Source organism: Pinus tabuliformis, chromosome 4_2, assembly GCF_031772625.1.
Source record: "Pinus tabuliformis cultivar Carrire ecotype Pingquan chromosome 4_2, CPIR1, whole genome shotgun sequence".
Taxonomy (NCBI): domain Eukaryota; kingdom Viridiplantae; phylum Streptophyta; class Pinopsida; order Pinales; family Pinaceae; genus Pinus; species Pinus tabuliformis.
This window is the reverse complement of record NC_142304.1, coordinates 458933082-459077260: the sequence shown is the minus strand read 5'-3', so window position 1 is coordinate 459077260 and position 144179 is coordinate 458933082.

Here is a 144179-nt window from a genome sequence, read left to right as displayed (position 1 = left end):
AATCAACGACATCAACAAGGCACTTGATAGTCATCTATTTGTTGTGTGGATTGACCAAAAAGGACCAATGCGCATCCCAGTTAAGACTTTGTACTCTGTTGAGCTGCTCCTCCTTGGTGTCCAAATCTTTCTCCCATTGCTTCTCTAAGACTTTCGCCTTTGGAATATTTCCTGGGGAACAATCAGAAATTAAATTGGCAACATCAAAGTTATCATTCACCAGTTTTATAACATTATTCATTATAGCCTTGGCCCTGGAGGTAGCTCTTTCTATTTTTATCAATTGTGTTTCCCATTCTGAAAACAATATCTCTTTATGAGACTCTTCAATTTTAGGTAATTTAGCATCTCTTCCATCTTTTGTGCTTTGCCAGGAGAGATAATCTATGACTTTATCATCCGCATCTTCAAATTCTAACCTGATATTGACTACTTGGTCAATCAGTGATGTCGTTGTGATGCATAATGGATCAATAAGAGATATTTTCTGGAAAAGTAGATTCAACTATTGAGATAAAGCCTTATTTTCCTCTAAGGCTTCCTTCTTAAACTCTTCAACCTTGGGATAATATTTGAATTGTTCTATAGAGAGTTGTAACTATGTGATTTGCCCTTCCTTAGATTTAATCTCTTGCTGATGTGTCAATTTAAGCTGCTCGAGCTCTTGAGACAGCTGTTGTTGTCTTTGAATGGCCTGCTGGTCAATTTTCTGTTTTTCTAGGTTTAATTGTTCTTCAAGCTGCTCACTCTTCTGTTTCTCTACCATTAACTGTTCCTCAAGCCGATTAATCTTTTGATGCTCTACTGTTGATTGTTCTTCAAGCTGATTAATCTTTTGATCCTTTTCTTTGATCAATTGATTAACTTCAGTTTCTTTATCAATTGTAGCAGTTGTGTATGCCCCTGCAAATTAAGATAACTTGGTCAAATCATCAGAAGGATTGACCTCTAATCTTTCCATATGACATTCATAAATTCAAATTGAGGAGTTGTGGATGATGTTTGGTCTATTTTCCTCTTTTTCCTCTGCCTCTTGACTACAACCCTGTGTTTTGGGCTATAAAACACATCCAAGGGTGGAATTTCCTCAATGTTCAATGTAATCTCTCTTGAAGTATTTTCAGGGATTATTTCTATCTCTTTTTTAGCTATGTCTTTGTTAGGTGTCTCTTCAATCACAATATTAAGAATAATTGGCCGTTGTGTTCCGGGAGGTGTTGATGTGATAATGTTTTGAGGATCATTCTGACTTTTGATCTATTGATCAAATTGATCCCATTCTTTAATCAATATGGGATCAATGTGAACATCAGTTCTTAGTGGCTCATTGGCCTTATCACTTGTTTCAACTTCTCCAGAAATATTTTCTATAACCTGCTCTTCGTTGTGTTCTGCTTGTTGAATGATTGGTGTAGTATTTAATAAATCCAGAGGTACTGTCAGTAACCTCTGTGTCCTATATTCAATGAATTTGTCCATTTTCTCAGCACCCAATTTGAATTTTTCCAGATGACTTACTGTTGAGAATAACTCTGCTGAAGCAAATAAGTCATCAAACTCATCTTCCTCATGCATGAATTTATTAACTTTCATCTGAGTGGTGAAATTGAAAGCAACCTTATTTGGGTCATATTGTCTTTTAGGGATAACAGCTAGACTCAGATCCTTTGTCTTGTTTGCTTCTTTCTCGGCATGTTTAAAATCATGCAATGAGTAGGTGCCGCAGCGAAGAGGAAAGGGAGGCCACAACTGTTTCTTGGAGTCTTTAAGATTTCTAGACATCCCTTTTTCCACTATCTAGTAGGCTACTTCCCTGGATAATAGTTTATCTGGAATGTAAAGTGGAAGGACATGAGGATCTATAATGCTACAAAAAAACCTAACATAGGTGAACCTCTCTTCCCCGAACCAACTTCCGATTGAGGTTAAATCAAGGTTAGCCTCGTCAGACAACCAAGGAGAAGGTTTATTAAAGATAACTTGATGGACAGGTAGGATGAAACCATGGCAAATCCTGTATAAATGATTCTTGTATTTGGACTTCCATAAGTATTTATGGTAAATATGAATGTGGGTTGGATCCTAAACAGTACATTTCCATCCTAAGATGGGAAAGTCAGAATTGAAACAAATTGTGTCAACTATGTAAGCACTTATATGGAATGGGGGCATAGTTCGGGTAGTGACATATCTGTTCTTTCTATAATCCAATATTTGACTAGCTATTTTATCCGATAGGATACCTTCCCAATCCATCACAAAGGAGTTTATCGTTTCTTCTATCAATGGAACCATTTCAATAGAAAATCTAGCAGAATCGGGGCTTCCAAAGATTCTACGCATCATAGCAGCAGCATAACAATATGGAGACGCTAAGGAGTCCACAAAATACATACCGGATGATTCATGTTTGTGCTTGTTAGGAAAGTGTCTCCATTGCTTGATAGGGTCTGATTCAATTTGATTCTCCTTGGCGAAAGCTTCCAGGAATGATTTGTTGTAGTGTCGCTGGGGATCTAGCAAGTGATACATTCTCTTGACGTCTTCAGGTTTGAAGGATCCAAACATCCTTCCATCAGCTGTGAAGAAAGCTCTGTCCGTTATGTTAATGCTCTTGATTACCCATCTTACCATATCATTATATGGTAAAACCTTTGCACGGGCCGCTATTCGATGGAGGAAAGAGCTGGCCAAATCATTGAGCATGTTTTCTGATTCATCAGTTCCATCAGTTGTTGCTTCTTCTTCTATCTCCTTCAGATTTTCATTTTCAAGAAAAGCATATATGCCTTCCCATGAGATCTTACCAAAGCCTTGACAGGTAGTATCTGAGATTAACACCAATTTTCCTTGTCCTTCTTCCACTGTAAGGGGAGCCTTTGTCTTTCGAGATTTCTTAGACATCTTGATTGACTGTGTGATTTTGGATTTACACTGCAAAATGAGAAAGAGGAGCATGATAGGCGAAAAACTTTGAGAGCAGCCAATACAACTAATTACAGACTAAAATTAGTGTATGTGCATTAGATGTAAAAGATCTCATATTGTACATAGTCACAAAGGATGAAATCATTAAAGGATTGTAACCATAACTACCTCTTAATGCTTTACCATATCCTCATGACATGAAACTTTAATGCCAATTAATATATATCACATCACAAGTTTTCCAACGATCCTTTTAGAACAGGTGCCATAACTCTGGGATTTTGCGATTAGCGATTGTATTATTTTAATACTTGTAGAGCCATCGCATATCATAAATTGGGAGTTACAAGCGCTATGATCGAAAGAATTCATTGTATTGTTTCAATTGCGATGAGTGATGAGTTGGCACATAGAGTTGGTGGGTTCCTTTTCAAACTTGGAAAATCAAGTTTTCCTTTATAATTGATTTAACACTATACCGCGAGTCTTCATAGTATATATTACTTGCTTCTATTGGGAGCACAATATGCAATATGTGATTGCGATAGTTATATCGCATCACAAAGTTTCAATGGAGTGATTTCAATGTTTTCCTATGGATTGGCGATATGCGATAGTCTTATCACATCACAAGGTTTCAACAAAATGCTATAACTTATTCCTTAAGATTAACTATATGCGAAATGTGATAGTTATATCACATCGCATGTTTATAAATGGATCATTTCAATTTAAAACTTTGCGATGAGGAATTTGCAATGACTTTGATCGCATCACAACTTTTCAAATGGATGTTCATTGGTATTAAGCAATTGCAATTTGCGATGAGCGGTTCCAAACACTCATAAAGCAACTTTTATATGAAAAGTATGGAAAATCTATTTTTACTCAAAAAGTTTTATTGCTTTTTATATCCTAAAGGGGACCTATTTCTTATTTAGCATCTTTAGACTAAGATTAAAAATTTGAAATGGGGGGGTTGTTGTATAGCACAACAATTGGCGATTCACTGGAAGAACCAGTTATCTCTAAATAAAATAATGAAATTTCTAACACTTTCTTAAGTAGAATCAATTGAGGAAAAGGGAACTATCTTGGAATTGGTTAGATAAAAAAATTTACTCTGAATAAAACAAAGATATCAATTTTGCAATTTCTTTTACAAACCCTTATCATAAATAAAAACATTTTTTGGTTTCTTCAAGCTTTGATTGGTTGTTAAAGATAAAGTAGGGGGCTCCTCCAACTTAGCTTTTAAATTTACTCTTTTGTCACAGGTAGTGCCACTGCTACCAGCAAACATCTATAGTCTCGACAGGGTTACCTTTTAACCATCAATTATTCATTGTCCCATCCATCTAAGAGTATAATCTTTTAAAGATAAATTCAGAAAGATATATATATATATATATATATATATATATATATTCATATTTTTATTTTATTATTTGATTTGATTAAAAGCCATTGCCCTGGTTTGGTAGCCAGAAGATGCAATTCCATTCACTCATTGTAATTAAACTGAACAAGTTGGCTCGTGATGAGACCCCTTCTCTTTTGATTATAAGCCATTACCCTGTTTTGGTATGCAGTATTGGTAATGTCAGCTTAATTAGTTCCCTATGATCATGGTAAGTAGGCTCGTAATGAGACTTATTATCTTTTAAATCGGATATATTTTAAAATTACACTCTAAAAAATCATGAACCTAGTGGATGGGGTGAATGCTTGAATCCTTAAGAGTTTATGGATGACAATTATAGAGTTGTAGATGCTTAGTTGGAGAAAGTATTTACCTTTTTATAAATAACCTTTCTCAACTGATAAAACTCAAAATGATTTACTGTGTTTTCAAGGTTTGAAAGATTTCACAAATTTAAAGAGGATTTCAGAGTTTCATGTTCTTTATCTAATTTCCAAAATTGTAATCATTTCTTTGAAAGTTTCTATTTTTTAAAAGCAAGTTTTCACAATATTCTTTCAAAGAACTTTTCAAAACAGTAAAAAGCCAATGATTATTATTTACAACATTATTTTTAAAAGGAAACAAAATTTGCATAAAAAATAATGTATAGATAAGAAGGGGTTACCTCCTTAGGAAAAGAATTTCTTTAAGATAAGTCCATTCACAGGAAGAGAATCTCTCTTTCCTAATAAATCTTGTAGTAAAAATGTTGATGAACCTATCTTTTCAACAATCTAAAATGGTCCAAGCCACATCTTTTGAAATTTGGTATGCTTGCCTTTTTCTTCATGTGCTTTGTCCCATTTTAAAACAAGATCACTAATCTATAACATTTTTGAGCTGGCTAAACTTGCATCAAAAGAAGATTTAATGACTTGCTAATGTTTAGCATGAGTAATTTTGGCCTTTTCTCTTTCCTCATCCAATTTAATAATTTGATTAAACCTTAATTGAATAGAGGAAGAAGGAGTTTCTTCAATGAATTGTACTAGGGATAGAGACGGGAGGGCTAAATTTGGTGGAATTACAGCTTCTTTCCCATACACTAAGTTAAAATGAGAAGTACCTATTGAGGCCTTCTGAGTTATACGATCTACCCATAATGCAGATACTAAATATTTATGCTAGTTCTTTTGGTTTTGATCAACAGTTCTTTTAATTAGCCTAATGAGATTTTTGCTAGTTGACTCTACTAAACCATTTCCTTGAGGATAGTAATTTGCAGAGTATTTTAACTTAAAACCTCTCTTAAGAGAAAATTCAACTATACTATTTCCAGAAAAATAAGATGCATTGTCAAAAATAAGCGCGTTAGGTAAACCAAACCTTGTAATGATGAACTGATCAATAAATTTGATAATCGCATCAGAATTGGCTACCTTTAGTGGAAAGCTTCTACCCACTTTGTGAAGTATTTCATAGCTATGAGGATGTATCTGTGTTGCTTGGAAGAATGTGAAACAATCTCTCCTATAATATAAAGCCCCCACTATTAAAATGGTTTCTCAATGTTAACTGGTTGTAAAGGAAAGGCTAGTTTCCTTTGTCTCCTGCTAGCAGTTTGGCATATCTTACATTTCCTCACGTAGTCATGGGCATCTTTGAACAAAGTCGGCCAATAATATCTAGCATGTAGTATTTTGTGGGCTATAGTGTCTCCTCCAAAATGTCCACCTGTTGGGCCATCATGCAGTTCCTACAAAACCATTTGTGCTTCAGCTTTTTCAAGGAGTCTTAATAAAACCAAATCATAATTTCTCCTGAATAACACATTATTAATGATTTCAAAGTGTTTGGCTTTTAACCTTAAAGCACGTTTGTTTTTGTAACTGAATTCAGGGGGAGCATATCCATTTTTTAAATAAAAGATTAGATCAGCATATTGAGATTCAGAGTCAATGATACTTATCTCGTTTACTTGTGCAATACTATCTGAATCTTCATGATCTAGTATATTGGAAGCTTCTGCAAGTAATCTACAAAAACCTTGCCCTCTAACAATTTTCACTGGTTTAATATCAATGTCATATTCTTGTAAAGTTGTTACCCATTTAGCTCTTTTCTCTCCTACCTCTCTTTGAATTAGCAATTGCCTCACTGCAGAAAATGGGACTATCACTTTTGTATGTGTTTTTAAGAGGAAAGGTCTAAAATGTTTAACAAACTTAAACACAGCGAAGGCTTGTTTCTCAACTTCAGAATAATTAAACTCAGCACCCTGCAAATTATAACTAAAGAAAGATATGGGTGCTTCTACTTGTTGATCGTTGATTTGTGTTAAAACAACAACATAAGATGTTTCAGTGGCCAAAGTATACAAAATAAAATTACTAGAAAAATTTGGAGTATTCAATGCAGGAGAATTAATGGTCGTTTGTTTGATCAAGTCAAAAGCCCATTTTTCATTATGTCCCCATTTGAAGACTGAATTTTTCTTAATCATGGATTGCAAGGGTAAAAAAATATGAGAAAAATCAAGAACAAATCTTTTCACAAAAATTATCTGTCCTAAAAACGATTGCATAGATTTCTTATTATGTGGCAAAGGAATATTAGAAATTTCTTTTATCTTGTTAGGATCAATGTATATGCCATTTTTGGATACAATAAACCCTAAAAGTTTACCTTAATTATGAGCAAAGAATGATTTCTTGGGATTTAAGGAAATCCCATATTTTTTGCAACGTTCAAATATCTGCTTTAAATCATGCAGATGATTGCTCTTTTTCTTAGAATAGACAGTTATGTCATCTAAGTAAACAACAACCATCCTATTGATCAGACCTTTGAAGGCTATATCCATAGCTCGTTGGAAAGTATCTCCCACATTTATCAAACCAAAAGGCATTTTCTAATAAGCATATGTTCCCCATTTGGTTCTGAATGTAGTCTTTAATCTATCGTCTGGATGTACTAGGATCTGATTGTATCCTGAAAAACCATCAAGAAAATACATTAACTCTGAGCTAGCTACTGATTGAAGTATATACTCCATTGTTGGTAATAGGAAATTATCTTTCTAAAATGCTTTGTTGAGATTTCTAAAATCTATGCAAATCCTAATATCACCATTCTTTTTCCTCACAGGTACTAAATTTGAGACCCATTTAGAATGTCTAACAGGAAAGATTATTTTGGCTTTAAGGAGTTTATTCAACTCTGCTTTGATTTGACTTTCAAGATTTGGGTGAATTTTCCTTAGTTTCTGTTGTACAGGTTTCTCATCAGAGATCATTGGAATTGTGTGTTGAATGATAGAGGTATCATAAGTTTTCAGATCTTCATAATTCCAAGCAAAAACATTTTTGTATTTCTTCAATAAACTGATGAAAGAAAATCTTTCATCTGATGAAAGTCCAAGTCCTAGATTGACATTTTGTGGTTTGGCATCAGTGTCGAGATTTACTAATTCAAACCTTAAAGTTGAACTTTGAAGTTTTTCATTAGTGACCTTTTTGAATCTATCCTTAATATCATAAAGATCTTCTAGCTTGACCACAGATTTAGGAATAGGATTTTCATTGAGTCTCTGCTTTAATTGAAGATCATGATCACTTTCATCGATAATTTGATCGTCATAAGATCCTTCAGATGTCAAGAAATTTAAGATATCCTCATCATGATTGAACACACGCCAATTGGTGACATTATCTGGGATAGATGGTCGAAAAATTAATTCAATAGAAAATCTATTTGGACTATAATCCTCGGATGGAAGGAGTTTAGAAGCAACATTAGCCAGGAGATTTGTTGTTGCATTCTATGATCTAGGAATAGGAGAAATGTCAAATGCCAAAAAATGAGTTATGAGATCTTGAACAAGTGATTGATAATGTTTCAAATGCCCTAAAAGATAATGAATAGTATTTCTCACTAGTTTAATGACAACTTTAGAATCACCAAATACTTTCAAATATTGGATATTTAGGCCTATTGCTTTATAGAGACCTTGAATCAATTTTTCATATTTTGCAGTATTGTTGGTACACTCAAATTCTAATCTACATGATAACATCGTTTTTTCTCCTTCAGGACTGACTAAAATACATCCTGCTCCTACACCATCATTAGATTTAGATCCATCAAAATACAAAGACCAAAATAAAGGCTTATTTACAGGTTTATCTACAAGTTCATCTACAACACTAACACACTTAGAAGTATCAGTACGGGAGAAATTTTCAATTTGTGATATGACACTATTAACAGGAAAAGGAGATTTCTGAGCATTGAAATTCCCAAAAAATGATTCAGCCGAATAGTTTCCAAGAATGTTATTATTGAAGGCTACAAGTTGATTTTATTCTTCAAACTCAGTTACTGTGTGAGTCAAATGTTTTTCACGATCAATTCTGATTTGATTTGGTTTCCCATTATAGGGAAGCCACATGTGAGACCAATCAATTGAAATATAGCCATGAAGTTTTTCAGACCAATCTCTGCTAAGGATCAAACCATAAAACTCAGGGATATCAGCAATTAATATATCAATTGTTTGGACAACCCTGGGATCAACAGATAATCTAATAGTAACTAAATTTATTTCTCCTAAAACTTGAACCTTAGTTCTATCTAATTGGATGATATGAACTGCAGACTTCTATGGTTCAATATTTAACTTGGAGCAAATTGATGTTGGCACTATGTTTGATGAAGCCCCTGAATCAATCAAGCAATTATGAAAATTTTTATTGTAGATGTCATAAGTCAAGAGAAAAGGAGGAGTCTGAGAATTTGATCTATCCCTAATTAAAACGGCATCGGTAGCATCCACCTTATCAGATGGTGGCTTACCTAATCCTCTAGCATCCTTTGATAATACACTAGTTGGAAGAGGAGAAGAAGGTATTGCATTTAATTCTTTAAGCATCAACTTTGGTTGATGCTTGAGCTTGCTAAGTTCATGCAGAGAAATATTTTCTCGAGTCTTCTTCATATCTTCCACTATGTTATAATCCATGGAATCTGAAACTACTAGCATTTTAGATGATGAGGGAGGGTTGGATGAAGATGGTTGATTGTGGGGAGACGCAACTGGAGATTTCTTTGCGGGAACTTTCTCTTTAGTAATAGGATTTGAGTTTTTCTTCTTTTGATTTGATTGATTAGGCTCTACTATACTTTTACTTCTGGTGTTTATTGGCAGAGCTTCCTGTTCACTTTCATTATCAGAGTTGGGTAGGATAAAGTCCCATATTCCATGACGTTCAGCTGTTTCATCTTCTTCTATTTATTCAGCTGATAAAACTGTATCTTCTTCTTCATCATCATCTAGGTCAGATTCTGCATTAGATATAGCATTAGGTGGTTTAGGATCAGTTGGCTAATTTCTTTTAAAGTTCCTAAATGGTCTTTTCGTAGAAGTTTCAGCGACTTACTTTTTTATTTCAACCATTTCATTAGACATAGTTTTAAGACTTTTTGTAAGCCTTCCATGTCATATGGATCCTTGGTTGCTTTCTTATTTGAATCATCTCTAAAGGTAACTTTCTTGGATTTCCTTTCTTCTAGAGTGTTTTTCTTTTCCAAAGCAAGGATAAGTTTTCAACAGCTATTGCTTCCTTCATATTTTCTGCTAATGTTGGTTTGGCAACCCTATCAATGAAGATGGCTATGTTTGAAGGCAAAGCATAAATGTACCATTCATTTCGGACCTCCTCACTAGGCTTGGATGCCGTAGGTATTTTATTCAACAACTTATTGAAGCGTGAGTTGAAGTCCTTAATGGGTTCTTTTGATTTGGCTTTCAGGTTGGAGAGGTCATTAATCAAAGTTGTTGTAGACCTATCGTCTCCAAACTTAGTTAGAAATTTCTCTTGGAAAGCATCCCAGCTATTGATAGAACCTGGTGGTAACGAAAAGTACCATGATCCTGCTGCTCCTTGTAGAGTGTATGGAAATAGTCTAACAACATCATCTTCTTCTGTTACTCCATTCAAGTTAATCAATAACATGAAATTGTTTATATGTTCTTCTGCTAATGGGCCATTGTCAGTATTAAATTTAGGTAGCCATTTTTTAGGATGTGCTAGCAATTGGGTCAAAGGTGCAGGAATTCTGACAGCTCCAGGTTTGGTCCATGGCCTTGGTTGAGGTTGATTATGTACCATTGTTGAGCTATTAGTAGAAGAGGCTGATGAAGCAGTTCAAAGTGATTGGGTAGAGGATGTTGAAGCTCCTGTACCTGTTTGGTCTATGATCTAAAGTTGGGAAATGGATGTATGACCTTGCAATGGTATGGATGGAATGACCGATGATGAGGACAAAGTCTCACTGTTAGATTTTGATGGTGTATTTCTAGCCCTTTTCGACTTGGTAGATGGAATTCAACTGGTGGAATGTCAAGATTTTCATTCTTTGCCCTAGTAAGTGGCTGCGATGGCATATATTGGGAAGTAACACTACCTTGGGATAACTCAAACTCTTCTCGGGATATTGAAATCCCCTGGAGTTTATGAATCAAAGATTGTACTTCAGGAGGTTCAGGAGAAGAACTGTCTAGCTTGTTTAGGGTTTCAGCAATGGGTTTTTATTTTTCTTTTCAAGTTCTTGCTTAGGAATAGGAGATTTAGAATGCGAAGGAGAAGTTGGAGGTGATGGTGAGGGAGTTTACTCTTAGAATGGCCTATAGATTTAGATTTACTTGCCATTCATAGTCAGGCCCTCCTTCTAGCGCCAAAAATGTTGATGCCTCTAAAATCGTAGCACCAACATTGGGGGATAACCACCCGATCCAGACCTTAGTGCAGCTCCTTCTCCATTTGGTATGGTTGCTCCAACTGGATATTATGGGACCAATTTCCCAATAAAGTATGATTTTGTGAATGGGTGTTTTAAATGTATAAAAATATGATAGGTGGTTTAATCTATAAGCTGTAAAATATACAGATATATCTATATAACCTGGGTGATCTCATAATAATGTGATTATTGACGATTCCTAGCAGACAAATGATAATATAGATTATTCACTTATCTATAGGAAGATGTATTTAAATGATGATTACTTTGAATAAGAAATTAAACAAAGTAATGTGAAAACATATCGCATAACATACTAATATTTATCGTTGACATATGTATACAATATAACAATTCTAGATCATTCAAAAGTGAAATAATATGGAGTTGTTTGAAACATGAGAATATATCAACAATAACAAATAAATGGAATTCTAATTACATAAAACAAGACAAAAAGAACAATGATAGAAGTACCATATGCATTTGGGTCTCATTATGCAAGTAACAATCTGGTTCAATCTTCTTATTCTGAAAACTCCAAGAAGATACAAAAATGCAAATCTTTATGAAGCTCTTTCACAACAAGTCCAAATCTCGATCCACGACTTATAAAAAATAAATTAAGAAGTGCAGAAGTGAAAAAATCTCAAGTATAGTTTTATAAAAATTGAGGACCCTTTCTAAAATGACATGAAAGGGTCTTTATAGTAAAATTAAAAACAAACTGTCCATAAAAAATGTTGAGATTTTTTGGAACTGCCTCATCAAAATATGGGATTTGAATTTCAAAAATATAATCGTGATAACCTTTGAAGAGATTCATCGCATCTATGTTTTCTCTTGTATCTTCAACCAACAAATCGAGAGCATGGTTTGGATTTCTAGAGGATGACTCATCCTAGAGTGTAATTGTCCTGTGTATGTGGCATCTAAGAGCTCGGGCATCATGCGATCAACAACATCAACAAGGCACTTGATAGTCATCTGTTGGCTGTGTGGCTTGACCACAAAGGACCAATGCACATCCTAGTTAAGACTTTGTACTCTGTTGAGCTACTCCTCCTTGGTGTCCAAATCTTGCTTCCATTGCTTCTCTAAAACTTTTGCCTTTGGAAGATTTCCAAGGGAACAATTAGAAATTAAATTGGCACCATATAAGTTATCATTCACCAGCTCAATAACATTATTCATTATAGCCCTGGCCCTGGAGGTAGCTCTTTCTACTTTTATCAACTATGTTTCCCATTCTGAAAACAATATCTCTTTATGAGACTCTTCAATTTTAGGTAATTTAGCAGCTCTTCCATCTTCTGTGCTTTGCCAGGAGAGATAATCTGTGACTTTATCATCCGCATCTTCAAATTCTAACCTGGTATTGACTACTTGGTCAATCAATGATGTCGTTGTGATGCATAATGGATCAATAAGAGATATTTTTTGGCAGAGTAGATTCAACTGTTGAGATAAAGCCTTATTTTCCTCTAAGGCTTCCTTCTTAAACTCTTCAACCTTGGGATAATCTTTGAATTGTTCTATAGAGAGTTGTAATTGTGTGATTTTCTCTTCCTTAGATTTAATCTCTTGTCGATGTGTTAATTTAAGCTACTCGAGCTCTTGAGATGGCTGTTGTTGTCTTTGAATGCCCTGCTGGTCAATTTTCTATTTTTCCAAGTTTAATTGTTCTTCAAGCTGCTCACTCTTATGTTTCTCTACCGTAAATTGTTCCTCAAGCTGATTAATCTTTTGATGCTTTATTGTCGACTGTTCTTCAAGTTGATTAATCTTTTGATCCTTTTCTTTGATCAATTGGTTAACTTCAGTTTCTTTATCAATTGTAGCAGTTGTGTATGCCCCTGCAAATCGAGATAACTTGATCAAATCCTCAGAAGGATTGACCTCTGAATCTTTCCATATGACATTCATAAATTCAGATTGAGGAGATATGGATGATGTTTGGTCTATTTTCCTCTTTTTCCTCTGCCTCTTGACTACAGCCCTATGTTTTAGGCTGTAAAACACATCCAAGGGTGGAATTTCCTCAATGTTTAATGTAATCTCTCCTAAAGGATTTTCAGGGATTATTTCTGTCTCTTTTTTAGTTGTTTCTTTGTTGGGTGTCTCTTCAATCACAATATCAGGAATAATGGGCCGTTTTGTTCTGGGAGGCATTGATGTGATAATGTTTTGAGGATCATTCTGACTTTTGATCTGTTGATCAAATTGCTCCCATTATTTAATCAATATGGGATCAATGTGAACATCAGTTCTTAGTGGTTCACTAGCCTTATCACTTGTTCCAACTTCTCCAGAAATATTTTCTATAACCCGCTCTCCGCTGTGTTCTGCTTGCTCAATGATTGGTGTAATATTTAATAAATCCAGAGGTACTATCAATAACCTCTGTGTCCTGTGTTCAATGAATTTGTCCATTTTCTCAGCACCCAATTTGAATTTTTCCAGATGACTTACCATTGAGAATAACTCTGCTAAAGCAAATAAGTCATCAAACTCATCTTCCTCGTGATGAATTTATTAACTTTCATCTGATTGGTGAAATTGAAAGCAACCTTATTTGGGTCATATTTTGTTTTAGGGATAACAGCTAGACTTGAATCCTTTGTCTTGTTTGCTTATTTCTCGGCATGTTTAAAATCATGCAATGAGTAGGTGCCACAACGAAGAGGAAAGGGAGGCCACAATTGTTTCTTGGAGTCTTTAAGATTTCTAGACATCCCTTTTTCCACTATCTGATAGGCTACTTCCCTAGGTAATAGCTTATCTGGAATGTAAAGTGGAAGGACATGAGGATCTGTAATGCTGCCAAAAACCCTAACATAGGTGAACCTCTCTTCCCTGAACCAACTGTTGATTGAGGTTAAATAAATGCTAGCCTCGTCAGACAGCCGAGGAGCAGGTTTATTAAAGATAGCTTGATGGACGGGTAGGATGAAACCATGGCAAATATTTTATAAATGATTCTTGTATTCAGACTTCCATAAGTATTTATGGTAAATATGAATGGAGGTTGGATCCTGAACAGTCCATTTCCAACCTAAGATGGGAAAGTCGGAATTGAAACAAATTATGTCATCTATGTAAGCACTCATATAGAATGGGGCATAGTTCGGGTAGTGACATATCTGTTCTTTCTATAATCCAGTATTTGACTAGCTATTTTATTCAATAGGATAGTTTCCCAATCCATCACAAAGGAGTTTATCACTACTTCTATCAATGGAACCATTTCAATAGAAAATCTAGTAGAATCGGGGCTTCCAAAGAGTCTACACATCATAGCAACATCATAACAATATGGATATGCTAAAGAGTCCACAGAATACATACTGGATGATTCATGTTTTTGTTTGTTAGGAAAGTGTCTCCATTGCATGATAGGGTCTGATTCAATCTGATTCTCCTTGGCGAAAGCTTCCAAGAATTATTTTTTGTAGTGTCGCTGGGGATCTGGCAAGTGATACATTCTCTTGATGTCTTCAGGTTTGAAGGATCCAAACATCCTTCCATCAGCTGTGAAGAAAGCTCTGTCTGTTATGTTAATGCTCTCAATTACCCATCTTACCATATCATTATATGGTAAAACCTTTGCACGGGCCACTATTCAATGGAGGAAAGAGCTGGCCAAATCATTGAGCATGTTTTCTAATTCATCAGTTCCATTAGTTGTTGGTTCTTCTTCTATCTCCTTCGTATTTTCATTTTCAAGCAAAGCATATATGCCTTCCCACGAGATCTCACCAAAGCCTTGACAGATAGTATCTGAGATTAACACCAATTTTCCTTGTCCTTCTTCTACTATAAGGGGAGCCTTTGTCTTTCGAGATTTCTTAGACATCTTGACTAATTGCGTGATTCTGGATTTACTCTGCAAAATGAGAAAGAGGAGCGTGATAGGAAAAAAACTTTGAGAGCAACCAATACAACTAATTACAGACTAAAATTAGTGTATACGCTTTAGATGCAAAAGATCTCATATTGTACATAGTCAAAAAGGATGAAATCCTTAAAGAATTGTAACCATAACTGCCTCTTTATGCTTTACTGTATCCTCATGACGTGAAAATTTAATGCCGAATTAATATATATCACATCGCAAGTTTTCCAATGGTCCTTTTAGAATAGGTGCCATAACTCTACGATTTTGCGATTAGCGATTGTATTATTTTAATACTTGTAGAGCCATCACATATCGCAAATCGGGAGTTACAAGCGCTATGTTTGAAAGAATTCTTTGTATTGTTGCGATTGCGATGAGTGATGAGCTGGCACGTAGAGTTGGCGGGTTCCTTTTCAAACTTGGAAAATCATGTTTTCCTTTATAATTGATTTAACACTATATCGTGAGTCTTCATAGTATATATTACTTGCTTCTATTGGGAGCGCGATATGCAATATGCGATCGCGATAGTTATATCACATTGCAAAGTTTCAACGGAGTGGTTTCAATGTTTTCCTATGGATTGGCGATATGCGATATGCGATAGCCTTATCGCATCACAAGGTTTCAATGAAATGCCATAACTTATTCCTTAGGATTAACGATATGCGAAATGCGATAGTTATATCACATCACATGTTTATAAATGGATCATTTCAATTTAAAACTTTGCGATGAGGAATTTGTGATGACTTTGATCGCATCGCAACTTTTCAAATGGATGTTCATTGGTATTAAGCAATTGAAATTTGTGATGAGCGGTTCCAAACACTCATAAAGAAACTTTTATATGAAAAGTATGGAAAATAAATTTTTTACTCAAAAAGTTTTATTGATTTTTATATCCTAAAGGGGACCTATTTCTTATTTATCATCTTTGGACTAAGATTAAAAATTTGAAATGGGGGGGTTGTTTTATAGCACAACAGAACCTTAAAGAACTCAACCTCATTCCCCAACTGGGTAACGGACTTCTCTAACCCATCAAGGCAACAAATTTTGCATGAATTTGAGCATAGGATTTGTATAATTCCTTTAAAACCTTATTAAAAGGACCCATATTCAAATACTAGGCTTTAAAATATTTATATAGTCAAGGAAATTCAATTATCTTAATATGTTGGATGATTTTTAACTTGGTCAAATAGCACATATTTAATATTTCCTAAAAAATTATCATTATTCCTTAATAATCTAGTCAAAATACAAACAACCAATGAGATTAGATCCAAATATACATTTGAAGAACATACCCAAATATACATCTGAAGAACTATATAAATTAGTGGTTGTTAGCTATACGTCGTGAATAAATATTGATACATATGTTGATTCACATCCATGAATTAATCCTAAAATCATGGTACATCCATTAAGAGATAAGGCAACAATCTAAGACTTGGGATGTAGTGAAAAATCTCCTTTTCCTAGAATTCTCATTTACAAGTAGCATTCTATAACTCACTTCTACAACAAATATTATAGAAGAATTTATATTTGATTACAAGAGGGTGCATCAAAATATGCCATAAATCCAAAAACATTGTCACAATATATTTATGACATAAGCACAAAATACCCTTCAACCACTCAATTGATGCCACAAAGTTCAATAAAGTGATAATAGTGATGATGATCTAGTTGAGTTGGGCCTTCTCACATTTAAAGAAACAAAAGGGGAAATTTTCAAGACATAATCGATCCTTCACATAACCATATTTATTAAGAACAATTAAAATTAAGAAGATCAACATTGGGTCACAAGAAAATTCATGATTGGAAACAATCAAAGATTATTTGGATGAGAAAATAGTATGATAATTAGAAGCACTATTAAAATACTATAAGAATTTGTTCCCTTATAATTTAAAAAAAAAAAAAATCATTGGTTAGGAAAGATGAAGATGGAGGAAGAAGATAGATGCCAAGCCTATTAAAAAGGATTCCTATAGAATTAATATGCACATCAAGAAGAGGGTCAAGTTAGATATTGATATGATGCTTGCAACTAGGTTTATATTTTCAATAAAGAATCCTTCTTGATAATCCCAATTGTTATCCAAGTTAAGAAGACAAGAAAGGTGAAATGAGAGTTTTTGTAGATGTTGGAGGGATAAATGTAACTTACATTCATGACCTATTACCTACACACTTCAGTCATTAAGTACTAAACTAGATAGAGAGGCATACTCATTCATAGACATAAATATTTTATAGCAGATATTGATTGAGAATAAAATTATATTCTCCTTCAGAGAATTGAATCCCTTGTTTGAACCTTGTGTATTGACTAAATACAATGATGTTGATCATTGTTTAGTATGTAGTAATGGTTACTTCCATGTAATTAATTAATGTATATATTCAAATATTCTTCCAATTTATGTGTACATTATGGTTTGATTGCATGCACACAATTGCTTAAAGTTATATGCATATAGAGTGAAATTATAGTTAGCATAGATGCTCCTTTGTTTTTATTAGTCAACAATCTTTCCTCTCTTTTATTCTTCTCTTTTCTATGTATAATATTGGCAACTAGTGTCTGGGGTAAACTATTGAAATTATAACTAGCATCAGCCTTCATAATGTATTTCTATCATTTCTAAATTTATTATTTGTCAAAAAAAAATTATTGAAAGCATGGGTTTCATTCTCTTTATTTCTAGTCAAAGGAAGTTTTGAAAGGAATGTTCTTCATGACCTTTGCAAGAAAAGAAAACTAAATTCTTATGTGTCTTTTTGGTCAAACCCCAACTTTCAAGTCATCTTTCCAAAGAAAAGCACCCTTTCACATGAGTAGAAGCATATATATATATATATATATATATATATATATATATATATATATATATATATATATATATATGCGTCCTCCTCCAAAGAACTAATCAATCATATGATCCAAGTGAATATCTAAGGCTAAAAAGGCACTCCTTTATTATGGTTCTAAGGCTAGATTACAGGTCAAATTTCACCCCTATTGAGAACAGACAAGTGGCATATTATGGACAATATTGTAAGCATACATATGGAATCAAGTGGGAAGTCTTGTGGACAAACATGTGGGATATTTATTTTTTTTAGTGAATGGATGACTTGGCACTTAGGTGATTGGTTTTCATACTGGTTAATTTGTCATAAGGTGTTCCTATTTTTTCATACTAGACAATTTGTCATAAGGTTCTTAAAATAAACTCTTAACTTCATTTAATAAGGTTTTTTATTCTCATCCTATTGGATAGAATTCCCAATCACTTTGTTTGTTAGTTATACTTTGAGGGGAAGAAATCTATAGAGGCCAGCAGTTTCCCCTTGCTTGTAAGCACCTTGAATATATGCTTATATTGCATCAAATAATAGGCTTTGAGATCATTTACTCATGGTCACCTCAAATTTAGGGCTCATATTGAGAGGCTCACCTATACTGATAAGAGGGGAGGGAACATAAGCCATTCTTATAGGATAAATAAAAAGACACATGGGAAATCCTTAACTTTGCTAGAAAGTGGAAGTGTGTAACTAGTTATCATCATTAGTCCTCCTAGTTGGGCATGGTAACCATGAATCCAAAAAATAATTTCCATTACTCCAAACGAGCATTGAGACATTTAGTCAAGATAATACAAGCTCCATAGAATTAGTATTACAAAACAATTTAGAGGAGCATGAGCATGTGTGCTTATGAGCCCCTGAGGTAGGTTTGATAACAAGGGGGTGGATACTTAGTGACAGTGGGGAAGACTTGACTTGCCACTTTCCATCATCTCCACCTTATTTCAATTGTTGATTAATATATTAGTCTAAATGCTTGTTTTCGCATGACCAAAATGATTTCTTGAGTACTTATATCAATCAGGCCAGATTCACTTCCAGGAAAAAAGACTTACCTTACTCCATTGGTCAATGATGAGTTGAACTAAAGCAACATATATAAGGATGTGACAACAAGTCATAGAATAATAACATATATATCAATTTGAGGAAGAAAAAAGCCACTTTGGGGTGTCGACGTATGCATTTTTAGTTTAAAAGGGTGAAAGTGACCATCCAGTGAAGCATAATGCCCATTTTTTCAGTTTATTTTGCAAGCATGCATCCATTTCTTGGCTAGATTTTTTTATGGTTGGTTACGTTACAACTTTGAATGCCTTCTCTTGCGTGTATAGCTTTGTTCAAATGGATTTTTCTCACTAGATGGAAAGAGCAAAGAAGGGTTTTCACCGAAAGGAGAATGGTGGGAATAAGGAATGGTTAGATTATCTGGCTAATTAAGAAGGGTTTTCACTAAAATTGAAACAAATAAATTTCATGTTTTCTTTCCTCTCTATGCCATACCTAACACCCCTAAATTCATCCTTGTGAGAGTGGGTAATGTCAGGAATTAATTCTGAAAGGTTAAAAGGAGAAACTTACTAGTCAAGATTAGCGGTTAATATTAACACATTAGAGGTGAAGCAATCACACATTAAAACCCTAAAATATACGTACATAACCCTTAACCCTAAAAAAATAAATCATGTGACCAACCAATGTTTTGAAATCAAAGAAAGTCAAGGAGAAAGATGGGGAATTACAAAGTGCTTATTTCCATCTCGAAGATATGAACACCTTTACAGTATTGCCTTTGTGCCACCACTGATGGAAAACCTACCCACCACCTATAATACTCTACTTGTATCATGCTCCCACCTTCTGGTGCTCTCTCCTTCTATGTGTTAGTGCTCTCCACTAGTGATCCATCCTTCTACGTGTTGACACAATTCCTTTCAATCTTAGCCACTTGGATTTCAAATACAATACCGACACAATTCCTTTCACTCTTAAGCGCCACTTGGCCTCGAATACACTCACACAAACAATGCCCTTTCGACCTTTTGAATAAATTTGACACAATGAAATATTATATAATATATATAATATATCATACAAATAAAATATTATATAAATAATATATTATATAAATAATATATTATATATATTATGTATATTATATAATATATATCATATACTATCAGGGAAAATTTTAAGGATGGAAATTTATCTTAAAGATTAAAAACCTTCGCGAATCTTACTAATCCATAACATGCAAACTATAAAATGCTTGGCAATATTTTAGTAAAAATATTCAAAATTCTAATGATTTTATATAGTCTCTATAAAATTTTGGTGATTTTTAAGGTAAAATAATTTTTCTTATAAAATTTTGGCATATCGTTTTTAGGAAAAATGGGAATTAGTGAATCTTTTTTTTGGAAAAAGCATGGAAAATTAGCTCATCTGCGAATATTAGCCCCTAAAATTTTTCTTATATAATATATAACATATTAATATTTATAATTTATATAACATTTATAGTTTTTATTTTAAATAAATTTTTATTTTAGTTTTAGGTATCTGGAGTTATAAGATTAAGTATCTTAACTACTGAGGGCTTATAGACGGATTTATAAGATTTAGAGCTCATGAAAGGAAGGGAAGGGTTATTAATTATGTCATATAATGGTTAGAGATCAAGGATAACATGGATTATATAGGTTGTGGTTTATATGGGTTAGACGTTTTAAGGATATGGGGTTAATGGATTATTGTGATGAGGGTCTATAGAATCTCATATGATAGGGTTTATAGGATAGCTTTTAGAGGGTATACCTATTATTACAATCATTAAATATTACAAGTTTTCAAGATGATTGATTATAATATGTGGGTAAATGTAGATAAGAATTAAGGGATATAAGGGGTTATGGGTTATAACAAGTTTTCATTGGGAGGCATAATATGTATAGGTTATGTGATTTATGAGTTGAAATTTCAAGAATAGAGTGTATATTTGGTAAGGGTTAAAAGTTACACAGGTCACACTGTAGCTAGCTCAAGAGAGTGACCCTCTAGAAATTAATTCATTAAAAATTACAGAGGATAGAGAGAATGCAAAACAATAAAGTATACAGTGAACCAATAACAATTTCATATTTGGCAAATCTCTTAAAATACCTCTTTCTCCTTGTTCATAGTGAAGCGCAATGGTGAAATGTGGGTGATCTCACTTGATTGTTAGATTATTTCTATGAGTCTTGTTTGAGTCTCAAAACCTCCCACACCGTCAATGCATGCATCTAGTATAGCCATGTCAAATTTCATCGTATACGAGCACAAATTGAAAATATTTCAATGTTGGCCCCCTTCACAGGTCATTATGTGTGGGATCAATTAATTAGAGCATAATTTCGACCACTAATTATTAGTAACTTCTAAGCAGTGGATTGTTCCTTAGTCGGGGTGGGCCCACAACTAGTAAATAGTAATAAACAATTTCATCTCCTCGACATTTATGTCATAATTTTATCATTTTACTACAGAATTATTTCGATGAGTCATATTTGAGTCTTGAAACCCCTGCATACCATCAATGCATGCATTTATCATAACCATGTCAAGTTTCAATGCATAAAAGCACAAACTAAAAAAATTTCAATGTTGGCCCCATTCACAGGTCACACCACGACCAGCTCAAGAGACATTTATGACCCTATGGAAATCGATTCACTAAAACTTGCAAAGAATAGAGGGAATACAAAACATTAAAGTATAGAATAAACTAATAACACTTTCAGATTTGAAAAATATCTGAAAATACCTCTTTCTCCTTGTTAATGGTGAAGCACAATGGCAAAATGTGGTTGATCTCACTTGATTGTCAAATTATTTTTGTGAGTCGTATTTGAGTCTCAAAACCCTCCCACACTATCAATGCATGCATCTACTATAGCCATGTCAAATTTCAGTGCGTATGAGCACAACTTGAAAAAATTTCAACGTTGGACCCATTCACAGGTCACTATGTGCACGGTCAATTAATTAGAGCATAATTTTAGCCACTATTAGTAAAGTTAAGTGGTGGATTGGTCCTTAGTTGGGGTAGGCATGCAATTGGTAAATAGTAATAAACAATTTCATCTCCTTGACATTTATGTTATAATTTTGTAATTTGATTGTCGAATTCTAATTTATGTGAGTCGTATTTGAGTCTCAAAACCCTCCCATACCATCAATGCATGCATCTACCATAACCATGTGAAACTCCAATGCATAAGAGAAAAAACTTAAGAAATTTCAAATTTGGCCCCATTCATAGGTCACACCATAGCCATCTCAAGAGACTTATGTGGCCCTATGGAAATCGATTCATTGAAACTTGCAGAGAATAGAGAGAATTAAAAACAATAAAGTATACAATCAATTGATAACACTTTTAGATTTGACAAATCTCTTAAAATACCTCCTTCTCCATATTCATAGTGAATCATAATGGTGAAATTTGGGTGATATCACTTGATTTTCGAATTCTTTTTGTGAGTCACATTTGAGTCTCAAAAGCCTCCCACACCATCAATCCATGCACCTACTATAGTCATGTCAAATTTCAGTGTGTATGAGCACAAATTGATATACGTTGGCCCCATTCACATGTCACTATGTGTGGGGTCAATTAATTAGATCATAATTTGGGACATTAATTATTAGTAAACTTTAAGTGGTGGATTAGTCCTTAGCCGGTTTAGGCCCGCCACTAGTAAATAGTAATTAATAATTTCATCTCCTTTACATTTATGTTATAATTTTTTGGCTTGATTATCGAACTCTTTTTGTGAGTCCTATTTGAGTTTTGAAACCCTCCCATACCATCAATGCATGCATATACCATAACCATGTCAAATGTTAGTGTGCACGAGCACAAAGTGAAAACATTTCAATGTTGGCCCCATTCACAGTTCACACTACAACCAACTTGAGAGGCTTCAGCGACCCTCTAGAAATCGATTCACTAAAACTTGTAGAGCATAGAGAGAATGAAAAATAATAAAGTATACAATCAACTGATAACACTTTTAGATTTGAAAAATATCTAAAAATACCTCTTTCTCGTTCATGGTGAATCATAATGGAAAAAAGTGGGTGATCTCACTTCGTTGTCAAATTCATTCTGTGAATCATATTTGTGTCTTGAAACCTTCCCACACCATCAATTTATGCATCTATTATAGCCATGTTAAATTTTACTGCATATGAGCACAAATTGAAAAAAATTGAACATAGGCCCTATTCAGAAGTCACTATGTGCGGGGTAAACTAATTAGAGCACAATTCCGGCCACTAATTATTAGTAAATTTTAAGTGGTGGATTGGTCCTTAGCTAGGATAGGCCTGCAACTGTTAAATAATAATAAATAATTTCAACTCCTCGATATTTATGTTATAATTTTGTTGTTTTATTGTCAAGTTCTGTCTGTGGGTCATATTTGAGTCTCGAAACCCTCCCATACTATCAATGCATGCATCTACCACAACCATGTCAAATTTTAGTGCCTACAAGCACAAACTGTGAAAATAAATAAATAAATAAATTCAAAGTTGACCCCATTCATAGGTCACACCGTAACTAGCCCAAGAGACTTTTACAGTGCTCTGGAAATTGATTCAATGAAACTTGCAGAGAATAGCGAGAATACAAAAAAATAATGTATACAATTAGAAGTCACTATGTGCAGGGTAAACTAATTAGACCACAATTCCGGCCACTAAATATTAGTAAATTTTAAGTGGTGGATTGGTCCTTAGCTAGGATAGGCCCGCAACTACTAAATAATAATAAATAATTTCATCTCCTCGATATTTATGTTATAATTTTGTTGCTTTATTGTCAAGTTTTGTCTGTGAGTCATATTTGAGGCTCGAAACTCTCCCATACTGTTAATGCATGCATCTACCACAACCATGTCAAATTTTAGTGTGTACAAGCACAAACTGGAAAAAATAAATAAATAATAAAATTAAAATTAAAAATTTAAAAAAAAAAAAAAAAAATTTAAACAAAATAAATTAAAATTAAAAATAAATTAAAATTAAAAAAAAAAAAAAAAAAACAAACAAACAAACAAACAAACAAACAAACAAACAAACAAAACAAAACAAAAACAAACAAAACAAAACAAAACAAAACAAAAAAACAAAACAAAACAAAAAACAAAACAAAAACAAAAACAAAAAACAAAAAAACAAAACAAAACAAAAAAAAACCAGTTGGCCCCATTCATAGGTCACACTGTAACTAGCCCAAGAGAATTTTACAGCACTCTGGAAATTGATTCAATGAAACTTGCAGAGAATAGCGAGAATACAAAAAAATAATGAATACAATCAACTTATAACACTTTCAAATATGACAAATCTCTGAAAAAAACCTCTTTCTCCTTGTTCATGGTGAAGCATAATGGTGAAATGTGGGTGATCTCAATTGATTTTCGAATTCTTTATGTAAGTCGTATTTGAGTCTCAAAACCCTCCCACATTGTCAATGCATGCATCTACTATAGCCATGTCATATTTCAATGTTGGACCCATTCACAGGTCATTATGTGCAGGTTCAGTTAATTAGAACATAATTTCAACCACTAATTATTAGTAAATTTTAAGCAATGGATTGGTCCTTAGTTGGGGTAGGCCCATAGCTAGTAAATAGTAATAAACATTTTCAACTCCTTAACGTTTATGTTATAATTTTATCGTTGGATTGTAAAACTAATTTTGTGAGTCATACTTGAGTCTCGAAACCCTCCCATATTTTCAATGCATGCATCTTCCATAACCATCTCAAATTTCAGTGCATACGAGCAAAAACTGAAAAATTTTCAACATGGCCACTAATTATTAGTAAATTTTAAGCAGTGGATTGGACCTAGTCGGGGTAGGCTGACAATTGGTAACAATAAGCTTGAGATAGGTGCAAATAATTGGTTCCTAGGAATCATTTTTACATTCATGGAGACTCATATCCTTCGATATTAGAAGTAGGAGTGTAAGAGAGATATAATAAATTATGTCATGTAATATTGACCATGACAACAAGATTTAGATCAGTGTAAATAATGAGCTTCTCTTGGTTTCAAGAATAATTTAATATTCTCTACTGAACAAGTCTAACCATGTGAAGGTGGAAGCTCATATGGCCCCTCTCGTCCCTGCACACCCCAACCCACCCCCCCCCTCCCCCCCATCACATCACTCTCAATATTCCCAATGCCAAATTTATCTACTATAAACTATTTGGAAGCAACATAGTAAGAATAAAGGATATATAGAAATTACTAAGAAAACAAAATTTTAAGTTAAATGAAAGAGAACAAATCAAGTGAAAACATAAAATCACATACCTTGGACATTTCAAAATTTTGATATCATTAATCTTCTTCTTCATCCAACTCAACATTTATGTCATCCAGTTCAAAAATGATGTTGAAACAATCATCCATTTCGGCATCGGCATCAGTGTCATCATTTCCAATAATCATATCATCATCTATATCATCATGATGAAAAGCATCTCCTACATTTGGATCAACTTCTTCAAGTTCTTCATCTGATAATACATCATCAATATCATCTTCATCGAGAACATTGTCTAGTTGAACATCTCCTTGAACTTCTTCGTCATCTTCATGATCAACTAATTTCTCCTCTACATCATCATGCTCTTCAACATTATCATCTTCTTCTGCTACATTCATATTCTACTGGCCTTGCTCTTGGATCATATCTAAAAACATATGACCAACCTTCTCTACCTTGAACCTCTGAGTAAAAGACATGTTCGCATTGGCTTGGAAGAACATAGTGATCTGATCTAAGTAAATGACCTTGTATTAACCATGGTAAATCCAATATCATGTTGAATAATAGTTCTATCAGGATCATGTTCATTCACTTGCAGCCTATAACATTTCACATTGAACAAAACCAATTTGAAGGAGTCAAAGTCACACTCAAGTATGTCATGCAAATACCCATAGCATCCATTTTCAAATACTTGTGGTATGTGTGTCACTTCTAGAGGAAAGGTTAGTGACCTAAAAGACTATATCTATCCCATAATTAGAATTTTTCCTCTTTTCATCCAACTTTTTCATGTAAAATTTACTTCTAGTGTACCACATAGCCTTGTGGTGTGTTGGGATGGGGTCCCCTGGGTCAGTTTTAGGGTTAAGATAACCCAAGTTTTGATACATTTTTGTAGCTAATGTAAAGTCTCCGCGATTTGTGGATGCGGAGCACGCCAATTATTAGGATTCAAAAGCGTTTAGCCCCTTGTTTATGTAAAGTTTGAGTCAGTTTTAAGATCCACCCATGGTCTACGGACCATGGGATTGTATGAAAAATTGTTATAAATAGGTGTGTCTTAGAGAGTCTAAGGCAGAATGGATGTAATGGGTAGATAGAAGAGAAGTGGTAGTGAAGAGAAGTGGGTCAGATAGGAGAGGAAAGGCTCTGCAGCTAAGTGCACAAAGACCTAGGTAGAGTCTGTAGTTGAGTGTGTAGACCCCTGCAGTTGAGTGTGCAAGGTAGTTTTGAGTCTGTAATCCTGAATTGAAGATAAATAAAGACAGTTTCCAAAGAATTCTAGTGTATTTTTGTTTACTTATGTTTATGATATATGATGTCAATGAATAATGTGTTTTATGGAATATTGATTGCATGTTGCACGATTCTGTTGAATAATTGTTAATGATGTATGCAAAGCATGTTTATGTATTTTCGCGAAGACTCTGATGATCTCTCTGATGTTTACTAATAACGTAAGTATATCTACGCAATCACTAGTTTATGGTTGTTCTCTAATGCACGTAAGTGGATAAATTGATTGTTAAGGGTATGCAAAGACTAATCATAGACCTTCACGAAGGTCTGAAGGCTATTTTAACAAAGTTGTAGTAGTGTTCCCTAAGAGTTTATCAATCTACACAAAGGCATATCCAAGGAGCTACAAGACATCACATTAGTCTCTAGATGCAAAAACTTGGTTCTTACATCCCCCCATACTGCTTCAGGTGATATTGGAGCCTACGCTACGTGAGTTTTTGTCGAAAGGGCCAGTAGTGTAGGGATTGTTGGTTGGCACAATTAACTTTGAACCTAGGTCAGAACCCCCCTAAGCCACAAATGGTTCCGTTGTCGGGACCGAGATCTGCTTGAAAGAGATGTGTGGTGTTGCATCATTGGAACCTGACTAAGAAAAAAATTGAAAAGTGGTTGGATAGGAAGATTCACGAGTTCGATGTGCAAGAAAATAGGAATCCGCACCTGTCAAAGGAAGAGTGGCTGAATAGGTACATGTACACGGACATACACGAGATCTTCTTCTACACTTTTCCCATTGAACTATATGAGAGGTTGCCTAAATTGACAGATAGTAAAGGAAGGTGGAAGCTTGATGATACTATAGTGTGGACACCAGAACTAGTGTGACGGTTAGAATCCTCTGAAAACAAGATCGTGTGGGTTGTCGATCATTGGCTCGACCAAATTATAGGAGGATTTGTTACAAAATTTGTAGTTGATACCTCAGTCAACTACAGTGAAGCAGAGCAGATATTTTTCAAATGACTACGAAGTAAGTATTTAAGATCTCTGAATACATGTATTAAAATGTTGTTGTGTGAAAAACAGGTGATTCCATTACCTTGATGTTTGGAGCTACGCAAAGTGGACGATTCTTTCGAAATCGCGAAGGATCAGGACCGAAGTATAGTCCATTGATTAGACCTTATTTAAGTGACAACGAAGGGGCTGAACAATCTCCATTGTGAAGCATTATTTCGCTAATTACTTAGGGGATTCCTTGAGTAAATCACACATCCACTCCACCTCTGCCTTCGCCTCCACCGCATACACCTTCGCCCACACCTCCACCTCCACCACCACCATCCGACATGGCAAACGCGATGAAATTTCCAATCTTCAAAGGCATAGGGAGTAAAGATACAGAGCAGTTCTGGTTTGTTGTGAATGTTGTGTGGACAACGCAACAAATTACTGATGATAATATAAAGAAGGCATAGTTGCTTACCGCTCTATAAGATAGTGCGCTAGTGTGGTATATTAAATATTGTTCTCATAATCCTCTGGCATCACTAGCAGAGACTAAGGTATATTTGAAGAAGGAGTTTAGTAAGCCTAAGTCTGACTCGCAGTCAATAATAAGATTCAAAGAAATCATGATGAGGGTAATTAGATCAAAGATTGATGTGTCAAATTCAAGAAGCTAACATGCAGCTCTTAGATAGTCAACATCGCAAATGGTTTATAGCTTTTCTTCTACCCCACTTGAGAATTTCTTTGTCATAAAAGAAGATAGGAACACAGGAAGAATCCTTGGAAATCATGATGAAGTTACATGCAACTCCTATTTAGGATGCCACCTTGGGGGTACAATAGATTCACTCTCAGTTACAAAGCTTACACTTAGAACTGCAGAGCTTGAAAAAAGACAAGGAGACTAAACCAAAGGCATGCGCGGAAGTCTGGTGTTTGAAGTGCAGAAGCCAGGGGAACGATAAAGACCATTGTCTCGTGTACTCGAATTATATTATAGGAAGGGGATTAGTTCCTCTGAAACCAAAATCCCCAGCAGGACCGAGCATGGGGGTTGCGCTATGGTGTGCTATTTGTCAGGTTGTTGGACAACATGGGATGGATAACTGTCATTTACTACAAAAGTTCGTCTAGACACCTCAGCATCTATTTTGTAACTTATGCAAATCTATGGGCCATGATTAGCACCACTGTCGAAGCTATGAGCTGATGATGGAAAGAACACCTACATACCAAATGCAGGCAGAAACTTGGCCTCTAGATCAGGGCACCTTGTGGGGGGGGGTAGAGGTTATCAAGGAAGAGGATGAGGCCGAGGAGGAGGAGGCCCTGGTAGAGGTCGCGGTCAACTCATCTTCTATAACTGTGGAATGCCAGGGCACTATGCGTGATACTTCCAGAATCAGACACACTCATCATGTCAATATTGCAACCAGTTTGACCATACTATAGAAGAATGCCCAGTGCTGGTAGCTAAAATGCAAGAGAAGAAATCACAGCCTCAGCAGCCTACGCAGAACTTACACATGATGAGAGCTAAGCCCCACGAGGAAAATCAAAGCATGAATATAGTGCTAAGAAGTGGAAAAACAACTAGCAATGACAAAGGTAAGTAGTTGAAGAGGATGGATGGGTCCGCAAGGTCCCAGAGAAGGAATTTGGTTTTGATTTGGAGCATGCTAAGGAAACTTTTATGCAAGCCAAGAAAAGCTTCGCTAAGGCATCCACCTCAAGAAGCCAAAACAAGGTACAAGAAACCAGTGAACCTGCAAAGGATGATCCCTCTGTGCTTACTATGTTTATGGAGACCTGCATAAAATTGTTGCGCGATAGAAAAGCTGTGGAAGGCTTGCAGGAGTTAATAAACAAAAGTGCCAGCAAAGAGAAGGTCCGTGATGGACTCCAGGTGGTCAGAAAGATTGGCAAATATATGGCAAGAATGAGGTGCGAGATGAGGCTCACCGCGCAGATAGGTGATTCTGAGATGGACCAAGTCATCTTGGACTTGGGGTCTGATGCAAATGTTTTCCCAAAAAAATCCTAGGAAAGAATGGGGAGACATGCGCTGTAGTGGTCTCCGATTCAACTCAGAATGAAAAAACAGCAGAATATTATCCCCATGGGATGATTATATGGAGTGACCGTTGATATAGAAGGTGCGAGCGCGATGGCCAATTTTGAGGTTATAAAGATCGTCGATGATGATAGTAACCCATACCCCATGCTCCTGGGAATTGACTGGGCCATTGATATGAATGGGGTCATCAATCTAAAGAAGAGGAAAATGTCATTTGAAAGGAAGTTGCTTCAGGTTGTAGTACTGTTGGACCCTATAGAAGGGTCGTGCTATACTGAACCAGTTCGCAATTATGAATAAAGTGAGGATGAACTAGATCAAATCTACAAAATAACAACACGAGATCAAGACTAGATCAATCCGATGGTAGATGGATGGATTGCATGGGACCGGGAGAGTTCCTGCACTTTTGATTTAGATGAAGAGTTGGATCATTAGCAAAATCATTTGCATGAAGTATCCACTTTACGATGAAATATGATGACGAAGTCATTGCGTTGTGTCTAGTCAGAGGTAAGGAAACTACCCTATTATGATGGCTTAACTGATGTAGATCTGTTTTTGGATTAATTTGAGTGTGAATTCCCTGAGGATCACTAATTCCAAGCTTTATATTTGGCACTGTGCGCTACGCCTGCACGATGGTGGGGTACGCATAAAGATAGTTTTGATGGATGATGAGATTATAGAAGGATGATGAAGTTACGATTTGGGTGTCCTAACACTCGATTGACTGAGAAATATAATGGGAAGGATGATCCATGCGACCACCAAGTGAAATGGACAAAAGCATGGGGAACAAAACTGTAGCTAGAGTGGGTACACATATTTTTCCATACTTTGGATACAATTCCCATGAACTGGTATATGGAAATGGAGCTCTGCCATGGCACCGCAGAGTGGGATATATTGAGGGAAGGATTATTATTGAACTTTAGTTTTGAAGAAGGCTTCACAAGCATCGATGAAGCCCTACAAGAAATTAAGGCAGTTATCTTCATACCACCACAAGAACCCATGGAATGGGTACAACCAGACTGGAGCGCCTAGTTGCGCAATGCGTTGGAATGCTATAATGTGACCGTCGAAGAGGAGGACGAAGATCCAAGAAACATTAAAATTCCAGAGGCAGAAGGGCTTCATGAAGTAGATGGCCCACAAATTGAAAATCCATATATCACTGCATCATTGAAGAGAAAGAAAGTAAATAGTGGCACTAAAGCAGAACCGAAGTTTTCAAATATTAGAGACTGTTGGGACAATGCCATTGTGGATAAAGTTGTTGAATTACTCTGTAATATCAGGATCTCTTCCCTACAAAGTTTTTGGATTTGAAGGACATAATTGGCGATTTCGGTATTATGAAAATCACTCTGAAACCTAACACGAAGCCTATTAAACAGAGGACATATTGCCTTAATCCTAAATATAAGGAAAAGGTTTGTTAGGAATTAGATAAGATGTTGGAGGCGAGAATTATAGAACTAGTTGAAGAATCTGATTGGGGGACCCCGATGGTAGTTCAGGAGAAGAAACAGAAGGGTGAAATAAGGATTTGCATATATTTGTTGTTGGGCGCAGGATCCCCCAAGGGAATTTTTGGGGCTTAAAGCCCAGATTTTGACTAAATCCGATGTAAAGACTCCGCGTTTTGTGGGCACGGAGCACGAGCTTGTGAATGAGTCATAGGGTTGTCCGCCCTCATTTTTGTAATGTAATTTCAGCTTTAGAGATCTACCCATGGTCTGCGGACCATGGGATTGTATAAATAGAGCGAGGTTCTAAGTTGTAAAGAAATCAATTAGTCAAGTAATGGATGGAATGAGGATGAAGAATTGAGTCTTATCTAAGTATAGAGTCGAGTCTTTGGGTCGTAGAGTAGGAAAAGGCTATGCAACTGAGTGCGCAGAGGCCTGGTAGTCTGCAGCTAAGTGCGCGGACCCCTGCAGCTGAGTGTGCAAGGCGAGTCGAATCTGTAACTTTTGGAGAAGTAATAAAGAGAAGTTTCATATCATTTCTGTGTATCTTTTTCCTATTTTATGCATTGAGTATATTGGGTATGAATTACAATTTCATTGTTTATATGCACAAACTTATATGATTATGTTGATTAAGAGAATATAAGATAAAGTATCTATTTACGTGAAGTTAACTAATAGTTATAGGAATATAAGTAAGATCCATGGTGTAATTTGGGGAATTAGTGCAGATTGTTTCCTTAGCAGCATGAAAGCACCTCAACCCTTGGTTAGGGCTGCGCGAAGGTGATCATAATAGATCGTGAAGGTCTCGCAAGTCAGGACAGTGCACGAAGTGACCTGCATGAAGCTATTCACAGTTGGACTAAATCGACCCCTCAGACATCTCAAGGGTGCGGAAACTTGGTTCCAGCATCCCCCCATACTACTTCAGGTGAGACCTCAGTTTGCGCTCCGCTGGCTGTTGCCGAAAGGGCCAGTGGTGTAAGGATTTGTTTGGCCAATTAACTCCAAACCTGGGTCAGGCCCCATCAAGCCAACAATTGGTTTTGTTTCCAGGACCGGAATCTACATAGAGATGTATGATGTCGTATCATTGGAATCCAACTAAGAAGGAAATTGAAGGTTGGTTGGACAGGAGAATTCACGAGTTCGCGATGCAGGAGAATAGGAATCTGCAACTAACAAAAGAAGAGTGATTAGACTACTACTTGTACACAGAGATCCAAGAAATCTTCTTCACATCTTTCCCTACTGAGTTGTACGAGTGGATCGCAAAGCTAGCAGATAGCCAAGGAAGGCGGAAACTCGACAATCCTATTGTGTGGACCCCAGAGTTGGTGCGCATATTGGAAGAATCGAAGGATAAGATCGTGCGTGTTGTTTATCACTGGCTTGATCAGATTATAGGAGGATTCATCACTGAATCTGCGGTAGATACATCAGTCAACTATAGCAAGGCAGAGAAACGCTTTCTTAAAGGACCGCGAGGTAAGTACGTAAAGTCTTTGAATACTTGGATTAAAATGCTATTGTGTGAAAAGAGGGTTATGCAATTACCTTGATGTTCAAAGCTATGCGAAGTGGAAAAACCTATAGAAACGAAGGAAGTAAGGGACCATAGAATAGCTCTTTGATTTCACCTCCATGAGGGGACGAGGAAGAGATCGCGAAGGTCTCTCTATGAAGTGAGATCCATCTGATAAGGCAAAGGATTCCACGCATACCACCCCCACCCACACTGCCACCAGCTTCACCGCCTTCACCTCCATCTTCACCCGTACCGCCTCCGCCACCACTACGAGTCAATATGGCAAGCAAGATAAAGTTGCATGTGTTAAAGGGAGTAGGAAATGAGGATCCGGACTAGTTTTAGTTCATGATAAGATCCGTATGGGAAGCACAGGGATTTACAGATGAAAATATAAAGAAAGTGACACCGGTTAGCGCTATGCAGGATCATTGGATTCAAAGAGATCACAATGCTACAAGGTGAGACTCCTTCGGAATTGGATTAGAGGCTGAAGTGTACAATTCGCGAAGCTAATATGACTTTGACGAATGGACAGCACCGTGAATGGTTTGTAGCATCACTAACACCGCATTTGAGGAATGCGCTATCGTAAGAGAGGTTAACAACTCAGGAAGAAGACTTGGGGATCACAATGAGACTGCATGAGACCCCAATGAAGGATCCTAACTTGGGAGTTCAGCAAATCCATGGGCAGTTGAAAAACTTATGCCTTGAGATGCAGAGTTTGAAACGGGACAGGACAGCGTGACCAGAAGTGCGCGAAGAGATGTGGTGCATAAAATTCAAAGGTTAGGGTCATGACAAAGACCATTGCCCAGTGTTCACAAATTACCTCATGGGAGGAGGACCGATACCGTTCAAGTTGGAAGTGCAAGCAGGACCTAGTGTGGCGCCTGCTTTGTGGTGCGCGATTTTTCAAATAGGTGGCAAGCATGCTATGGAAAACTGCCATTTGCTACAGAAGTATACAAAAAATTCACAACAGTTTTTCTGTAATTTTTGTAGGTCGATTGGACAAGATGAGCACACTTGTAGAAGTTATGAGTTGATGATGGATAAAACTCCCACCTACAGGGTTCAAGCCAAATTGTGGCCCATAGACCCAAATGCAGGAGTGGCGCGAACTGGATTTCAGGGGCGCGGACAAGGCTAAGGTGGAGGAGGACCTGGAAGAGGTCGTGAATAGTTGATATGCTACAATTGCGGAGGGATAGGACATTATGCCCGTAATTGTCTGAATCCAACACATCCATCATGTCTGTATTGTACCTTTTTTGATCATGAGACGGAGGATTGTCCTACACTGATAGCTAGGATACGCGACAAGGGAGCGCTACCACCTCTCCCGACTCAGAACCTATATATGATGAGGTTTGAGATGTGCGAGGAAGACCCTAATGTGAATATTGTGCTCCGAAGTGGAATTGTGACGAGAGATGACAAAGGCAAACAACCTAAAGATAGTACTTGGGTTCGTAAAGGTCCGGCGAAAGAAATGGAGTTTGATTTGGAGCATGCTCGAGAAACCTTTATGGAAGCTAAGAAGAGCTTTGTTGATGCCTCCACTTTAGGAATCAAAGATAGACCAGAGCCGGAGATGGACCCATCTATGCTTACGACATTCCTGGAGACATGCATGAAGCTACTGTGCAACAATAAGGCTGTAAAATGATTGCAGGAACTCATTAACAGATGTGCTGGGACCACGCCAGGAGAACCATGCGTAGTCCGAAAGATTGGAAAACACAAGACTAGGATAGGGAGAGAAATGAGGCTAACCGCACAGATTTGAGAATACGAGATGGACCAAGTAATTCTGGACTTAGGATCAGATGAGAACGTTCTGCCAAAGTAGACATGGGAGTGCATGGGGAGGCCTACACTGCAGTGGTATGCTATTCAGCTGCGAAGAACCAACAAAAGATAATACCCCTGGGGTGATTACAGGGAATCACCATGGATATTGAGGGAGAAAGCGCGCTAGCAGACTTTGAAGTGATATAGATTTTTGATGACAGCAATCCCTATCCCACGCTCTTAAGAGTTGATTGGGCCACTGACATGAATGGGGTGATTAATCTGAAGAAGCGCAAGATGATTTTTAAGAAGAAGTCTCTGTGTGTAGTTATACCCTTAAACCCTACTAAGGGATCATGTTATATAGAGCCGGTGCACAAATATTAAAGTGATGATGATTTGGACTATATCTACAAGATAACCGCGCAAGAGCAAGACTGGGTAAATCCCACCGTGGATTTACAAATTTCATGGGAGCACAAGAACTCTTGTACTTCGAATTCAGATGAGGAGATAGAGTGATGGCAGAACCGGTTACACGAGGTAACCATGCTTAATTGTAACATGATGACAATTTCACTACACTGCGTATCAACAAAAGTGAGAGATCGGCCTACTTATAATGGATTAGGTGAGGTAGATTCTTTCTTAGACAGATTTGAAAGGGAGGTGCCAAAAAAGAAATGTTTCCAGGCCTTGAATTGGGTACTGCATGCTACACCTGCAAGGTGGTGGGGTATGCACAAAGGAATCTTTGAAGACTGGTTCACATGTAGGAGGATGATGCACTCATGATTCAGAAAACCTATAGTATGATTAGCAGATAAATACAATGGACGAGATGGTCATGCGTGCATCTGTCCAGGTTGGTACAGGCATATGGTAAACAACCTGCGTGGATGCACATGAACTTTGCATTGGGAAATATGGTCAATAAGCATGTGTTGGGGGGGCAAATGCGCGAACAGTTCCTCAAGTTGGAATGTTAGAGTCTGGAAAGAACAAGCACGCAGAAGGTTATCCAAGCGGAAGCATTTAACGAAGTGTGCGAAGCACTGAACAAGGTATGTAATGCGTAGCGGAGTGATTGGGACCTGTGCGTACTAGCAGTCTTATGGGCTTATAGGACAATGTGCAAGAAACTGACAGGACTGACGCCTTCTAGGCTAGGCTATGAAGAAAACGTTGTGATACTGATGGAGTATATCAATCCTAGTTCATGCATAGCAGCGCCCATGGACATGACGGAGTTTGGAGCCCTAGAGGAAAGGCTTGCACAATTGGAGGAACTCGAGGAAGAACAATTTCTGGCTGGATTTCACCAACAGGTACAAAAGCAGTGCGAAAAGGCCTAGCACGATCGACATATTAAGTTGCGCACCTTCAAGGTGAACGATTTGGTGTTACTATATGATAGTAAGTTTGATCAATTCCTGGGAAAACTCAGAATGCATTGGTTGGGACGATATGTTATTAAAGAGGTCACAGACGGAGGCATGGTGCAGTTGGTAAAATTAAATGGATAACCTTTCCTAGGAAAAGTGAATGGCAGTTGGTTGAAGCCATACACAGGCGGCCCAACTATCTGACTAGCCAGCAGAAGCACAGCTTAGTGCTCCAGGCAGTTGAAAGGATGCGCGGGACTATAAATAGGTTCAGGAAAACAGTTCATCTACAACCGTCTCTAAACAGTGCATGAAAGAGGTACAATAGGTAGCTGCTCAATGCGATGTCGATCTTGCAGCAGTTCGGGCAGAGTTGGGAGGTCTCCACACCGACAGAGTGACTCGAGGGAGAGTCATGATGTTTGTGTTGGGGGCCTGTTGGGTGCGGGATCCCCCAAGGGAAGTTTTGGGCCTTAAAGCCCAGATTTTAACTAAATCCGATGTAAAGACTCTTTGTTTTGTGGGCACAGAGCGCGAACTTGTGAATGAGTCATAGGGTTTTCCACCCTCATTTTTGTAATGTAATGTCAGCTTTAGAGATCTACCCATGGTCTGCGGACCATGGGATTGTATAAATAGAGTGAGGCTCTACGTTGTAAAGAAATCAATTAGTCAAGTATGGATAGAATGAGAATGAAGAATTGAGCCTTATCTAAGTATAGAGTCGAGTCTTTGGGGCGTAGAGTAGGAGAAGGCTCTGCAACTGAGTGCGCAGAGGCCTGGTAGTCCACGGCTAAGTGCATAGACCCCTGCAGCTAAGTGCGTAGGGAAAGTTGAGTCTGTAACCTTTGGAGAAGTAATAAAGGGAAGTTTCATATCATTTCTATGTAGCTTTTTCCTGTTGTATGCATTGAGTATATTGGGTATGAATTGAAATTTCATTGTTTATATGCGTGAACTTATATGATTATGTTGATTAAGAGAATATAAGATAAAGTATATATTTACGCGAAGTTAACTAATAGTTATAATAAGATAAGTAAGATCTGCGATGTAACTTGGAAATTAGTGCAGATCACTGCCTTAGCAGCGCGAAATCACCTTAGCCCTTGGTTAGCTCTGCACAAAGGCGTTCATAACAGATTGCGAAGGTCTCGCAGGTCAGGACAGTGTGTGAAGTGCCCACCGCGAAGCTATTCACAGTTGGACGAAATTGACCCCTCAGACATCTCAAGGGTGAAAAAACTTGGTTCCAGCATCCCCCCATACTACTTTGGGTGAGACCTCAATCCATGCTCTGTAGGCTATTGCCGAAAGGGCCAATAGTGTAGGGATTTGTTTGGCTAATTAACTATGAACTTGGGTCAGGCCCCATCAAGCCAACATCTGTGGAAGCTTAATGATGCGTGCATCCATGACCCATTCCTAACGACATTTATAGATGAAGTGCTACACAATGTTGGAGGGTAGGAGGACTACTCATTTACTAACGGGTTTTCTAGGTATCAGCAGATCAAGATCGCACCAGAGGATAGGAGAAAAACAACCTTCGCGACAGAATGGGGATGTTTTCAATACACTGTGATGTCATTTGGACTTAAGAATGCGCCTGCGATATTTTCCCGTGTAATCATCGCAGCATTCAAAGAGTCCATTCATAAGTTCCTTGAAGTGTACTTTGATGATTGGACAGTGTTTGGATTAGTAAAGCACCATGTAGCAAGTCTGCACTTAATGTTGGATACGTGTTGCAGATACCAGATCGCGCTGAATTTGAAAAAATGCATATTCTGTGTTCCCTTTGGATCTTGTTGGGTCACGTGGTGTGCAAGCAAGGGTTTATGGTGGACACTACAAAGATTGTAGTAATTGTGAATTTGGAGGCCCCAAGGAATGTTAAGCAGTTGCGTGTGACGCTGGGACATACGGGATATTATAGAAATTTTATCAAAGCTTGTGCTCAAATTACTACACCCATGGAGAAACTATTGAAGAAGGATGCCATATTCTGTTGGGATGAAAAATTTCAGCACAACTTGGATGTATTGAAAGAAAATATGGTCACTTCTCCAATCTTGGTATTTCCTAATTGGAAAAAGGAGTTTCACATACATGTGGATTCCTATTGCATTGTGTTGGGTGCAGTGTTAACATAGGCCGTTGAAGGAGAAATGGACCACCCTATATCCTTCGCGAGTAGGAAATTATCGAAGGTTCAGAAAATTTATTCAACGATGGAGTGAGAAGGGTTGGCTATGGTGTACGTGCTGCAAAAAATCAAGCATTGTATGTTAGGAGGAAGATGTACACAGATCATTCTGCCTTGAAATACCTAGTCAATAAGCCTGTGTTGGGGGGGAATATCTGCAGATGGCTGCTACTATTTCAGGAGTATGAATTTGAAGTCATTGTGAAGCCAGGGAGGTTGAATGGAAGACCTGACCATATATCGTGAATTGAAACAGGCAAGGAACCTAATAATATGGAGGAAGGTTTTCTAGATGTGCAGCTCTTTATGGTGCATGTAGCAGATAATCATTTTGCAAAAATTATTCACTTGACTATGGGTATGGCACCAGAAAGATACACAAGTCAGCAAAAAAAGGAATTAGTAGTGCATGTAGCAAATTTTTCAGTTATTGTGGGACATTTGTATAAGATGGGTGCAGATGAAATATTGTGAAGATATGTGCCAGACTTTGAGAGGGATAGGATTCTTTCTAAAGCTCATGGGGGTGAAGGACTATAAACTACATTGCCTAGTTTGGAGGACAACAAAGTGAGCAAGATGTGTGGAAAGTGACGAAGTTGAGACCTATGAAGCTGCATGCAGGAAGCTGCGCCATGGAGGGAGGTGTCGCGCAGCACATCAGAAAAGTGATCATTGGAGTCATTGTTCATGACTTGACAACTAGAAGATGATTAAGAGGAGTGGGATGGCGGCATTTAAGGAAAAAATCTTTGAATATCTACCGCCAAAACTGCATTTATTATCAGAAATGGGGGGAACGGTCAGATTTAAATTCCAAACTCCCTATAAATTACGTGTGCCTATCCAATAGAGAACACTTTGCACTCTCAGAATTGTTAGTGAGATTTGTTGTCTATCACCTATGAACCGATCATATTGGGAGGATTTAGTCGTGAGCCCTGCATATGCTAAGTTGTCTAAGCTGAACCAAAAATTTATTCTAGAAAAAATGCTTGCACCGAGTCATGTTGAAACTATTAGCACTAGTGATGTTGCCTCTGAGGGAGCTACCCCGAAGGTTGTAAGTATGGAAGCTCCAACTCCTATGCCTACAGTGCTAAGGTCACCTAGGCTGAAGCCTACACCTACTAGAGAAACCCAACCAACCAAATCAAAGAAGGGAAAGCAGAAGAAGTTATTTCTAGTCCACGCTTCCCCAAGAAAGCATTCCGAAACATAGAAGCCGAAGAAGGATAAGCAGAAGTTAGTGGACCTAGAGGCGGAAGAAGGGCAGGGAACAAAAGACATTGATGTTGAAGGAGTAGAACCCATGACCAAGCTACCCGAGTATATCCCTCCGTGGAAGGGAAAGGCAAAGGTGCTGAAGGACCCTGATTCTAAGAAGTTCACCATTTCCACACCCCTGCTACAAAGTAGGTCCCTTTTGAAGGTCTGTGGCTTGCACGAATCCCACTGTTGAAAATGGAGGATTGGGACCTCACAAATTATGCTATGTTTCCACACGTAGCGATAGATAAGTACACGTGTAGGGTTTATTATGCCAAATCAGGTGTGACAGCATTAGAGACAGAGGAACGGGTCCACGATGTCGAGAACTCGGGGTTACTTAATATGTTGTTGGTGCCCCATTATCACCGCACCCCCATTAACACAATCTATGTGCGCCAGTTTCTCACATTGGTGCAAGATGGATGTCTATGGCTAGGAGGGCCTATACCATTACATACATGCTAATTCACAGAATCACGCACTTGCCATATGAAAGCCTGAACCTGGCTAAGGAGTTTGGAGGCAAGACAGGGGAAAAGGACCTTGTAGAAAGAATGAAGAGAGCTTATGGCCTTGTAAAGAAGATGCGAGGGTATTCAATTTTGTTGATAACAGACCCAGTAGTTCAATTAGCCACCCAGATCTTAGTAGGGAAGGTGATGAGGAAATGTCGCACAGATGAAGTTTCGGTGCTTGTAGTTTCCCTGGCTTCCCAGTGTGCAAAGGGCATACAATTAAATTGGTCCAGATACCTCTGTCAGGAATTCCTCTCGAACTGCTGAGAGGCCCAGGATGGTGCCAAGATGAAACCAAGTCATTTCACTGCCCTTGGTTATTTTTTTCAATTATGTTTGTTGCATGGGAATTGCCGGAGGACAGCCAATTTCCTCCGCTTGAGGAAGGATTACTGGAGGCAGCGTAATTCACATCCTTATGGGCTACAAAGGACCCCACACGAATTACAGAGACAAAGATATTTTGGGTCCTTATGGAAATGAGTCTCCGCATGGGCATTAACCAGTGTCTGAGGTTGTCCCCAACCTTGTACATGTAGTTGTCACCCTACGCGGAATTCAAGGCTGACTTCCACAGAGTGTACATTCAAGCGTGGAAGGATCCAAAGCAAAAATGGAATTACTTGCCATATTTGGTGACGAAAACAGATGTGCATGGGGTGGTAGCGAGATGGCTTGCAAAGTGGCAGGCCCTCTCAGACTTAGATGCTAGAAAAAACTCGAGCGCGGGAAGTTTTGTTGTGTAGAAGAGAACGGAGACAGCTAAGAAAGTTGCATATACACTCGTAGAGTAGAAAAAGAAGGAAGCCGCAAAAAAGGATCGGGTGGCACAAGAATGCGCTGCCAAGGAGAAGGGGAACAAGAGCAGCACGAATCACAAAAAAGTGACAAGTCACCTTCACCAAAGACAGAGGAGGAGGAACTTTCAGGGAAAGGCGGCAGAGGAGATGAGGGTCATAGCACCCCTTTCATTCTGAAGAAACATGGTAAGGCACAGTAGGAAGGCACAAGGAAGAAGTAGAAATTGAATAAGTCACAAGTTGATCCCATGGTATTAACAGAAGGCAATCTCGATGATATCGGGTATAAAATCAAGGATACCACGCCTGAAGTGATGCAACAGTTTGAGCAGCAATAAATGCAGATGTTGGGGAGCATCCAAAAATATTTACGCAAGCTACAAATCCAAGAAAGCAGGATACAGGTGGGCACCGAATAAGCGAGTGCGAAGCAAGCGAGCCTGGCACTTGGGATGAGACAAGTAACTGAGTTAGTAAGGACCTTTGAGCTCAGAACCATAACACTGCCAGATGGGTCCCTTCGCGCATAATCCGTTAATGATCGCATTATCCTGATTACTATCAAAAACATCAGATTGAATATAGCAACACTCTCCAACGAGACCCTCCACACACTGCATGCAGGGGTGGCAGATGAATTGAGAGCCTGGGAGGAGCGTGCCCTCAACCTCATCAGTGAATACAGAGTGAACAATGAACAGATGTTCACTGAAATTACGGAGGCTCTAAAGAAAAAGGAGACGTTGCAGGCGCAGATTTCACGACTAGAGTCAGCAGTCGCAGAGGCATCCAGGATAGTGCCTTAGCTTCACATCCCAGAGGATGCACAGCCAGAAGCAAAGATCAGAAAACTCACCACTAGTGTGCGCGAGGCTAAAGCATAGGTTGGCTGAGTTTAGTTTGATCTCAACGTGAAGATCATAGAGATGCAATTAAAGTTGCAGCCCACAACTCTGCCTGAGGTCTGGGAGCAACGCAGAGCCAAGATAGAGGAAGGAATGGCCACCCTGGATGCCACAGTCGTTGACTGGATGACATTGTTCGAGCAATAAATGGAGTTAGTGACCAACCTACAGGAGGATTTGAACCTGCAAACATTGAATACAGAAGTAAGGGAGCTGCAGTGATAGTACGATGAAGTTAGGGAAACCACGCACTCCATAGCACCAGCACAGTGCCTAGCTAAATTACAAGAGGGAAAGCAGCTCCTAGCACAGGTAGATGAAGCACAGAAGAAGGAGGCCTTGCTTAAGGCTAGGTTGCAGCCTTGGTTAGAGGATTTTTATCAAGTCACGACCACTATTCAAGATAAGCTTAAAGGGTTGCAACAGACACAGTAGACGATGAGGCTGGCCATAGAAGGACCAGCCACAGTAAATTTGATTGAGGATGTCAAATAGGAAGCAACGTAGAGCACTGCCAAAGTTGCAGTAATCCAAGTGGAGTTGGGGGATCTTCACAACAAGATCGCAACGCCAGCCGAGTGACTCGAAAGCGAGTAACGATATTTGTGTTGGGGGCCTGTTGGGATGGGGTCCCCTGGGTCAGTTTTTGGGTTAAGATAACCCAAGTTTTGATACATTTTTGTAACTAATGTAAAGTCTCCGCAATTTGTGGATAGGAGCACACAGATGATTAGGAGTCAAAATGGTTTAGCCCCTTGTTTATGTAAAGTTTAAGTCAGATTTGAGATCCACCCATGGTCCGCGAACCTTGGGATTGTATGAAAAAAGGATATAAATAGGTGTGTCTTAGAGATTCTAAGGCAGAATGGATGTAATAGGTAGATACAAGAGAAGTGATAGTGAAGAGAAGTGGGTTAGATAGGAGAGGAAAGGCTATGCAGCTCAGTGCACAGAGGCCTAGGTAGAGTCTGCAGCTGAGTGCGCGGACCCCTGCAGCTGAGTGCGCATGGTATTTTTGAGTCTCTAATCCTAAATTGAAGATTAATAAATATAGTCTCCAAAGAATTCTAGTGTATTTCTGTTTAATTCTATTTATGATATGTGTTGTCAATGAGTAATTTGTTTTATGGAATATTGATTGAATGCTGCGCAATTCTATTGAATAACTGTTAATGATGTATGCAAAGCATGTTTATGTATTTTCGCAAAGACTCGGATGATCTCTCTGATGTTTACTAATAAATTAAGTATATCTGCGCGAACACTAATTTAGGGCTATTCTCTGATGCATGTAAGTGGATAAATTGACTGTTAAGGGTCCGCAAAGACTAATCGTAGACCTTCACGAGGCTGTTTTAACAGGGTTTCAGTAGCATGCCCTAAGAGTTTATCGATCTACGTGAAGGAAGATCTGAGGAGGTAAAAGACATCACACTAGCGTGTGGATGCAGAGACTTGGTTCTTGCATACCCCCATACTGCTTCAGGTGAGCCTGCAGCCTACACTACATGAGTTGTTTCCGAAAGGGCCAGTAGGGTAGGGATTTGTTGGTTGGTGCAACTAACTCTAAACCTAGGTCAGGACCCCCCGAAGCCAACATGGTGTTTCAACTGCAATATGCCAAACACATAAAAAGGCTTTGTCAATTAATAAACATATTCATATAACTTGGAAAGTATCTCATAAACAAAACACTACTGCATTCACATTAATAATATATTTACAAAAATACCTTAATAAAATATTGCAGGGTGAAAATGCATGCTTGCATGTTTATCTTTCAAACCATTTGATAAATCAATCTCTCTACGTAATATTGGCATCTTGAGCATGATGATCTTCTCTAACCAATGCAGACACCCCCCCATGATAATATACCATAACATTGTTCATATCTTTCAATCCATGGCTTCATCCAATCAAGATTATTTGCAATGTATAAATGTAGTGCATCCCAATCTCAAGCAATTACATCATAAACTCATAATTCACCAATAAATATTAGTTACCATCATCAATATTAGTATTGATGAAATAATAAAAAAAAATATGTATGATACACACAAAAATTTACCTTTTGTTTGAAGGCTTGCAAGAGATGGATTAATGTCAATTACAAATGAAGTGATTATTTAAAAAACATCCATGATGTGATCTAATTGAAATAATTATATACTATTAAAGTGTAATGGAATGTTACATATCACAAAAATGTGTTAGTCTTGGGGCATCATAAATTTTCCATACAAGTATTCCATCAAATTAAAAGTTCCTCTGCCCTATTGGTTTACAGATTCCATATGTAGTGATGACATCCCATAACTTTATTAACTCCTTGATAAGAGGCTTTATATATACATTCATATATTTAACTTGGTACTTACATAATTGTTTTGAATAACATATAATTTCTACTATGATAAATATATATAAAGTAAATAAATAAATAAATATGACATATTATGCAAGAAACAAGACAAATTGAAATGTTACAATATTAGAAAAATTATTGTAAAAAAATACCTAGAACAATAATTGTCAATATAATGTGCTCCCTCTTTATTTACATCCAAGGATGAAGGCTATTGCTAATAACAAAAATTGGCCACACTGGGTAAAGAGACCTGAGCTCTTCAAATGGATTAACATCATCAACTACCAATGAAAGCCTAACATTAGTAGGTTCATATTTTTAATGTAGCCATTTTTCCTTAATTTCCCTAAATGCATAACCATATGCAAGCATTCGAAGAAAACCATCTCCACTTCTCTTTCATGCATGTTAATCCATAAACTATGATGTACTTTCACACCTAAATAATCACTTCAAACATGGAATTATGGGAATATGAAAAAGAACCTTTTGAGGCACTCTTTTTGTTAGTTGATTGTTTCAATATCTACTAGTATAAAATTGTGGGAAATTAGTTTTTTATGCATTTTATCCATAATATATAATATGATCATTAGGACATGCATATTTATCTTAATAGTCCATTCCAATTTCTTTCATAATGGTATAAAAATCTTGGTATGTGTGAGGTAACTTATTTAACGATGGTAACAAAAAATCACCTAACAATGTAGTATAACATAAAAAATCACCAGTTAGTGTAAAGAATATTAATCATAAATATTGAATTCTTATTTTACACATTAATTAACACTAAAAAAAAGGAAGTAAATCAACCTTTCATGTGATGAAACATATTACATTATACCTTAGACTCTGTTTCATACAAATGTTTGACAAAACATTCAAAACATTTAAGTTCACCAACAATAACGTTGCAAAGAGAATATTTTCTCTTGAGCCTTCATAAAGTGGTGCCCATGCCTTCTCTAGCACAAGTTTATCACAAATAACATCATCGTTCTCATTGTCGAAAAAGTCTTGGATCAATAGATTTTTCCCATCATCTTGAGCTATGTTATTATTGTCATCTTCTTTCATAATATCATTAGCTTGATCTTCAATATTCACTCTGTGTTCCTCAACTTGTAGAACATCATTTCTAGTACTATTATTTGGCACATTTAGATCAAAATACCTAGGGTGCCACCTTGACTTTATAATAATTACAAACAATCACGTGAAATTAGTCTACAAACAAATATTATAACAATAAAAAATTTACAAATACAATTAATATAAAGAAAATATATATAATTATTCATAAATAACTTACCACCGGACGATATTCATTTCCCCCTTCAATGTGCCCATTCTTCCTACAATTTCTATCAGTTGTAACATATGAAATTTTTTACGGATGTGTACACCTACAAAGAATGCAAGGGAAACAACATTTACCATCATCGACCCCTGGTCGATTAGACATTCCCCATCCAATGTTTTTTGACATTATTCCCAACCACAAACAAAAAAAAACAAACAAACAAACAACAAACAAACAAAAAATTATGTGCTGATTATGTTATAAAATTGAGATATTTTTTTAATGCAATTGATATATATAAAACAAAATATATTTTCATGTGCCCTATTAATATATATTGTAGGTTTTTAATAGGGAATTCGTAATATATATTATATAATCTAATATTAATGTTATTCACCATTAATATTAGTTTTATAAAACAAAAGTTGTTTTCCCCGTGTCATTAATTTATAAAACAAAAATTGTTTTTCGCTCACAAAAAAGACCTTATAACCTTTTAGAATTATTATAATTATAGAAAATATGTCGCAACATCTCTTATGAGTGGGATATTTATATTTTTTCTGATCATCGGAATTCCGATGTTTGTTGACTAGTCAAAGTCAAAGATGGCCAGGCAAAGAAATGGTCACATAAAGTTTACATTGTTTGTGTCAGAAGACAAATGCCATATAGATAACTCATTGGAATAATGACACCTTGTTCATTGGCCATCAGAATACCGACAAACAAATGAAATTTATAATAATAATAATAATAATGATGATGATGATGATGATGATGATGATAATAATAATAAATAAATAAAAGGTTTTCTTGTAATTTGCAACTGTACATGTCATATCATCGAATTATGTCATCAAAAATTTGTCCTATATGTAGTATTGGATTTGGTGCCAGAAGAGGATTTGCAGAGGGGGTGGAGATTTACTAAGAGGTGTAGGAATTTCAGTGGTGTATTTAGTCTAAGAGTGGTGGGGAGCAACATATTGTCACTGAGAGTGGGCAAGGCAAGCAATGAATTTGGCACTCTACATAATGGGACAAGATATGTCTGCAGTTTAGATCAAGGTAAGAGAATTGTGAAAGATCTTATCTCTAACAGAAGACCCAGAAAGAGGTATGTGGCACAGGATTAGAGTGCACAACCTAGGAATACCATGAGGGAGAGAGAGAAAAGAGTGGTGTAGAGGAGGAGTGTCTGCACTAGGAGTAGAGTGTTGTTCCATGGAGAGGGCTCTTCTCCTAAGATAGATGATAAAGCTATCATGATGAAAGATATAATCGGGAAGTACATAGTCCAATTATTAGCTAAGAGTGGAAAAAGTGGGAATAAGATCAACTCAGTGAAAAACATATGTTGCATTCCATTACCTAATTCATGATCATTCCCTAGATCGAACCAACAACCACGCATGCACCTTCAAAATCTGAGGTAAATTCTTCATTATTTGTTATATTTCAATCATCAAAGTCAGAACAAAGTAGATAGTTGGCAAGTACAGGTGGGAAGAACAACTAAAGTTATCCCACCTATGACAAAGGCATTGAATTATGAACAAGTAGACGTCAGATAACACATAATGGCTAGTGTTGATTATACACTAAGCTTTCCAATGATCCATGGGATCGATACATAATATCCATAATAGCATTAGTTTGTCTGTGAGGAAATCTGGAAAGTGAATCAAATCCCAAACGAGGGGAAAAATATTTTCCAATTAGAAATGACCTTTCAAGACTGCTCATTTGCATGGTACATGAAGCATAAGGGTACTGCATACCCAGGGAAACCCAAGAATTAGGTGGATATCAAGGAGGCATTGTTGAAATAATTTTATAAGACAAAATTTGAATCACAACACATAATAAATATCAAGGAAATTAAATAGAATGTTGGTCAATCTATTTGGGATTATGACCAATGCTTTAAAGTATTGATGGATATATTATGTTTTATATTCTCGACACACAATATTGGAAATGGTTCATAGAATGGTAGTTACCAAATATCTGAATTCCATTAACTTTGCAAAAGGTAACTTCCCAGCCAAAAGAATTGGTGATGACCATGAAATTGGAGGAAACAGTGTAGGCATGGTGAAGGTATAGTCATAGTTGGTTCTTTGGTATTATAGTTATAAGACTTGGTGAGGGTAAATAAAAGAGTGAGGAGTTTTGGTGTACCATATGTAAGACAGAAGGTCACCATTAAAAGAAATGTGTGATAGTGATGGACTATCTGGCTATAGGGGTAGCAAATCCCTTAGCCCAAGGAAGAGGATTACAGTGCGATATTTTTCGAGTGTGGGGGAGCTTGCCTACCAACTTCCCCACGATGCAAAAATACCAAAGTTTGGCACAAAAAACCTTTGTGATTTTTTCAATTTCATTGGACACGATATTGATTAATGTCATGCATTGGACTTGATTTATGGGAGGACCTTTGATGCTTACCATTTGCATGAGACAAAGGGAGGTGATGGTGGTGTGCAATAGTATCAAGCCAGAGACTACCCTGTGTTAACCTAAGGACAAGTACCACCTATGAAAGGACAGGGCCCACCAACAAGAGGAAGAGGAGGCTTTGGGCCTCGTAGAGGGCCAGTGATCTGTTATAAATGTAGGCAACATAGACATCTTTTTAGCGACTTTCTAAAATCCTGCACTACCTTAAGCTATGTTCCATACAAATGTTTTACAAACCATTCAAAACCTTTAAGGTCACCAACAATAATGTTGCAAAGAGAAAAATTCCTCTTAAGCCTTCATAAAGTGGTGTCCACGCCTTCTCTAGCACATGTTCATCACATATAACATCATCTTTCTCCTTGTCAAACAAGTCTTGGATCAATTGATTTTTCCCATCATCTTGAGCTATGTTATTATTGTCATATTCTTTCATAGGATCATTAGCTTGATCTTCAATATTCGCTCAATGTTCCTCAACTTGTAGAACATCATTTCTAGTACTATTATTTGGCACATTCATATCACAGTACCTATGGTGCCACATTGACTTTATAATAATTACAAACAATCACGTGAAATTAGTTTGAAAACAAATATTATAACAATAAAAATTTTACAAATAAGATTAATATAAAGAAAATATATATAATTATGCATAAATAACTTACCACCGGACAATATTCGTTCCCCCCTTCAATGTGCCCATGCTTCCTACAATGTCTATCTGTTGTAACATATGAATATTTTTACGGACTTGTGCACCTACAAAGAATGCAAGGGAAATAACATTTCCCATCATCGACCCCTGGTTGATTAGATGTTCCCCATCTAATGTTTTTTTACATTCTTCCCAGCCACAAAAAAAAAAGAATTATGTGATGATTATGTTATAAAACTGAGATATTTTTATAATGCAATTGATATATATAAAACAAAATATATTTTCATGTGCCCTATTAATATATATTGTAGGATGTTAATAGGGAATTCGTAATGTATATTATATAATCTAATAATATTATTATTCACAATTAATATTAGTTTTATAAAACAAAAGTTGTTTTCCCTATGTCATTAATATATAAAACAAAATTTATTTTTCACTTACAAAAAAGACCTTATAACCTTTTATAATTATTATAATTATATAAAATATGTTGAAACATCTCTTACATGTGAGATATTTATATTTTTTCCGACCATCAGAATTTCGATGTCTGTTGACTAGTCAAAGTCAAAGATGAGAAATCAAATAAATGGTCACATAAAGTTCACATTGTTTGTGTCAGAAGACAAATTCCATATAGATAACTCATTGGAATAATGACACCCTATTCATTGGCCATCAGAATACCGACAAACACAGGAACATTATAAAAAAATAATAAATAAATAAATGTCATTTTTCTTGTAATTTGCGACAGTACTTGCCATATCCTCGGATTATGTCATCAAAATTTTGTCCTATATGTAGTATTGGATTTGGTGCCAGAAGAGGATTTGCAGAGGGGTTGGAGATCTCCCAAGAGGTGTAGGAATTTCAGTGGTGTATTTAGCCTAGGAGTGGTGGGGAGAAACATATTGTCACTGAGAGTGGGCGAGGCAAGCAATGAATTTGGCACTCTACATAATGGTGCAAGACATGTCTGTAGTTTAGATAGAGGTAAGAGAATTGTGAAAGAGATTATCTCTAACAGAATACCCAGAAAGAGGTATGTCGCACATGATCAGAGTGTGCAACCTAGGAATACCACGAGGGAGACAGAGCACACATTTCTGGGAAAGCATGTATGAATATGCCTTATCTCTTGTTGGTGAGCTTGAAGAAAATGTCTGCTAATGTTTGAGCCAAGTGAAAATCCTCAATTTTTCATAAATCTTTTATTAAATTGGTGGTGGTTGATCATTTAAAGAAAATAAATAGAATATGGGAACATTTTCTATTTTGGGGAGGTTTTGTTCAGACAGTAAACCCTAAGCCTAAATCCAACAAATGAAGGAGACATAAGGGTGCTATGAAAATTGTTAAAGCCTTGGGGGAATCCTCCTCCATTCAAGCCAGAGGTAAGGGGAGAGTGTCACCATCGGAAACCCATGTTCTTGTACCGGCATTGGAAATGGTTTATACTAGGAAAGACAAAAGGGTCATGATAGAGAAAACCCTATATCCTCCCCAAGAACCAAACCAAGCCAAAACTACAGACCCGCTAGAGAAAATGTCGGAGATGAAACAATTTAGGTTGCAGAAGAAGGACCTAGTGAAATAGGGAGGATAAAATCGACACAATGTAGAAGAGGATAACCTACACCGGCCAAAATCTATGAGATTCGAAATCCCTACACTAGAACTCAAATTTAGATTGAAGCAAAACCCTGCCCTAGAAAACTAGGTCATGCATTTAGATGATTCACCATTACAAGATATGGTGATAAACAAGGAAAGGGCTTCTAGTTCCACTAAACAAAATTAGGGTGCTAGGGCCAAGACTAGGAGACTAAGGAGATGGAAAAAAAATCAGACATGTGAGGTGGAACTTTTACTGAGGGTAGTGGAGCAGCTCAAATTATATTTCTTGAAACATACTGCCAAATATTTTGTCAGCGATCATTTTGACAACTTTTAAACAGAGCGGTGACAATTATTTTTTCAGCACCAATTTTTCTCTATTTTGGCAGCAAACTGCAAGATTACCTCCCAATATATGATGCCAATTATTTTGTGAGTGCCCAGATATTTTGTAGAATTTTTCAATGATGAAAGGATTAGTTTTGATGAGGTTATCTCTAGGATATTTTTACACAATTGACATCATTTTTTGGGATTATATCATAGATCTAGTTATATGGTGCTATTACGAGTATGGAAATGAATGTTTGAGAAAGATTATAAGGCATGAGATAAGGAATTACTAGATTTTATGGAAAATATTAGTTAATTTTTTTTGTTCCTTTTCTTTGGCAACTTTACCAACTACAACTCCACTTTTTATTACAAGTAGTTTATCATGCACTTTGGAGTCAAGAGACAACTCATTAAATATTTATTTTTTGTAAATGCATATTAGTTTTAATATAAGAGATAGGATATATTTCCTAAAATAGTTTGTGATTAAATTCTCCCATAATCATGGATTTGGTTTGTAACTACTTCTCTATAAAGTTACTCCAAAAGACAAAAGAAGGGTTGGAATTTTTGGAAAAAAACCTTTTGTATTGCCTAGACTTTGAGATTAATATATTTCGCTATAAACAATCTTATATGCCCAATTTTCAGAGATTCATGTATAAATGATTTCCTATCTATTTCTACTATGTTTAATTTCTCATTAGCCACATCTTTTGAACATTAGTCTTCAGTATTTGGATAAAGTTGGATGAATTAGAATTCATGTGGAATTACTCAAATTCATGTTATTCGAATGCTTAAGTGTGTTTTCAGCTTAAATATCACTGCAAAAATCTTAGTACTTTGTTTTTATGCTTATCTTCTATAGTCTTCTACATACCTTGATGAAAACTTGTCAAATAAATCACGAGTTATCCTGCTTTTGTTTATAGTTGTTCATGTAATTTTTGTTTAGAAATTCTTTATCTTTTGTCAAAGACTCCATGCCCAATGGTCTCTTTTTTATCCTTTCCAAACCAATTTCATTTGATACAATTAAAAATCTAGCCAATGAACTTAATAACCTGTTGTTAAAGTGATCTTGAGTGGTAAAGTTTAAGGAGAAATCCCTCTCCAGATTGAAGGGCCAGATTTCAATCTCAAAGAAGTACAACTGTTGTGCATATGTTGTATATGTTGCATTTGTGATGTTGTGTGCATGCAATGTTGTGTATATATAGTGTGTGTACATGTTCTTTATGCAATGTTATTTACAGTGTGGTATAGATAGTGTTGTACGAATATTGCATATGCAGTTTTGGGTATAGATCGTGCTATGTGCATGTTGGATATGCGGTGTTGTGTACATATGATGCTATGTACATGTTGTATATGCAGTGCTATGTACATATGGTTTTGTGTGCATGTTGTACATATGGTACTATGTACACATGGTGTTGTGTGCATGACTGTACATGTGGTGTTGTGTGCAAGTGGTGTTGTGTACATGTTGTACATGTGGTGTTGTGTGTACGTGGTGTTGTTTGCATGATGTGCATGTGTATTTGTGTACATGTGGTGTCGTGTACATGTCATGTGTGTGGTGTTGTGTACATGTGATCTTTTGTACACGTTGTACAAGTAGTGCAATGTAGATGTGGCATTTTGTATGTGTTATGCAGGTGGCATCATGTACATGTGATGATGTGCACATGTTGTGCAGGTGGTGTTGTGTACAGGTGGTATTGTGTACATGTTGTACATATTGTACTGGTGTGTAGGTGGTATTGTGTGCATGTTGTACATGCTGTGTTGCGGGAATGCGGTACTATGTATGTGCATTATGTAGTCGGTGACATGTATGTTCGTGGTTTTGTACTTTGTGTACATATATGTATTGTGGTGTACATCAAGTGTAGGTGTATCTGTTGTGGTGTGGTGTACACCAGATGTAGGAGTATGTAGTGTGTTGTGTTGTACACTGGGTGTAGGTGTATGTGTGGTATGTCACGTGTAGGTGCATGTATTTCATGGTGTTGTATGTCATGTATGGTTGTATGTGTGTGAGGCACACTATGTGTATGTGCACATGGTTGAGGAGAAGACATTAGGTGTTTTTTAGGTGTGGCAAATTATCTGGAGTGCGTATGGAATAAGGAAAAAGGTAGAAGTTAAGGATTGATTAAAGGATAAGTATCAGTATTTTATTTCGGTTTTATTATGTTTGTGATTTATGATTCTAATTTATGAATATTACATGTGATTTATGATTCTGGTTTATGATGGTTACATGTGATTTATGATTTTGATCTATCATGATTGTGTTTTGAGCTAACCTGATGTGATTTGTTTATGCATGATGATTTGATCAAACAGTTAGTTTGACTTATTGTGACAAGAAGTAAATAGGATTGCAAGTGTACCTTATTGGCGAGCCACCAATGAGGTATGATTTGAAGTTATCTCAAATTATTTTGAATCTAATATAAATTATGTGTTTGGTATAGAAAAGCATGAAATTCCTGGTTGGGTGGTTGAAACTAGCTACAAGTATTAGCAGCAACAACAAAAGGAATTGGAACACGCAGCAATATGATGGTAAAGCACTTCAGGAGCAAGGCCATTGTGAGACACTAGTAGCCAATAGTGTCCATTGATTTCCATGAGCATGCTATAATTGGTATGATGGTTTTGAGGTAGTTATATGCCTTTGTTGTTGACCTTTTGACATGAGGAAGCCTTGCCAATGGATGGATTGCCTGGGATAGGGGATGTCAGGGAACTTGGAAGGTGAGTGACTCCATGGAAGGGGGTGACCAGATTGCCAGAGGGACTTTGTAGCAGAGAAGGGAAGGTCAGGATATATTTTTTTTGTCATGAGCATTGACATATGGAATCAAATGCACATTGGAAGTGTTCCCTGAACCAATGAACCAGTAATTGTTCACTAAGAGGACAAGTGGCACAGGATTATTGCACTGGACATTGGATGCAGTTTTGATTGTGGTAGTGGATTGTGGAATTCCTGGGAAGGAGGTGAATCCTAGTATTACTTTTGAGGGTGGAGGTGTGAGCCTCTTGATTGCCTTGTTGCAGATGTAGGTGTTTTATCCTTTTATTTACTGGGTTATCAACTGTGCATATGTGTATATGTGGTTATTGTAAATATCATAATGATTTATGTTATAAAGCTCCAGTATGTTGTATGTTGTCATGTTGTCATGATGTTTTTCTTTTGAGCAAGTCATTCATTGTAAATATTGCAATGAGTTGTGTTATAAAGCTCCATGGGTAGTATGTTTTTCTTACATCAGTATTTTTGGTTATAGGTGTCATTGAACACTGAGGACAGTGGTCCCCCAAGGGGTCGGGTTCTGTAACATCCCTGGTGAAAATTCCATGTAATAAAAGTTAATAAAGGAAAAATAATACCACGGTTAAGGGACACTTGTTCCAAGCTAAATGTTGAGCAAGGATATCCTAGTGGGCATCACTGGATGTGTTTATGGCTAAAGGAAATTGGAAAAGGAAAAGGCATTAGAAATGAAAAAAGGCATTTTTGGCACACTTATTTATGAAAATAAAGGAAAATAGGAGAAAATAGAGGTGAAAGGTCACAGGTTGCATATGAGGAGGAAAATGAAGGAAAATAATGGAAATTGAAGAAAATAGAGGCCTCATTGATAAAAATTGTTTCTATAGATCAGTTGGCAAGCTTGTTTAGTGTAGGTTTGGTCAGTGTAAGCTTGGTCAGTTCAGTTTTGGAGCTCTCTCATTATTCTCTCTCTCACTCACTCTAGGACACCTAGAATTTTCTTGGAGAACTCTAGCTTTGGGGCAAGGAAGGAAAAGAAAGCAAAGGGAAAGGAATGAAAGCAAGGAAGATCAAGTTCAAGAAACTTCTGTAGGAATACTTGCAGGTAACATATTTCATGTGATTTCCTAGCTACTTTTGACATGCATGGATTTTCATGTTGGTATATGGTTCTCTTGTTGTCAATGGAATGGTTTTTCTGGGTTGTGACAGTGGTTTTCAGCCTAGCCTTTCCTTTTTCCAGATGCCATGGTGTGTTGGGATGTTGATCTCAATTTTGAGCTTTCTAATTAGGATTTCAGAATCTGGGGCGGAGATGGTCTCAAGGTTCATTCCCAAAGGCCTAGGAATCCCTTAACTGGTTTTGGCGGGATACACAGTAAAGCCTAAGGGTGGTGTCTCAGTTTAGGGCCTAGTGATCCAGGATTAGATTACGGTAAAGCCTAAGAGACACGGAGATGGAAAATTCCTTTAGGATAGTGATGGATTCCATATGGCATTCCAAGTTTGGTTCAGTTTTGTGATCAAAGCACCAATTTTGGTGTGATCATTATTTGGTGAGGGTGGAGGTAGTTTAACTTTGGATTCCCTTGGTTGTTTTTGGATTGTTTTATCCATGATATCCCACATTCATGCTTGGAATATGGGATGGGGGTGATTAGATGAAAGAAATATTTGGTTCAACCATGTCTACGGTCGGGTGGTACATGGAAGTCTAGAACCTAGTCGGATTTGCCTATGTTTAATAAAAGCCAAGTTCTCTTGCTTTTGTACTTATTAATATATGGATTTAATGGTTGATATCTCACTACTATTTTCATGGTTTAATGTTGGTAATAAGCATGGTTATATGATTGGTGGTGATCCTTCTTGTCATGTCTCATAAGATTTTTTAGTCATTAATGTCTGTCTTGTATCCTAGATCTGTATATTGCATTGATGCCAAGTGTTTGACAGAATGTCAGTCCCGATTGGGGATGGTTAGGCCTAGTCTTGAAGTTATCTTTTGGTTTATTAATCTTGTCATCATGTGTTTAATGGATTCTAGAAGTTATAACAAGTTCTAGGCAGTGGCGGAATTATGGGCTTGAAAGTGCCTTAAATCTCGTAGATTTTGGCACAGGTTTGCTAGAAATAGTCCCTGGACACAGGCATGCAGGTTTGTAGGAGCATCTAGATCTCTCTAAATGTTGGCATGCCCATAGCATGGGAAAGTCCAGAAGTTTAAGATCTTAAAAACTTAGTGGGATCCATGTGCATGATATATGTGTGGTTGAGATGGCTCCTGGGAGTGTTGTTGCTGATGTGGAAGGTATGTTTTATTTGTTTCTGTCGATTCCACTTCCTTAAGGACACCTAGGAGGTTGAATCATATCATAGTATCCTCTCGCCACATGTTAACCCCGGTTGCTGGTTACTTGGGTAGATATGGGAGGAGGGTGGTTATAAAGTGGTATTAGAGTGGGTGTGCTCTCTTTGGGTCATACATGATACCACAGAGTGGTATGAGAGCATTGTTCACCCCTCGGACAGGATGGGTGGTGTGTTGGTCATGCATTCATGCCATTTTCATATGTGTTCCTTATGCTTGTAGTCCATGTGTGTGTTGCATTTTCATGGTGTTGATCATGGTTGTAGTGATGTCGCCATGTGAAGGTTGATGGTATCGTTGTGGGGTGTGTCGTCATGAGTGTATTGATGTATATGCATGTTGGTGTCTATATGTTGTTATGCATGAATTATCATGGCTATGCTTATGCATGTATGGTAGGTCAGACATGCATTGTGAGGTCATTGTATGAAATTAGGTAATCATGATGATATTGGTTGTTATGATGCTAATGTGTTGGTTGAGATGGAGCAGGAGATGTAGAATATCTAATTGAAGTTGCAGAATTGGATCTCGAGGCAAGAGCATGTCATCATATAGGTTTGCATGGTGGGCATGCAGGTATGTAGGTTAAGGTTTGTTATATGCATTATGGTTATGTGTATGCCTTTCATTCTATTGATGTTATGGTTACATACATGATAGGTGCTAGTTGATTAGTATAGTCATATGCACATGTCGGATAGTCATGAATGATAGTAACTTGTTGCTATTCATTGTTTTTGTTGTTTTATGTTAGTTAACTTGATGATTATGTTATATTTCATTGATGAATATGTTATATGTTAACTTGTAGTTAACTCAATGATTATGTTATATGTTGTTGATGAGCATGATATATAACTTATTGTTGGTATATGCTAGTTAACTTGATGATTAGGGTTATTACATTAAGATTTTGATGTTATATGTATCATGCTAAATTGGATTTGCCTATGCAGATGGTTAGGGCTATGACATTCAGGTATGAGTCGACATATTTGTGATATTGTGTTGTACTAATCTAGACTGACTGTGCAGATGTGATTATTATGTAAGAATGATAATGTTTATGAGTTTACGATGTGAACATGTTAGCTGGTGACTATTATGGATATCATGATCTTATTTATGTTTGTGTTGATACGTCGTGAAGTTATATAATGCTAATTTGGATTGATTGTGTAGACAAGATAGCCTCCCCTGAGATACATTAAGGTATGATTTTTCTTATGTCGTCTATTTGGTGTTTGAGTGTTTGTTGTCTTATGTTGTATGTTTGTTGTCTTAATGTTTGATTACTTGAATGATATGAATATGTGTCTATAATATTTCTTGTCGAAATGATCTTGTTTTAATATGGTTGTACTAACGCATTATATGTTGAGACAACTGATATGTACTTTTGTGTAAGTAGGTGACAGTTGTAGCATTATGTCTAATGACTGTGAGTTGACTATGGATTATGACATGATTGTTAGACTTGGTGAAGGTTGATTTCAAATTGATAGATATTATTATCTTGATATTTGGAACATGTGGTTGACATGTGTGAGTAGTTGCAGGAAACATGATTGGTATAAGCATGTCGAGCTAATAGTTGATGTGTTAATATAATTAACAATTGGGTGATGTGATTGTACATAGTAAGACTCAGTTGCAGCAAGGTAAAGGTAAAAACAAAGAATTGGGCAAGAATTCCTTTGACTAGGTTTGGAAACCCTAATTTAAACAAATGAGTGTTTTTCATACATGAAGTCTTCTTAACCCTAATTTGTCTAAAATTATGTGGATATGTGTTATATTCATGGACATGTAGTTGATAGGTACATCAACTAGTTGCTAGTTATAGTTGGATCCATCAAAGGATTGGAGTCCCTTGAGAGATGGCTTGGATGTGTTCAGCTGCAAGCAATGTGCTTAGCACAACAAGGTAAGGTAACTGGTGTATTGTTATTCTTATTTATGCATTGATAGTTATGTATTTATGGTAGTATGATGTAGGGGATTGCATGGAAAAGAGACTGCCATGAAATTCTAAGGAATGCTCAAGTTGAGCTTTCCTTTGGAAGCACCCGGAACCATGGGGATTGAGTCATGTGTCTGTTGTCAATCTTGTTCTTTTGGTCTTTTGGTAATTTTTTTTTCTTGATTGTGATTTTGCTTGTGTCTTGTGCGTGGCCATGCCACTTTGTTTGTGGTGTTGTATTGTTGTTGGTTTTCCATGGCTTTCTTCTTGTTTTCTTCTTGGTATTTCCTTTTATGTTTTGATTCTTGAGAAATTTTTTGGGAAAGAGGAAAGTTAAAGGAGTTTGGGGAGACTTATGTGGTACCCAATAGGTGATGTAAGACCTGGATGAAGCTAAGTGTATGTATAAGGCCAGTTCAAGGCAAGAGTATGACAACCAATTGGACTAGTTGGGTCCATTGTGTAAATGGACGATGGCAGGACAGTCATGGGAAAGGTAATCAAGAAAGGTAAGGTGAATGGATTTGAGGCATCATATGCCTTGGGCCTTAGCTATGTTGGGAACTATTTTTCTCGATGTTGTGCATGTGTTGCACGCATAAAGGGAGTTTTCCAAACCTTGACCTTATGATATCTAGTAATTATGTTGTGATCATGATTATGCTAATATTTATATCTATATATATGTATGTGTGTATGTCATTGTCTGACAATATCATGATTGTTTTATGCTAATGTTTATGTATATGTATCTATGTATTTATGTATCCATGTCACTATCCGACAGGGTTGTCAGGGATCATTCTTGTGGAGGAATGATTTCTTATTCAAGTGAATGGCATGGAAAAGTTACTGGTCTTATGGGAAATCAAGTGGGGAGAGTAGTCATGAAAAATATATGAGGTCATTATCATGTGGTTATGAGTTGATATTATGTGATTATATTATTTCTATGTTATGGGCAAGCTATACCGAGGGATACATCAGCGAAATGAAATTAGTGTGGTTTGTGGCATGCTGGGACAAGCATGGATAAGACACTGGAAGCAAGGTTGCTTGCTAGAGACATTGTGGTTTTGGATGTGTGGTACTATTGTTGTGCATATGTTGTATATGTTGTATATGTTTCATATGTGATGTTGTATGCATGCAATATTGTGTATATATAGTGTGTGTACATGTTGTTAATGCAATATTATGTACAGGGTGGTACAAATAGTGTTGTGCTAATATTGCATTTTCAGTGTTGGGTATAGATGGTGCTATGTACATGTTTGATATGTGGTGTTGTGTACATATGATGCTATGTACATGTTGTATATGCAGTGATATGTACATATAGTATTGTGTGCATGTTGTACATATGGTACTATGTACATATGGTGTTATGTGAATTATTATATATGTGGTGTTGAGGGCACGTGGTGTTGTGTACATGTTGTACATGTGGTGTTGTGTGCAGGTGGTGTTGTGTACATGTCGTGCATGTGGCATTGTGTACATGTGGTGTTGTATACATGTCATGCATGTGGTATTGTGTACACATTGTACATGTGGTGTGATGTACATGTGGCACTGTGTACGCATTGTGAAAGTGGCGTCGTGTACATGTGATGTTGTGCACATGTTGTGTAGGTAGTGTTGTGTACAAGTGGTATTGTGTACATGTTGTACATATTGTACTGGTGTGTAGGTGTTATTGTGTGCTTGTTGTACATGTTGTGTTGAGGGCATACGATACTATGTATTTGTGTAGTGTAGTTGTGGTATCGTGACATGTGTATTCGTGGTGTTGTACTCTGTGTACGTATATGTATTGTGTTGTACATCGAGTGTAGGTGTAGGTTTTGTGTTGTGGTGTACACGAGATGTAGGAGTATGTATTGTGTTGTGTTGTACACTTGATGTAGGTGTGTATGTGGTATGTCAGGTGTAGGTGCATGTATTGCATGGTCTTGTATGTCGTGTGTGGTTGTATGTGTGTGAGGCACACTATGTGTATGTTCACATGGTTGACAAGAAGACACTGGGTGTTTGTTTGGTGTGGCAACTGATCTGGAGTGTGTACGAAATATGGACAAAGGTAGAAGATAAGGATAGATTAAAGGACAAGTATTAGTATTTTATTTTAGTTTTATTACGCATGTGATTTATGATTCTGGTTTATGATGATTACATGTGATAGGGAATGTCAGGAAACTTGGAAGGTGAGTGACTGCACGGAAGGGGGTGACCAGATTTCTTGAGGGACTGAGCAACAGAGAATGGAAGATAGGGGATATATTTATTTTGGTCATAAGAATTTCCAGATGGAATCAAATGCACATTGGGAGTGTGCCATATAACAATGAGTCAATAACGATTCACTAAGAGGACAAGTGGCACAGGTTTTAGCGCTGGACATTGGATGCAGTTTTGACTGTGGTACTAGATTCTGGACTTCTTGGGAAAGAGGTGAATCCTAGTATTAATTTTGAGGGTGGAGGTGTGATCCTCTAGATTTCCTTGTTGCGTATGTAGACGTTTAATCCTTTTATTTACTGGGTTAGAAAATGTGCATGTGTATATGTGGTTATTGTAAATACCGTAATGAGTTATGTTATAAAGCTCTAGTATGCGGTATGTTGTTATGTTGTCATGATGTTTTTCATCTGAGCAAGTCATTCCTTATAAATACTGCAACGAGCTGTGTTATAAAGCTCCATGGGCAGTATGTTTTTCTTACAGCAGTCTTTTTGGTTATGGTGTCATTGAACACCGAGGACGGTGTTCTCCTAAGGGGGGGTTCTGTAGCAGCCCCATGAAAATTCCATGTAATAAAAGTTAATAAAGGAAAAATAAGACCACGGTTAAGGGACACTTATTCCAAGCTAAATGCTATGAAAAGATATCCTAGTGGGCATCACTAGATGTGTTTATCGCTAAAGGAAATTGGCAAAGGAAAAGGCATTAAAAAGGAAAAAAGGCATTTTTGGCACACTTATTTATGAAAATAAAGGAAAATAGGAGAAAAGGGAGGTGAAAGGTCACAGGTTGCATGTGAGGGGGAAAATGAAGGAAAATAATGGAAAGTGAAGAAAATAGAGGCCTCATTGATAAAAAGGCTTATGAGGATTAGTTGGTAGGCTTGGTCAGTGTAAGCTTAGTAAGTTCAGTTTTGGAGCTCTCTCATTATTCTCTCTCAGTCTTGGACACTTAGAATTTTATTGAAGCACTATAGCTTTGGAGCAAGGAAGGAAAAGCAAGCAAAGGGAAAGGAAGGAAACCAAGGATCAAGAAAGGAACAGGAGGATCAAGCAACTTCAGTATAAAGACTTCAAGGTAACATATTTCTTGTGTGATTTCCTAGTTAGTTTTGACATGCATGGCTTTGCATGTTGGTTTATGGTTCTCTTGCTATCGGTGCATGGTTTTGCCAAGTTATGATAGTGGTTTCAAGCCTAGGCTTTATTTTTTCTAGATGCCATGGTGTGTTGGGATGTTGATCTTGGTGTTGAGATTTGGAATTGCAGATGGATTTGGGAATCCGGGGTGGAGGTGGTCTCAAGGTTCATTCCCAAAGGCCTATGAATCCCTTGACTGGTTTTGGCGGGATACACGGTAAATCCTGAGGGAGGTTTCACAGTTTAGGGCCAACTAATTTTGGATTGGATTGTGGTAAATCCTTAGAGACAAGGAGATGGAAAATTCCTCAAGGATAGTGATGGATTTTGGATGGCATTCCAAGTTCGGTTCAGTTTTGTGATCGGACCAACGGTTTTGGTGTTATCACGGTTTGGTGAGGGTGGAGGTGGTTTAACCTCTGGATTGCCTTGGTTGTTTTTGGATTGGTTTATCCATGAGATCCCACATTCATGCTTGGAAAATGGCACGGGGCTAACTGGATGAAAGAAAGATTTGGTTTATCCATGTCTACAATCGGGTGGTATGTGGAAGTATCGAACCTGGTCGAATATGCCTATGTTTAATAAAATCTAAGTTCTCTTGATTTTTTACTTATTAATATGTGGATTTAATGGTTGAAATATCACTATTATTTTCATGGTTTAATGCTAGTAATAAGAATTGTTATATGACTGATTATTGTCATGGTTATTTCATGTATTTACTTGTAATTGTTAAAATTATGGATGCAAGACCTAATTGATGTCATAATTGTTCAAAGGAGAAGGTGATGATCCTTCTTTTCATGTCTCATAAGATTTTTCAGTCATTCATGCTCTGTCTTGTATCCCAGACCTGTAGATTGCATTGATGCCAAGTGTTTGGCAGAATGTGAGTCCTAGTTGAGGATGGTCAAGCCTAGTCCTATAGCTATTTTTTGGTTTATTAATCTTTTCATCATGTTTTTAATGGATTCTGGAAGTTACAACAAGTTCTGGGTAGTGGTCGGAATTCTGGGCATGAAAAGTGCCTTAAATCTTGTGGATCCTGGCACGAATCTATTGGAAATAGTCCCTAGACACATGCATGCAGGCTTGTGGGAGTGTCCAAAGCTCTCTAGACACTGGCATGCCCATAGCATGGGAGTGTCCAGGCTCTCTAGACACTTGCATGCCCATATCATGGGATTTTCCAGAGGTTTAATAGCTTAAAAACTCAGTGGGACTCAGGGGCATGATACCTATGTGGTTTGGATGGCTCGTGGGAGTGTTGTTTTTGATGTGGAAGGTATGTTTGATGTGTTTCCATTGATTCCACTTCCTTAAGGACACCTAGGAGGTTGAATCATGTCATAGTAGCCTCTTGCCATATGTTTACCCCAGTTGGTCGGTTACTTGGGTGGATCTGGGAGGAGGGTGGTTACAAAGTTCAGGTAGAAAAAATACAGGTAGCCAAAGATAATGGGATATGCAACATGAATTTTGATGATTCCACTTGCAAATATGGTTAAGGGGAAATTATTTGGTTCATTCCTCCATATTTCGTTAGTTAGTTACACTCCAAACTGTATTTTGAGTGCACCAACAACATTGTAGAGTATCAGGCTCTGATTATTGGATTGAATATGCTAAGAGAACATAAGGAAAAAAGTATTAGTATCTTTGGATACTTTGAGTTGGTTGTGAACCATGTCAGTGGTACATATAAAACTAAACTTTTGAGGATGAGGGCTTATCAAAATGAGGTATGGGACATGTTTGATAATTTCTTTTCAAAACACAAAATTTGTGTTGTTTATAGAGAAGAAAATGGTATAACATACTCCCTAGCTATTGTTGCTAGTGCTTTTAAAATTACCATTTATCCAAATAGGAAGTATGAAATAAATGTAATAGATAGGCCTTATATTCCAAACAATATCAAGCACTGGCAGGTTTTTGAGGATGACCAACAAATCAAAATATTTTTAGAGATGTCTAATGAGTTTGCAAGTACACCTATTGATAAAGACAAAGAGGTTATGATAGACTTGGATGCAAATTAAAATGATTTTATGAATACTATAGTTGGACAAGATATTATTCAGTTGAGAAATAATCTAATTCTTATAGGTTCAGTTCCTTTATAAAGGTTTTTTGACAGTAATGATGTTGTTGTTAAGCCTAGAATTTTACTTTTTGATAGTGAACTACAATATTATAATTTGGGAACAAAAACAGATATGAAATTTGTCAAAGTTTCTAATTCTTTGAATGAAGAGAAAAAACAATAGTATGCATAATTTTTAGAGAATTTTCAAATGTGTTTGCATGGACATATGAGGATTTAAAGGTGTATTACAAGGCTATCATTCAACATACTATTCCACTCAAATTTAATGGGAAACCTTTCAAACAAAAGCTTAGAAAGATTAATCCAATGTTGTTGTCATTAATTGAGAAGGAAATGAAAATGTTGCTTTCTACCAAGATGATTGTGCCCTTAAGGTTTTCTCAAATGATTGTGCCCTAAAATGTAGCATATACTTCAGAGTGTAGTTGGAGCTGAGAGGATTTCTATGTTGGTTGGTTTTTCATGGTACAATTAAATTCTAGTGAATCCAAAGGACCAGAATAATACTACTTGTATGACTCCTTGTGATAACCCTATTTTCCACTCCATTATAGTGAGAGAAACCCAATATCAACTTACCTCAATTGTTTGGCTAAAATGCATCGATTTTCACCTTTTATTTTACTTATGTGAGATTTATCACATGATAAAAGTGTGAAATTACATAATTGAGCAATTTTTCATAATTATTTTTCCAAAATATTATAATTATGAGATAATAATTATTTCATAATTGAGATAATTGAGAAATTTCTCACAATTGTGAAAAGGGTTTCTAGAGTTTTCCATTCCCAAGGAGATCAACTTGACCTAATTGTGTATAATTTGGCTAGGGGTCCATTATTGTAGAAGTTTCATAACTTCTCAAGCCCCTAGGTGTCTAGATACATTCTCCTGAAGGATAGAATGAGCCTTTATAATCTCACCAAGAGGAAAGGGGGTAAAGAGGAGAGAGTATCCAAACTATAGCGCGAGAGATTTGTTATATTGGGAGAGGAGACCATACTACAAGCTGGAGGAGAGGATATTATTTGTTGAAGGTATATTGATGTACTTTCATTTATATGGTTAATAAAAATCTATGTTCCTTCCCATTATATTAGTTTTGCAGTAATTTATATGTGTGATTTCTAGATGTTTTGAGCTGACGATCTTCTACGGAAGATCACTTGTCGTCTTTGTTTGGTTGTGTTTGTGTGAATGGTTTGAATCAGGAGTGGATCAAAGAGAACACTTGATTGGAACACAAGGATTCTGCATTAGGCCCAAAACCCTTCACCAGCCTGCAAGGAGGCTAGGTACTTACTCATACTTTGTAGCATCAAAAATTGCATCGAAACTACATGCATGGCCATCTGGATTGGGGATTGTTATTAGATTGTATTAGCCATTGTCTATTGCTTTCTGGTGATCTCAATCGGGCATGAGATCATGGAGAAATAGATCCTTGCATAATTAAATGAAACACTCCTTGGGGCACTTTTATGTACTCAAAGATGCATTTCAGTTTAATGAATGTTGGTGCTACATTTTAGAGGGCAATGGACATAACATTTGCTGACGAAAATGATAAATTTGTTGTGGTATTTCTGGATGACATAACAGCTTATTCTAAATCTAAATTTGATCATTTTAAACACCTCAGACATGGTTTTTCAAAATGCAGAAAATTTGGTATCTCTTTGAATCTGAAAAAGTTAAATTTTGCTATGAAGGAGGGAAATTTGTTGGGGAATATGGTGTCCAAAAATGGCATGCAAATTGACCCGAATAGAGTGAAATCCATACAAAAAAATTGAGTTTCCAAGGATTAAAAAGGAAATACAATCCTTTCTGGGTAAGTTGAACTTTTTGAAGAGATTCATTCCTAAATTTTAAAGACGATTACTAATATGTTGAAGAAAGAAAGTGAAATTAAGTGGACAGTATTGGCCAAAGAATCTTTTGAAGGGATTAAAAATGCTCTACTTCAGGCCCCTGTCCTAGTTATCCTAGACTTTTCAAAGGAATTTTTAGTTGTCTCATTTGCTTCTAATCATACAGTTTTAGGAATTTTACTCCAAAAGGATTTAGATGGTTATGAAAAGCACATATCCTTTTTCAGCAAGGCCCATTGCGAGACTCTAAGCTGAAGTATGCCATTATAGAGAAACACACCTATGTGTTGGTAAAGGAATTGAAGAATTTTAGAGTTTATGTCCTGCATTCTCATATTATTTCTTATGTTCTGAACATCGTAGTCAAATATATTTTGATTCATCCATATAGTGATGGCAGAAGGGGAAAGTGGATATCAAAGTTTCTAGAATATGACTTGGAAATCAAGCCAACCAAACTTATCAAAGGTCAATGCTTGGCCAAATTGATGACTAAAACAAATTGTGACACTCTTGGAATAAACTTTCTTTTAGATCTCCCAGATGAGGTTGATGATAGAAAAAAATTTCCTATATCCTAATAGTTCAAAAATTCTTCATGGTACAGTGATGTTTTTTATGTATTACAGAATTTACAAATTTCACTTGGAACCAGTAAAACTTGGGCCAGATGTCTAAAACTAAAAGCTATAAAATTTTGTATTCTGGATGGATATTTTTTTTGGAAGGACCCAAAAGGTATACTCTTGAAATGTTTACTTGAAGATTGAGAAAAACAAATAATAAAGGAGTTCCATCAGGGTGTGTGGGGGGGCCATCGCTATTGGAAGGCTATTGTTAATAAGATTCTAAGAGCAAGCTTTTATTGGCCTACAATTTTTTCAAATGTTAGAAAGGAGGCTATAGCTTATTACAAATGTCAGATATTTGAAGGAAAGGACAAATTGTTATCTCTACCTTTAAAACCCATTTTTGTAGAGGCACCATTTCAACAGTGGGGCCTTGATTTTATTGGAGAAATTCATCCAACATCTTCAGGACAACATAAATGGATTCTGACTAGCATAAATTATTTCACAAAGTAGATTGAAGCTATGCCAACCAGGAAAGCTACTAATCTTGTTTTTATTCAGTTTCTAGAAAATATTCTTTCTAGATTTGGTACCCCAAGAAGAATCATAACTGATAATGCACAAGATTTCAAATCTAAGAGAATGACTTTTTGGTGAGTATAATATAGCTCTTAGTGATTCCATGACCTATTACCCTCAGGGAATCGACTAGTAGAATCTTCAAATAAGAGTTTGGTTAGGATCATCTGGAAATTTTTGGAGGATAACAAGAAATCTTGGCATGCAAAGCTGAAATTTTCATTATGGGCAGACAAGATCAACAATAATATATCAATTAGGAATACACCTTTCTAATTTGTGTATGGTACATAAGCAACCTTTTTGGTTTCACTTGGGATACTAGTCATCAATTTTTTGCAAGAACAAGAGGAAGATCCCAATCATATTCAAACAAGGATAAATCATCTTGTTGAGGTTCAAGAAATGAGAGAGAAATTCTATCATCAGGCTAATATTTGTCAAGAAAAGATGAAACGTGTTTTTGACAAAAAACCCAAGGATAATTTTCGAGTTCTTGATAAAGTTCTCAAATGGGATGTTAGGATTGAAGACAAAGGAAAAAATTGTAAATTTGACCATATTTGGAAGGGCCCTTATCAAATTGTTTCATTTCGTGGCAAGAACACTTTCATTTTACAAGAATTGAAAGGAGAAATTATGTTTGGAGGTCTAGTAAATGGGCGTTTTCTTAAACACTATCTCTTTTGAAAGTGATATTTCATCATTTCATTGTTTATATCCGTTTTACTTTGGAAATTTTGTAGGTTTGGATAACATTTTGAAGAATTTGAAGCCAAAGGAGAAGGCCTTAAGATTCTGATTAATGATTATCAAAGTATGAAAAAGTATTATTTTTCAGTTTTGACAATCTGTATTTAAAATAAATTTGAAAATAACTTTTTTCCATTAGCTTAAAAAGTCAGCTTGTTTTTTCAATAAGTCAAACAATTGTAATTGAGTTTTTTTAGTTTACTCGTCAAATTTCCCAATCATGTTGTACTCGAAACTTGGTCTACGAGGGTTCTTGCTGCCCCCTTAGGTAACAACATCCCCATTGAAGCCAAATGATATCACAGCGTGTGATTTGAGGTTAGAGTTTTAATAAATTGAAATTATTGTTTGAAGTTTTTTCTTTAAAAAATTTTGAAATCACTGACAATTAATTTGATAACACTGGTTTAAAAAAAAATAAGGAGATAGCTAACAAATCAAATTTTAGTGACATGATTCTATGATTGTTGCAAAGTACGGGGTTGACAGTTGATATGATTTCCTCCCTAGCTATGGTGAATAATCATCATGAATTCTTTACAATTGAGGGATATATGTGATGGTTAAGGCATAAGGCATATGTTTTATTATTATTCCAATAAAATGGCAACAAATCGGATTCTTCACAGCATAGGAGGTTCATGTATATATTTTTCATTCTAAATATTAGTGTCATCATCTCAGCATCATTTGTATATTTTGTGGCTTATCATTAGAAACCATGGGGAAGGCATTCAATTGCAAAGAGGAGAACCGGTAGGTCCTAAGATCCTTGAAGCCATCCAAGAAGTTCGGGAACAATTTCGAAAGGCAAGATGGGAAGAGTTTTGTTTCAGATGTGATGGCTATCATAATGGAGTTGCCCAAGATTTCGCAGAGGGGTTCGACGGGGAAAATGTTAACATCACTAACATTTCTTTCATGGTCATAGAGCACATGATTTCAGAGGCAAAATGCTTTCCAGTCGATGGATACCGATGGTTTAAAAACCAAACCTTGGCAAGAATCAACATTCCATTCTTCCTCACAGACGAGTACAGAGATGAACCCTAGAATCTAGGTGTGTGAAGGTCTTGGCTTAAAAAGGATTGGAATGAGACTCTAAATGTTATTCAAAGATATTTCACCTACGAAGGGCACTACCACAGAATGGGTATGTACCACTTTAAATTTCTAGCACACATTTTTGGGCAAACGTGTATGAATATGCCTTATTTCTTGTTGATGAGCTTGAAGAAAATGTCTCCTAAGGTTCGAGACAAGCCAAAATCCTTTGTTTTTCATAAAGCCTTAATTAAATTTTTTGTTGTTGATCATTTAAAGAAAATAAATAGAACCTGGGAAAATTTTCTATTATGGGGAGGTTTCATTGAGACAGTAAACCCTAAGCCTAAAACCAACAAATGAAGGAAACATAAGGGTGTTGTGAAAATTGTTAAAGCCTTAGGGGAATCATCCTCCATTTAAACTAGAAGTGAGGAGAGGGTGTCACCACCTTATACCCTTGTTCCTGTACCAACATTGGAAAGGGTTTATACTAGGAAAGAAAAAAGTGTCATGATAAAGAAAACCTATCTCCTCCCCAGGAACCAAAGCAATCCAAAACTACAGACCCTACAGAAAAAATGCCTATAGATGAAACAGTTGAGATTGTAGGAGAAGGATCTAGTGAAACAAGGGAGGATGAAATTGACACAATGCAAAAGAGGAGGAAATAAGAACCTACACAAGCTAAAATCTATGGGATTTGAAAGCCCCACATTAGACTTGTAAACAAACTCTGACTCAAATTTAAACTGAAGAAAAAACCTGCCCTATCAAACCAGGTCATTCAATTAGATGATTCACCATTAAAAGATATAGTGATAAATAAGGAAAGGACTTCTAGTTCCAAGAAACAAAAGCATGACCCCAAGGCCAATACCAGGAAGACTAAGAAGATGAAAACAAATGAAACAAATGAAGTGGAACTTTTACTGAGGGAAGTAGAGCAACTCAAATGAGATTTTCTTAAACAAGTTGCTAGTTATTTTGTGAGCGATCATTTTGATAGCTTTTACACATAGTGCTAACAATTACTTTTTCAGCTCTAATTTATTCCATTGAGCGCTGAAAATTGTTTTGTCATCACCTGTTTTTTCTCTATTTTGACAACAAACTACAGGATTACCTCCTAATATATGATACAAATTATTTTTTCATCCCCCAGATATTTTACAGAATTTTGGCAACGGTGAAGGATCATTTTTTATGAAGTTATATAGAGGATGTGTTTACACAATTGACATCATATTTGGGGATCATATCAGACGTATAGTAAGATGGGCTTATTCTGAGTATGGAAATGAATGTTTGAGAAATATTTTGAGGAGGTAAGGAATTACTAGATTTTATGGCAAAGATCAATTAATTATTTTTGTTCCTTTTCTTCAACAACTTTACTAGCTACAACTTTTTATTACAAGTAATTTATCATGCATCGTGGATTCAAGAGACAATGCATTAAGTATTTATTTATTGTAAATGCATATTAGTTTTACTGTAAGATATGAGATACATTTTCTAAAAATAGTTTGTAATTAAATTCTCCTGGGTCATGGATCTGGTTTGTAAGTAGTTGTCTACAAAGTTATTCCAAAAGGCAGAAGAAGGGTTGGAAATTTTGGAAAAAAACCTTGTGTATTTCCTAGACTTTGAGATTAATATATTTCACTATAAATAGTCTTATATGCCCAGTTTTCAGAGATTCATGTATAAATTATTTCATGTTTGTTTCCATTGTGTTTAATTTCCCATTAGCCACATAATTTCAACATTAGTCTTCAATATTTGGAAAAATTTAGATGAATTAAAATTATTGTGGAATTTCTTAGATTCATATTATTCAAATGCTTAAGTGGTTTTTTCGGCTTAAATATCACTATAGAATTCTCAGTGCTTTGTTTTGATTTGTATCTTATATATTATTCAACATACCTTAATGATAATTTGTCAAATAAATCGTGAGTTATCTTTCCTTTGTTCATAGTTTTTCATGTAATGTGTTTAGCGAGTATTCATCTTTTTTCAATGACTCCATGGCCAATGGTCTCTTTTCTATCCTTTCCAACCAATTTCATTTGATACAAATTAAAATCTGGCCAATGAGCTTAATAACTTGCTACTAAAGTGACCTCGAGTGGTAGAGTTTAAAGAGAAATCCCTCTCCATATTGAAGGGCCAACTTTCAATCTCAAAGAGGTATGAAGGTTTCCTCAGTGAATTTCCTTCCATGGCCAAAGAAAACTTTTGAGTGATAACTCTAGGATCGATAATAAGGTTGGTACTTTCTCGAGAACATTTTTCTCATATCATCCCAATATACTATGGTTGATTCTCCTAATCCCATACACTATTTTAATGCAGGTCCCTTTAAAGTAGCAGAGAATAAATAAAGTTTTTGAGAATCATTTGTATATCCATATGTACGACATAAAATATAAAATTCAAAAAGGAAATCATCAATGTCTTCTATAGGCATACCATAGAAGATTGGAAGAATGGAAGGAGGATTATTCTTAATTTTTAGCTCGGTTCTCAAAAATGTTGGTGCATCTAGAATAGGAGACCAAAAAGTAGTTTCATCCTCCTAATATTTTTCTTTGGCTCTATATATTCATACTCCTACGTTTGTTTCATTTTCATCATGTCCTTGTTTAGCTTTTCTTTCCCTTCTATTTCAATTCTTGCCCATTCTTCTCTTCTTTTTCTGTCTGATTCAAGTACTTCTCATTCATGTTCACATCTTTTGTTAGGCCCCTATAATACTAGTGATTCCCACATTACTATTGTCATTGTATCTCTTATTGTTATTATTGTGCCCTATTGTCCCCATATTGTTATTAGTATGCCCCATAGAAACCCACTATTGTTATTTTTGTGCCCTTATTATGACCCCTTAGACTCCTATATATAGAAGGGAGGTTTAGTTATTTGTATCATCCAAGAATTGTTCATTTGTGTAATGTAAAATAGGTTGCCACTCGAAGAGGCTGAATTCTAAGGCGTTGATCTATCTTTTATATCTTTTTGTGAGCTGGTTTCCTAATATTTGGTATCAAAGCTTTGGATTTTAGGGTTTTGTTGCTCCAAAAAGGTCATCGTGGAATTTTCGCTATAAATTTTTTCTGTGACGTTTCAGAAGTTGCAAAAAAACCCATTTTAGCATAAATCATTCTGAATTTTGGGTCCGAATTTCAAAGCTTGTCGCACTAGCGGAGATATGATTTGAGGAAGTTAGGGTTTTTGCAGTCTCCCAAATTACATTCCAAACAGGTGACCTGGGGAAAAGCGTCATAACTTTTTTTTTAGCATCAAATTGAAATTTCGTAAGAAGTTTCAGAAAGAGGACAGCCTGTAGTTTTTTGTGTATCAATTTCAGGTACTAAGGTCGAAACAGTGACACGTGGCACATCATACAAGTTCTCTCTACTAAACTAGTTTATAATCAGGTCACCGTGGGAGATTTGGCATAACTCTTCCTTGGAGAATCCAATCAGACTTGTAGGGTTAGAAAGAGGACTCAAAGGGCTACCGTAGGATGAGATTTCAGATATTAAAAATCTACAGTTACAGAGATACAACGGATTCAATATCAAGCTCTTACAATGTGAAAAAAAGGTGTGTAGTTTTTTTTAAATTTTGCATAAGATTGGTTCAAAAAAATAGTTTGAAGGAATTCAAAGGGAATAGTGAAGAATTATTAGCATCAATTAATGCCGCAAAGAAAGAAAATGGAAACACTTAGTAAGCAACTTGAAATCTCTAGCATGACTCATGAAGAAGAGGAAGAAATGCAACATGATATATCAAAATTACAAGACCAAGTACAACAAATTTCACTCTCACTAAAGGTAAATGAAGCAAAGATGAATGGCGTGGAAGCTAATATGAATGGCATGCAATTTAAGATGGATGGCATGGAAGCTAAGATGAATGGCATGGACGCTAAGATGAAACGATAGTAAAGGAAACTCATGATGAGAACAAAGGAAACTCATGATGGACGCATGCTACAAGAAATGGTCACTAATGGTGAAACTATAGTAAAGAAAACTCATGATAAGAACAAAAGAAATGTTAATCATGATTTCATAGATTCTAATGTTGGATTGAAGACCCACCATGTTCCAAAAATTGATATGAGGAAGTTTGATGACAAGGATCCCAGAACATGGATACTACAGATGGAGAAATTTTTTTATCTCCATAATGTGCAAAACACACAAAAGGTACGTATTGCAACTTTATATTTGGAACCAAATCATTTTTTATGGTATCGATGGCTTTTCTCTCTTAAACAAATTGTCACTTGGGCAATTTTTATGGAAGAAATGATAGCACATTATGAGGATACAAAAAGCAACACCTTTTTTAACGAATTGATAAATCTCAAACAAAAGGGTTCAATGATGGAGCACATTGAGGACTTCCAAAAATTGAACATAAGGGTAAAAGATATTCCAGAGGAGCATAGGATTGATGTGTTCATATGGACTTTAAAGGATAATATCCAACATGAGGTTCACCTTTGGGAACCTGATTCATTAGAGAAGGTATTCAGGTTAGCAAGAGAAATGGAAAGCAAAATTATGGCAACCAGGAAGCCTACCACTCACAACTATAAAGATGGAAGTGTTGTTGTCCCTAGCCTTCCACAACCTACAAGGTTGACACCACAAAAATTGGAAGAAAAAAGAGAAAACGGGCTTTGTTACAGTTGTGATAGAAAATACACTAAAGGTCATAAGTGTGCTGAGAAGAAATTATTCTACATAGATTGTGAAGAGGAGGAAGAAAAGGAACAAGAAATGTCAAAAGAAGAGGATATACTCCAAGAAAAAACCATAGATAAATAAGAAATGCATCCGACCATATCTTGTAATGCATTGGCTAGAATTACCACTCCTCAAACTATCAAGATAGAAGGACATATCAAGAAGAAAAAGGTAATAGTGTTGATTGATTCGCAAAGTACCCATAATTTTATTCATTGTAAGATAGCAAAGGAATTGAATTGCTTCCTATATCCAGCACCAAATTTTCAAGTGATGGTTGCAAGTGGAGGAACCATAAATTGCTCTGGAAAGTGCCATAATATCAAGCTATCCATGGGAGAATATGTATTGAATAGCCCAATGCTTTCCATTCCAATGGGTGGTGTTGATGTTTTACTAGGATTCCAATGGATAAAGTCCTTGCGTACAATAGCTTTTAATTTTCAAGAAATTTTCATGAAATTTTGTGTGGAAGGAAAGGAGGTTGAATTAAGGGGTATTGGAGGGAAATCGGGAAAGATAATCAGCTCTAATGGTATGACAAAGCTTCTAAAGAAGGAACAACGAGGTGTAATTTGACAATCATTCCAAGGTATTTGAGACTCCCAAAGGTCTCCCACCTATTCGTGATCATGATCATGTTATTCATCTGATTCCAGTAAGTGTTCCTTTAAACATCAGGCCATACAGATATCCCTATGCCCAAAAGAGTGAAATTGAACATATGGTTGTAGAAATGCTAGAGGCTAGTATAATTCAACCTAGTCAAAGTTCTTTATCTACTCCAGTAGTATTGGTGCACAAGAAGGATGGATCATGGCGCATGTGTCTGGATTATAGGGAGCTCAACAAGCTCACTATTAAAGATAAATTTGCCATTCCTCTCATTGATGAATTATTGGATGAACTACAAGGATCAATTTACTTCACCAAGTTGGATCTTCGTTCAGGATATCATCAAATCAGAATGAAGACTGAAGACATTCTGAAAATAGCATTTAGAACTCATGAGGGTCATTATGAATTTTTGGTCATGCATTTTGGCCTTACCAATGCACCTTCTACATTTCAAGGTTTGATGAATTCCATTTTCAAACCCTTCCTTAGAAAATTTGTGTTAGTATTTTTTGATGATATACTAATCAATAGCAAGTCTTGGAAGGATCATGTTGAACATGTTGACAGGGTGCTCAAACTATTGGAGGAGAAACAATTATATGCAAAAAGTTCCAAATGTTTCTTTGGAGTACAAGAGGTGGAATATCTGGGTCATATTTTATCTCATGAAGGTGTTAAGGTAGACCCTAGCATAATTATAGCCATTAAGGAATGGAAAATCCCCACATCCATAAAGCATCTGTGAGGATTTCTCAGGTTGACAGGGTATTATCGCAAGTTTGTTAAGAATTATGGGAGAATAGAAGCACCTATAACAACATTATTGAAGAAAGATGCATTTTCATGGACTCCAGAAGCAACAAAGGCCTTTGAACATCTTAAAGAGGCAATATGCCAAGCACCGGCCTTAGATACGATGGAATTCACAAAAACCTTTATTGTGGAATGTGATGCTTCAGGAAATGGAATTGGTGTTGTTTTAATCCAATATGAAAGACCCATTGCTTTCGAAAGTCATCCAATTAAGGGAAAGTATTTACACAAAGCTATTTATGAGAAGGAAATGTTGGCAATACTACATGCACTTAAGAAATGGCGACCCTACCTAATGGGAAGACACTTCAAGGTAAAAACGGATCATGATAATCTTAAATACTTTTTAGAACAAATATTATCCTCCGAAGAGCAACAAAAATGGGTCACAAAGATGTTGGGTTATGACTTTGAAATCATCTACAAAAGAGGGAAGCAAAATGTTGTGGTAGATTCACTCTCAAGAAAGGATGATGATGTGGAAGCCTTTTTGTGTGCCATTTCTATTATCCAACTAGATTGGATAAATGAAGCAAGGGAGGAATGGAAGAATGATGAAGAAGTGTGGGCACTCATTCGAAAGATACAACAAGATCCCAATACATCTGATACATTTAGTTGGAAAAATGATTCGTTATGGTACAAATATCACTTATACCTATGTAAGAATTCCCAACTCAAACAAAATATTCTTATGGGATTGCACACTTCTCCCTTAGGAGGGCACTTAGGATTTTTAAAATCTTACCACATGGTTAAGAAGGAATTTTTTTGGGATGTCCTTAAATCGGATATTCAAAAGCTTGTGGTGGAATCTTTGGTTTTCCAACAAAATAAAGTTGAAACAATTAACACCCCAGGTCTATTACAACCTTTATCCATTCCAAGCCAATGTTGGGAGGAGTTTTCAATGGATTTTATCACAGTTTTACCCAATTCCGAAGGAAAGAGTGTCAACATGGTGGTAGTTGATAGACTTACCATGTACGCACATTTTTGTGCGTTATCACATCCATTTAAAGCCAGTACAGTTTCTACTACATTTATGGAAACAATTCAAAAGCTACATGGAAACCCAAATATTATTGTAAGCGACAGAGATCCCATTTTCACTGGAAATTTTTGGATAGAATTATTTTCTTGTCTCAGTACTCAGTTAGCTCATAGCTCATCTTATCATCCTCAATATAATTGGAAAACTGAGATAGTAAACAAATGTTTGGAAGGATATCTTCATTTCTTTGTATCTGATAAATAGACACAATGGATCAAATGGTTGCCTCTGGCTGAATGGTGGTATAACACTTCCTTCCATACTGCAGCAAAAATGACCCCATTTATGGCACTTTATGGATATCATCCACCATCTATCACATCATATTTAAGAGAAAATTCTAAGGTTCAAGCAGTGGAACATCACATTGATCATCAACAAAAAGTTCTCCAACTCTTAAAGGATAACCTCATGTTGGTGCAGAATAGAATGAAACAACAGGCAGATCAACATCGCAGCAAAAGAAGTTTTGATGTAGGTGACTGGGTATTCCTACGACTACAACCATATAAAAAAATTTCCCTCAAGCAAGCTAAGAAGGATAATAAATTATCACCAAAGTATTACGGTCCGTACAAGGTGTTGCGAAAGATTGGTACTATGGCATACAAATTGGAGCTTCCTACAGCTTCTTAAGTGCACCCAATTTTCCATGTTTCATGTTTAAAGAAGGTTATAGGTGACAAGCTCCCAGTTCAAACAATATTGCCAAAACTTGACAAGGAAGGAAAAATCATATTGGAATCGGAAGCAGTCAAAGAAACAAGAACTTGATAGCTATGAAGTCAATCAATTTCGGAGTATCTCATCAAGTGGAAGAACTTATACGCTGAAGATTCCACATGACAGGATGAGAATTTTATGCAGAAGCATCCATAACTACTCAAGCATTGAGGACAACGCTTTTCGGAAGGAGAGGGGCATGTTAGGCCCATATAATACTAGTGATTCCCCCATTACTATTTTCATTGTATCCCTTATTGTTATTATTGTGCCCTATTGTCCCCATATTGTTGTTAGTATGCCCCATAGAAACCCACTATTGTTATTTTTATGCCCTTATGTTATTATTGTTATGTCGGCTTGATTATATTGTGACCCCTTAGACTCCTATATATAGAAGGGAGGTTTAGTCATTTTTATCATCCAAGAATTGTTCATTTTTGTAATGTAAAAGAGGTTGCCCCCTCGAAGAGGTTGAATTCTAAGGCGTTGATCTATATTTTCTATCTTTTTGTGAACTGGTTTCCTAACATCTTTCTTATGCTCTTTTTCCATGAAATCTTATTCTCTATATACATATACCATGATTCCTTAAAAAAAAATTGACAAGTCTTCACTCCAATCAAGATATCGTCCTAATCGTTCACTAGTCAATTTAGGTTGTTTTTCTTTAAATGGTTCTAGTTCTTCAAACAATCGTTGAGAGATTGGTTCACTGCCTTAATTTTTTTCTTCTTTATGGATTCCCATATTTTCAAGAATTGGTTGAGGTATTACTTTTCTTGATTTGTATACTAAAAGGTTTCCTTGTTGTACTTGATTTTTATTGTTTTTATGTGCTAATAACAGTTTTCTTTCCATAAGTTTCAACCTTTTCTTCTAAAAGTGGGTGCGAATTTTTCTACTAATTATTTTTCTATTTTGGATGTTCTTGATACCATTAAAGGTTGATTAGTAGTGGAAGATTTATTTTATTTACAAATATACATATTTGATCTCTAGATCTAATGTGAGAATGCGTAAATGAACATTATTGAAACTAATTCTAATTTTAATGGGAAAATATAAGCATGATTTGGGCTTGCAGATACTCATCTAAATTGAGTGTGTGGGTTCTTACCTCTCATCTTATTGCCTCCACAACTCCAAATCCTAAATTTTTATATTTGTGAAAAATAAAATGCAAACTTTCAAAAAAACTCTATGTCTAGAATAACTTAAAATTTGCTTCCTCAACAACGGTGCTAAAAATGTAAGACCAACTTAAGTACATAAACTAGGAAATAATATTTGTATCAATATGGGTGTTCATAAATTTAGAAGCATAATACAATTCGAAGAGATCTAGGCTAGATTGGTTGTCACTTTCTAGGATTAAGTGCTAAAGTTAAGTCATTTGAATCAAAACTCAGAATTCTAATCAAAAGTTAAATTTAAATCAAGGAAGAATGAAACAAAACTTATAAACTAAACACACTTCTTGAAATGTAAATCACACCCAAAATGTTTGTAAATGACTAAAATTAGAAATAATGATTCAGAGGATTTGGTTTAATGTATTGGTAATTCAATAGGACCTCTCTTGTTGATGAAAACAAGGGGAAACTCTATTATTCCTTTATTCAATCTAGTAACCTTCAACCCAACAACATTTAAAAAGGTGAGAATGCACTACAACCTTCTCCATTTAGGAGAAATAAAATGGATGGTCATTCAAGTAGCATTTTACTCATCTTCTTAATGTTAGAAAATTTTATATTAGGGAGCAATGGAACACATAAAATATTGCAGAAATATAAACACAGAAAATGCATAAAACAAGAGAGACACGGATATACATGGTTCACCCAGTTTGGGCTACATCCACGGAGAAACAACCAGTCCTTCTTTTATTATATTATCCAGCAAACTGAAGAGATAAAACCTACAACAGATCCGCTATAACACCCTCTTCACTCTCAATCTCCTCTCTCTTCCTCACTCAGAATACAGATATACATAGATGCAATACAATTCCCTCATATATAGTGAGGGGTTGCCTTCTAGGGCAAAAAACCTTAAATTAAACATAACTTCTATCGTCAGATCATCCGCCTATTGAACAACCCAGATTGACTAGAAATTACTAGACTTTTACATGGTAATTTTACATCTATTTTTAGCTTCGAGGGCGTTGCCCCCGACCCCCTGCCGGGGGACCGCTAGCCCCCGGACCCCCGCAGGGGGGACAAGTCCCCCCACGTGGAGGGGTGTATAGTCTTTCTGGGGTACACATCCAGCTAAAACCTTTGAATACAGAAGATAATCAGGCTCCACACCCAACAATCTCCCAGTTGGAGACTAATTATAGCAACTCCACCGCTGCTTCATTTGCTAGAAAATGACTCCACTTGGACCTGGTTGTTTCTCATCTTCTTCATCATACTTGAAGACCAATTGAAACTGAGCAGATTCTCAGTTTCTCCTTGGTTACAACTTTTGTTAGCATATCTGCAGGATTCTGGCTAGTGTGTATCTTTTCCAGCTTCAACTATCCATCTTCCAATGCTAACCGTATGAAATGGTACTTGAGCTATATATGTTTAGTCTTGGAATTAAATGTAGAGTTCTTTGCAAGATGTATGGCACTCTAGCTGTCACTGTATAACCTTTCCAACTCCTGCTTCTTTCCCAATTCATCCAGAAACCTTTGTAACCAAATCATTTCTTTACTAGCCTCTGTAGCAGCAACATACTCTGCTTCTGTTGTTGAAAGTGCAACAACACTTTGGATTTTTGAAACCCAACTGACAGTTGTTCCACCTACAGTAAACACATACCCCATTGTGCTCCTCTTGTTATCTCTATCACCTGCCATATCTGCATCAACATATCCCTGTAGAGCAATGTTTGAACCACCAAAGCATAATGCTTGATTTGTGGTACCTCTCAAATACCTGAGAATCCACTTCACCGCCATCCAATGTTCTTTTCCTGGATTGTTCATGTACCTACTTACAACTCCCACTGCATGTGAAATATCAGGGCTTGTGTAGACCATTGCATACATTAAGCTTCCAACTACTGATGCATATGGAACTTTAGACATATGAGCCATTTCTTCCTAAGTCTTGGGACACACCTCCTTACTTAATTTGAAATGTCTAGCCAAAGGTATACCAACTGGTTATATTAAACCTTTTCAACACGTTTTCTATGTACTCACTTTGAGACAATGTTAATTTGTGATTCTTCCTGTCTCTAGTTATTCTCATACCAAGGATTTGTTTTGCAACACCCAAATCCTTCATTTCAAATGAGTTTGCCAATTTTCTTTTGAGCACATTTACTTCCTGCATGTTAGAACCTACAACAAGCATATCATCTACATACAATAACAATATAATATAGCTGCCATCATTTTGCCTTTTGAGATAAACACAATGATCAGAGTGACATTTATTATAACCTTGTTCAGACATAAACCTGTCAAATTTTAAATACCATTGCCTTGGAGCCTACTTTAAGCCATACAAGCTCTTCTCCAACCTGCACACTAGTTTATCCTTCCCTTTTACCTCATATCCTTGTGGCTGCTACATATATATCTCTTCCTCCAAATCCCCATGGAGAAAGGCTATCTTCACATCTAATTGCTCAAGATGCAAATCTTCAGCTACTACTAGACATAAAATAGTTCTAACTGAAGTCATTTTAACAACAGGAGGAAATATTTCATCAAAATCAATACCTTTCTTCTGTGCAAACCCCTTCACCACAAATCTAGCTTTGTACCTCTATTTTCCTCCATCTTCTTCCTTCATCCTGTAAACCCATTTATTCTGCAATGTTGTTTTACCTGCAGGCAACCTGACTAAGTCCCAAGTCTGGTTATGTGCTAAGGATTCCATCTCTTCTTTCATGTCTTACTCCCACTTCTTCCTGGTTTCTACCTACATTGCTTCTTCATAACATTCTAGTTCACTAGAATCAGTCAACAATACATAATATAATGAAGGAGAGTATCGTTCAGGGGGTCTACTTATCCTGGTAGATCTTCTAACACCACTTTTAGGTGTTTGAAGTGCTTGTTGTTGTTGTGGTTGTTGATCATTATGATTTTTAGGCACCATCACTTTTTCCTGTGATATCGTCAAGCACTATGTATTCTCTGTTTCCTTTTCCTTGTTTCTTTTCCTGCAACTGATTCTTATACAAGACCTTTTCATTGAATATTACATCTCTACTCCTAATGATTTTGTGATTTTCATAATCATATAAGAGATAACCAAAATCATTAACACCATATCCACTAAAGGTACATTTCTTTGATTTTTCCTCAAGCTTTGTTCTATTTTCTTTATTAATGTGGACAAAGGCTCACAACCAAAAGTCTTTAAAAATGAGTAGTTTACCTTTTCAGCTATCCATGCCTCCTCTGGAATACCACCATCCAAGGAACTTGAAGGCCCTTTGTTTATTAGATAAACAACATTATCTACAACATCTGCCCAAAATTGCACGCTCCATGATTGTCTTGTTCATCCTTTCTGACACACCATTTACTTCTAGTGTTCCTGGAACTGTCTTCTCTCTGAAAATTCCATTCTCTGAACAGTACCTATCAAACTCTTTGCTGCAATATTCACCTCTATTATCTGATCTGAGACACTTCAACCTTTTCCCTGTCTCATTTTCAACCAAAGCTTTCCATTTCTTGAAAGTATCAAATACATCAAATTTATTTCAAATATAATAAATCCAGGTTTTTCTGGTTGCATCATCAATAAAAGTAACACAATAACGAGAGCCACCAAGAGATGATACCTGAGCAGGTCCCCATACATCTATATGCACGAGCTCTAATTTTTCAAACCTGGCAACAAATTTCTTGAGTGAAGAATCTGCATCCCCTTGTCACTCATGTGCCTGAGCCTATGATGCCACAATGTCGTATCTTCTCCTGTAGAGGTTAAATCATTAACAGAATTAGAAATACCATTGCATAAATACAATGTATCAACCTTTTCTCCTTTCGCTATTACCAGGGATCATTTAGTGACCTTCTAGGTTTTATCTATGAAAGTAGTTACACAAATTTAACCTCCCAACTGCCCTGTTGAAATCAGATTTTTCTTCAGATCTGGAACATGCCTTACCTTCTTCAATAGCCACTGATTTCCATTTTGTTGTTTTATGAAAATTGTACCCATTCCAATGATTTTACAGGGTTTATCATCACCCAATCGAACATGTCTAAAATCTCCTTGAACATAATCATGAAAATGTTTCTTATCAGGTGCGGCATGGAATGAGGCCCCTGAATCTACCACCTAGGCATCAATAATATTTTTTGATGAAAGAATCAAAGCATCTTGCAACACATCACCTGTTACATTCGCTTCATGATTGTTTTCTTATTGCGTGTCTCCTTATTTTCCCTTCCGAGACTTGCAGTCTTTCTTCAGGTGACCTTTCTTCCTGCATTTCCAGCACACTATCCCCGATTTGGACTTGGATCTGCCTTTTCTTGAATTACTGCAATATCCAGAGCTCTTTCCTCTTTCTATTTTTCTTCCCCTAGTCTCTGCAGTCAAAGCATTACCTGATGTCTCACCGGAGCTTTTCCGTTGCATTTCCTTGCTAAGGATTGCACCGACAACATCATCAAACTTTAAAGTACTAGATCTAGAGACAGAGTTACTAATGGCCATAACTAAACCATTCCAACTTTCTGGCAATGAGCGCAAAAATAACAGAGCCCTAACTTCATCATCAAAATTTACCCCTACAGAACTTAACTGACTTGTAACTATATTAAAATCATTTAAATGATCTGCAACAGATCCACCTTCTGACATCTTCATAAAATAAACGCTTCATAAGAAATACCTTATTTGAGGCCGAGGGTTTTTCATATAGTTTGGCCAATGCTGACATTAAACCCTGTGTTCACAGCCGTATTGTTCCAAGTGCCTTTCTGTCAAGAATATCCCATTCTTTGTCTGTCATACTCATCGGCTTCTTTGTCTTTCCACTCAATGGTAGGTACAGATCTCTCTGATACAGATAATCTTCCATCTGCATCTTCCACAGCTAGTATTTTTGGCCGTTGAATTTTTTGACCCTAAACCTACCATCTTCCGCCATTTCTCCCACTTGAACCAAGAACCATTCTCTCCTGCGAGTTTATCAGCCAAATAGACCTTCGACTTTGATACCAGTTGTTAGAAAATTATATATTACGGAGCAATGGAACACATAAAATATTGCAGAAATATAAACATAGAAAATGCATAAAACAAGAGAGACACAGATATACATGGTTCAACCAGTTTGGGCTACATCCATGGAGAAACAGCCAATCCTTCTTTTATTATATTATCTAGTAAACTAAAGAGATACAACCTACAGCAGATCCGTTGTAACACCCTCTTCACTCTCAATCTCCTCTCTCTTCCTCACTCAGAATACAGATATACATAGATGCAATACAATTCCCTCATATATAGTGAGGGGCTGCCTTCTAGGGAAAAAAACCCTAAATTAAACATAACTTCGACCGATAGATCATCTGCCTAATGAACGACCCAGATCGACTAGAAATTACTAGACTTTTACAAGGTAATTTTACATCTATTTTTAGCTTCGGGGGCGCTGGCCCCTGGACCCCCGCGTGGAGGGGTGTACAGTCTTCCTGGGGTATACATCCGGCTAAAACCTTTGAATACAGAAGACACTCAGGCTCCACACCCAACACTTAATTTGTATGTACCTAATTCATTGATTTATTCTAGGAAAGCAAGAAATTAATAATGACTCAAAGAAACCAAAGAACTATGGTGCTTATTAATACAATGCTAAGTGAAAAGTTGTGAAATAGATAAGGCCTTCTCCACCAAGAAAAGTGGTGGATGGCACTCTTAGAGCTTTGCTCAAATTTTTCAACTAGCTCATCTTCATTAGAAACAACAACCTTGTGATAAATAAATATTATGAACAACACTTGAAATCATGAAATATAAACAACAATTTGAAACAAGTGTTGGCATTATGGCTAATTTGTTGCCCTTGATGGAAACCTACTTGATGAATATGTCCTTGATGTCAACTTGCTTATAATATGATGGTTATGGAACTAATGCAAATATCAAGAATATTGGTACAGATGTTACAGAGGATATGAAAATAAAATTGCAGTTCAGTTACAGAATGCATGGAAATTGTGGAGATTGAAAAACATATGTGGCCCTTATGAAGAAGAGTTGTGTACATAGATAGGAATTGTGCAAAAAAGTCACGTACATAATATGAACCATGGAAAATTTGATACTAGGGGCCATTACCATCGTAATTTCCCCTAGTAATTGTGGTGGCAACATCTATTTGATCCCATCAACGAATACCATCAACTTTACCAAAGGATTTTCCTATGGTATTGGCTAAGAAAAAATATATATAAGGAGATGGAGATCAAGGTGTTATATGCGCAAGCGAATGATTTGTTCATATGTAATTTGATCTGGAACGGGTGCACACTAGTGAGTAAGGAGATGGCTCAGATCTGATAGATCTAAAAGTATAATGAAGACTAATGAATATACTTTCTTAATCTATTTATGTTTGTGTAGCTAACAATTTTATATCCATGGTTATAGTGATGGTATGATATGATTATGCAGTAATATGTGATGATTGACAGTATGTGCGCAGAGATTTGGTTTTGTCATGTGTTATTATTTGCAGCAAAGAAGTTGATTCAGTAATTTAAGATCTACACGCAGTTTTTTTTTTTGGATAGTCGTGTAAATACTTGGATATTCTTCACAATAGTGGCGTATATATTCTGAGATAATTTTCCTTTAGATTTTTGCTTGATCTGGGTTGTTTACAGATGTTTGGATGTCGATTAAATTTATGAAGTCTGTATTATTTGTTGTTTTCTGTCAATGAAGTCTTGATATGTTTGGTTGTGGATTGGTATATTGATCAGTTATAATGTTGTAGAAGTGTGATTGGGTATGGTTCAATGATTTGTGATTGGTTTAGTACTTGATTCAGTGGTTGGTTTAATGTTACAGTGATTCAATTAGTTAAATGGTTTAGTGTTCAGTAATCTAATATTTGTATGCAGGTTGTATGCAGAGAAAACACATATATACACATTTTTTCTTCGGAACAATCGCATATACATTCTGATGTAAATTTTACCAAGGTTTGCACTAACTGTGTTAATGACAAAGTGGCTATTATCTTTATCCCCGACTGTTTATTTAGTGGATTGATTTATGGATTGATATATTGATGAGTGGTTATGAATTGGTATGATCTGGTTATGGTGATTCAATATTCTATGATTCTTTATTTTTTCAGTGACTCAATGATTTGATTCAATATTTGGTTTCAGAGTGGTTAATTAGTATTGAGCATAATATTGGGTGTGGGTCCAGTATGAAAATTTGATGAAAGGTGGCCCACATGTTTTGATGTGTATTTGAGATAGGTGGATCCAATCTGAAACATTCTGAAACGTGGTCCAAAAGTTGTTAAGGGTTGGAGCCTTCAGTGAGGGGGTAGGATCTCCCTTCCAATAGGAGCCAGTAAATGATATTAGGGGGTTATAGCTCCCTTCTAGTGGTTTCTAGGGAATGAGTGGAGGTTGTAGCCTCCTGAAGGTGGTTTCCTGCGTGTTGGTAAGAGTTTAAGCGAGTACAAGATGTAATGAAGTTTTTTCTTTATAATAAAAGAATATGACATAGACAACAGCAACGATGGTTTTCTCCCACGTTGGGTTTCCACCTAAAATCATGATGTTCATATGTGTTGATATGTTTCTTGTGTGTTGATGATCTATCTGCTCTTTACTATTCATGATTACTACTTAATAAATGGATAAAGAAATAATGATGCACTAGTAAAAGATAAATGCTTGAAGGAACATACAAAAAAATAGCTATTTGAATATACGTGGTTTACATTCACTATAGTCACGTACACATGCATTTTAAATCAAGAACAATAACATACAAAATTATGAATGTGAAATTGAATTAAAAATATTGATTCACCCCCTACTCTCAGTATTTTTCCTCACAACAAAGTATGTACAACAATATGTTATTGAATATGGCAGTGAAATCGCACATAAACTATAAGCGTAGTATCATAAAGAAACTATTGTAAACAACGTAAATGAAAATACACAAGAAAAAATTGAAGTTAAAGAGTATAAACATAAAAATACACATGAAAAGGTTATACCATCATGTACAAAATGAATGAATAGTGCATAAAATGTATTTCACAAGCTTTGGTTTGTGGGGGCCCTCCACACCTCAGCAAGCACACCAAATGTTTACCAGTGGTTGAAAATAAAAGTAGCATCATATATTAAGTGAAATAAGCATGGAGAAAGCTTCAAAAGCCTAAAAGTTAATCTACAAAATATTTCTTCAAAGTATTCAAATTAAAAACTTATTTTGCAAGCATTATTTACTTTCTTTTATAAGAAAGAATATAACTAAATACCCAAAATTCCTCTTTTTTGGTGATTTGAGGAATTTTGAGCTCAAATCATTGATCAATACAGGAAAAATCATATCTCAGAAAAATTCTCAAATTGTCATGTGTTCTCCTTGTTAAATTGAGCGCATTGACCAAGTATCCTAAGATCCATTTTCAATGAGTGGATAAGTATTCATCCATTTTGGGATATAAATATTCAAAACCCATGTCTCAATATTTTTCGAGGTTGTGTCCATATATGAAAATGAATTATCATTTTAAAGAAATATTACCTCCTGTAAATTCCTATTATGATGCAATTATCTCATATATATTTTTTTAATTTAAAAACATGCAGCAAAATACATTAGGGAATACATTTATTAGGAAAAATATGACACAATGTCATCAAAAACAGCTTAAAATGGCTTTCTTAAGTCTGGATGAGGTAATAAACCATAACAAAAATTATGTCATAAAAGAGGAGTGACATCTCCTCCGAGATAACGATGGAACATGTCCTCAAGCTCAAAATTGTTTCTAAAAAACGTGATTGCCCTTGTTAGATAGACCTTGCTACCTATGAAAAAATATCCACATTATCCCAAGGTGAAGGTTGTGATGATTTTCCTTATGGTTTTGGTTTCTTCATAAGCATGTACACCCTTAGGTTATTGTTCTCGGCTTTGAGAGCTTTCTTCTCATACCATGTATAAGCTTTCCTGGAGATCATATCATTTTCTTCTTATAATTTCTTATTTTCTTCTTTGACCCTTTGATTTTATTGTATTAGTGTCAATTTTTTCCAAATGAATAAGTCATTTTGGGAATTGAGATACCTCTGCAGCACCTGGATTTCCTGAATAGTTTTCTAGTTTTCTTCATCTTCTAAATATTTCTTCTCTTCTTATCCAAAACTCTTTCTTGAACGTTAAAAGATTCTTATTGAGATGGTAATTTTCAATTTATTTTGGAGGTATGTTCTATATTATCTCCTTACTATCCTATTTTATAGCAATATACTTATCCTCTTCATCCACAAAAGTGTATTCCTTAAGCAGTTTACTTTCATTTCCTCTGTATGGTTGTTCTTCATTGTCCTTTGTTTGTAAGTACTATATGTAGTCATAAAATACTTGTTAATTATCATCAACATATTCATCCTCATTAATTTCAACAATAGGGGTATTTTTGGTTCTTTTCCTCGTAGATACATGAGTAAATGTTGGTTCCTTTTCTTATTTTCCAATGTGTCTAGTCATTGACCTTGTAATTCTCTCGGTTTTTATCTACTCTATTTGTTGTACCTGCTCTTCATCATGCTGCACCTGTTCTCATATGTCAGTGTTTTATTCTTCCATTGGCTCATTTTCATTCACTATAACAAATTGATTTTCCCTGAGAAATGATTCCCAAACTTGTTGGGTCTTGGACAACTCCCACTCCACTATCATTTTAATGAATCCATGATGATACAAGATTTTGGTGTCACTACTTGGAGGTTTTTGTAGCACCTTCTCCATATTGGTGAGACTTTTAAGAAAGCAATATGGAAAGTTCAGTGTTTTTTATCCCCTCAAATGTTGCATCATTCTAATGTGATAGAGATAAATCAAGCTAAACCTGTCCTCATGAGTGATATACCTTTGGACTATGAAAGAAATTGCATCCCAAGGATGTCTAAGAAAGTTGTTAAACATCCCTCTTTTCCAATGAAAATTGGTTCTTGACCTCTTGATGGAATAATTCCATTTTTTTCCCTTTAAATGTTGTGTCTGAAGCCATTTTCCCACTCTTGAGGAAACCATGTTATTTGACTAAGTACATACTCTAATTCATGAATGGAGAGGTTGCCTACTTTGGCATAATTTACATCAAAGAAGAGTGAAAATTATCTTAATAAATACTTGGTGTATCATTTCAATTTCAGAAGGAAGTATGTCCACTACTTTTCTTCCAGGATTTTAATGGTAGATGATGAGTCATAAAATTACCATCATTTGACACCTTCCCTTCCTTCCTTTTATCCATTTTTTGTTTACTTTTAACCGTGTATTATCCCTTTTTATGCATACATGCAGGATTTAGGCACAAGATGATTTTCAGTACATTTATTAGTATTCATGTGATTTATGATCAACATTACAAAGAATTAGTATATTATATATTTACTTTTGAAGTGACAACTCATGTATGGACAATCCATAGGGTTTTTCTTCACATTCTTCAAAATCTTTTTTGCCATAAATCATAGTCAATGCACATTGTTTTCCATCGAGTGAAGTCATTTTGTTGGTTACTACAATTATATGGTTCTCATGTGTTTAAAATAGTTGTTTCAAAATTAGAACTCTATTGCAAAATCAACCTTGTAGTAGTTGCTGCGAAATCAAAACTCTACTACAAAATCAGACCTGTAGTAGTTTGTTACGAAATCAGTAACAACTTGTTACAAAATCAGATCTGCATTATATGTTACACCAAACACATTAAAAAACCCATTATATTTGGATATTTTCCAAATGAATGATCATATGTGGCAACATATTATAACACGTGGCAAAATTAGAACTCTGTTGCAAAATCAACCCTGTAGTAGTTGCTATGAAATCAAAACTCTGCTGCAAAATCAGACTTGTAGGAATTTACAGGGTAAGTTCCTCAGACAAAACACCAAAGGACACCGCTCACAACCAGATCGCAGATCAATACACCAGTATTTTTGACGTGGTTAAAACCCTCAAAGAGGGAAACAGTCCACGACTTGAGCCAACGCGGCCACTTCAGGCAATTTATTAATAAAAGAATGAAAATTTACATAAGCTTCTCTCATAGACGGATTACCCTACAAATGACCCTCCATGCGCTTTAAATAGAAATCATGGACCAATCGGGTGTCAAGCCATGGATCAAGTGTCGGTAATACCAAGGAGAGAATGAACCGTCGGATCACTACATATCATGACCGTCGGATTGTAAGTTACAAAATGTACAAGGTAAAGAAACACACTTTAGCTAACTCTATACCTAACTCTATACTAGACCAAGTTGTACTTAACTATTTCCTATGTGTCGGAATATCCTAACATCCCCCCTTAAGAACAACTTGGGATAGGATTGAAGGATTTACAAATATGACACAATAGGAGAAGGAAGGAGGCACTAGAGCCTATCCCCCCTTAGTGACAACTTCATGAACTCCAACCATAAATCAAATTTTAGTGAACTTCGCCTCTGTGAGAGCCTTTGTGAAGATGTCTGCAACTTGATCATCTGTTGAACAATATTGCACTTCAAGAACATGGTCGTGAATGAGCTTTCTGATGAAGTGCATGTGCAATTCAATGTGTTTATTGCGCTGATGTTGGATTGGATCTTTGCATAGTTGAATGGCACTTTGATTATCACACCAAAGTGTAGTCGGATGTTGCTGCTGAAAGCCAAACTCTGACAGGATCTGACAAAGCCACAAGGCTTCCTTACTAGCTTCTACGGCACCACGATACTCTGCTTCTACTGATGAAAGAGAAATGGCACCTTGTTTCTTGCAAGCCCATGTAATAGGTCCTGAACCAAGAGTGAACACATAACCGACAGTAGACTTCCGATCATCAGGGTCACCAGCCCAATCGAATCAGTGAAACCAACCAATAGAGGAGATGCTTCGGCACTGTAATGAATCCCAAACTGAACTGTACCTCAAACATAACGAAGTATTCTTTTAGCTGCTTTCCAATGACTTTCACATGGGCTTTGCATAAACCGAGCAACAAGGCCAACGGCAAAGGAAAGGTCAGGTCGAGTATGGGTTAGATACAGAAGTTTTCCTACAAGTTGACGGTATAAGGTAGCATCAACTTCAGGAGAAGGACAAGTGACTGAAAGTTTGACTCCAGACTGGAAGGGAGAAGGGGCTGGCTTACAGTCTTCCATGTGAAAATGGCGTAGAATATCACAGGCATACTTGGACTGGGAAAGGGAAATACCCTCCTTGGATTGCAAGACTTGAAGACCGAGAAAATAATGTAAGTGTCCTAAGTCTGTCATTTCAAATTTCTTTTTAAGGCTGGACTTCACATGGTTTATAAGGTTGGGATCACTACCGATAAGGATAAGATCATCAACATAAAGAACAAGAATGATAAGATACTTTCCCACTTTCTTGGTGTAGATAGTATTGTCAGAATGACACCTAGAAAAGCTAGATGCTAAAAGAGAGCTATCCATTTTGGCATACCAAGAGCGAGGAGCTTGCTTGAGACCATAAAGGGATTTCTTAAGCCGACATACAAGGCTGGAGTCTATTTTTATGAAGCCAATGGGTTGTTCCATGTAGATTTCTTCATGCAAGTCCCCATGCAAGAAGGTAGATTTAACATCCATCTGATGGACTTCCCATTTGAACAAGGCAACAAGGGAAAGAACAAGGCAGATAGAGTTCATTTTGGCAACAGGGGAGAAGGTTTCAGTGTAGTCTCCTTCAACCTGTGAAAAACCTTTAGCAACAAGACGAGCTTTATGTTTATCAACTTTCCCATGTGGTCCATACTTGGTTCTGTAAACCCATTTGCATCTAACAAGTTTTCGTCCCTTTGGTAGAGGAACAAGATCCAATGTATCATTTGCCAATAATGAATGATATTCTTCATTCATAGCTGCTTCCCAATCTGGATGGCCTGAAGCTTCTGCAAAAGTGTCAGGATCATAATTTACTGGAGCTTGAGCCAGTAAAGAAGAGGCTCTATCAAACTGAGAACGTGTGTGTCGCTGATCTGTAGGATCACCGGCAAGATCACCTGCTGCATCTCGAGTAGCACGAACCCATTTTGGAAGCTGAGGAGCTGAAGGAGGATCCTGAGATGGTGGGGGAGGATTGTCATCCTCACTTTCATCATCTGAAGAAGAAATGTTTTCAAAAGTAGAAGAGATAGGGAGAGGTGGCACATCCGCTGGACTAGGCTCGCAGGCCGATATATTTTCATCAAATTTTACATCTCTTCTAATGATAACATTTTTGGACTTAAATGGAATAAGTCTATAGCCTTTGACATCTTCAGAATATCCAACAAAAGTACATTTTTCACTCTTAGGTTCTAAAGCTTTATGCTTTTCATCTGGAATATGGGCCCACGCTTCACTTCCAAAAACACAAAAGTGACTTACATCTGGTTTGATTGAGCTCCATGCTTCTTCTGGAGTGATATTCTTTAAAGCCTTAGTAGGAGTGCGATTTATTATGTAATTTGCACAGTTAATTGCTTCTGCCCAAAAACTAAGACCAAGTCCTTTAGATTGTAGCATACAATTAGCCATTTCTTTAAGGTGCAATTCTTCCTTTCAGCTACACCTTGTTGTGGAGTATATGGAACAGTATGTTGCATTTGAATTCCATTCTCAGTGCAAAAGTTGATGAATGTGTTTTTAACATATTCTCCGCCATTATCAGATCTTAGCTTAATAATTTGATGTCCAGATTGTTTTTCAACAAAGGCCTTGAAGGCCAAAAATGTGTTAAATACTTCACTCTTGAGTTTTAAGAAGTATACCCAAGTGCGTCTAGAGAAATCATCAATGAAAGTTAAGAAATACTTGCAGCCAAAGAATGACACAACTGGAAGTGGACCACATAAATCACTATGCACAAGCTGTAGAGGGGCTGAGGCGTGCCAAGAGGCACATTTTTCAAAACTGTCCCGATGATGTTTTCCGAGTACACATCCGGAACAAACACCATCTCTGCAAGATACCATAGGAAGACCTGTCACCATATTTTCTTTACATAGGTGCTGAAGGGAGTGATAGTTTAAGTGACCAAATCGCTCATGCCAAAGTTTGCTCACTTCATCGTTATGAGCAACAAATACTGAGGGAAGATTTGATGACCCAAAGTTGTGAGACTTATGCAACCTTGTAGAATCATCAGCAATGCCAGTAGCTAAAATCTTTTTAGGATCTCTTAGGTCCTTGATTACAACATCATGAGGTGAAAATTCAACGATTTTACCTTCACCTGAATGAGTTATCTGATATACAGATAGAAGGTTGCAGGATAAGGTTGGAACACATAATACATCATTAAACTGACCATTATCTAGATGAACAGTTCCAGTCCCTACAACACTAAGAGATATATCATCACCAACATATATATTTTTGGTGTTACAATCATTTAAAGAAGAAAACATGGCTTTGTTTTTGGCCATGTGATAAGAAGCTCCAGAATCAATGAGCCACTCATGAGAATGAGAAGAAGAAGATACATTTAGTGCATAGCCAGACCAAGATGCTTGACAACCACATGCAGAAAGTGCCATTCCTGAAGATGAAGTTGAAGTTGAAGACTGCTCCAAATGGATGTTATGTTTCTTCATCGCTGCTTCCAAGGCTTCCATCTTCTTAAAGCATTTGGATTCTAAGTGGCCATCTCGATTACAAAAGTTGCAATGTCTAACAGTCTTCTTCCATTTGTTTTTATTTGTCTTATCATTTTGTTGAAATGATTTTTCATTTTGAGGCTGAGATTGCTTAGGACCCTTGTTTGGTTTAGGACCATTCTTTTTAGGATATGACTTCTTAGGATTCTTTGAATTTGGTTGTTGTTGGGCGGCTAACGATTTCTTGGAAGAGTTTCCAAGATTAAGAAGACCAAGGTGTAAGAGTTTTTCTTGTTCTCTTATTAAAGAATCACAAAAAGAGTCAAAGGAAGGGGACTTGTAGTCTCTTCCTTGAGAAATGAAGGCTTCTCTTGTAGAATGGAAGGTGGAAACAAACACAGAGTAGGCTGGTCCCAACTTAGTAAGAATGGAATAGATAAGGTTACTATCTTCTTTCTTAACTTTAACACCTTCCAAGAGATATCTAAGGGTCTTGAACTTGGACAAGAAATCTTCAATGCAAGAAAAATTATTAGGGTCCAATGTAAGCAACTCATTTTCAAGTTGATGGGCTCTAAGTTTATTTTAATCTCAAAAACTTTATTGATTTGTTTCATTGCTTCATCAAGAGTATCAAGTTCTGCAATATGGAATCTAAGATCTGGAGAAATAGACATCCCTATCAATCCACATGCTTGATCTTGCCTATTTTCCCATTTAGCAGCCTTATCTTCATCCTTCGGTTTCTTTTCTTGGCCTGAGGCTATTCTATAGAGACCTTTACTTCTAAGTAAATCCTCAATGTAGGACAACCATTAGAAGTAGTTGGTGCTGTCAAGGGTAACTTGGTATTGACTTTCCATTTCAACGGAAACTGAAGTTAAAGATACTGAAACTAAGTGTTCCAATGGATAGATATCGAAAAATTAGGCTGGTTTAAAAAAAAACGGCTCTGAGAACGGCTTCCGGATGAAGAAGTTATGGCTTTTGGAAAAAAGTTATTGAAGATGCCGACGAAGTGCGGGAATGTGCGGAAATGAAAAATCCGCCCTCACAAAAAGGAGATTTGAACCCAAGACCCCTACTCTCTTAGAATAGCTTTGAACCAATTGAGCTATACAAAAAATTTGAGAGAGAGAGAGGGGGGGGGTTGATGCTTTGGGTTGCGCGCTTGCTTTGAGAAGGCTCTTTTTCCCTACAAAACAAAAAACACAAAACCCAACACGGACATACAAAAAAAAATGAACCTTGCGGCTCGAAGTTAGCTTTAGCCAAAAAACTAAATATTTTAAAAAATGAACCTTGCGGCTCAAAGTTAGCTTTAGCCGGAAACTAAATATTTTCCTCAATGTTTCTGATTTTCCGAGATCACACTAAGGCGTAGGGAAAAGAGCATACGCATGAGAAAAATCATTTCTTTCTGTTTCTGATTTGCCCAAATTGCACAGAGTCGCAGGGCAAAGAGCATACGCAGAAATGAAAGGTATAGATCCGGTAATTAAAAAGGCTAAATAAACCGAAACCAAAATAAACAGGGAAAAAATAACTGTAAACTGCAAATAAACACTGTATACCTCCAGATCTTAAAAATGATGCAGCTAGGGCTACTGGAAACCTTTTCGCGTGAAACAAAAGGGGTTCCTCACTGGAACAGATGCTCCCAACACAACAGAGCAGTCCTCTCGGCCCGAAAGCAGTCAGAAATAGTAGATCTAGAAAACGGCAGTCAGATGCAGTTCTATCGGCTTCAGATTTGGATCACCAACGGACGCGGCCCTCAAATAGCTCTGATACCATGTAGGAATATACAGGGTAAGTTCCTCAGACAGAACACCAAAGGACACCACTCACAACCAGATCGCAGATCAATACACCAGTATTTTTGACGTGGTTAAAACCCTCAAAGAGGGAAACAGTCCACGGCTTGAGCCAACGCGGCCACTTCAGGCAATTTATTAATAAAAGAATGAAAATTTACATAAGCTTCTCTCACAAACGGATTACCCTACAAATGACCCTCCATGCGCTTTAAATAGAAATCATGGACCAATCGGGTGTCAAGCCACGGATCAAGTGTCGGTAATACCGAGGAGAGAATGAACTGTCGGATCACTACATATCGTGACCGTCGGATTGTAAGTTACAAAATGTACAAGGTAAAGAAACACACTTTACCTAACTCTATACCTAACTCTATACTAGACCAAGTTGTACTTAACTATTTCCTATGTGTCGGAATATCCTAACAAGACTTGTAGTAGTTTGTTGTGAAATTAGTAACAACTTGTTGCGAAATCGGATTTGTGTTATATGTTCCACCAAACACATTAAAAAAAACCATTATATTTGGAGATCTTCCCAATGAATGATCATATGTGGCAACATACTATAACATGTGGCCAAGGAATTCGAACATCATCAGATTGGTTTATGATGACATCATATTATTCAACCACAGAACCTCTGCCTAAAATTTCAGAACAAACAAACTATCATTGGGTTGTCATATATGTATATGGCATGGGTTGTTATCTATTGAACCTATTATTATGTATATTTCAAATCCATTGATATATGCTATAACCATATCCCATATATGTTATAACAAAATTTCATATTTAGAATAACCATGTGTTTGTTTAATGGATTGTTACAACAAATTGGGAATATCTTATCCTTAAGTGGTTTGTTAGTTCAAGCAAGTTTGTGTATAAAAGAGATTGCCTCCTCCACTCCAAAAGGGAGGACTCTTAGAGCAATTGTCCAACTTATGATGGAATAATATCATGTTTCTTTTCTCATATTTTCATTCTCTAGTTTAGATGTAGAGTTCTTTAGTTTAGTATCATGGGATAGTTTGTTACTTTGTTCTTAGGGGAAATGGTTCATGGTAGCATTTTATTCCATTGCATACTTTCTTTTATGTAATTTTACTTTTTGCATATTATTTTTTTGTACTTGTGTGTGTTGTTCATGAACATATTATCATAGAATAGTTGTTGCTTTTGAAGACAAGTTGATTGATAAGCTAATAAAGGACAAGGAGTGTCAGCCACTATCTCTCTTCATGGAAAAGGCCCTAACTCTATCTTAGCTTCTCACTTAGTGTTGAATCAAAAGCATCATAGTTTCCTATTTTCCTAGATTAATTTACTTTTGATTTCGTGCAAGTGTGTTTTACTACTAGGATTTCCTTTTTTTGCAGCATAGGTCATTTAGAAATTTGGTGAAGATCATCTTTCTTGTGTATACTGCACGGAGTGCCTCACAAGATTACTGGCCCTAGTTTGACAAATGAAGTGCATAGTGTATTTCAAATTTCAATTAAAATAAATAAGATATAAATACAACATCATTTTTTGCGTCATTGTCGGGGAGACACGCAAAGAATAAAGATTATTTTCCTACTATGAACAAAGGGAATGTTGACTACCCATTTTAGTAACCTATGTCCTTGCTATCCTACATTAGGTCATATAGATGCATGAATTAAGTTAAAATAGACTTATTTTTTGTGGTGCAATAAGAGCCACCCATAGTACTAATTTCTTAGAAAAATCTTGGAACAAAAAGGAAGTATTAATGAATGAGTATTATACCCAAGGAGGAATTAAGAGAGGTTACTTCAAGAAGTTATGTTTGATGAAAATTCTTAAGCCTTCTTTTCTTTGCATGAATTGAGAATATCTATTTTCAAATCCTCTAGACTTTTGGAATATAGTGCGGAAATTTTTCATGCATAATGGGACACTCTATGGACTCTTCAGATTTACCATGGTGGTTATGGTCGATTGTTGTTATGTCAATTCAATGCTCTAGATGACGAGACACTCCATGGTACCTCTAGGATTTCCACAATGGTTATGCCAGGACCTCATCATCTCATACCACACTTAAACCAGAAATCTATAGCTTCCTCTTTCATATCTTAACTATAAATCAACTTATTAAATCCAATTCATCTTTTATGACATATTAGAAGCAAGAAGAATGTGGGCATAATCTAATTGTCCAAAGAAACCCCTATTGTTAAAATTTGAGAGGGAATTAGGTTGGTAAAAAAATACTTTATGTGTATATGTTTTAGTCTATAGCCACAATCATGCCATGGGTGGTTTTATTTTATATATATCATGTTTTATGCTTTCCTTTATGCATATATGTTGTTAGGCACCCAACAGAGGACTCATCATTATCATTCCTTGCTTTCTATGGCACTTGAGATAGTTGATGAACTCCTCACCCCATTTTGACATGTTTTTTTATCAAGGTTGTTGGATTAGAGTGGCCTAGTTGTGCTTGACAGTCTTGGAAAGTGTCTTGGTGTACTTGCTTTCTCACCCTGTGCTTTACCATTTTCCCATACCCCTCTCTATATGTGATCTAATGACATGTTTCTGCAGACGCATAGATAAGTTCTCTTAAACACTATGCCTTCATTATATCCATCTCATTTTCGAGTGTCTTTGACCCTTGTTTTATTTTCATTGTACAAAAGGGTGGCTCTATGATGAAAGAGATGTTGGAAAAATGAAATAATAAAATAATCTAACATGTAGAGAAAATGGAGCTAAGTTGGGAGGACATGTCTGAGTATGGTTTGTCGTGAGGTCCCTCCTTAGGGTCTCATTGGAACAATGTATCAGTTGGGGTATGACCATCATAGGGGCCCTCCTTAAGGTCTTACTGGCATGACTTATCCTGTAAAATACCCATGCTAAGAGCTACTTGGAAATATTCACATATATGAGCCCATGGTACTGTTACCTAGTTCAGTCCATGTACTTTGGAAAAAAAATATATAATAATAAAAAAAGGAATAAAATGGCACCTCTATCCCAGCTCAAAAACTTATTTATGATGATCTACAGATAGGCATAGACTTACCCTTGACCTGAACTTTTAGCCTTCTATCACCATCAATTTAACCATATTCACTTGTTTGTGATAGACAAGAAATTTTTCCACCTAATTAGATGACTCAGTATGGTGACATGTACCCCATAATTTCAGGACCCATCGAGAAGCATGGATACAAAGGGATGATAATGATTTTCCTTAGGTGGTATATTTTGATTATTGTGTGCATATTTGAAAGATTATATGATTTATATAATGATGTAAAACTAGTTTGTGGCATGTTTTTTTGGCTTGTGACCCAGGAAGATTAGAGGCACCCCAACCTATGTACACTCTTCGAGTAGTCATTATACATTTGAGACAACATTCACCTCAAATTTATAATAATTTTGGAGTATTCAATTCATTAAAATTGATCATAATGACATTTACAACTCTTTGGAAATAATCGATCTGATGTTTAAAAGTGGGTTTGTAATCAAATGTTTTTATAAGCTTGAGGGTGAGTTTTATGCAGATTGGATCAAGGAGTTGATGTAACCATCATTATTTTCTTGATAAAATAAAACTAGGAGACGTAGCCCGTAGAAATAACCCTATGAATATACTTCAATTTGGCTTTGGAATCACTCTAATAAAACATCAGACAAAAAATTTATCATCAAATTATCGCCAGGTAGTCTAGGTGGCCACCACTCCCTAGTAGGTAACAATGAAAAAAAGTTTTTCAATAAGTCCTTCAAGAAATTTATATGCATTACTTGTAAGCATTTTGATGTTTATTGTAGAAATAAAGTCCTTATAGATTTCTTCCTTCATAATTTCACCATGTGTTGCAAGAAAAGTGTTAGTTTTGCAGGTTAAAGATGTCAATCCAAGAAAAAGTGATTTTCAAGGACAAAAATTCATGAAACAAGGCATTCTAACATGCTATGTTGATTCCTCGAACAAACCATGTTTGTATATCAAGTTCCTATGGATGTGTTACAAAAATTTTCCAACTTTCGACCTAGAAGGATATTGAATAAAGTTTTGGATGAAGAGAGTACAAGGAAAATGGAGAATTGATTAAATACTAGTGTTGCATAATTGAGCTCCATTCCTACATCAATGGATACATTGATGCACAATCCCTTTCAATACAATATGAAGTACCATGGTATGCCCATACATCTTCCCAATTCAAATTACTACTGAAGTTTTCTTTGCCTATGTGGTTAACTCTGAAAGCCTTAGAATATCATTCATGTAACCACTACTATCATGACACAACTTTAGCCTAATTCTTTCCCCCATAAGACTTCAATAACTTCCTACTTCACCCACTTCTAACCCACCCAATAAAGTAACTTGGTTCACTTACAATGCTAAGCTACCCTTTCAATTTCATTAGTTATTGAATAAAGAGAGCTTGCTACTACCAACCCATCAGAAGTTTCTTATGCTACTTTCATGTTATTGATCTTGTCCCTGCATCTTCAATGAGATTCAAATATTGCAGTATGTTTCTACTCTTGGTAATACTTCACAGATCCCTCAATGTTATAGAGGAAACAAAAAAATAACAAGTTCTAAGGATGACATTGGTATTGTTACACAAGAACCAATACCTATCAACTGCATAAGGATCACCTTTGGTATAAATTTTTAGGGATGCTTTCTCTATGCCTTGAGAACTTATGGAGCACCTACGTAGGATCTTCTACAGAATATTATACACATGTTGTGAAATGCATAGGTAGGTGTAGGCATGCTTCTTCTTTCCTTTTGTTTATCGGATTCATTGAATACTTTATATTTGTATATGAAAATCACTTAAGCTTTTTTCTTATTCTACTTCCGTACCATTTTATCTCTTATCAAGGATGGAAAAAGTATTGAATTTGGGGGAGAGGACAGTAAATATTCACCTTTACCATTCATAACCACACCTTATCCTATTTATATTATCCCCATCCTCATTCAATCTGAGCCTTCCATATCTCCTCCTGTAGGGTGGTTCATGGCAGCTTATATCAAGCATAAATACTCATACCAAGCATAGATGCATAACATAAATCATGGAGTGTAAAATAAGAAATAAACCTAATTGAAAACAAAATAAGACTTCATGAATTGATCTATGCTTGGAGGTGGAGTCACCATATTAAGTGATATGCACTGAAAAAAATGAAGTTTCATTAAGTTTCCTTGCATCTTGGTTGATATGGAGGTACAGGGTTGCATGAGGACATGAAACATATTGAGTTTGGGGGAGATGATGAGTCATAAAATTACCATCATTTGACACCTTCCTTTCCTTCCTTTTATCCATTTTTCATTTACTTTTAACCATGTATTATCCCTTTTTTATGCTCACATATAGGATTTAGGCTCAAGATGTTTTTCAGTACATTTATTAGTATTCATGTGATTTATTATTAACATTAGAAAGATTAGTATATTATGTATTTACATTTAAAGCGACAACTCATGTGTGGACAAGCTATAGGGTTTTGCTTCACATGCTTCGAAATGATGTTCACCATAAATCATGTTCATTTCAAATTGTTTTCCATAGATTGAATTCATTTTGTTCGTTATTGCAACTATAGGGTTCTCATGTGTTTAAAACAGTTACTGCAAAATCATAATTGTAGCAGTTGTTGTGAAATAAGAACTCTACTACTAAATCAGACTTGTATTAGTTTGCTATGAAATCAGCAATATCTTGCTGCAAAATCATATTTGCATTATATCTTTCTCCAAACACATTAAGAAATTTAATATATTTGGATATCCACCCAACGAATGATCATATGTGGCAACATATTATAACATGCAAGCCAAGGAGTTCAAACATCATTGGATTGGTTTATGATGGCATCATATTATTCGACCACAGAACCTCTGCCTAAAATTATGGAACAAACAAAATGTCATTGGGTTGTCATTTATGTATATGTCATGGGTCATTATCCATTGAGCCTATTATAATGTATATTTCAAACACTTACGATATATGTTTTAACCATATCCCATATGTGTTATAACAAAAATTCATATTTAGAATAGCCATGTATATGTTTAGCGGATTGTTGCAACCACTTCAGAATATCTTATCCTCAAGTGGGTTGTTAGTTCAAGCAAGTTTGTGTATAAAAGAGAGTGCCACATCAACTCCAAAAGGGAGGACTCTTAGAGAAATATTCCAACTTATGATGAAATATATCAAGTTTCTTTTCTCATATTTACATTCTCTAGTTTAGATGTAGAGTGCTTTAGTTTAGTATCATGGGATAGCTTGTTACTTTGTTCTAAGGGGAAATGGTTCATGGTAGCATTTTATTCCATTGCATACTTTCTTTTATGTAATATTACTTTTTTCATATTACTTTTTTGTACTTGCGTGTGTTTTTCATGAATAGATTATCATAGAATAGTTGTTGCTTTTGAAGACAAGTTGATTGATAAGCTAAATAAAGGACCAGGAGTGCCATCCACTATCTCTCTTGGTGGAAACTTCACTAAATTTGTCTTATCTTCTCAATTAATGTTATATTAAAATCATTATAGTTTCTTGTTTTCCTAGATTAATTTACTTTTGATTTCATGCGGGTGTGTTTCTTCTACACAAGTGTGTTTTACTACTAGGATTTCCTTTTTTGGAAACATAAGTCATTTAGAAAATTGGTGAAGATCATCTTTCTTGTGTATACTGCACAGAGTTCCTCACAAGCTTACTAACCCTAGTTTGACAAATAAAGTGCACAACGTATTTCAACTTTCAATTAAAGTAAATAACATATAAATACATCCAATATTAACATGATATTTGGTTATCTCAAAGCCATATGGTTCAAAATTCCTTGCCATCTTAAGTTCCTATAGAAGTCACTATTTTCAACACTGTATATCCATTGTGTGCCCAATTTTTTTAAATATTGATGCCACTATATGTTAAATTCATTTTATGCAAATGTATGAAAAGAAGTGCTACCAAGTAGTTAATTATATTGTTGTTGGATCATAGAAATAATATCATAACTCTTTGAGAAATAATAACATAATTCCTCTGATTTTCCCATTCTTCTCTTCTTTTTCATTTTGCTTCAAGTACTTCGTTAAAATTCACATATTTCTTCCTACTTATTTTTGTTAGAAATAATGGAAACTAGGACACTACTGAGAGGGGGAGTGAATCAGTTGTATGCCCACAATTATACAACTCTTGACATTTTGTAATTTTTAATCACTTTACAAATTACTCATGTAATCAGTAACACAACTTAATCATGTAAAACATAACATCATAATCATCATCAAGCACATGTGAAACATCTACATAAGACATCAATCTTCCTTTTATTACTTTGGAAAATACAAACTTAAACTTGATTACATATTTTGCCCACAAGCTTTTACTTGTAGGTTTATCGGCTACAACTAAAAGGAACTTCTATCACAGCTTGTTTATCGGTCTTTACTGAAAGGGGTTTCTACCGCACTCGTTTATCAACTATTGTTGAAAGGGACTCTTGCCCCTTCTCGTTTATCATCCTTTGTTTAAAAGGTCTCTTTCTCTTGCTTGTTTGTCAACCTTTGTTGAAAGGGACTCTTGCCCCTACTCGTTTATCAACCTTTGTTGAAAGGGACTTTTTCCCCTAGAATTCAAGCTACCACTTGTTGGTCATGTTGATACAACTTTCATCAATTTTCAAACTAGAACCAATATACCACTTTATTTCATAAACAAATAAACTTTATTACCTCAATTTCTCACCAAAACTATCAAACAAACATCTTCATTAATTTTATGATTACTAAACCAATCACCAGAACCACCTTCAACATCAATCACCATAAAATCACCTTTATTTAACACACCAAAACATCAATCACCAATTCATTCTTCACCTCTCCTATACCAATATTAGTCTTTGGTTCACCTCTGATGCATAACAACACTATGCATGTTGTTGCACCAACAACCTTTCACCGTCCTTTCCTTGGCTACTCAAATTTTGCTTTTAAAGAATTCTAGACTAATATTTTTTGTAATTTAACTTATTTATCTTGTAATTTTATCTTTTCATGAATCTCTTATTTTTTCCTTTGTCTTATTCAATTGATTCATCTACATCTGATCTTCAAGTCTTCTAACTCACCTTACACGTTTCTGCTTGAGAAATTGAACTTAACTACTTTCCAAGTTTTTCTTAACTTCCAAATCTACCTCTTAACTCATCCATGCCATTAATTGCGCTACCAACTCATTCATGCCTTCATTATCAAGCTTTAGTGCTCTACTATTATGTTTAGCACAACTGCCAAACTCCAAAGATGATGACTCATCCATGCACAAAAGGTCGAAGGCTTTTATACAAAAACACTACTAAAAATATGTACCATAATCTTCATGCTTTATTTCTATGTTGCCAATTATATATAGTCGCAGGCCCTTTTTTATACTCTAGTCCCAAGACACTTAACTCAATACTACGTATAAGCCTTCGTTGACTCCTTTTTGTTATAGCCCCAAGGGCCTAACACAATAGTTGTCGACCTTCTCATACAAATGTGCCAGTTCTTTTTCATCATGCACATAACCCTTTACTTTGTAATTAGCCTAAAGGCCCATGGTTGAATAACACACAAAAAAATCCACAAAACCATGACCAAGGCGTGCTCTCTGTCACTTGATGAAACATTACTTGTCATCCATATTTCTATCTCTCAGGCCTGTCATATTGACCATTTCTACCTTTGTGCCTTTAATTTCCTTTGTGAAAATGCCTTAGAGATGATGTGTGCGATGTGGGACCACCCTACGCTCTGTTACCATTGGTCATTGACTGCTACCCTATACATTGTCATGTCCAGGAATCTTGTCATCCTGGAGAACTTCCTTTTCTCTCGCTTCTGTTACCTATGGGTTCCATGTATTGGGATAAGTTTTCCTAGTGGGTAACACCCCTGTGCTTGTGGAAAAACCAACAAATAGGTTGGGTTGACTATTACTGCAACATGTGTCGGTCGCCGAGTCATTCTAGATCACTTTACATGTGAACCTTTAAAACCTTCCAGGATGATGTCATGTGGACATCACCAATGCCATGTGGTTCAATTTGAGTGGTGACATGTGTCACTCATATTTGGCACACTAGGTCACCCAAAAACATTAGATCTTCCTACCACGTGTTATCCTCCCATTGGACCATGTCATGTTGACATCATCACCCACCTGTGCATTCATGAGCTAATCACCTTCCGCCATCTATCTTCTGGTGAGGAGAGAGAAAAGTGACTAGGGCCTTGTGTTTTTCATTTATTTCCTTTGTTAAATAATTTAACATAAAAACCACCAGATTCAAGCATATTTCGTTGTTGTGACTACCATGTTAGCCCATATGCCTTTATATTGGTCTTTGTGTGATTTTGCTCTTTTCCACGCTAGCCTAGTGCCTAATCATCTTGGGCCATCAAAACCTGCACGCACTTTAGCACTTCTAGGGTAGTCCTCCTAAAGTATCATCATCCAAGGTTTGCGTCATCCTAGGTCTTCTCTTCCTCGTGCACTTTAAAAACTTATGGGATAATACCCATTGCGATATGTTGGAACTGTGGACCAATTCCACTTAAACTTTGTGCCAATTAAATATGTGTTGTTTACTCTCACTGGAATTCACCTCTTGCACTGCTTAAAGTCCTTCTAAGAAACCTTTCTTCGAGATGATGTGTTATATATGGTCTGCCGCAATAAAAACCCCACCAATTTCTTCCTTTTCTGCCACTGTGTGGACTACCACCTCTACCCGAGCTAACATCATCACACCTGCGTACCATTGGGCACTTCTTTGAGTCCTCTAGAAAGAGACTATATCATCATGATGTGTTAATGGGCTCCATCATTAGGCCAACAGAAATGTTTCTGGTTGCACTACTCTATAGGCCACGATTTTTTGTCCTCTATTTGGCCACTCCACTAAAATACTCCACCATGTCTAGGGAATGTGTCAAACTAACCATGCTCCAAAGAGCCCTCCACCAATTTAGGTTTGCAGTCTTTGACTTACTTGGGTTCTTCCTTTGACTAGCCATCACTTTCAATCTAGGAGGCCATTCTTACTCGTCCACATACTACTAGAAATCTCTTTGAGATCTCTTTCCATCTAAGTGGGTTTCAAATTCACATGAAGTGATCTTATGAGCTAGAAATGGCTTCAAATATCCTACACAGTTTCCAGATAGCTCCACCACTATTGGAAACATCTCTTATTGGAAACATCTAAGACTTGCAACACATTTTTTGTACATGTGTTGATATTCCTTCTTCTTTCAATAGTCTATTATTTTTATATTGCATTACATGTGATATGGATCAACAACATTGGCATTCACCTATGACATCCTCCTTGGAACAATAACATAATTTTATTATCAACAACATATCAATACATGACATCAATGAGCACCTCCTTTATAACATACTCTAATATTCTCCCATCATCTTCTTTTTCTTTGCCTTCATCCTCATCATCTTTCACGTTTTCCATTAATGACAACATCATTAATGCTTTACCTTTTCCATTAATGACAACATCGTCAATACTTTACCTTTTATACCAATGACAAGATATTTCAAACAATATCCCCCTTTGGCATTGATGGAAACACCATGATCAAACAAAACATCATTATAAAGAAACAAGAAAAGATAAGTGTGCTCTTTGTCTTCCCCTCCTTTGGATGTTTCTCCTTTGTGTAGTGTTGCTCTGATATACTTCTGCTGGTGAACTTCTCCTTTTGATGTATCACCAATTCTTTGCCCTCTTTTTTTTTGTTTGAGATATTACTCCCCCTTAGTTTGAAGTTCTTCTCCATATTTTGTTTTATAAACAATGCTTCTCCCCCTTTTACATCAATTGAAAATATACCAACATTCTCCCCCTATAAACAATCTCCCTCTATCTTTCTGATCCTTTGGACCTACCAATGGCTCCTTCTTATGCTGAAAACTTTAGGTATATCTAATCTGATCAAAGCACCTTACTCTGTGTCCTTTGTAGAAGATTGAGTTGAAAGGAGAGGAGTAATTACTCCCAATCTCTGCCTCAAGTATTCAAGAGGGGTATTTTGCTAAAACAACACATGCGTGTACAACTTAGCCATGATAAAAATAATGCATGCTAGTCTAAGTCTCCACTAGGTTGACATTCATATTAGTGCCTATGTGGACACATACACCTTCCCTCTAGCAAGAAAAACAACCTATCATATGCATGACTAACATCATCAACTTTTCAATTAATGAATAACAAAGTAAAACAATTAGTTCTTATATGACAAACATAGAGGGACTCTCACCAATGTATGCTTAAACCAACAACTCAACATATACTCTACTTGACTTCTAATGACAGCAGACTCACCACATTCACTTTGACTCAACATGAACATTAGCATGTGAATCTTGACTCTTGCAATCAACACTTGGACTAACAATATATATACCACAAAAATACAGGTCTACCAATCGTTAATCTTTGATACCAAGTGTTAATACCTCTGAGATTTATGACGCCAATTTTTGATCTTATACCAATTGTTGAAATTGATAGCACTTGATAGTTGAGTTTTCTCCCTATGATCATGCTCTTTTCACAAATATTAATTATCTCTAAACATATGATGTATAATACCAATTACTAGTTGGAATAGTCTGAAATCATCACAACAGTCAATACATTCATCATATTTGCAACTCATAATCTAATATTTCAAGCAACCTTGCAATGTACCAAACACCATTAGCCTCTATCTTCCACACTTGTCCTTAAGTAGAAAACAATTGATGCCAATTTTTAATGAATAATTATGGTACTCAAATGTTGACTTGAGTATTCTCCCCTTGTGGCTATGCTCCCTCTTTGCATTAGAAATCTTATCCTTCAGATGCAATATTAGGCATGTTCCTTTTTTCTCCTTATATCTAACGTCTATGGCTTATTTTGAAGCTAGCCTCTTCTTTTAAATCAAGAGGAACAACAGATCTACCCCCCTATGTAGATTATATCCATTTTTCTTCCACATATAGGTATGTTGAGTTTGGTCAACACCATGAGTTGATTGCATGCACTAGTCTGGTATTCTTGCTTTACTAAGTGACTTCCTACCAAACCATTTATTACTCCTCTTGTTAGCACCAATTAAATCCAATATGGAATTTACCTCTTACTCTTCTTTCTCACTGTTGGTGCCTGACTTCTTCTTGTATTGCATTGGATAAATATCTAGGCCTATATTGCTTCTTTTATCTAATTGAAACCTTTTTCTGTTGTAGGTTATATAAGAGAGATCAACCAAGGAATTTCAGACTTTGAGCTACTAAACAAAATTTATAATCTTTAAAGCCAAACACTAGTCTTGGTTTCCTCCATGCACAATTATGCCTACCTCTCTTCTTATTTTTGTAATAACTCATGTGAAGTTGTCCTTGTTGGCTCTCTAAATGATCCATACCTATGTTTGCATTGTTCTAGAAAGGTGATTTCTTTCCAAGTTTTGACATAGTTTCTTTAGGTCCATAATTTCCACACCTGAGCATTCAACATTATTTATAAATGGGGCAAACGAATTATCCATCTTACCAAATATTTCTTTCATCCAGTTTCTTGGTCGCATACTCACTCTCCTGGTGCCATTATGCTACGGAAATTTTTTCCTTTAAGGGGAAAAGACTCTTAGTACATGGATTTTGAAATTTCCCTTCTAATAAATTTATGATTGTAGTTGAAATGGAGTGTTCCACCTATGTTGCTAAAGCTTATTTTTCCTCTCTATACACTTAGAGGCAAAGTTCCTTGCGTTACCACAATAAAAACATATAAGGGGCTACATACTTTTCTCTACTACTATAGTGTCGTTATGTCTTTATTTAACAAGGTTGGAGGATCCTTTTCATGTTGTTGTTGAATCACTTTCACCTTCCTATATTGTATCGACCTAGGGGGGATTTTGGCCAGTTTGAATCTCTTCCAAAATTTCATAATTATTTTCATGTTTCTGAATATTCAACAATTACTCTTTTGATTCTATTATCCAATTCTAGCTCCATATTTATGGCTCTGAGATTTTTGATTTCATAAAGGGTTATTATGAGCTTCCTTTTCAAATAAATCTTTGAATTCAATAGCGGAGCTACTAGATTCACCATGATTGTGTACTTCACTCAAATCGTGTTCGAGAATTTGTTCCATTGACTCTATGGATTCTTATACTAACATGTGAGATGTATTATCTTCCTCTCTATCAGAGGTGCACCCATTGATTTCTTGAAAAATGTTTAGATTTGCTATTTTTATCAAGGTAGTTCCTTCTTCACTCAAACTAGATGAGCAAGTCCCTCTTTCACCAAAATTTGCAATTGAGAAGCTTGGAGATAAATGGCATATTGTTCTACAATAATAACAGAACATCAACTTACTTGCAGATTACATATACTCTAAAACTTCTTTGTGTTGATCAACAACCTGGCCCCTTGATATAGGTGAATCATCCTTTGATTCATGATCTTCAATACTCTTCAAATATTTGACTGCTTCATTCTTCAGAAAAAGGCTCTTGACATCAAATGCATCTTGTATGTCTATATCATACATGGACTGCAGCTCATTCCATATCCATTTGGCAGTCTCACAAAATATTACTTTCTTCAGATTTGGCTTGCAAAACCCTCTAAATATTTCCTCCTTGGATTTTTCATCAAACTTATCATATATTACTCCATTCTCCACAGATAGCCATACATCCAAATCAAGAGCTTGTAAGTTGATTATCATTCTTACCTTCCAAGTTGTATTATTTGATCCATTCAAAAATGGAAATACATATGAGGTATTCTAGTCTTGGTTCTCCATGATCCCTTATCTCCCTTCTAGTTGTTAAACTGATCCTGAAGGATCCTGGTTTCTATGATTGATCAGGTGCTCATGTCCTAAGTGTCGTAAAATGCTCAAAATTTAAAAGTGCTCAGAACTGGTTCAAAGTTGAACGACTGGAAATTGCTCGTCTTCCCGATTCTGGCGCCGCAAACGTTTCGAAAAACGATCGCCGTATGAGGAAGTTATGGCAAAAAGAAGAATTTGTCAATAACATTGGAAATTTTTTTGAATCATTGACCGGAGAATCCACAGTTAGAACATTTTTGCATCCCATTTGGATTTGAAACGTTGGTGCAAAAATGTTCTAACTGTGGATTCTTCGGTCAATGATTCAAAAGATACAAGCCACAGATCTCTTAAATCCAAAACATTGGAAATATTAATTTTTGAAAAAAAAAAATTAAAAAAGGAATATTCTGTAGAATATTCCTTGGAATATTCCAAGGAATATTTCACAAAATATTCCTTAGAATATTCCAAGGAATATTCCCTTTTCAGCAACCAATCACAGGCTGCCACGTGGCAGGCCCGGAGGCCGCCACGTGGCCCCCAGATGACGTCAGCAAGCTCATGGGCGAATATAATCAAAAAAAATTGGTCGGATTGTGAATCGAACCCGCGACCTCATCAATAACAGTTAGGCGCTTTACCATTAGGCCACAGGGGCATGTGTTGACAAAAGGGTGGAAAAAGTATTATTTAATGTTTAACGTTCTGTTGGGCGGGGCCCAAAGGGGGCCAGCCCCCCTTTCACATGACCGCGGGCCCAGAACCAAGGGCTTAAGCCCCAACCGCCAGCCCAAACCGCCAGCACGAACTCCGAGATAAACCACAGCAATAAATGTAACTCCAGTCTTTTGGCGGAAATTCTGGCAGGAGCGCCAAAATTGGCGGGCCCGCCATATTTGGCAGGCCTAACTGGACATTAACTAAAGTTAGCTAGAGTTCTTTTAGGCTAAACTGGAGGGGATCATTAAATGGCCATAACTTTGGCTAGGAAAGGCGGTTTTGGACGAATTTTTTTTGTTATTTTGGGTATTTTCGACCTTCTGAAGCCATTGGTGCAGGTATTACATCCATCTGAGGTCATTTGCAGAGGTTTTGGAGCCGTGAAAGTTCTAGGAGCCACCAGGGCCCAGTTTTGTGAAGACTGTATAGGGTTGCAGGTATCCATTGGAGGTGATCCAATAGTCAATCCTAAAGGATTCAAGTGTTTTGAATCCATTTTTACCATCTATTTCACCTATAGATGCTTCTATTCAGCTGTATTTCCAATTTGAGCATTTAATAAAAACAAGGACAAGCCCATTTGGGAGCTTTGGAACCAGCAGACGTAGCCCAGGAGGGGTGAACTGCTTTATCAACTTCTTTTGCATCTGTGGTTGAGTTATTTTGCAGAACAAATTCGTTTTAGTGTGTTAAACAGTAAAAGGAAATAAATCTGCTATGCTTAAATGGGTCATGAACAGCTAAAAATTTCATTTGTTTTCTTTCTGCAAGACATGGAAATCTTTTAAACATGTATAATTATGAATTGAATACCTTGCAAACAAATTACAAGTAGTTTCAAATTCAGATCAAGTTGGTATCAAAGCTCAAGGTTTTGTGCAAAGATCTTCTAACTGTCTTGCAAGTATTGATTCTTACCAGGTTGAAACTTAAAAGAGGGGAAGGACAGTTGACTAGAGAACGAGAGAATCCTCAGTCAAGGAAGGCCAGAGAACCATCACCTCCACCTTCAATTTCACCCTCAAGAGTCTCAGCAGAAGCTTCAAGGATGTCTGAACATGAAGGAGAAATTCCTACAGAGACAGATCCAAGAGAAGAAGAAAGAGTCTTCAGAAAGGCTTTCTTAGACCTCACTGAAATGGTGAGGATATTGTACCAAGAAAGAAATGAGAAATTGGCTGGAGAAGGGTCCAAACATCCACATGAAGGAGAGGGCTCTTCAAGAGGTAAGAAGGATGATGATCATTCCAAGAAAGGACATGGAGGAAATGGTGATCCACCACCCCCATCTTCACCTTCTTCCTCTTCATCCTCGTCTTCTTCTGTTCATAAGCATAGATCCTCTGGAAAAAGTCGTTTTTTGAAGCTTGATGTAAAATTCGAATTACCTATGTTTAATGGTGAAGTGAATGCAGAAAAGCTTGACAACTGGATTAGGCAGTTGGAAGTTTACTTGAGGATCCAAAATATGCATGATGATGCCACAAAGATTCAGTTGGCTTCTTTGAGAATGGATGGAGCAGCATTGGTCTGGTGGGAGGCCAAGGCTAAAGAGGAGATCAAGAAATTTGGTAAGGTTACCTTAACATGGCCTGAATTTCTGTTAGCCATTAAAAAACAGTTTTATCCTCTTGCTCACATGCAGAAAGGCATTATGAATTGGCAAAATTTCAGACAACTTAAGGGTCAGAGTGTCCAAGACTACACCCAAGAATTCAGGAGAAGAGCTCTCTTGTTAGGAGTAGATTTACAGACCCAGGAAACCTTGCTGAAATACATTGGTGGCTTGCATAGCTACCTTAGACATACCATCTTGATGTTTAACCCTACTAGCTTGGACGAGGTTTGTGTCCAAGCTACCCATTTAGAGGCAAGGGGAAAAAACACATTTGAAGAGGGTAGAAATAAGCCCCCCAAGGGAAAAAACAAAGAGAAAACCTCCAAGGGAAAGGGCAAAAAGAATGCATCTGTCAAATAGGAGAGTGAGAAAGTGATCTGTAAACACTGTTCTAAACCAGGCCATGAGGAGAAAAACTGTTGGAAATTACATCCTGAAAAAAGACCTCAATCTAACAAATCCAAAGGGAAACAAAAAATTGTTGCTACTACATCTACACCACAAGATTTAGGGGAAGATTCAGGTGATGAAACCAAAATTGCAGCCATGGGTTTGAAAAACTTGAAGGGAAAAGAAACTGAAACTCAAGCCAACACTAGTACCTCAAACTGCCATGTACAAGCTCCTAATGAGGAAGAAAGAATTGAACTGTTTCATGTGAGGGTGATTTCAAAACATACTAAAATTGACACACTTTTTGATAGTGGGTCACAAGCAAACCTTATATCAGAGGACTTGGTCAAGCAGCTTAAACTTGATACTGTTACACATCCGAAGCCATATCCACTTGGATGGATTTGCAAGGATGCAAATTTGCAAGTTTCAAGAAAGTGCACATTGCGCTTTGAAATTACTGCACATTTTATTGACACAGTTGAACTTGATGTGGTACCTTTTGATATAGCAGGAATTGTTTTGGGAAGTCCTTACTTGTTTGACAGGAAAGCTATCTTTCATCGCCATGAAAACAAATATCATATTTTCAAAGATGGCAAGGAGTTCATTGTTAGAGCTCATCGCAAGAAGACAAATATAGCGATGGTGAATGCAGGACAGGTAAAAAGGCTGGTCAATTCAAGTAAGAATTTTGTTCTTCTTATGATTAAGCCCAAGGTTGATGTGAATCATGAGTCATTTGACAATTGTGATCCAAAACTTAAATCAGATCTGTATGATGTAGTTGATGCATATCATGAGATGTTTCAGGAGCCAACAGGTTTGCCTCCTAAGAGGGAGATTCAGCATGAAATCCATTTGCATCCAGATTGTCCTCTTCCAAACATAGGCATGTACCGCATGTTTATTATGGAGAATGCTGAAATAAAAAAGCAAATCAAGGGCTTGTTGGACAAGGGTTTCGTAAGGCCAAGTACTTCTCCATGTGGGTCACCGATTGTATTGATTCCAAAGAAAGATGGCACTTGGCGTATGTGTGTTGATTTCAGGGCCTTGAACAAGATAACGGTAAAGAATCGTTACCCACTCCCAAGGATAGATGATTTGCTAGATCAGCTGAAAGATGTTCGATATTTCACTAAGCTAGACTTGCGCAGTGGATATCATCAAGTAAGAATTGAAGAAAGTGACATTTGGAAGACAGCCTTTAAAACCAAACAAGGACTCTTTGAGTGGCTTGTGATGTCGTTTGGTTTGTGCAATGCACCTGCAACTTTCATGCGGGTAATGGATGATGTCTTGCATCCTTTTCTTGATGATTTCGTTATTGTCTACTTAGATGACATCTTAATTTTCAGCAAGTCTAGAGAAGATCATGTCATGCATGTTAGGAAAGTACTTGATGTTTTGAAGAAGAATCAGTTATTTCTTAAAATGTCAAAGTGTGAATTTGGAAAGACTTCTTTGGTTTATTTGGGACACATAGTAGGAGGAGTTGCTTTGAGAATTGTTCCTGCTAAGATTGAGGCTATTGTAAAGTGGCCTACTCCCAAATCCATAATAGAGTTAAGAAGCTTTTTGGGTGCAGCTCAATATTGGAGGAAGTTTATCTCTAACTTCTCTTCTATAGCAGCTCCTATGCATGCAGTGACAAGTGTGAAGCATGCTTTCCAATGGGAAGGCAAGCAGCAAAAAGCTTTCGAATCTTTGAAAGAGAAGATTAGTTCAGCTCCAGTCCTTGCATTACTGGATTTGAGACAGCCATTTGAGATACAAACTGATGCTAGTGATTATGCTATGGGTGCAGTTCTGCTACAGCATGGTAAGCCTATTTCTTTTCATTCTGAAACTTTTAATGGTGCTGTTGTAAATTATCCTACATATGATAAGGAGTTGTATGCGTTGGTACAAAGTGTCAAAAAGTGGAAACACTATTTGACAGACAAAGAAACTGTTATACATACCGACCATCAACCCTTACAGTACTTGCAATCACAAAGCAAGTTACAACAGTCACGACACTTCAGATGGATGGGCTTCTTGCAACAGTTCCATTTGGTAATAAGGTACAAGAAAGGTACTTTGAATAAGGTTGCTGATATGCTTTCAAGGCCTATTATTGGTGTTGTTACTTTACTTAAGAATGCTTCCATTGTACATGATAGTTACATAGAACAATATGCATCTGATGAAGACTTTAAAGATGTGTATGCTAACTTGAGTAAAGGGAATCATGTAGAGGAAAATGACTATCACATGCATAACAATTTGCTGTTTCATTTGGGCAAGTTGTGTATACCACAGGGGGAGAGAATAAATGTCATAAGAGAAGCTCATTCTTCTCTTATTGCTGGCCATTTTGGTGTGAGCAAAACAGTTGCACATCTACAGAGGTATTGCTATTGGCCTCGCATGGTAGATTCTGTTTCAAGGTTCATAAGAGGATGTTCATTATGTGCTACAAGCAAGCCTAGCAATAGGAAGCTTGGCTTGTATACTCCTTTGCCGGTACCTTCTAGACCATGGGAGAGCATCTCTATGGATTTTGTAGGAGGTTTGCCAAAATCTAGAAAGAAGCATGATTATTTATATGTAGTACTTGATCGTTTCAGAAAAATGTGTATACTTATGCCTTGTAAGAAAACTATAACTGCTGAACAAACTGCTGAATTATTTTTTCATCATGTATGGATTCACTTTGGTTTGCCTACTTCCATTATTAGTGACAGGGATTCCAGATTTGTGGGGAATTTTTGGTCCAACCTATGGGAGATGATGGACACAAAGTTGAAGAAAAGTATTGCTTTCCATCCGCAAACAGATGGACAAACCGAAGTTGTGAACAAAACCATTGTGCACCTCTTGAGAGGTTATTGCAGCAAGCATCCCAAGCTTTGGGATGAACATTTGCACTACATACAGCATGCTTACAATCGTGCCAAGCACTCTTCCACAAACACCTCACCGTTTGAAGCTTGTTTTGGTTACTTGCCAAAATCACCTCTTGATTTCACTCTTGAGAAAGATGTTGCCATTGAGGGAGATAGTGATATTGACAAAGCTCGTTCATTCATTGAAATAATTCAGCAAATTCAAGAACAGCTTGAGAAGAGTCAAGGCAAGTACAAGGAAAGACACGACAAGCACAGAGTCGATCACAAGTTTCAAGAAGGAGATGAGGTATGGCTGTACATTAGTAAGGAAAGGAGGCAAGGAGAAGGTAAAAAGTTGAAGCCTATTCGTTATGGTCCATTCAAAATCCTCAAGAAGGTTGGAAATAATGCTTTTCAATTAGATTTGCCTTCCTACATGCAAATGTATTCTGTTGTCAATGTGGAGAACTTACGTTTGTATGAACCTCCTTTGATTGTTGATCATGAAAATTTTGTTCAACTGCCATCTATAGAAGATTTCTCGCCAGAATTCTTAGATGAGCTGAAAGAAGATACAATCCTTGACAAAAGGACACGCACTTCAAGGAGGGGTAGTGTAGATTATGTTCGGGTTGGTTTCAAAGGCAGCAAACCGAACAAGGAAAAGTGGATGGAGGTGGACAGAGTTAGGGAGCTGTACCCTCACCTCTTTAACAGGTAGTTGAAGGCTTTTGGGGTCCAAAAGCTTCCCAATGGGGAGGCGTGATCAAGTGCTCATGTCCTAAGTGTCGTAAAATGCTCAAAATTTAAAAGTGCTTAGAACTGGTTCAAAGTTGAACGACTAGAAAGTGCTCATCTTCCTGATTCCGGCGCCGCAAACGGTTCAAAAAACGGTCGTCGTATGAAGAAGTTATGGCAAAAAGAAGAATTTGTCAATAACATTGGAAATTTTAATTTTTGAAAAAAAAATTAAAAAGGAATATTCTGTAGAATATTCCTTGGAATATTCCAGGGAATATTCCTTGGAATATTCAAAGGAATATTCCCTTTTCAGCAACCAATCACAGGCTTCCACGTGGCAGGCTCGGAGGCCGCCACGTAGCCCCCAGATGATGTCAGCAAGCTCATGGGCGGATATAATCAAAAAAAATTGGTCGGATTGTGAATCGAACCCGCGACCTCATCAATAACAGTTATGCACTTTACCGTTAGGCCACGGGGGCATGTGTTGATAAAAGGGTGGAAAAAGTCTTATTTAATGTTTAACGTTCTGTTGGGTGGGGCCCGAAGGGGGCCAGCCCCCCTTTCATATGACCGCGGGCCCAGAACCAAGGGCTTAAGCCCCAACCGCCAGCCCAAACTGCCAGCACGAACTCCGAGATAAACCACAGCAATAAATGTAACTACAGTCTTTTGGCGGAAATTCTGGCAAGAGCGCCAAAATTGGCAGGCCCGCCATATTTGGCGGGCCTAACTGGACATTAACTAAAGTTAGCTAGAGTTCTTTTAGGCTAAACTGGGGGGGATCATTAAATGGCCATAACTTTGGCTAGGAAAGGTGGTTTTGGACGAATTTTTTTTTTATTTTGGGTATTTTCGACCTTATGAAGCCATTGGTGCAGGTCTTACAGCCATCTGAGGTCATTTACAAAGGTTTTGGAGCCGTGAAAGTTCTAGGAGCCACGAGGGCCCAGTTTTGTGAAGACTGTATAGGGTTGCAGGTATCCATTGGAGGTGATCCAATAGTCAATCCTGAAGGATTCAAGTGTTTTGAATCCATTTTTACCATCTATTTCACCTGTAGATGCTTCTATTCAGCTGTATTTTCAATTTTAGCATTTAATGAAAACAAGGACAAGCCCATTTGGGAGCTTTGGACCCAGCAGACGTAGCCCAGGAGGGGTGAACTGCTTTATCAACTTCTTTTGCATCTGTGGTTGAGTTATTTTGCAGAACAAATTCGTTTTAGTGTGTTAAACAGTAAAAGGAAATAAATCTGCTATGCTTAAATGGGTCATGAATAGCTGAAAATTTCATTTGTTTTCTTTCTGCAAGACATGGAAATCTTTTAAACATGTATAATTCTGAATTGAATACCTTGCAAACAAATTACAAGTAGTTTCAAATTCATATCAATGATACCAATTGTTATAAAAAAATGGAAGGAAGTGCACTAATGAGAGGGGGGATGAATCAATAGTATGACCAAATTATACAACTCTTGACATTTTGTACTTTTCAATCACTTTAGGAATTACTCATACAATCATAAACACAACTTAATCATGTAAAACATAACATCATAACCATCATCAAGGACATGTGCAACGTCTACATAAGACATCAATATTCCTTTTATTACTTTGGAAAATACAAGCTTCAACTTGATTACATCTTTGCCCCACAAGCTTCTACTTGTAGGTTTATTAGTTGCTACTGAAAGGAACTTCTATCCCTGCTCGTTTATCAATATTCACTTAAAGGAACTGTTTCCCCTGCTCATTTATCATCTATTGTTGAAAGGGAATTTTTCCCCTACTCGTTCATCAGCCTTTGATGAAAGGGACTCTTTCCCCTGCTCATTTATCAGCCTTTTCTGAAAGGCATTCTTTCCCATACTTGTTTATCATCCTCTACTAAAAGGGAATCTTTCCCCTAGAATACAAAATACCACTTGTTGGTCCTATTAATTCATCTTTCATACATTTTCAAACTAGAACTAATAGAGTAATTTCTTTCATAAACAAATAAACTTTATTACCTTAATTACTCACCAAAACCATCAAACAAACATCTTCATCAATTCTCTGATTACTTAACCAAAACCACCTTCAGCATCAATCACCATAAAATAAACTTTGTTGAAGACACCAAAACACCAATGACCAATTAATTCTTCACCTCTCATGTACTAAGGTTGGTCTTTGATTTAGCTCTGGTGCCTAACAACACTATGCTATAGAAATTAATGTATAGATTTGAAACTGCACATGAAATTTACTAAATCACAAGACTCGAAGCTACTCTATTGATCTGCGGAAGTTAATTAACCATACAAAACACAAATCATAGGCCTTCAAAAGGAAACATCATACATGCACAAAGATTTATTTAGGGGAAAGAAACTGCTCAAAATCCATTCCTATATGTATTGCATTAATCAGAGAATACAGATAAAAAGCATATGTTTTCTCAAGTTTGAGCACACCCTGCAAGTGTATAGTTTATCCCTTTGCCTAACTAACTGAATCTAGCCAACACTTAGCCAATTTTCAATCCCTCCAAGCTCCTATTTCCTTGCACTGTTCCTTGAGTAAATTAGCCCCTATTTTGAAGGAAATTCCCTCTATTGAATTTCACAATTCCTCTAGGTCCTTTCTCTGACTTCATGCACCACCTATACAAATGGGAATAGTCTACAATTGATAGTACATTGCCTTAGAATATCCATCTCAACTAGGTAACTTGAATTATCTACATGCAATAATTATTTTGGGTTGATTGGTTAGTTAACTGGTTGATCACTAAGTGTGGTTGAAGTTCCACTTCCACAACTTGACCTCCACCAGTCTTTCTAACAGTTAGAACTATTTTAACTAACAATAACTCAATTTAACTTAAATATATTGCTAAAAATTAGCAATCAATCATACTGAACTAATCTTAAGCTTCCCCAACTCAAATTAACTAAGTTAACTAAGTGACAAGTGCCATGTCACCTCAGTTAACTACCTCCAAGATTTCTGTTGAAATAGAAATTCGAATTTTCTCTACTTTGAACAAGGAAAAGTCAAACTAAGATTTTCTTGTTGAATTTTCAACAATCCATCTCAACAAGAAACGGATTATCAACCTCCCCAACCTTGCACTTGTGGTACTCGAACTTTCCTCTTAACAAGTCCTTTGTCAAAATATCACCATCTTATTCCTCTATCAGAATATATTGTAACAACATAATCTGTCTCTGTACACAATCCTGTAGATGGTAATACTGGATATCTATATGATTGGATCGATCATGAAAAACAACATTTTCAGAGTGTTTGATTCAACTCTGGTTATCATAGTAAATCACAGTTGGATCCATCATCTAACCAAACAAGCCAACAAGTATCTTTCTCATCCAAATCAACTCACATGTTGCTTGACTTGTAGCCATGTATTCTTCTTCGACCGAGCTAAGTGCCACAAATATTTGCTTCCTGTTGTACCAAGAAACCACTGCGGACCCGACACTGAAAATTCCACCTAATGTACTCTTTCGGTCTGATGGACTCCCCGCTCAATGTGCATTCGTGAAGCCACACAGCTTCACTCCCTATGTTCGTTTGTATAATATTCCAAACTGGGTAGTGTCTCTGAGGTACCGTAGAACATGATTAGCTTCCCTAAAACACAGTTTGGTTGGCCTAACCATAGCATGGCTCAATTGGTTGAATCCGTAGCACATATATGGTCGTGTGTTCACAAGATACATGAGTGAACCCACAAACTACCAATAAACAGTAGCATCCACTTTCTCACCTGAAGTGGCATCCTCTTTCCTCTAGTTGGTTTATAGAGGTGTCTCTATGGGTTTGAACCTATCCATGCAAAACCTCTGAAGTATCTCGTTGGCATACTTTCCGTGAGAGACAAATAATTCCCCATCACCTTGCTACACTTCTAATCCGAGAAAGTAGTGCATGAGACCCATGTCCTTCATTTCCTCTTTTGCAAGGTCCTCCTTGCAAGATTTGATCAGTTGCTCATCACCAGTCAAAATCAATTCATCAACATATAAGACAATAATCAACACTTTACCTTCTACCAAAATATGATAGAGGTTTGCATTCACTTCAATTTTGGCGAAGTCCAAACTAATGAGATAGTTATCAATCTTGGTGTACGAAGCACAAGGTGCTTGCTTGAGACCATACATTGATCGCTTGAGTCTGCAGACATGAGACTCTTGATCAAAATTCTTAAATCCTTCTAGTTTCTCAATATACACATCCTCCTCAATCACTCCATTGAGGAATGTTGTTTTCACATCCATCTGGTGGATATTCCATCCCATATGTGCAACCAAAGAAAGGATTGATTTGATGGATGAGTACCTTGCTACAGGAGCAAAGGTCTCCTCATAGTCAATCCCATCAACCTTAGAGTACCCCTTGGCCACAAATATGGCCTTGTACTCCTCCACCATTCATACAGGCCTCTCTACTTCTTCCTAGAAAGAGGATGGCTTAGTCTCTACTATCTCGGTCATTAGAGCCATGTAGCTAGTGTATCCATCTAGTAACCTTCTTTTCATGTGTTGATTTGAAGGAGCACCCACATTCCCCCTCACATCCTGCACAAGTCTTTCAGCTTCCCTGGTCATTTTCCTACCTTCTCTAGATGGTTCTGCTTGAGTGATTGTCTCCACTCTCTGGTCCTCAACTTGTAGTTGATCCACAACATCCTGAGGCTCCTCATTTGGATCTAAAAGCTCCTCCTCTAGTGGGATCTGAATCTCCCTCTCAAGATAGCATCGCATAGCTTTGTCTTCATCAAATTTTACCTCCCTTCGTACAACTATCATTCTAAGGGATGGCAAGTACACGTGGTATTTGTGGGGAGTTTATGTGTAACCCAAAAATACCCCCAAATTTGTTGACAGCTTTAGCTTCTTCCTAGATTCTTTGGAGAGATGGAAGTAAACATAGGCTCAAAAAATCCTAAAGTGTGACACATCTAATTTCCTCCCCAAGAAAGCCTCCTCAAGTGTAATCATGTCAGGAATCTGATGAGGACTATTGTTCTACAAATATATCATTGTGTTGCATGCTTCAATCCGCAAGTAAAAAGGTAGGCATTGGTCATGCAACATCACCCTTTCTTCTCCCACAATGCTATGGTTCTTCCTCAGTCACCCCATTCTGTTGTGGGTTGTGGGGTAATTTCAACTCTTGTCGAATTCCTTATTTTTCACATAAATTTTTAAATTCATTCAGCATGTACTTAAATCCATTATCGCTCATGAGACACTTCACCTTCTTGCTCATTTCTTTCTCAACTATATCTTTGAATTCTATGAACTTGGAGAAAGTCTCATCCTTCTTCTACATGAACAAGATCCAGAACTTCCATGAGAAGTCATCATTAAAGATAACAAAATATTTGTGTCTGGTAGTGGAGATTTTCAAGAAAGGTCCACAAACATCAGAGTGGATCCATTCAAGGATTGTATGTGCTATGTTGTCTTGATCATGGAAAGTGGCTTTTTGTACTTCCCCAAGGTACACCCTTTGCATGTATCTTGTTTCTCTAGTTCTCCTTTGGGGAGGCTTGTGTTATCTGTTGCATGATCTTCAAAGCACCATGATGCAAATAGCCAAGTATTATATGCCAAAGTTCATTGACATCGCGACTCTACACGTTCTCCGCATTTATGCTCAATGCAGCACAATCCTCCACATCTAGCTTGGAGAGGTTCTTCACACGAACCTTGATTTTCTTCACTTATCCCATCGATATGTGTCTTAGGAAGATTTTTCATTTGTTGAAGATCATATCATAACCACAGTATTCCAAAACTACAACGGAGACAATATTTTTCTTTAGACTCGCAACAAACATCCCATCCTTGAGGCTGAGAGGGGAGCTTGAATCCCTCTAAAAGTTGAATGTACCAATATTGGTCGTGTTGTACCTTCCATCATCTCCCATCTCAATGTGCATATAGATATCTTTCTCCTCCAAATCACTGAAAAAATATATATTCCTCTCCATATGGAATGAGGCACCATTTCCCAAGTACCACACGCTACCCATTATTGTGTTGGCCATGCATGCAATGAGAGCAAACTCAAGCTAGAACTATGACTCATTTTTTTAGTGTTGTGCCAGCGTCCCTAGATTTTGAGCCACTTTTTTAGGCACAGAGCCCAAGTGTTGGCTTGAAGGGGCCTGACCCAATTTCGGAGTTATTTAGCCAAACAAATCCCTACACTACTGGCCCTTTCGGCATCAGCCCACGGAGTGCAGACTAAAGTCTCGCCCGAAGCAGTATGGGGGGATGCTAGAACCAAGTTTCCACACCCTTGATATGTTTGTGGTGTTGATTTATTCCAACTATGCCTATCTTCATGCAGGTTACTTCGCACACTGTTCTAACCTTCAATACCCTCGCGATCTGTTATAATCGCCTTTCACACAGCCCTAACTAGGGGCTGAGATGCTTTCACGTTGCTACGGCAGCGAACTGCACTATTTCCCCAAACTACACCGTGTATCTTACCTATCTTCTTAACAGATCTTAGTTAACTTCGCATAAACAGATATTTTATCTTGCATTCACTTAATCAACACAATTATAAACATTCGCGCATCATATAAATAGTAGAAGTGCAATTTATACCCAATATATTCAATGCATAAAACAGGAAATAAATACACGGATTTGATATGAAACTTCTCTTTATTAATACTTCCAACTGTTACAAACTCGACTCGCCCTACGCACTCAGCTGCAGGGGTCCGCGCACTCAGCTGCGGACTACTAGGCCTCTGTGCACTCAGTTGCAAAGCCTTCTCCTACTCTACAACCCAAAACTAGACTTTACACTTCCATTCTTCCACTATGCTTTTATTCCATATTCTTATTAGATCCTTCTTCAATTGTCTTAACTTCTTAGAGCCTCACTCTATTTATACAATCCCATGGTCCACAGACCATGGGTAGGTCTCTACAGCCGACATTACATTACAAAATTGAGGGAGGAAAACCCTATGACTCTTTTACAAGCTACGCACTTGGCGCCCACGAAATGCGGAATCTTTACATCGAAGTTACATTTTTTGACCAAAATCTAGGCTCTAAGCCCCAAAACTTCCCTTAGGGGATCCCGCACCTAACAGGCCCCCCAACACAAACATTGTGACTCGCCCTCAAGTCACTCTGTCGATGCGGATATCTTTGCACAAAGACCTCCCAAATTTTCTTGGATTGCTACAAGATCGGCAGCGCACTGAGACGCTGCCTACTGTACTTATTCGACACGCTATGCAGAGACCGTTGTGGCTAAACTGTTGTGTTGAACCTTTTCCTATGTTTCCTGCAGCTGTGCGATCTTTCCTTCAATGGAGGTTGTAACGATGTATGCCTCATCAATCCACGGCTATAAGCATGCCTTCAAAATGGATTCCTTACGTAGAGCAGCATCTACATGTTCCTTGAGTGCTTTCGCCTGCTGCATCCTCGTGAGCCTCTGTGTAAGGGAAATTGTCTGCGTGGTCCCTTTTACTTCGTCATATTTCTATTGTAGCTCGTGTGCCTCTGTCTTTAGGTGTTGTATGTTCGGGTCCTCCTGCAGGGTGGTGAGAACCTCGAACAACTGCTCGAACAAATTTGTGCAGTCTGTCACTGCCTGGTTAACCTCTGTTATTGCTGCTATAATCACACTAGCGCATTTTTCCCTAACCTCTGGTTGGGTTGAAGGTTACGCCTTCAATTGCAGTTCGATTATCTAAAGGTTTAGTTTGAGCTAAACCCTGGCCATTTCTTCCTTTGCCTCGTGCACCCGTGCTGTTAATTTTTGGATGCATGCCTCCACTGGTTCTTTTGCTTGGATGGTTAACTCCAAGACCATATAGCAGGTTTCCTTGACCACCTGCACTAGCTGTCTATTCTACACCACTACCTCGTCACGCTTCAGGCTCAACTGTTCAATGTTGATGAGCTTCTTGCTCATTACTTGGACTACGCGACCCTCCCTAGCTCGCAATTCTGCAGTAATTCCATCTTGCCAAACATAGAGCATCTCTCGAGGGAGTGCAGCCAAATTTAACCTGATTCCCTTCAACCCACTGACCATAGGCCTGTCGGCCTCATTTTCTGTAATGAGTGCTCCATCTGGTAGCACTATGGTGTTGGTCATCTAGGTGCGCAGCATTTCCTCGACCGCAGACGTGCCTACTGCGAGGCTAGTTAACACAACACCAGCCTGTGGAGTTCGCACCTGCAACTCCTATATTTGTGCCCGGAGGGCCCCCAACACCATCTGGTGTTCCTCCTCGAGCTGCTGAAGGATCTCCATAGTGACATCCCTCACCATCTCACCAATGTCATGTAGATCCCCATCAGTGAGGGTGATTGTGTCAAAAGAAGTCTGTGAAGCCTTCGACTTCTTTCGCGGCCCTACATGCTCTCTTAGGTGCAGACATTTCAGCTGGGTGGATGATGTATGCAGGTCCGCGCCACCTTGCTCTGTATCTATCTCCAACTCAGGCAAGGGCGACTTCTTCCCTTCGCACTCTTCCTCTGCTACCTTTTGCTGCTCTTCCACCATCTTCGTCGCGTCGCACGCTGCCTGGGCCTTAGCTACTGCCGCTTTGTTTTTGCGCTTTTCTGCCAACTGCGCCATCCGCAGTTTCACCTTATCCTTTTTCTACTGCGCGGCGAACTTCTCTGCTTCCACCATGGAGTTGGCTAGAGTGCACCAATCTGGCGGCCACAACTCAAGGATCATGAAGATAACGTCATCTGTCGCCAGATACGGTAGCTCGCACCATGTCTTTGTGGGGTCCTTCCTCGCCCTGATGTAAACGTGGTGGAAATATGCCTTGAACTTCACGAAGCTCTACAGACTGTTGTAGACCATGGGCGATAACCATGGCTTGTGAATAATTCCCATTCTGATGTTCATCTCCATGAACACCCAGAATATCTTGTTATCCCTTATCCTTTGTGCATCCCTAGTTTCCCACAGTGAAGTGTACTTCGCTGCCTCTGGAAGGTCCTGTGCAATCGTCGGGAACTGGCTGTCTTTGGGCAATTCCCATGCCACTAGTACTATGGACAATAGAAGCCACGCATAGTGAAAAGTTTTTCCCTACTCCTATGCCTCACAGCAGTTCTCAAGGAACTCTCCACATAATTAGTTTTCCCAGTTGAACTGGACCCCTTCTGCGCATTGTGCTGCTATTGCAACCACTTGCGTGGGCACTTCATCTACACGGCACTTCTGCATAACCTTCCCTACCAATATCTGTGTTGTGACTTTAACCACAGGGTTGTTGATGCTGGAAATGGCATACCCTATCTTCTTCTTCCCCAGCTTGAACTTCTTCTTCATGGCCTCCGCAATGGCCAAATAATCACTCTTGCCCTCCGAGATGTTCGTTGGATCCTCCCCTTTGCAAGGGAGCCTAGTAATTCTGTGAATCAAATGGTTTGTGATGGAGATGGGCTCCTCCAACCACAGGCACCCATCATGCACCAAGCAGAGAAGCTACCTGATGACAAAAATGGTCACTGGGGCATGATGGTAATGCGGCACCAAGAGCAGGTTTAACAATCCTGCCTTTTCCACACCTCTTAGCCATTTACGCAGCTCCAACTCTATGATTCCAATCGGCGCATCATTCTTCTGGCGAATTAGCTGCGCGGTTGCCAAATGTGGGAACTTCTCATGGTCCGCGAGATTCTAGTCTTTAAATTTCGGTACAGGCACTCGACCCAGGTGCACTCCTTCAAAAATAATGTCGTCAGGGAGCAACGGAGTCTGCAGAGAGCTTTTTCTCTCATCTATGTCTTTAGGCACCTTTGCTTTACCCTTCCGCGGAGGAACATATGCGGGCAGCCTGGTAAGAGGGTCCACACCCTGGGTGTCAACCTCCATTTCTACATCCTCCTCCTCCTCTACCAGGATTTCTTCAAATTCTTCCTCCTCATCGGCCTCCAAATTAATAGCCTTCCCCTTTTCTTCCATGGTAAGCTTAGTCCTTAATGGATTTCTAGGGGATACGCGCACTGGTACCATAGCCTGCTTGTCTTTCTTGGGTCTTGGTGTGCACGGTGATTTAGGGATTTCTGCGACTATCCTAGTACTTTTAGGGGCTTCTACTTCTGTCATGGCCTGCACGGCTTCCTCAGCAGTCATTACTCTGGTATCCATGGCTTCCTCAGGTGCTGCCATAGTGCTATTCCACAATTCTCTTAATGGCTCGGGTAATTGCTCAAGCAACGAATTCGCCTTCAGAAGATCAAACAAGTTTGGGTTCATGAGTGTCTATGCGCACAACAACTCAGTCCTCAAATTGCCAAGTGTTGTTTGCTGAGCACCCCTTTGTAATTTATAGCGCTTTTTGAATTTGCATTCGACTATTCCCCCACATTCAGTCTGTTAATGCTTGATTGGCGGCAGATTTTCAAGAATCTAGCCCATATACTTCGCTTTAAATGCCTGCTGCCCTCTCCATTTGGTCTCAAACTAAGCATCACATCATGAATAGTGACTATAACGATCACTTTCTAGCCGACCCGTGTGGCAGCCCAGCTACCCTCATGCTGTCGCAAACCCTGTGACACTTTGCTACTGTGCATAGTCCTGACATCGCACAGCTCTTAGGCAGAGTAGTTTATAGTCCCGCACCTCCTTTTAGCTGCTTGGAGCACTAAGACTATCCTTCTGTTGGCTAGTCAAATGGCCAAGCCCCCTATGTATGTCTTCAAATGATTGCCATTGACTTTTCCTGGGAAGAGTTCTCCATTTAACTTTACCAACTGCACCGCGCCACCATCTGTGATCTCCTTAATAACATACGGTTCAAGCCAATGCATTCTGAGCTTCCCTGGGAATTTATCAAACTTAATATCATACAACAGCACCAAATCATTCACCTTGAAGGTGTGCAACTTAATATGTCGATCATACCAAGCCTTTTCGCTCTGCTTTTGGACCTGTTGGTGAAATCTGGCCAAAAACCATTCTTCCTCGAGCTCCTCCAACTACATGAGCTTCTCGTCGAGGGCTCCGTGATCCGTCATACATGTGAGTGTTGTTATGCACAAACTAGGCATGATGTATTCCATAGGAACTACAGATTCCACTCCATAGACAAGCCTAAAAGGTGGTGGTCCCGTTAATTTCTTGCATGTCGTCCTATAAGCCTATAATACTATAGGTATGCGCAGGTCCCAATCACTTCGCTGCATGTTGCATACTTTGTTCAGCACGTTGCATACCTTGTTGAATGCTTTCGCACGGAGAACCTTCTGCGTGACTATTCTTCCTACATAGTGTCTCCCTAGCTTTAAGAGCCATTTTCACATTCCCCACCCCCAACACATGCTTATTGACCGTACCTTTCAACGCAGAGTTCAGGTGCATCCGCGTAGGTTGTTTCCCATATGCCTGCGCCCACCTAGCCAGTTGCATGCACGGATCATCCCGTCCATTGTACTTGTCTGTCAATCGCACCCTAGGCTTCCCAAATCGTGTGTGCATCATTCTCCTACACTCGCGCCAGTCATCAAAGCTCCCTTTATGTGTACCCCACCATCTCGCGGGCATAGCGCCCACTACCCAGTCCAAGGCCTGGAAGGGTTGCTTTTCCAGCACCTCCCTTTCAAATTTATTCAAGAAGGTATCTACCTCACTTAGACCATCATAAGTAGGCAGGTATCTTACTCCTGTCGATACGTAGCGCAGCGACCTTGTCATCATATTACAATTCAGTGTAGTTACCTCATGTAACCGATTCTTCCATCTCTCTGTTTCCTCATCTGAATCCGAAGTAAAAGAACTTTCACACTCCCATGCAATCTGCCCATCCACGGTGGGATTCACCCAGTCTTGGTTTCACGGTGTTATCTTATAGATGCAGTCCAAATCATCATTACTTTCATAGTTGCACACCAGCTCCGTATAGCATGATCCTTCAGCGGGGTCCAGGGGTATAATTATGCATAGTGACTTCTTTTCAAAAATCATCTTGCGCTTCTTCAGATTAATAACCCCATTCATGTCAGTAGCCCAATCAATTCCTAAGAGTGTGGGGTAGGGATAGTTGTCATCAACAATCTACATCACTTCAAAGTTTGCCAATGCGCTCGTTCCCTCAATATCCACAGTGATTCCCTGCAATCACCCCATGGGTATTATTTTCTATTGGTTCACCATCCTTAGCTGAATTGGAGACCACTGCAGTGTTGGTCACCCCATTCGCTCCCATGTCTGTTTCAACAGAACATTTGCATCCGATCCTAAATCCAGGATAACTTTATCCATCTCATATTCCCAGATCTACGTGGTTAGTCTCAGTTCTCTTCCCATCATTGTCTTATGCTTTCCAATCTTCTGGACTACACGTGGTTCTCCCAGCGTGGCCCCAGCAGATCTGTTAATGAGTTCCTGTAATCATTTTACATCCTTACTGTCGCGTAGTAATTTCATACATGTTTCCAGGAACGTTGTGAACATAGATGGGTCCATCTCTAGCTTCAGTCTATCTTTTCTTCCTGAAGTGGAGGCATCAACGAAGCTCTTCTTATCTTCCATGAAGTTTTCCCAAGCACACTCCAAATCAAACTCTGCTTCTTTTACTGGAGCTTTTCAAACCCGAGTACTATCTTCTAGTTGTTTGCCTTTATCATCTCCCATCGTGATTCCACTTTGGAGCACAATGTTCACATTTGGATCTTCCTCGCGCATCTCAGACTTCATCATCTGCAAGTTCTAAGTCGGGGGAGGCGGTAGCGCTCCTTTGTCGTGTATCCTAGCTATTAGCGTAGGACAATCTTCTATCTCATGATCAAACAAGTTGCAATACAAACACGATGGGGGTGTTGGATTCATGCAATTGTGGGCATAATGTCCTGGCCCTCCACAATTGTAGCATATCAACTCTCCATGACCTCTTCCAGGCCCTCCTCCGCCTCGGCCTCATCCACGCCCCTGAAATCCTATTTGCACCATTCCTACACTTTGGTCAAGGGGTCGTGTTTCGACCTAAACTCTGTAGGTGGGAGTTCTATCGATCATTAACTCGTAGCTTCTACAAGTGCACTCATCGTGTCCCATTGACCTACAAAAGTTACAGAACAACTGTTGCGAATTGTGGGTATACTTCTGTAACAAGTGACAATTGTCTATGGCATGTTTTCCAGCTATTTGACAAATCATGCACCACAAAGCAGGTGTTGCGCTAGGTCCTACTTGCACTTCTGGTCTTAATGGCATCGGTCCTCCTCCTGCAAGGTAATTTGCGAACACTGGGAAGTGGTCCTTGTCATGACCCTGACCCTTGCATTTTATGCACCACACCTCTTCACATGCTTCTGGTAGAGCAGTTTTGTCTTGTTTCATACTATACATCTCAAGGCATAAATTCTTCAACTGCGTGTGGATCTACTAAACTCACAAGTTGGGATCCTACATCTGGGTCTCATGCAGCCTCATCGCGATCTCTAAGGCCTCTGCCTGAGTCATTAGCTTCTGCTGTGATATCGCACTCCTTACATGTGGCGATAGCGAAGCTACAAACCACTCACGATGTTGTCCATCCATCAAATTCATATTAGCTTCGCGAATCGTACATTTCAGCCTCTGATATAGCTCCCAAGGAGTCTTGCCTAGTAGCATCGTGATCTCTTTGAATCCAATGATCGAATGTGCTTCAGACTTCGGCCTACCAAATTCTTTGTTTAGCGCTGCTTGGATATCCATGATTCCCGCATTTGGATTATCATTGGAGTGCTTAATATACTAGGTCAACGCATGGTCCTACAGGGTGCTAACCAATGTCGCTTTCTTTATATTGTCATCTATAACTCCTTGCGCTTCCCATACAACCCTTACCACGAACCAGAATTGGTCCAGATCCTCATTTCCCAAACCTTTGAACACAGGCAACTTCACTATGCTTGCCATATTGAATCATGGTGGTAGTGGAGGTGGTACAGGTGAAGATGGAGGTGATGGTGGTGAAGTTGGTGGTGGTGTGGGTGGAGGTGGTATTCGTGGAATTCTTTGGCTTATCAGATGGATCGCACTTCGCGGTGAGACCTTCACGAGCTCTTCCTTGTCCCCTCATGGAGATGAAATCAAGGGGCTAGTTTCTGGTCCCTTATTTCCTTCATTCATGTAAGTTTTTCCACTTCGTGTAGCCTGGAACATCAAGGTAACTGCATAACCCTATTTTCACACAATAGCATTTTAATCCAAGTATTCAAAGACTTTAAGTACTTACCTCGCAGTCCCTTGAGAAAGTGTCGCTCTGCTTCACTATAGCTGACTGAGGTGTCGACCGCGAACTCAATAATGAATACTCCTATAATGTGATCGAGGCAATGATCAATAGTGCGCGTGATCTTATCCTCTTATGCTTCCAACCTTCAATCTAACCCTGGGGTCCACATAATAGGACAGTCAAGTTTCCACCTTCCTTGGCTATCTGCTAGCTTCGCAATCCACTCGTATAGCTCAGTAGGAAAGGACACAAAGAATATTTCCTGGATATTCATGTATAGGTAGCAGTCCAGCCACTCTTCCTTTGATAGTCGCGGGTTCTTGTTCTCCTATGCTGCAAACTCGTGAATTCTTTTGTCCAACCAGCCTTCAATTTCCTTCTTATTTGGATTCCAATGATACGACATCACACATATCTATGCAGATTTCGGTCCCGACAACAGAACCATTTGTTGGCTTGAAGGGGGCCTGACCTAGGTTCAGAGTTATTTATCCAAACAAATCTTTACACTACTAGCCCTTTCGGCATCAGCCCATGGAGCACGGACTGAAATCTCACCTGAAGCAGTATGGGGGGATGTTGGAACCAAGTTTTGACACCCTTGATATGTCTGTGGTGTCGATTTAGTCCAATTGTGCCTGTCTTTGCGCAGGTTACTTCGCGCACTATTCTAACCTTCAATACCCTCACGATCTGTTACAATCACCTTTTGCATAGCCCTAACCAGGGGCTGAGATGCGTTCGCACTGCTATGGCAACAAACTGCACTATTTCCCCAAACTACACCACGTATCTTACCTATATTCTTAACAGATCTTAGTTAACTTTGCATAAACAGATATTATATCTTGCATTCACTTAATCAACATAATTATATGCATTCGCACATCATATAAATAGTAGAAGTGCAATTTATACCCAATATATTCAATGCATAAAATAGGAAATAAATACATAGATTTGATATGAAACTTCTCTTTATTAATACTTCCAACTATTACAGACTCGACTCGCCCTGCGCACTCAGCTACAGGGGTCCATGCACTCATCTATGGACTACTAGGCCTCTGTGCACTCAGCTGTAGAGCCTTCTCCTACTCTACGACCCAAAACTGTTGTGTGTGGAGCATGATTGTTCAGAGGTCTTTGTTTCAGCCAGATGTATACCCCAGGAAGTTTGTACACCCCTCCACGCGGGAGGGTGCGGGGGCGACTTGTCCCCCCCGAGGGGGTTCGGGGGGGCCGATCCCCCCCGGATGGGGGGTACGGGGGCCAATGGTCCCCCGACGGGGGCTTGGGGGCAGCGCCCCCGAAGCTAAAAACAAATGTAAAATTGCCTTGTAAAAGTATAGTAATTTCTAGTCAATCTAGGCCGTTCATTAGGCGGATGATCTGACGGTAGAACTTATGTTTAGTTTAGGTTTTTTGCCCTAGAAGGCAACCCCTCCCTTTGTATGAGGGCATTGTATTGGAGGCTGAGATATAGATGTGTATTCTGTGAGCGAGAAACAGAGAGGTGCTACTGTGAGAGAAAACAGAGGATATTACAGCGGATTTGTTGTAGGTTGTGTCTCTTTATTTTGCTGGATAATAGAAAGGAAGGACTGGCTGTTCGGGGTGGACGTAGCCCAAACTGGGTGAACCACGTATATCTGTGTCTCTCTTGTTTTGTGCGTTTTCTATGTTTATATTTCTGCAATATTTTATGTGTTCCATTGCTCCGTAATATATAATTTTCTAACAACTGGTATCAGAGCCGAAGGTCTATTTGGCTTATAAACTCGCAGGAAAGAAGGGTTCCTGTTTCAAGTGGGAGCAATGGCGGAAGATGGTAAGTTTAGGGTCGAGAAATTTAATGGCCAAAACTTCTCGCTGTGGAAGATGCAGATGGAAGATTATCTGTATCAAAAAGATCTATACCTACCATTGGGCGGAAAAACAAAGATGCCGACGAGTATGAAAGACGAAGAATGGAACCTTCTCAATAGAAAGGCACTCGGAACAATACGGTTGTGCCTTGCTGCGTCAGTTGCCTTCAACATTTCGAAGGAAACCATGATAGAGGGTTTGATGCAGATGTTGTCGAAACTATATGAAAAACCCTCGGCCTCAAACAAGGTATTTCTTATGAAACGGTTATTTAATATGAATATGTCGGAAGGTGGATCTGTTGCAAACCATTAAATGATTTTAATACAGTTACAAGTCAGTTAAGTTCTGTAGGGGTAAACATTGACGATGAAGTTAGAACTATGTTATTCTTGTGCTCATTACCAGAAAGTTGGAATGGTTTGGTAATGGCCATTAGTAACTCCGTTTCTGGATCTAGTACTTTAAAGTTTGATGATGTTGTCGGTGCTATCCTTAGCGAGGAAATGCGACGGAAAAGCTCCGGTGAGACATCGAGAAATGCTTTGAGTACCGAGTCTAGAGGAAGAAAAATGGAAAGAGGAAAGAGCTGAGGATATCGCAGTAAATCAAGGAAAGGCAGATCCAAGTCCAGATCGGGGATAGTGTGCTGGAAATGTGGAAAGAAAGGACACGTAAAGAAATACTGTAGATCTCGGAAGGGAAAAGAAGGAGATGCACAGCAAGAAAACAATCATGAAGCAAATGTGATAGGTGAGGTGTCACAAGATGCTTTGATTCTTTCTTTCAAAAATATTACTGATTCCTGGGTGGTAGATTCAGGGGCTTCATTCCATGCCACACCTGATAAGAAATACTTTCATGACTATGTTCAAGGAGATTTTGGACAAGTTCGTCTGGGTGATGATAAACCCTGTAAAATCGTTGGAATGGGTAAGGTTCTTGTAAAACAGCAAAATGGAAACCAATGGCTATTAAAGGAGGTAAGGCATGTTCCAAATCTAAAGAAAAATCTGATTTCAACTGGGCAATTAGGCGGTGAAGGTTGTGTGACAACTTTCACAGATAAAGCTTGGAAGGTCACCAAAGGAGCCCTGGTAATAGAAAAAGGTGAAAAGGTTGGTACATTGTATTTATGCAATGGTATTTCTAACTCTGTTAATGCTTTAACTTCCAAAGGAGCAGATGCATCATTATGGAATCATAGGCTCGGACACATGAGTGAAAAGGGGATGAATATTCTTCACTCAAGGAATTTGTTGTCGGGTTTGAAGAATGTTGATTTGGACTTCTGTGAGAATTGCATTTATGGAAAACATAAGAGAGTCAGATTTCTCAGAGTTGGGAAAGAAAAGAAGAATGAAAAATTAGAGCTTGTGCATACAGATTAATGGGGACCTGCTCAGGTATCATATCTCAGTGGCTCTCGTTATTATGTTACTTTTATTGATGATGCAACTAGAAAAACTTGGATTTATTGTATTAAGAATAAATTTGATGTATTTGATACTTTCAAGAAATGGAAAGCTTTGGTTGAGATTGAGACAGGAAAGAAATTGAAGTGTCTTAGATCAGACAATGGAGGTGAATATTGCAGCAAAGAGTTTGATAGGTACTGTTCAGAGCATGGAATTCGCAGAGAGAAGACAGTTCCAAGAACACCACAAGAAAATGGTGTGTCAGAAAGGATGAACAGAACAATCATGGTGCGTGCAAGGTGCATGAGATTGCATGCAGGATTGCCTTTACAGTTTTGGGCAGATGCTGTAGATATTGTTGTTTATCTAATAAACAGAGGGCCTTCAAGTTCCTTGGATGGTGGTGTTCCGGAGGAAGTATGGACAGGTAAAAAGGTAAACTACTCCTTTTTAAAGCCTTTTGGTTGTGAGGCCTTTGTCCATATTGATAAATAAAATAGAACAAAGCTTGAGGCAAAGTCAAAGAAATGTACCTTTATTGGATATGGTGTTAATGATTTTGATTATCGCTTATATGATTACGAAAATCACAAAATCATTAGGAGCAGAGATGTAATATTCAATGAAATGGTCTTGTATAAGAATCAGTTGCAGGAAAAGAAACAGGAAAAGGAAAACAAGGAATACGCAGTTCTTGATGAAATCACTGAAAAAGGAAAGGTGCCTGAAAATAATAATAATCAACAACCACAACAACAGTAACCAACACAACAACAACAAGCACCCCAAACACCTGAAAGTGGTGTTAGAAGATCTACCAGGATAAGTAGACCCCCTGAACGATACTCTCCTTCATTATATTATTTATTGTTGACTAATTCTGGTGAACCCGAATGTTATGAAGAAGCAATGCAGGTTGAAAGCAGGAAGAAGTGGGAGGTAGCCATGGAAGAAGATATGGACTCCTTAATGCATAACCAAACTTGGGATTTAGTCAGGTTGCCTGCAGGAAAAACTACATTGGAGAATAAATGATTTTACAGGCTGAAGGAAGAAGATGGAGGAAAACAGAGGTACAAAGCTAGACTTGTGGTTAAGGGGTTTGCACAGAAGAAAGGTATTGATTTTGATGAAATATTTTCTCCTGTTGTTAAAATGACTTCAATCAGAACTATTTTAAGTCTTGTAGCAGCTGAAGATTTGCATCTTGAGCAGTTAGATGTAAAGACAGCCTTTCTCCATGGTGATTTGGAGGAAGAGATATATATGCAGCAGCCACAAGGATATGAGGTGAAAGGGAAGGATAAACTAGTGTGCAGGTTGAAGAAGAGCTTGTATGGCTTAAAACATGCTCCAAGGCAGTGGTATCTAAAATTTGACAAGTTTATGTCTGAACAAGGTTATACTAGATGTCACTCTGATCATTGTGTTTATCTGAAAAATCAAAATGATGGTAGCTATATTATATTGTTATTGTATGTGGATGACATGCTTGTTGCAGGATCTAACATGCAGGAAATAAATGTACTCAAAAGAAAATTGGCAAATTCATTTGCAATGAAGGATTTGGGAGCTGCAAAACAAATCCTTGGTATGAGAATCACTAGAGACAGGAAAAATCACAAATTAACATTGTCTCAGAATGTGTACATACAAAAGGTGTTGAAAATATTTAATATGCACAATGCAAAACCAGTTAGTACACCTTTTGCTAGCCATTTCAAACTTAGTAAGGAAATGTGCCCAAAGACCCAAGAAGACATGGATTATATGTCTAAAGTTCCATATGCATCAGCAGTTGGAAGCTTAATGTATGCAATGGTCTGCACAAAGCCTGATATTGCACATGCAGTGGGAGTTGTAAGCAGGTACATGAACAATCCAGGAAAGGAACATTGGATGGCAGTGAAATGGATTCTCATATATTTGAAAGACACCATAAATCAAGCATTATGCTTTGGTGGTGCAAACATTTCTCTACAGGGATATGTTGATGCAGATATGGCAGGTGACAGGGATAACAGGAGGAGCACTACAGGATATGTATTTACTGTTGGTGGAACAGCTGTCAGTTTGATTTCAAAAATCCAAAGTGTTGTTGCACTTTCAACAACAGAAGCAGAGTATGTTGCTGCTACAGAGGCTAGTAAAGAAATGATTTGGTTACAAAGGTTTATGGGTGAATTGGGTAAGGAGCATGATATGGGCGCGTTATACAGTGATAGCCAAAGTGCCATTCATCTTGCAAAGAACTCAGCATTTCATTCTAGGAATAAACACATACAGCTCAAGTACCATTTCATACGATCAGTGTTGGAAGATGGAGAGTTGAAGCTGGAAAAGATACACACTAGCCAGAATCCTGCAGATATGCTAACAAAAGTTGTAACCAGGGAGAAACTGAGAATATGCTCAGTTTCAATTGGTCTTCAAGGATGACGATGAATATGAGAAATAGCCAGGTCCAAAGAGGAGTCATTGTCCAGCAAATGAAGCAGCGGTGGAGTTTCTATAATCATTCTCCAAGTGGGAGATTGTTGTGTGTGGAGCATGATTGATCAGAGGTATTTGTTTCAGCCGGATGTATACCCCAGGAAGTTTGTACACCCCTCCACGCGGGGGGGTGCGGGGGTGACTTGTCCCCCCCACGGGGGTCCGGGGGGGCCGATCCCCCCCGACTAGGGGGTCCGGGGGCCAGCGGTCCCCCGGCTAGGGCTCGGGGGCAGCGCCCCCGAAGCTAAAAACAAATGTAAATTTCCTTGTAAAAGTATAGTAATTTCTAGTCAATCTGGGCCGTTCATTAGGCGGATGATCTGACGGTAGAACTTATGTTTAGTTTAGGGTTTTTTGCCCTAGAAGGCAACCCCTCCCTTTGTATGAGGGCATTGTATTGGAGGCTGAGATATAGATGTGTATTTTGTGAGCGAGAAACAGAGAGGTGATACTGTGAGAGAAAACAGAGGATATTACAGCGGATTTGCTGTAGGTTGTGTCTCTTCATTTTGCTGGATAATAGAAAGGAAGGACTAGCTGTTCGGGGTGGACGTAGCCCAAACTGGGTGAACGATGTATATCTGTGTCTCTCTTATTTTGTGCGTTTTCAGCGTTTATATTTATGCAATATTTTATGTGTTCCATTGCTCCGTAATATATAATTTTCTAACAACTAGTATCAGAGCCGAAGGTCTATTTGGCTGATAAACTCGCAGGAAAGAAGGGTTCCTGGTTCGAGTGGGAGCAATGGCGGAAGATGGTAAGTTTAGGGTCGAGAAATTTAATGGCCAAAACTTCTCGCTGTGGAAGATGCAGATGGAAGATTATCTGTATCAGAAAGATCTATACATACCATTGGGCGGAAAAACAAAGATGTCGACGGGTATGAAAGACGAAGAATGGAACCTTCTCGATAGAAAGGCACTCGAAACAATACGGTTGTGCCTTGCTGCGTCAGTCGCCTTCAACATTTCGAAGGAAACCACGACAGAGGGTTTGATGCAGACGTTTTTGAACTATATGAAAAATCCTCGGCCTCAAACAAGGTATTAATATGAATATGTCGGAAGGTGGATCTGTTGCAAACCATTTAAATGATTTTAATACAGTTACAAGTCAGTTAAGTTCTGTAGGGGTAAACTTTGACGATGAAGTTAGAGCTCTGTTATTCTTGTGCTCATTACCAGAAAGTTGGAATGGTTTGGTAATGGCCATTAGTAACTCCGTTTCTGGATCTAGTAATTTAAAGTTTGATGATGTTGTCGGTGCTATCCTTAGCGAGGAAATGCGACGGAAAAGCTCCGGTGAGACATCGGGAAATGCTTTGAGTACCGAGTCTAAAGGAAGAAAAATGGAATGAGGAAAGAGCTGAGGATATCGCAGTAAATCAAGGAAAGGCAGATCCAAGTCCAGATCGGGGATAGTGTGCTGGAAATGTGGAAAGAAAGGACACCTAAAGAAAGACTGTAGATCTTGGAAGGGAAAAGAAGGAGATGCACAGCAAGAAAACAATCATGAAGCAAATGTGACAATTGAGGTGTTACAAGATGCTTTGATTCTTTCTTTCGAAAATATTACTGATTCCTGGGTGGTAGATTCAGGGGCTTCATTCCATGCCACACCTGATAAGAAATACTTTCATGACTATGTTCAAGGAGATTTTGGACAAGTTCATATGGGTGATGATAAACCCTGTAAAATTTTTGGAATGGGTAAGGTTCTTGTAAAATAGCAGAATGGAAACCAATGGCTATTAAAGGAGGTAAGGCATGTTCCAGATCTAAAGAAAAATCTGATTTCAACAGGGCATTTAGGCAGTGAAGGTTGTGTGACAACTTTCACAGATAAAGCTTGGAAGGTCACCAAAGGAGCCCTGGTAATAGAAAAAGGTGAAAAGGTTGGTACATTGTATTTATGCAATGGTATTTCTAACTCTGTTAATGCTTTAACTTCCAAAGGAGCAGATGCAGCATTGTGGCATCATAGGCTCGGACACATGAGTGAAAAGGGGATGAAGATTCTTCACTCAAGGAATTTGTTGCCGGGTTTGAAGACTGTTGATTTGGACTTCTGTGAGAATTGCATTTATGGAAAACAGAAGAGAGTCAGATTTCTCAGAGTTGGGAAAGAAAAGAAGAATGAAAAATTAGAGCTTGTGCATACAGATGTATGGGGACTCGCTCAGGTATCATCTCTCGGTGGCTCTCGTTATTATGTTACTTTTATTGATGATGCAACTAGAAAAACTTGGATTTATTGTATTAAGATCAAATCTGATGTATTTGATACTTTCAAGAAATGGAAATCTTTGGTTGAGATTGAGACAGGAAAGAAATTGAAGTGTCTTAGATCAACAACAGAAGCAGAGTATGTTGCTACTACAGAGGCTAGTAAAGAAATGATTTGGTTACAAAGGTTTATGGGTGGATTGGGTAAGGAGCATGATATGGGCACGTTATACAGTGATAGCCAAAGTGCCATTCATCTTGCAAAGAACTCAGCATTTCATTCTAGGACTAAACACATATAGCTCAAGTACCATTTCATACGATCAGTGTTGGAAGATGGAGAGTTGAAGCTGGAAAAGATACACACTAGCCAGAATCCTGCAGATATGCTAACAAAAGTTGTAACCAGGGAGAAACTGAGAATATGCTCAGTTTCAATTGGTCTTCAAGGATGACGTTGAAGATGAGAAACAGCCAGGTCCAAAGAGGAGTCATTTTCCAGCAAATGAAGCAGCGGTGGAGTTTCTACAATCATTCTCCAAGTGGGAGATTGTTGTGTGTGGAGCATGATTGTTCAGAGGTCTTTGTTTCAACCGGATGTATACCCCAGGAAGTTTGTACACCCCTCCACACGGGGGGGTGCGGGGGCGACTTGTCCCCCCCGCGGGGGTCCGGGGGGGCCGATCCCCCCCGGCTGGGGGGTCCGGGGGCCAGCGGTCCCCCGGCGGGGGCTCGGGGCAGCACCCCCAAAGCTAAAAACAAATGTAAAATTTCCTTGTAAAAGTATAGTAATTTCTAGTCAATCTGGGCCGTTCATTAGGCAGATGATCTGACGATAGAACTTATGTTTAGTTTAGGGTTTTTTGCCCTAGAAGGCAAGCCCTCTCTTTGTATGAGGGCATTGTATTGGAGGCTGAGATATAGATGTGTATTCTGTGAGCGAGAAACAGAGAGGTGATACTGTGAGAGAAAACAGAGGATATTACAGCGGATTTGTTGTAGGTTGTGTCTCTTCATTTTGCTGGATAATAGAAAGGAAGGACTGGCTGTTCGGGGTGGACGTAGCCCAAACTGGGTGAACCACGTATATTTGTGTCTCTCTTGTTTTGTGTGTTTTCTGTGTTTATATTTCTGCAATATTTTATGTGTTCCATTGCTCCGTAATATATAATTTTCTAACAAAAACCAGACTTTACACTTTCGTTCTTCCACTATGCTTATATTCCATATTCTTATTAAATCCTTCTTCGATTGTCTTAACTTCTTAGAGCCTCGCTCTAATTATACAATCCCGTGGTCCGTGGACCATGGGTAGGTCTCTACAGCCGACATTACATTACAAAATTGAGGGCAGACAACCTATGACTCTTTTACAAGCTACGCACTCTATGCCCACAAAATGCAGAGTCTTTACATCATAGTTACAATTTTTGACCAAAATTAGGGCTCTAAGCCCCAAAACTCCCTTTCGAGGATCCCGTGCCCAACACCAAGTCACTAGCCAAAATTGAATCACTTCTTCAGAACTAAAATAACGTGGAAATGAAAGTATAAATGCAATCAATTGAATGATACCTTGAATGGACCCCTACTAGCCATGACAGGCATTTCGTCAAACATATCACGAATATGTGATCTACAGGTGTAAAAAATAGATCTAAGCATAGGGGTCTCATACTTATTTGATAATCACTAAGAGAAATTGATGCCTCAACTAACTTCCATTTTATCCATTAGGTCATAGATACATTGATCATTCATTTACAAGTAAAAACACGATGAGATCCATATATAGTTTTCATAAAACACATATATAACCAGAATAATAGCAAAAAAAATACCAATGAAGTCACAACCATATAAACCACATATAATCCAGTATAATACTCATAGAAATACAAGGAGAAATAACCTCATTTTAATGATGAAAAATCCAAACCCGAGATGGGACTTCCATGTTCCATCCGACCGTAGAACGGTTGAGCCAAATCTCTCTTCATTCATTCACCCCCATGCCATATTCCAAGCATGAATATGGGATCTCATAGAACACATCAATCCAAAACCATCCAGGGCTTCCAGAGGCCATCCACCTCAACCCATCAAAAATTCATTCCACTTCATAGTCTTACATCATAAAACCATCATCAAATTGGTCTTTATCCAAGCCTTCCTTAGCTTCCAGAGCATTTGTCCAACCAAGGCTTCCAGGGCTAGTAACTCAACCCACATATTTTACCTGGATTCCAGGGTGTTTGTTCAACCAGGGCTTCCAGGACTAGTAACTTAACCCACCAAGGGATTCCAAAGCATTTGTCCAACCAAGGTTTCCTAGACTAGTAAATCAACCCAAGATGTTATAGGGCTTCAAGAGCATTTGTCCAACCAGGGCTTCTAGGACTAATAACTCAAACCAAGCTATGGAAACATGAGAACCAACCAAAACAAAACAAGGAAAACAAATCCACAATCACCATGGCTATCTACGTAATGGCAAGGCTATGCAATCCACTCTCAATCTCGGCCATCCTCCATGCCCATGACAGATTACAATCAACAAACCACATGCATATGCCATGTATGCCAAAACTAGAGATAAAAACATACATGCAACTTGGTACCTACATGCAAACCCAATTTTCGTTGTTGATATCGATGTCCTCTTGTTCTTTCCTTCTCTTCCTTGACCTTCTTGCTCCAAAAATCCAAGTATGCCACACCCTCCAAGAGTACTCCAAGAAAACTCTAAGTCTCCAAGAATATGAGAGAGAGAGAGAATAATGAGAGAGCTCCAAAACTGAACTGACAAAAGGTTACCAACTGATCCTCAAAAGCCTTTTTATGAATGAGGCCTCTATTTTCTCCTTTTTCCATTATTTTCCTTCACTCTCCTCTTCACATGCAACCTGCGATCTTTCACCTCCCTTTTCTCGTCATTTCCATTATTTTCTTAAATAAATGTGCCAAAAATTCCATTTTACCTTTCCAAAGTCTTAGCAATTTCCTTTAACAATTTCCTTAGTCATTAAACAAACACAAGTGATCCCCATCACTAGGAGTTTTCCCAACATTCAACTTGGAATAAGTGTCCCATCAACCGTGTTTATTATTTTTCCTTTATTAACTTTTATTACATGGAATTTTCACCAGGTCTGTTACAGAACCCTTCCCCTTGGGGGAAAATCGTCCTCGTTGTTCAACAACACCTATAACCACAAGATTGTTGTAAGAAAAATATATTATTAATGGAGCTTTATATCTTAGCTCAATGCAGTATTTACAATGATCAACCTGCTGAGAAACAAACCAACATGGAAACACAACAAACATAACATCATAATGACATGACACCCATACCGCTTATTAGAGATTTATAACATATCTCATGGCTGTATTTACATCCATATAGATATGTACATATAAAAAAATCACCAAACATATACTAAAACACCATACCAGAACATCATACCAAAAATCCATGCCAAAAATGCTTTGCCTCAACCAAAAAACAAGGATACATAGCCCGCATCTGATCCACCATCTCCCATGTAGCTTCATCGGGCCCAAAGTACTTCCATTGCACTTTAACTTGCTCGATTGCTCGATTCCAGAGAATGAGCACCCTTTTCTGCAATATACACTGAGGCTCCGACTAGAATTCTCCATCTGGTTCCACCTGCAATACAAACTAGTCAATCACATGGTCAGCATCTCTAACATACTTCTTAAGTAATAACACATGTAAAACATCATGGGCTTTCAATGTTGAAGGCAGTGCAAGTTGATATTCTACTGGCCCAATCCTTTCAATAATGTTGAAGGGTCCATAAAATTGTGGTGCCATATTGGCACATGATCCAATCCACAAGGATCTCTTATTTAGTTTGATACGCAAGTACACATGTTCTACAACCTAGAAATCCTTGAACAACCTATTCTAGTCTGCATATCTCTTCTACCTATCCTATGTTGCCTTTAGATTCTTCTTTATAACCTACGGCTCTTGTTCCATGTCTGCCAACATGTTCGGTCCAATCAGCACCCTATTAACTGGATCACTCCAACTAATAGGAGTATTGCAACTCTACCCATACAATGCCTCAAATAGACTCATCTTCAAAGATTCCTGATACCCGTTGTTGTAAGTGAACTCTACCAGTGGAAGGTACTCTTCCCACTTCCACTGTTGATGCATCACATACATCCTCAACATGGCCTCCAATATCATGTTGACCCTCTCTGTTTTTCCATCTGTCTATGGATGATAAGTTGTATTGAAGACCAACTATGTGCCCAAACCTGCAAATAACTCCTTCCAAAACTTAGAAGTGAACTTCACATCCCTATCTGACACAATAATCTTTGGAACTCCATGCAATCTGACCACATCTATAATGAATATATGTGCCACATCACTAGCTTAGAATGTAGACTTCACTGGAATAAAGTGTGCAACCTATGTCAACCAGTCCATAACAACCATGATGGAATCATGTTGTCTCACTATCCTAGAAATCCTATGATAAATTCCATTGAAATGACTTCCCATTTCCACTCTGGAATCATAATCAACTGTAGCAATCCACCTAGATGTTTACATTCTTCCTTCACATGTTGACAATCAAAACACCTAGCCACAAACTCTACTACATCTCTCTTCAGATTCGGCCAATAATAAAATATCTTCACTGCAGTCAGTGTCTTCTGATAACCTGGGTGACTCGAATATGGTTTCACATAAAACTCTCTCAATATCACCTTATTGAACTCATTACTATTCAGCACATATATCTTGTCTCTAAATCTGACCAATTTTTCTATTGTAAGGCAATCGTCCACATCCTGTACACCTGCACCTGTATTGTCACCTGCACATGTAGTCTATTGCAACTTGTGCATAATCTCCATATATTTGGCATCCTTCTGACCTGCCTGCAAGATCCTAACATGTAAGTCTATCCCATAGGACCTCATAGATGCTAAGTGATTTATCTATATCTTCCTGCTAAGAAAATCTGTCACTTGGTTCTCTTTGCCTTTGATGTGCCTGATCTCAAAATCTAACTCACTAATCGTAGCCAACCACCGAGCTTTCCTACCATTCAGATTCAATTGGTCAAATAGGTACTGCAAATGACTTCGATCACTCATTAATGTAAACCTCTTGCCCAGAAGATAGTATCTCCACATCTTCAATGGATGTATAATCAGTGCCAACTCAAGATCATTTTCGGGATAGTTCTACTCATGCTCATTCAGTTTTTGTGACTCATACCATACCACCTGTCCATCCTACATAAGGAATCCACCAAGTCCTTTCTTGCAAGCATTTGTACATACTACAAACTCTTTGTCTGGACCTGCAATCTTTAACACTAGTGCATGTATCAACAACTTCTTTAGCTACTCAAAATTAGCCTCGTACTCCTTAGTCCATTCAAACTTCCTACCTTTCCTTTGCAATGATGTGATCTCTGAGAAGTTCCTGATAAACCTCCTATAATAGCCTTCCAACCCCATAAAATATTTCACCTCATCTACATTCTTAGGAGATACCCATTCCATGATGGCCCTTATCTTTTATGGATCTACTGCAATTCCCTCCTTGGAGACAACATGCCCCAAGTAATGTACCTTAGTCTGAAATAAACTACACTCCCTAAACTTAGCATACAACGGATGCTCTCTCAACAACCTCAACACTGATGCTAAATTATCGGCATGATCTTCCTCATTTTTAGAATATACCAATATGTCATCAATCAACACAGTAACAAACTTATCCAAGTATGGATGCAATACACTATTCATCAAGCACATAAATGTAGTTTGAGCATTAGTTAAGCCAAATGGAACTACAACAAACTCATAATTCCCATACCTAGTCTGCAAATTTGTCTTGTAAATGTCCTCCTATTTAATGTGTACCTGATGATATCTGGATCTCATATCAATCTTCGATAACATTGTTTCTCCCTTCAACTGATCGAGCAGGTCATCAATCCTCGGCAACGGATACCTGTTCTTGATGGTCACTTTGTTCAACTGTTGGTAGTCAATGCATAATCTGAGAGTTCCATCTTTCTTCTTCATAAATAATATCGGTGCACCCCAAGCTGATACACTTGGCCTAATGTATCACTTGCCCAATATTTCCTTCAACTATAGCTTCAATTCTACCAACTCAAGTATGCACATCCTATAAGGTTCTTTTGATGTTGGAGTTGCCCCTCGCAGTAACTCAATAGAAAATTATACCTCCCTATGAGGTGGAAACTCTGGAATGTCCTCAAAAAATACATCCTTCCACTGATGTAAGAGTGGGTACTTTCTCAACACATTTTCATCCTCAACTTCCTTACCCTTGTCACTAAAAATGTGTATTGCGAATAACACACACTCTTTTCTGCAGTTGTGCTTTGCTTGCATAGTTGTCACCAACCTAACTAATGTGGCTTTCTTCTTTCCCTGTAAAACTCTTGGTTCTCCATTGTCATCCAATCACTCAATGGCCAGGTGTTGTACCCTACAACAACCCCCCATTTCATATCATGTTTATTTACAAAATCATCATATGAAATGGGTCCCTTTAGAAGTTAGTTGGTATCAATACTTCATTATTTGAAAAAGGTCCGCAAACCAAATGAAGACATTATATAAAACCTTTTAAAAACCCATTTTTGGTCAAATAAAACAATCTTTTATCATTGCGATAAAGCGATCGCAAGATCGCATATCGCAATGGCATAGAAAACACAAATAAGTGGCACATTGGTCTCCGCCGATGCGATATCGCTATCGGCTATCGGCAATACTCTATGCACATTTTAAAGCGCCCCATGCCATTAGCCCCGATGCGATGCGCAATCGGCGATCAGCTATCGGCGGTAATCTTTACGCAGTCTTAAAACACCCCAACCCTTTCACCCCAATGCGATGGAATATCGCAATCGGCAATCGGCAGTATCCCATGCACAATAATAAGGCACCCAGGTCATACCCCCGATGCGATGCGATATCGCAATCGGCAATCGGCGATACACTATTTATGCACATTGTTATGCCCATTCACCCCGATGCGATGCGATTTCGCTATCGGCGATCGGGATTTCAAAATTGTCAACATAAGGATTTAAGTGTTCCCGACGCCCGATTACGATATAGCGCGGATTTCAAAAAGCCGTTAAATGGAGGGATATTATGATTCATTCATATTTAAAGCTTGATCTTTTAAGCAATCATTCACCTGCGCTCAACCGCCAAAACATCCACAGCACGCTTAAACGGGCCATTCGGCCGAATAATGGTATAATGAGCATTTAAGGGGTGGCAGGTCTTAAACGGCCATTTAATGTAATTGTAAGATCTTCCCATCGATTGTATCCATAGCCATTTTTAAGAGTTAATCTCTCAGCACGCTTTGATCAATATATCTTTCCCATATTGGATTTTCATTAGCATATCTCTGTGTTACGTTTATTTTCGCCGCTGCGCAGAATTCATCCATAGAAGAAAGCTCAAGCAAGATGGGGAAGAAATCCAAGAATACCACAGGTGCTTCCGCTACACCAGCTGCTGGACAAGCTGTCGTGGACAAAAAGAAGGGCTTGATATCTGATACTACATGTACGGGTCTCATCAGAGTTACTTGGCAAGGCACCTACAACCTGATTGAAGCTGAAGAACCAGCAAGGACAATAGTAGAAGCTACTGTGGATTCAACTCGGAAGTCTGAGAGTACTCTCAAGGATTTAGCCGACTCTTTCCTTCACCGGATAGCGGCTAGGGAGAAAATTCTCCCATACACAGACGTAGTGCAGTGGGCGATTGAAGAAATCCCAATCTTGGATAGAACCTTCAGCACCAGAGACGGGAGAATTTTCGGGTCATTCAGGGCGGATGATCTAAGGAAAATGTACCATTTGCCCGAGCCAGAGAAGATATATAATAAAGCGTTCCTGGAGAAATTCGCAAATGAAAATGAAGTTGAATCCGAACCCATCTGGGATTGGAGACAAAATCCGGCCAAGCACAAACACGAATCTTCCGGTAAGTACTCGGTTGATTCTCTGGCTTCTCCTTATTGCTATGCTGGAATAATGATGTGTAGATTATGGGGATTGCATGACTCTGCTAATTTTACCATAGAAATGGTTCCTCTAATGGAAGCAGCATGCAACAGTATAATTATGGATTGGGCCACCATCCTT